At 49.8% G+C, this 144,179-nt stretch overlaps 2 protein-coding genes and 1 long non-coding RNA gene across 8 annotated transcripts; 1 reads left to right on the forward strand and 2 right to left on the reverse strand.

Moving 5' to 3' along the window:
- Positions 1-8,721: 8,721 nt before the first annotated feature.
- On the reverse strand, positions 8,722-120,058 carry MINK1 (misshapen like kinase 1). 6 transcript variants are annotated; one of them, XM_073547079.1, is made up of 33 exons: positions 116,640-120,058; positions 96,427-96,492; positions 91,002-91,058; positions 90,785-90,910; positions 86,409-86,519; positions 81,782-81,872; positions 81,354-81,484; positions 80,278-80,332; positions 56,665-56,743; positions 55,552-55,727; positions 55,308-55,377; positions 55,026-55,230; positions 54,749-54,856; positions 43,544-43,630; positions 33,921-34,112; positions 33,527-33,658; positions 32,438-32,695; positions 31,349-31,434; positions 31,132-31,241; positions 30,887-30,975; positions 30,641-30,664; positions 23,114-23,274; positions 22,895-23,015; positions 22,604-22,744; positions 14,052-14,163; positions 13,797-13,967; positions 13,576-13,719; positions 13,316-13,450; positions 13,132-13,232; positions 12,897-13,046; positions 12,641-12,800; positions 12,357-12,496; positions 8,722-12,265 (listed from the first exon to the last, which is right to left on the reverse strand). In XM_073547079.1, exons 1-33 carry the CDS (start codon positions 116,694-116,696, stop codon positions 12,182-12,184), a joined length of 3,930 nt encoding a protein of 1,309 aa, XP_073403180.1. In that variant the 5' UTR covers positions 116,697-120,058; the 3' UTR covers positions 8,722-12,181. The 6 variants fall into 6 exon arrangements, with proteins under 6 accessions (XP_073403180.1, XP_073403183.1, XP_073403185.1 ...); XM_073547082.1 differs by lacking the exon at positions 43,544-43,630; XM_073547084.1 differs by lacking the exon at positions 32,438-32,695.
- A 6,074-nt stretch (positions 120,059-126,132) lies between these two features.
- On the reverse strand, positions 126,133-132,226 carry LOC141050227 (uncharacterized). The gene is made up of 4 exons (XR_012220484.1): positions 131,678-132,226; positions 128,808-129,027; positions 128,549-128,677; positions 126,133-126,695 (listed from the first exon to the last, which is right to left on the reverse strand). It is a non-coding gene; the product is annotated as an uncharacterized lncRNA (long non-coding RNA).
- LOC141050226 (zona pellucida sperm-binding protein 3-like) lies at positions 131,917-135,867 on the forward strand. Its single transcript, XM_073547086.1, has 8 exons — positions 131,917-132,381; positions 133,766-133,881; positions 133,972-134,075; positions 134,147-134,324; positions 134,398-134,518; positions 134,665-134,756; positions 135,158-135,285; positions 135,593-135,867. The coding sequence occupies exons 1-8, from the start codon at positions 131,929-131,931 to the stop codon at positions 135,847-135,849; spliced, it is 1,449 nt and encodes a 482-aa protein (XP_073403187.1). The 5' UTR covers positions 131,917-131,928; the 3' UTR covers positions 135,850-135,867.
- The last annotated feature ends 8,312 nt before the right edge of the window (positions 135,868-144,179 follow it).

Genomic DNA, 144,179 nt, shown 5'->3' on the forward strand with positions numbered 1-144,179 from the left:
TGGTGTATATTTACAGTGATGTATTTACACTGATGGTCCAGCCATCACAAGGGAGTGAGGGATAGATGGAGATAGTGAATGGGCTATTTCCGCACACTTACACATAAAATGACTGATTAGGGAACGTGATAGGCTGCTCTGAACAAATGTGTTTTGAGGGAGTGCCTAAAACTGTGCAAGTTGTGGCTGGTCCTAATTTCTTGGGGTAGAGCATTCCAGAGGATTGGTGCAGCGCGGGAAACGCCTCGGAGTCGGGAGTGGGAGGTACGGATTAGTGCAGAGGTCGGTTAGGTTGATAGACAGAAATGAGGGCGGAGATGTGAGGGGGTGCCACACTGTGGAGAGCTTTGTGGGTGAGAATAAATACTTTGAATTGGATTCTATAATGAATGGGCAGCAAGTATAACGATTGGCGAAGAGCAGACGCGTTCAAAAACCGATTAGCCAGATGGATGACCCTGGCTGCTGCATTAAGGATGGACTGGAGAGGGGAAAGTCGAGTGATGGGTAGGCTAATTAATAGATCATTACAGTTAGTCCAGGCGGGAGCGGATCAGGGTGACAGTGAGGGTTTTTGTTTCCATGGTGAGAAAAGGGCGGATTTTAGAGATTTTTTTTAGGTGTAAGTGGCAAGAGATTGTATATGGAAGGTGAATGAGAGATTGGTGTCAAACATAACACCCAGACAGCGCGCCTGCTGCCGGGGTGTTATTATGGTGCCACCCACAGAGAGGGAAATGTCAGATTTAGGGAGGATGGTAGACGGCGGGAGTAGAAGTTCAGTTTTGAAAATGCTCGCCTGTTGACCGCTGAGATCACCGAGTGGTTTCTCTCAGCCCAGCGGAGGACGTGCCCCACCTCGGGCATGGCCGCCCTGCTGCGGGTGCCCCCCTGATGATTTATGTAAGCCACAGCCGTGGCATTGTCCGGACGGGGCGGCCTGCTAGGAGATGATGAAAATGCTGCAGAGCCAGCTGGATCGCTCGTATTTCTAGCAAGTTGATCGGGAGGTGTGCTTCCTGCGGCGATTAACGTCCCTGGGTCGTATGATGGCGAAAAACCGCTCCCCAGCAGAGAAGACTGGCATCGGTTGTGACCACCAGCCAATGGTCCGGGGGAAAGAGGTTACCCCTGAACAAGGGAGGAACTGATTTTCCACCACCCGAGTGCCTGTCTGACCTGCGCGGACAACCGGCACCGGTGGTCGAGAGTAAATGGGTTCTTGTCCCAGGATGCCAAGAGGGTGTGCTGCAGGGAGCAAAGATGGAGTTGGGCAAACGGAGTCTCTTCCATTACTGCCACCATTTTTCCTAAGACCATCATGCAAAAACGAATGGTATGAGGGACTGGTTGGCGAAGTACTTGGACTCCCTGCCGGAGATCTAGGGCCTTGTCCTGAGGGAGAATTATCAACCCTCGGGAGGTGTCGAAGATCATCCCTAAAAAGGAAATCCTCTGAGCTGGAACAGGGGATGATATCTTCAGGTTGACCAACCACCCTAAGCGTGAAAGAGTATCTAACGTGATGTTGACGCTCTCCTCGCATGCTCGATATGAAGGGCCTTTGACCAAGAGGTCGTCTAAGTAAGGCAAGATGACTATGCCCCGGGAGTGCAGGATGGCCATGACGACCGCCATTACCTTTGTGAACACTCTGGGGGCGGTAGCTAGCCCGAAGGGCAGGGCTGCGAACTGAAAATGTAGGCCGTTGATAGCGAAGCGTAAAAATTTCTGATGTGGAGGGAAAATGGGCAACTGTTACCACCCACCTTTCGTGTCTACCTTTTTTCCTTATAGATTGTAAGCTTGTGAGCAGGGCCCTCATTCCTATTGGTATCTGTTATAATCTATGAGATTATTGTTATGCTGTAATGTCTATCGTCTGTACAAGTCCCCTCTGAAATGTAAAGTGCTGCGGAATATGTCGGCGCTATAGAAATTAAATTATTATTATTAAAATGGGGATGTGTAGGTACGCGTCTTGGATGTCGATAGAGGCCAAATATTCTCCCCGCCCTATAGCAGATATTACTGAGCGGAGTGACTCCATCCGGAAACGTCTGATCCTGACAAATCTGTTCAGAAGCTTTAGGTCCAGAATGGGCCTGACAATCCCGTCCCTTTTGGGGACCGTGAACAAGTTGGAGTAGAAACCCTGAAATCTTTTGTTTCCCAGTACGGGAATAACAACACTGTTGTGCTGGAGCAATTTGATGGCCTTGAACAAAGCCTGTGCCCGGGTTTCCATTTTGGGAGGAGTAGAAAGAAAAAATGTTCTTGGGTGGGTGCTTGACAAACTCTAATTTGTACCCAGAGGACACCAGTTCTCTTACCCATGTATCGTGTACGACGGAGAGCCAGACATGGCGAAACCAGTGTAGGCGACCACCTACTCTGCTGGTGTCGCCCAAAACTTGTCTCAAGTCATTTGGCTGAAGATCTTTGGGACCTAGGTCCCCTCAATCTGGGCTGGTGGGATCACATTCTCCCCAATGACTTGGCTCTATATGAGATTTGACGATCCCTGTACTGGTTGAGGCGACCTGAAACGGCAGGTTTGGTCGCTGCAGCCCACCCAGGGTTGCAAAAGGACCTAAACCGTGTCTGAAGCTGGTGACAAAAAGGCTGTTTAACCCTTTGCTGAGGGAGAAAACTGCTCTTGCCCCCTGTGGAGCCAGAGATAAGCTGGTCTAACTTCTCACCGAATAGACGGCTGCTCTGTTAAGGTAAAGAAGTTAAGGATTTTTTGGAGGTTGAATCTGCACGCCAAGTCCTCAACCACAGACCCCTCCTAATGGAAATTGCATTTGTGGCGAGTGCTGCGCAGCTAGCCGCATCCCAAGATGCATTAATCAAGTAGTCTACAGCCAAAGCGATCTAATGAGCGATCTCTGCTACCTCCCCTGACAGGTCCGTACTCTGCAAGGCTCTGTTTAATCATTCTGACCAAGAAACCATGGCCTTGGCTACCCAAGTTGCTGCGAACGACGGAAAGAGTGCTGTACTTGACGCCTCAAACACTGAGCGAGCCAGGCTCTCTATGAGATGGTCAGAGGGATCTTTGATGGAGGAACCATTAGGTATGGATAACAAGGTCTTAGAGGCCAAGCGTGATATGGGTGGATCTACCGTTGGGTATTCCGCCCACTTTTTACGGAAATCAGGGGCAAACGGGTATCTTGCCTCGAGCGCTTTCTGGCCTGAGAAACGCTTGTCTGGCAGTTCCCTGTGTTGTTGCACTATGTCCTCAAACTCTGGGTGAGTGGCAAATACTCTATGAGGCCGCTTGACCCGCTTAAATGACACCTTGTGACCTGAGGCCAGGGTGGATTCATCATCAATCCCCAGGGTCTGGTTGACGGCCTCAATAAGGCTGTCATAAGGCTTCAGTTTCTTGGTAAACTGGAGTAGAGTAACTAAGTCAAGGGGCTCGTCCAAGTCATAATCTGAGCTTTGCTCGTTATCGCCTACTGGTGAAGGTGAGCGAGAGGCAGAGCTCATGGATGCTGAGGCACCAGACGGACCGGGAGACGCTGTGTGGGTTTGTTTCCCCTGCGTCTGTCTAGAGTGAGAGCGGCTTCTGCAGGCCGGAGGCTCCTGTGAGGTGGAGGACCCCTCTAAAACAGGCGAGCCGCTGTCCCTGCCCCTGAGGCTCGAAGGGACTCGATTGCTCTCGTAAGCGATGCCATGGACAGCGACAGAGACAGAGCCCATTCCGGGGGATTAGGTACACTGGGCTTGGTCGCAGGGGAGGGCTCCTGGGCACGTTTGGAATCACAGGCTTCACGTTTGTTGGTTTTGTGCCTGAGGGAAAGCGGACCGACAGGAGGTGCATGCAGCATACAGAAACGTGTGCATCTTTGTCTTTCTGGACATGGTGGCCTTGCTAGGTGATATGTCTGCAGGGGGGGAAGCAAAACGCCTAGCCTCTGTAAAAAAGAGGGGTGGCCTTCCTCCTTTAGGGGTAGCACTTACCCCAGTCTTGTATCCCCTTAGGCGGCTAGGCTGCCGAACAGCTGCTCCCTTTTCAAAAAAGTGCGCCTCTGCGTGTGGGCGGGCCTGCCGGAAGGGGCAACTGCCGGTGATGTCATGGGGGCGGATCTTCTGCCCGCGGCCTAGTGCTGGCTGAGGCAGGCCAGGGGCTAAATTTTCAGCGCCCGCCCGGGTACGGGACTGCGGGAAGCAGGGACCTGGGAAGGGTATGCGCTGCCGACTGCCCCAAGCTCTGGGGGCGCCTGCCGTCCGAAGACCGGAAACGTTTCAGAAAAAAGGGGCCATCAGCCTATGCTGCCACAGGACCGACAGGAGCCCTCTCAGCTCACCTCCTTCCGTGCCTCATGTAGGGGTGGGAACGGGGGCTGCATAAAAAACAAGGACGGTGCAAGCACCCTAACTCCATCTTCCCTCCAAGGGATGAGGAGAGGGACCGTCTGCCTCCTTCCACCACCGCAGTCCTTGCATTGGTGGTGCAGTGGGGGCCGCACGGACTGTACCTGTGCCTCTGTACAGCCTAGAGTTTCAATACCTTAGGGTGGTCAGGGCTGAGTCCGGCATCATGTCCCATGTTGTGGGAGAGGATACGTGGAGGCGACACTCCACGTGCTCGCCTGTTGATGGTTTTGGGGAGATTGGACCCTTTCAATAGGGTCTGTCACCCCTGTCTCATATCTTCAGGAGAAAAAAAAAAGTCTTGGAGAAAAAAACAGACGTGTGCCTCCTACGGACACTAAGCATGAACTGGTTTCGCCTGCAATCGAGGCGAAGGTGTATACTGCGGAGGAGGAGCTAACCTTTTTTTCCCATTCACTTAGTGTCAGCCTCCTGGCGGCAGTAGCATACACCCACAGTCCTGTGTCCCCCAATGAGGTGAAGGAGAAAGATAGGAAGAGAATCAGGAGAGAGCAGTGTTCTTAATGCCTAGTGACTGGAGCCTAGAGAGTAAGAGATGCTGGTCAACAGTGTAGAAAGCTGCAGATGTCAAGGAGAATGAGCAGAGAGTGGTCACCATTTTTTGCTGTCAGAAGGTCGTTGGTCACTTTGATGAGTGCAGTTTCTGTTGAATGTAGGGGGCGGAAACCGGACTGTGAAGGGTCTAGGAGGGAGTGAGTGGCGAGGTAACGAGTAAGGCGGGAGTAAACCAGACGCTCCAAGAGTTTAGAGATGAAGGGGAAATTAGAGACTGGTCTGTAGTTTGTGCAGGATGGACCAAGAGCGGGTTTCTTTAATAATGGAGTAATGATAGAGTGCTTGGAGGAGGGGAAAATGCCCGAAGGGAGAGATTAAAGATTGTAGTTAGGCGAGTTGGGACAACTCAAGGGAGAGACTGGAGATGTGAGGGAATGGGGTCAGAAGTGCATGTAGTCAGACGAGGAGTCTGGAGACTTCTTCTGTGATGGGATCAAATGGGAGCGGATTTCCTGATGGATATTATCTATTTTCTCTATAAAGTGGGAGGCCAGGTAATCAGCACCAATGTCTGTGATAGAGGCTTGTGCTTCGGCCTGAGGAGTGAAAGGTGTCAAAAAGTTTTTTTGGGTTAATATAAGGTGGTGTAGGATATCAAGGTGGTGTAGTAGTTCTCTTTGGCGAGGTGAAGGGCAGAGTTATACAGTTAGGTCCATATATATCTGGACAGAGACAACATTTTTCTAATTTTGGTTCTAGACATAACCACAATGAATTTTAAACAAAACCATTCGGATGCAGTTGAAGATCAGACTTTCAGCTTTCATTTGAGGGTATCCACATTAAAATTGGATGAAGGCTTTAGGAGTTTCAGCTCCTTAACATGTGACACCCTGTTTTTAAAGGGACCAAAAGTAATTGGACAATTGACTCCAAAGCTATTTCATGGACAGGTGTGGGCAATCCCTTCGTTATGTCATTCTCAAGTAAGCAGATAAAAGGCCTTGCGTCGATTTGAGGTGTGGTGCTTGCATTTGGAAGGTTTTGCTGTGAAGGAAACATGCGGTCAAAGGAGCTCTCCATGCAGGTGACACAAGCCATCCTTAAGCTGCAAAAACAGAAAAAACCCATCCGAGAAATTGCTACAACATTAGGAGTGGCAAAATCTACAGTTTGGTACATCCTGAGAAAGAAAGCAAGCACTGGTGAACTCATCAATGCAAAAAGACCTGGGCGCCCACGGAAGACAACAGTGGTGGATGATCGCAGAATAATCTTCATGGTGAAGAGAAACCCCTTCACAACAGCCAACCAAGTGACCAACACTCTCCAGGAGGTAGGCGTATCAATATCCAAATCTACCATAAAGAGAAGACTGCATGAAAGTAAATACAGAGGGTTCACTGCACGGTGCAAGACACTTATAAGCATCAATAATAAAAAGGCTAGACTGGACTTTGCTAAAAAACATCTAAAAAAGCCAGCACGGTTCTGGAAGAACATTCTTTGGACAGATGAAACCAAGATCAACCTCTACCAGAATTATGGAAAGAGAAAAGTATGGTGAAGGCGTGGAACAGTTCATGATCCAAAGCATACCACATCATCTGTGAAACATGGCGGAGGCAGTGTGATGGCTTGGGCATGCATGGCTGCCAGTGGCACTGGGTCACTAGTGGTTATTGAGGATGTGACACAGGACAGAAGCAGCTGAATGAATTCTGAGGTATTCAGATCCTTACTGTGTGCTCAGATCCAGCCAAATGCAGCCAAACTGATTGGTCGTCGTTTCATACTACAGAAGGACAATGACCCAAAACATAAAGCCAAAGCAACCCAGGAGTTTATTAAAGCCAAGAAGTGGATTATTCTTGAATGGCCAAGTCAGTCACCTGATCTCAACCCAATTGAGCATGCGTTTCACTTGTTAAAGACTAAACTTCAGACAGAAAGGCCCACAAACAAACAGCAACTGAAAACCACCGCAGTGAAGGCCTGGCAGAGCATCAAAAAGGAGGAAACACAGCGTCTGGTGATGTCCATGAGTTCAAGACTTCAGGCAGTCATTGCCAACAAAGGGTTTTCAACCAAGTACTAGAAATGAACATTTTATTTACAATAATTGAATCTGTCCAATTACTTTTGGTCCCTTTAAAAACAGGGTGTCACATGTTAAGGAGCTGAAACTCCTAAACCCTTCATCCAATTTTAATGTGGATACCCTCAAATAAATGCGGAAAGTCTGAACTTCAACTGCATCTGAATTGTTTTGTTTAAAATTCATTGTGGTAATGTCTAGAACCAAAATTAGAAAAATGTCTCTGTTCAAATATATATGGACCTAACTGTAGGTTCTTAACATAAATTTGAAGTGGATGAAGTCTTCTGGTGTGTGCGTTTTCCTCCAAAGGTGTTCAGCACTCCTAGAGCATCGCTGAAGAAGTTGAGTTTGCGATGTGAACCAGGGCTGTCTTACTCTGTGCTTGGAGGTTTTGCAGGTGAAGGGCGCTACTTGGTCAAGGATGCTTCTGAGTGTCGTTGTAGCGATGAACAGCCAGATCAGGACAAGAAAAAGAGGAAATTGGGGACAATGATGAGTCATGGCATCATGGTGTCTCAGCTCCGCTCCATCCCTAAAGGTGCTGTCCATAAGATGGAGAATAAACTCCCAAAAATGGGTCATCAAATGCCCACAAGTCAGCAGCACGAACGTTCTAGAACCTTCTGAATTTTCACGAATGAGAACTCTGCAAATGGAATTCACATTCCTCCACCTGAGCGCCGCCTCTCCATCCCACAGAGCACCGCCTCTACCTCCCACATAGCGCCGCCTCTCCATACCACAGAGCGCCGCCTCTCCATACCACATTGCTCCATTTTTTCGCCCCACATTGCTCCATCTCTCCGCCTCACATTGCTCCACCTCCCCGTCCTACATGGCTCCACCTCTCCATCCCAGAGCTCCACCTCCAACTTTTTGCCAAAAAATGCTCAACTACAGTCTGGTTGTGACTCAGGGTTTCTACAAGGGGACACTTTTTGATATGCACAGAGTTGGCTCATCGTCTCCATTGATGCTTACTGTCAACGTGATCCATGCAAATATAAATCCACAGCGTGGAAACTTGAGGTGAAAAGTGTCCCGTGCAGTTTAAGTCTATGCACCGACCAGTTGCTCGATAGATCTTAATCTGGTGTCAAAAATGTTTTCTAAGCTGTGGTTGTACATAAACAACAAAACTGGCATTTGTAAAAGTCTGTGCACTCATCCAGTGATGTTACTTACCCCCCCTCTTCCCTACAGCTTGCAAAATGGAGAAAAATAATTTATGCCCCTTATTCCGGTGTCACTTTTCACATCAACAAATATTAAAATATAGTATGTGATGGTTTAAAAGTTTGTGCACCCATCTAATATTACTATATGGACTGATAAATCGGCTCATAAGGCATCCTAAATCCAACCCCCAAAATAAAGTATTAAAGGTGACATGTGTATCACCAATCTTAATCTCAGCAACAGGTTATATGAAAAAGTTTGTGCACCCTTTCACTACACTATCATTTACATTTTTGCATGCGCAAAATCACTCAATTGGCTCATTGACACCCCTTTAAATTGAAATAAAACATAGAAGGCGGCCTGTGGAAAAGTCTGCACACCTTCCAGCTGCCTAGTATGTTTTTTTTTTTCTTTTTAATTATTGGCGCACGTCCAGTTGCCATTAGAAACACTGTAGAACAAAGGTTCATCCTGAGCCTCCTGGTTCATGAGCGGAACACCAGAAGTACAGTGAAGACTGACATGCAGGCAGATACTAGCAGAGATAACTTTATTTAAGATCAATAACATAGAACCAATTTCATCTTTTTTTTTTCAAATTCACCTTTATACAATTTGCTACATAAAATATTTTTCCGCCTCCTTATAATTTTCTCGAGTTTACAAAAATAGCAAATGCCGATACTCAGCCTGGATTGTCTCATTCTAGATGTGGGGGGCTCTGGAGTGACCCAAGTTCACACACATTGGGGGGTGTCTGAGGGCAAAATCTGGGCTCATTTAGTAATTTTTTTGGTATGGCAGCGGCTGTAATATAAACCTCCTCACTATGAGGTACTTCCGATCCCGACGAGCAGCAGCCCACACCCCTGGACATGGGAGAGGCAGCCATCATGGTGGACTCCTATTCTCTGAGGCTTGGGGCAGGTTCACCAGTTGCAGATTTCGTTACAGAAACTTCTGCTAGTGTCCCATTCATATGAAACACCCCCATTCAGGTGAAAGGCTTTGCAGATCGCGGAAATTTCGGCAACAAAATCCGAAGTGAAGTCACCACCTAGAAATAAGGTTTAGGGCAGTAAGAGTCTAAGTCAGGGTACAGAAAAGAGCAGGAAGTGGATGGTGGCAAGTGTATAGCGAAGGGGATAGAGCGCGGGAGGGGACAGAGCGCGGGAGGGGAGAGAGGAGGGGAGAGCGCGGGAGGGGAGAGAGGAGGAGAGAGGAGGGGAGAGAGCATGGGAGGGGAGAAAGAAGGAGGGGGGAGAAAGAAGGAGGGGAGAGAAAGAAGGAGGGGAGAGAAAGAAGGAGGGGAGAGAAAGAAGGAGGGGAGAGAAAGAAGGAGGGGAGAGAGGAGGAGGGGAGAGAGGAGGAGGGGAGAGAGGAGGGGAGAGAGCACGGGAGGGGAGAGAAAGGAGGGGACAGAGCGCGGGAGGGGACAGAGCGCAAGAGGGGAGAGAGGAGGGGAGAGAGTAGAAAGGCAGAGCACGGGAGGGGAGAGAGAAGGAGGGGGAGAGAAGGAGGGGAAGAGAGAAGGAAGGGAAGAGGAGGGGAAGAGGAGGGGAAGAGAGTGTGGGAGGGAAGAGAGCGCAGGAGGGGAGAGAGGAGGGGAGAGTAGGAAGGCAGAGAGCGAGGGAGGGGAGAGAGGAGGGGAGAGCGTGGGAGGGGAGAGAGGAGGGGAGAGAGCGCGGGAGAGGAGAGAGCATGGGAGGGGAGAAAGATGGAGGGGGGAGAAAGAAGGAGGGGAGAGAAAGAAGGAGGGGAGAGAAAGAAGGAGGGGAGAGAAAGAAGGAGGGGAGAGAAAGAAGGAGGGGAGAGAAAGAAGGAGGGGAGAGAAAGGAGAGGGGAGAAAGGAGGGGAGAGAGCGCGAGAGGGAGCACGGGAGGGGAGAGAAAGAAGGAGGGGAAAGGAGGGGACAGAGCGCGGGAGGGGACAGAGCGCGGGAGGGGAGAAGGAGGGGAGAGAAAGGAGAGGGGAGAAAGAAGGAGGGGAGAGAGGAGGAGGGGAGAGAGCGCGGGAGGGAGCACGTGAGGGGAGAGAAAGAAGGAGGGGAGAGAAAGGAGGGGACAGAGCGCGGGAGGGGAGAGAGAAGGAGGGGAGAGAGAAGGAGGGGAGAGAGAAGGAGGGGAGAGAGTAGAAAGGGAGAGCGCGGGAGGGGAGAGAGAAGGAGGGGGGAGAGAAGGAGGGGGGAGAGGAGGGGGAGAGAGAATGAGAGGGAGAGAGGAGGGGAAGAGAGAAGGAGGGGAAGAGAGCGTGGGAGGGAAGAGAGCGCGGAAGGGGAGAGAGGAGGGGAGAGAGTAGGAAGGGAGAGAGCGAGGGAGGGGAGAGAGAGGGAGGGGAGAGAGAAGGAGGGGAGAGAGCGCAGGAAGGGAGAGAGCGCGGGAAGGGAGAGAGCGCAGGAGGGGAGAGAGAAGGAGGGGAGAGAGGAGGGCAGAGAGCACGAGAGGGGAGAGAGCGCGAGAGGGGACAGAGTGAAAGGTAGAAAATGGAGGGAAGGTTGCAAGAGCAGGAGGGGAGGTGGGAGAGCAGAGATTGTAAAGTACAGAATTGAGTAGGAAGTTTAGGGTGGAAATTGTGGAGAAGAGGGCAGACGGGAGAAAAAGGCAGAGGGGAGAAGAGGGCAGACGGGAGAGGAGGGAAGATGGGAGAGCAGGGCAGAAGGGAGAGGAATAAATCTGCGAGCCGTCCACAGACGCAATCATGAATGAACCTGCGAGCCGTCCACAGACGCCATCGTGAATGAATCTGTGGGCCGACCACAGACACTATTGTGAATGCATCTGCGAGCCTGCCACAAACGCCTTTGTTAATGAATCTGAGGACCGACCGCAAACACCATCATGAATGAATCTGCGAGCCGACCACAGACGCAGTCGTGAATGAATCTGCGGGTCAACTACAGATGCCATCGTGAATGAATCTGTGGCCGGTTTGTTCGTCTGCGATCATTCAGTGTCCTGGAGAGGTTGTCCGGTGATTGCCAGATGGCCTGATCCCGTGTGTCCGGGAGGAGAGAACAGACATGTCCAAAACCATGTGGTTCACTACTCACCATCTAACGTGTATGGGGATTTACCCCGTCGGGGGCTCAGACTGGATAAACTTTATTTCTGCCCCAGAAAACACCGTAACCGAACCTGCACACCGGCTACAGGAGCAGTGGGTATGTGCGGGTACATTTCTCGCCAAGTTAGTGACGTCCCATTATGGACTCACCGCGATTTACGGGGGGGATATTTATTATATTCCATCCATAGCGAAATTAGTGTTGTGGGTTTGTGCTGGCGGTGATGGAATATGGACGTCACGTGGGAAGTGGAAAATCCGCAACACACAGCGTCCTCCTGTCACATCCAGAGCTGCGCTCACAATTCAGCTATTGGTTCTCGACCTCCATCACGGCAGTTTCCCTCCAGCTTTTGCAGTCTGGGATTTGGCCGGGTATGCAGCAGCGCTGTGAGAGCAGCTCTGGATGTGACTAGAGTACAGCAGCACGGATGGATGACTTTGGATTATAGGTTCAGGGGGTAAAGTGCTTCTTTTATAGAAATGGAAAGTTCTTATTATAAACACAAGATCACAGAACAGACCTGATCGCCACCAGGCGGGATATGTGGGGTCATTAAAAGGGGATGTGTGACACTCTCGTAGCATTAGCGACTTCAGGGGGAAGCCAATGAGTTCTTTGCCGTCTTTTCTCCATCAGTAAACCAAACACATGTAAAATAAACCTGGGGACTCTTATCACACCCGTCCCCACGTCACGCCCGTCACCTCCCTGAATATATATATATATATGTATATATACCATTACTTCAGGGGTGGAGCCTCCCAATAAATTAAAATGCAGATAAAAGCAAACAAGGTGGAGTAATTAGTGCTGGGGAAAAGGGTGGGGGTCTTAAAGGGAATGAGTCAAAGTGGGAGAGGGGAATCCAGTGTGTGGGGGAGGGTTTCTGGAGCGGACTCTCTGTGTTCCCCGTCGTCACTTTTTCTTTACCAGTTCATTATGCAGCTGCGGTTCAGAGTCATGAAGTAGACTTGACTGCTCCCGCCAGAGCGCACCGAGGCGAAGAACACCTGAAAGAGAAGCCGCAGGGGAGAAGCGTTACCACGCGGTGGGCTGCCAAACACAGGGCGCACCGATATACGGACACAATGTCCGCCTTACCTTATCGTTACGCTCACACAGGAACTTTAGTCGCTGAGCCCTCTTGTGCATGAAGACCCCGTCCAAGTGGCCGGTCTCCACGGAGCGGATCTCGATGGCTTTCTCTCCCCACCCCATGATCTGGTTGGAGCAGATGTACGCTGGAGGAGAAGCGGACAAAAATTAGGGACCATGAGATACGCCCAGACGCAGGTAAGTATCTAATGGTACTCCCTTAGATACGCCCACGCTCACTTGTTAAAAGGGGAAATGGTCACCAAAACTTAATTCGTGTCCAAACTCACCCACAGAAGTGGGCATCTCGCCCCACTGCAGCACCACGTCTTTGATAATCCTCCCGTACGTGTTGACGTAGACCCCCTCGTCTTCGTAGCACAGCAGCATCTCCATCCCGTCTGTGTTTGGCAGGAAAATGATGGCATGGGGGTTAATCTGGCTCTGAATCTAAATGCACAAAGAAAGAGTTAGGTAAAAAAAAAAAAAAAAAAAACTTGGTCGCCAGTCAATTTCCGGCTGAGAAGATGTGTAAAGGAGACTCACATGGACAGGAATGTAGATGTCGTAGTTGTTTCCCGAGTCAACGTCGACTGCATGGAATCCGGATGAAGAACCGTAAATGACCTTTAACCTCTGCCCCTCCTCCACCGTGAGATCCACGAGTTGTGGTCGGTGAGGGAGGTCTGTGAAGGACTGGATAAAGATGGAGTGGTCAGAAACGGAAAGCAGGACTATCGGTAATCAGATTCGTAAAGTCGACACCACCCTTGTCATTTACCTTGAAAGCCATGAACTTGTGGTACGGTTTGGGGGCCCAGGCATAAACTTCAACAGAGTTCTTCAATGCGATCACCAGAAACTTGATCCGCTCGTACTTGACTGCAAGAAAGTAAGGGGGATGGGATGAGACGCGCCCCATGGATTGAAAATCGTGGGTTGGTAAAGAAGCGAAGTGGTCTTACCAACTCGATAGTGGACACATCCCTCCATGTCTCCCACCGTGCTCCAGCCCTGCTTCTTCTCCACCTCAGGATCATTGTGGAGGATCTTGTTTCGGAGCCATGAGAGATAATAGACTCGCAGCTTGTTCCTCTTACCTGGGACACAGGAATAATTCCAAAAATTATGAAAAATACTGGGAGGATGAACCTCATAGCCTAAATAGAAGGTCAACATATAGGGTAATCAGAGTAAAGAAGTAAGAGCTGAAGTGTCCACCCACCACTGATGGTAATGAGGAGGTTGAGTCCTTCTAGGACGTCCATCTGCTGGAATCTCCGCCGGGTGATCAGACTGTAAACCTTCCCTTGACCACTGCGGTCCAGAAGCATCAGTCCGTTCTCGGTACCGACCAACAGGTTCACCCCTGGTACAGGACACGATATATGAGATATGGTGGAGACCAACAAAAACATTCCTGAAGCTTTTGTGGTCTCCCCTCACCCCAAAGTGCGGCACACAGGATCTCGGAGTTGAACCTCTTTTTGTACTTCCTGATCTCCGGGGTGTCGCTGTGTGGCCTGGTGTTAGTCGGATTCACGTTCACAACTGATCCTTTTCTAGCCTCGTATTTGAGTTGCTCCAACCTGGCCGCATCTCCACTCACAAAGGATGCTGAAAAAGGGGACATTTTGGTTACAGGTGTTAAAAATGTTATGGGTGATACAACCAAATGTAAAGAAGGGTGGTCTGCACTACCTGCCACTGGGATGGTGTCGCCTGTGCCGCCTGTTGACTGATATAACCCGAGATCCACAAACATCGTGAATGAGGTTTTTGGAGGAGCTTTCACCAACCCTCGGGACTGATACTAAAAAGAAGGGAAATATGGATTTTTGTGATAAACTCACCGTAAAATCCTTTTCTCCGAGACGCTCATTGGGGGACACAGGTACTGTGGGTGTATGCTACTGCCGCCTGGAGGCTGACACTAAGTGAAAAAAAGAGGTTAGCTCCTCCTCCACCATATATACCCTCGCCCCAGTTGCGGGCGGAATCAGTTTGGTGCAAAAGCAGTAGGAGATCAAACAAAAATCAATCAGACAATATCAACCTTAATGCAGGTAACAATATGTCTAGAAAAGACACCACCCTAATATCATTCAAAAAGGTATATTAATTAAACAAAACAGAAGCCAACAGGGTGGGTGCTGTGTCCCCCAATGAGCGTCTCGGAGAAAAGGATTTTACGGTGAGTTTATCACAAAAATCCATGTTTCTCCTTCGCCTCATTGGGGGACACTGGTACTGTGGGACGTCTTAAAGCAGTCCCTGGGTGGGAAGTTGACTCACCGATGCAAGCTACATGCACCTCCTGTCTAAAGGTGCGCCACCGCTGCTTGGAGAATCTTTCTACCCAGACTTGCATCTGACGATGCCTGAGTATGGATATTGTAGTGCTTTGCGAATGTGTGCAAGCTGGACCAGGTTGCAGCCTTGCAAACCTGTTCTGCCGATGCCTGGTGCCGAAGCGCCCAAGAGGCGCCCACTGCACAAGTAGAGTGCGCTCTGATCCCTGCTGGAACTGGTGTGACTCTGATGCGGTAAGACTCCTGAATAGTCAAACGAATCCATCTGGCTATGGTCGATTCTGAGGCAGCAAGTCCCTTCCTGCGCTCCTCGGGAAGCACGAACAGCGTGTCCTTCTGACGAAAGGGTGCCGTCCGCGAAACGTACCTCCAGAGAGCTCTCACCAGGTCCAACGTATGAAGAGCCTTTTCCACACGGTGTACCGGTGCTGGACAAAAAGAGGGCAAAACAATATCCTCATTAATGTGAAACAAGGAAACGACCTTTGGCAGAAAAGGAGGGGCTGGTCTGAGAACCACTTTATCTTTGTGGAAGACCAGAAACGGAGCTCGGCAGGATAGAGCAGCCAGCTCCGAAACCCGCCTGATTGACGTTATTGCCACAAGAAATACTACCTTCCAAGAAAGGTAGGTTAAAGAGACCTCCTGTATCGGTTCAAATGGAGCCTCCTAAAAAACACTTAGGACCAGGTTAAGGTTCCAAGCGTCCAGAGGCGCCCTATAAGGAGGTACCAAGTGGAAGACTCCCTGAATGAAAGTCTTCACCTGCAGATTGGTAGCAATCCTGCGCTGGAACAGTACGGATAAGGCCGATATTTGTCTCCTGAGGGAACTTGGTGCCAAGCCTGAGTCTAAGCCAGACTGGAGAAAAGCCAAGATGTTGGGAATAGAAAATCTCAGTGGAGAACAACCATGGTTCCGACACCATGTAAAGAAAACCTCCCAGGTGTGGTGATAAATACGTGCTGAGGCCGGCTTCTGGGTGCTAACCATTGTAGCGACCACATTGCGGACGAACCCAGCCTGGGTTAGAATCCAGGATTCAACGGCCAAGCTGTCAAACACAGGGCCCCTGAGTTCGGGCGGTAGATCGGGCCCTGGGACAGTAGGTCTGGGCGCTCTGGCAGGCGCCAAGGAAAGTCGGCGAGTAGCTGTACTAGGTCTGCGTACCATGCCCGACGATTTCGACACCAAGCAAAGAAGACCTTCCAGGTGTGATGGTAAATTCTCGCCGAGGTAGGCTTCTGAGCGCTAACCATTGTAGCGACCACCTCGCGCCCAAACCCCGCCTGGGTCAGAATCCAAGATTCCACAGCCATGCCGTCAAACACAGGGCCCCTGAGTTCGGGTGGAAGATCGGGCCTTGGGACAGTAGATCCGGGCGCTCTGGGAGATGCCAAGGAACGTCGGCGAGCAACTGCACTAGATCTGCGTACCATGCTCGACGGGGCCAGTCTGGGGCCAGCAGAATCTCTGGCACCCCTTCCGCCTTGATCTTCTTGATGACCCTCAGAAGTAGTGGCAACGGGGGAAATAGGTATGGGAGGTGAAACTGGTTCCACGGCAGAACCAACGCATCCACGGCAATTGCCTGCGGATCCCGGGATCGAGCGACAAACGCTGGTACCTTGGCGTTCACTCTGGAGGCCATTAGGTCCACATACGGCGTCCCCCATCGTTGGCAAATCTGCTGGAAGATCTCGGGGTGAAGTGACCATTCCCCGGACGCGAGACCCTGCCGGCTGAGGAAGTCTGCCGCCCAGTTCTCCACGCCCGGGATGTGGACTGCCGATATCGCCGAGTGGTTTCTCTCAGCCCAATGACGCACATGCCCTACCTCGCGCATGGCTGCCCTGCTGCGGGTGCCCCCCTAATGATTTATGTAAGCCACAGCCGTGGTGTTGTCTGACTGAATCCGAACGGGCCGGCCTGCTGGAGGGGGATGAAACTGTCGCACATCTAGCCGGATTGCCCGTATTTCCAACAAGTTGACTGGAAGGTGTGCCTCCTGCGGCGACCACCGTCCCTGGTTCGGGTGGTGGCAACAAACCACTCCCCAGCGGAGGAGGCTGGCATCGGTTGTCACCACCAACCAAGGGTCTGGGGGAAAAGGCTTGCCCTGGAGAAGTGAGGCACTGGCTGTCCACCACCCGAGTGCCTGTGTGACGCGCGTGGGCAACCGGCACCGCCGATCGAGAGAGAATGGGTTTTTGTCCCAGACTGATAACAGGGCATGCTGCAGGGGGCGAAGATGGAGCCTCCATTGCTGCCACCATCTTTCCTAGGATCCTCATGCAAAAACGGATGGTATGAGGGACCGGTTGGCGCCGCTTCCGGACTCCCTGCTGGAGAGCTAAGGCCTTGTCCCGAGGGAGAATTACCAACCCTCGGGAAGTGTCGAAGATCATTCCTAAGAAGGAGATCCTCTGAGCTGGCATAGGGGATGACTTTTTCAGATTGACCAACCATCCTAAGCGGGAGAGAGTATCTAGCGTGATGCTGACACTCTCCTCGCATGCCCGAAAAGAAGGGCTTTGACCAAGAGGTCGTCTAAATAAGGAAAGCCAACTATGCCCCAGGAGTGCAGGGTGACCATGATGACTCAATAGAGATGAGGTTTAAAAGCCAGCATGAATTGTTAGAACGCATGCTTTGTAATTCATGCTGGCTTTTAAACCTCATCTCTATTGAGTGAATAAAGAATATTTTTCACTACATCGTGGAGCTGGACAATTTCTTCATTATCTTGGATTGTGCGCTTTGACACAGCGGTCTCGTGCTCCGATGATGGAATGCTATGTCTGGTGAGCTGGATTTATATCCTGATTTACTGACCATGATGACTGCCATGACTTTTGTGAATACCCTGGGAGCGGTGGCCAACCCGAAGGGCAGTGCTGCGAATTGAAAGTGTAGGCCGTTGATGGCGAAGCGCAGGAACCTTTGGTGCGGGGGAAAAATGGGGATGTGTAGGCAGGTGTCTTGGATGGTGATAGAGGCCAAGTATTCTCCCCGCCCCATGGCAGATATGACTGAACGGAGAGACTCCATCCGGAAATGTCTGATCCTGATAAACTTGTTCAGGAGCTTTAGGTCCAGAATGAGCCTGACGGCCCCATCCTTTTTGGGCATCGTGAACAGGTTGGAGTAGAACCCCTGATATTTTTCGTTCTCCGGTACGGGAATAATGACTCCGTTGTGCTGGAGTAATTTTATGGCCTTGAGTAAAGCCCTTGCTCGGGCGATTACTTTTGGAGGACGGGAAAGAAAAAACCGTCTTGGGGGGTTTTTGATGAATACTATCTTGTACCCCGAGGACACCAGCTCCGTTACCCATGTGTCGTGTGAGACGGAGAGGCATGGCGAAACCAAAGCTGGCGGCCGCCTACCTTGCTGAAGTCGCCTTGAGAATGCCTCGAGTCATTTGGCTGCAGATCTCTGGGACCTAGGTCCTCTTGATCTGGGCTGGTGAGTACGCATTCTCCCCAACGGGTTGGCTCTATATGAGACCTGCCGATCTCTGTCCTGGCTGGGACGACCTGAAGCGGTGGAATTGGTCGCTGTAGCCCACCCGGGGTTGCGAAATGACCGAAACCGTGTCTGAGGTTGGTGGCAAAACGGCTGTTTAACCCTTTGTTGAGGGAGGAAACTGCTCTTTCCACCTGTGGAATCAGAGATGAGCTGATCCAACTTCTCCCCGAACAGGCGACCACTCTGATAAGGCAAGGAAATCAGGGATTTCTTGGAAGTTGTGTCTGCCCACCATGTCCTCAACCATAAAGCCCTCCTAATAGAGATCGCATTTGCCGCAGCGAGAGCCGCGCAGTTGGCTGCATCCGAAGATACATTAATTAGGTAGTCCCCGGCCAAAGTGATCTGATTTGCGGCCTCTGATATCTCTGCTGGTAGGTCGATACCCTGCAGGGCTATGTTCAATGATTCTGACCAAGCCATCATGGCCTATCCTACCCAGGTTGCCGCAAATGAGGGGGAGAGTGCTGAACCTGATGCCTCAAATACTGAGCGAGCTAGGCTCTCTATGAGACGGTCAGTGGGATCCTTGATAGAGGACTCACTAGGTATGGATAACAGGGTCCTAGAGGCCAAGCGTGACACGTGTGGATCTACCGTTGGGGACTCTGCCCACTTCTTACGGAGATCAGGGGCGAACGGATACCTTGCCTCGAGCGCCTTTTGCCCTGAGAGCCGTGAGAACTAAACACTCTATGCGGCCGCTTTGCTCACTTAAATAAGACCTTGTGACCTGAGGCCAAGGTGGAATCATCTTCAATCTCAAGGGTGTGGCTGACGGCCTCAATGAGACTGTCAACTGTTTCCCGGTATTCTGGAGTACCTGAATCAAGCGGCTCATCTGAGTCGTAATCTGAGCTCCCGTTAACGACCCTTGGTGAAGGTGAGCGAGAGGCCGAACTTATGGATGCCGAAGCACCAGACGGCCCGGCAGACGCTGTGTGGGTTCGTTTCCCCCGCGTCTGCCTGGAGTGAGTGCGGCCCCTGCAGGCCGGAGGCTCCTGTGAGGTGGAGGACCCCTCTAACACAGGCGAGCCGCTATCCCTACCCCTATCTGGGGCCTGAAGGGACTCGATTGCCCTCGTAAGCGATGCCATGGACTGCAACAGAGACAGATCCCATTCCGGGGGGCTCGGTACACTGGCCTCGGTCGCAGGGGAGGGCTCCTGGGCACGTTCTGAATTGCAGGCTTCGCAAATCTGCTTGGTTTGTGCCCGTGGAAAAGCGGACTGACAAGAGGTGCATGCTACAAAAAAGAATGTGTGTGTCTTTGCTTTTCTGGACATGATGGCTGCTAAGTAATATGTCAAGGCCCAAAAAGCTGCTTAGCCTCTGGAAAACACACAGAGGGTGGCCTTCCTCCAGGGGTAGCACTTACCCCAGTCCTGAGTCCCCCGTCCTGGACCTGTCAGACGTCCAGCCCACTGCTCAGCTGTTCCTTCTTTAAAAAACAGCGCTCTCCGGTGTGTGGGCGGGCCTCCGGGCGAAGAGGCGGCCCTGGGGACGTCATGGGGCGGAATTTCCGTCCGTGGCCTAGTCCCTGACAGAAGCCGGGGACTAAATTTTGCCGTCCGCCCGAGGCCCTGATGGGCAGGTCCGCCGGAAGTGGCCGCGTCACGGGGGGCGGGACTTCCGCTCACGGCCTAGCTCCGGGAAAAGCCGGGGACTAAAATTCCGACGTGTGCCTGGACTAGGGCGGGACCGCCGGACACTGGGCCAGGAGCTTGCGCCGCCGGCTGCCACGCTATGTGGCGCACCAAGGGAGTCCGGGGATGCCTAAAAACGGCGTCAGGAGCGCCGACCACGGGGGTCCGCAGGAGCCCTCCCAGCCCACCTCCTTCCATACCTCACCCTTTAACGTCCATCTTCATCCTCAGGTTAGGGGGGGGAAGGGGGGCCAAAAAAAAGTTTAAGGACGGTGCAAGCACCCTAGCTCCATCTTCCCTTATAAGGGATGAGGAGAGGGACCGTCTGCCACCTTCCATCACCGCTGTCTGTCATTGGTGATGCAGTGGGGGCCGCACGGACTGTTTGCAGGCCTCTGTACAGCCTAGGGTTTCTCTACCTTAGGGTGGTCAGGGCTCAGTCCGTCATCATGTCCCAAGTAGTGGGAAAGGATACGTGGAGGCGACATTCGCACGTGCTCGCCCGTTGTTGGTTTGGGGAAATCGGACCCTTTCAATAGGATCCGTTGCCCCTGTCTTATCTTCATGGAAAAAATGACAGAGTCTGGAAAAAAAAGACCTGACGTGTGCCTCCAATGGATACTAAGCAAAAACTGATTCCGCCCACAACCGGGGCGAGGCTGTATACGGCAGAGGAGCTAACCTCTATTTTTCACTTAGTGTCAGCCTCCAGGCGGTAGTAGCATACACCTACAGTACCTGTGTCCCCCAATGAGGCGAAGGAGAAAAACACTGATTTACTGTAAAGGTAAATCATCTTCTCCTCATATGAATCTCAGGTGTCCTCTCTGGTCTCTTTTGCTTCCATTCTCTCCTTACTATGTAACAGACCTGCACTCATCTTTCATTTTCACCCATCTACCACCACATCTGCCTTAAATGCAATGCTCTGCTCAACTAGCCCCACATATCACTATCCCAAATGTTCAATACTGTATAAGTCTTATTGTCTATTTCTTGTGAAATATCTCCAAATTCCTGTACTCCCTGATATACAGTCCCATCTCAACTTCACTTCCTTTCTTAGAAGTCTCTTTTTTTACTCTTCAGCAGCAACTAGTCTTTCCAAACACATTCCCTACTCAACCAAGTCGCCTAGTTTTCAAACATCGTCGCTTCTCAATACTCAACCAACAAGTCCCATCACTATAGGTCTTCTCTTCTCAATACCCAACCGAGTCCCTCTCAATTGTCAACCAATGAGCCTCATCACCAAACATCTTCCCTTCTCAATCAACCTACGAGGTGCACCTACTAACTTTTCACATCTCAATAGTCAACCAACAAGTCCCATCTGCAAACATATTGCCTACTCAATGATCAGCCAACAAGTGCAAACTTCAAATGTCCTCCATTCTCAATACCCAACCAATGAGTCCCATCTTAAGTCAACCAACTTGTCTCATCAGGAAACATCTTTCCTGCTCAATGGTCAACGACTAAGTCCCATCTCCAAATGTCTTCCTTCTCAAAACACAATCAGCAATTACCATTTCCAACATTTTCCCTTTTTGATACTCAACCAACAAGTCCCATCTCCAAACGCCCTTTCTTCTCAATGGTCAATCAACAAGTCCCATCACCTACAGTCTTTACATTTTAATAGTCAACCAACAAGTCACATCTCCAAATGTTTTCTTCCCTTCTCAAAACTCAACCAACAAGTCCCATCTTCAAATGTCTTTCTTTCTCAATATGTAACCATTATATGCCAATATTCAAGTCCGTTCTTCAAACATCTTTCCTTCTCAATAATTAACCAAGTCCCATCTCCAAACATCTTTCCTAATCGTTACTCATCCAACAAGTTCAATCTCCAGACATCATTCCCTACTAATAGTTCATTTCCTGATGACTTCCTTTTTTATTAGTCAAGCAACAAGTTCCATCTCGCAAGTCTTCTCAGAACTCAAACAAGTCTCATCACCAAAAGTCTTCCCTTCTCAATACACAACCAACAAATCCCACCGAACGTCATTCCTTCTCAATACTCAGCCAAGTCCCATCTTAAAACATCTTCTCTTCTCAGTACTCAACCAATGAGTCCCATCTCCAAGTCTTTCCCAACTCAAACCATAAGGCTATGTTCACACACACAGCGTTTTTTTAGCGGTTTTTACTGCGGTTTTCACTATAAAACCGCTATAAAACCGCTAAAAATAAGGTGCACAGTCATTTCTATGCATTTTTCACTTTTTGTGCACATTGATGCGTTCTTTACCGCCAAAAAACCGCATCGCGGTAAAAACCGCAGCATGCACATTAATTTTGCGTTTTTTTCCGCGGTTTAGGCTTCTCCCATGCTTTTAGAAACCGCTGCGGTAAAAAACGCATCAAAAACGCATCAAAACCGCGCAAAAAACGCACAAAAACCGCCGCGGAAAAATAGGTGCGGTTTCTGGGAAGGGATTCAGGTTTTTGTGCAGAAATTTTCTGCAACGTGTGCACTTAGCCTAAAGACACATCTTCCTTTGCCTACACTGAAGTCCCTTCTCCAAGCATCTTATTATCAACCAAGTCCCATCTCAAAACATCTTTACGAATTATTACTCCGTTTCATTTCCAGACATCTCCTGATGACTTCTTATTAGTCAATGAAACATTCAGCTATCAAGATCCTTCTCTGAACACCTTATCTATTCCATGCGCTACAACACATCATATCTAAAAGGTCTCCAACCAGAGATACCTGACAGTGTTTGTCTGTTGCCCTCACATTACTCACGTCTGTTCCTACGCCCTCTTTGTTGGGCGAAGAGCCAGGCCCCTTAGGCTCAGTGGGCGAGTGGCTTGGTTGCACCACATCAGGCAGGTTTGTGTATCCGTTGCTATCTGCGTGCAGCAGATTACGTTCCTCTTCCGGCGTCTGAGAGGGAGAAAAGGGTGAAGGATGTTTTTTGGCTCACGTGTCCTCCAAATAATGAGTAAATAGAGAAGCCTTGAAGACGGGACCACAATCTGTCCTGACACGTCTGTGTTTGACCTTCCACTTTTTTTTTATCACCTTCCTCCTCACCCTTTGCACAATCATGGTGCCATCTCCATAGGAGCTGTCAGATGTGCTCCCCACCAGCTCTTCCACATCGTGGACCACCATGGTGCTCACGCTGTCTGTGTCCGCATCACGATCATTTCGACTGAAGGGAAGGAAAAAAAAATATAGAGCATTCGAAGGATTCCCAGCAATTCAAATTGGTGGGGGGGAGGGGGTCTAAATTCATGAGAGGCTAACTACCTGGATGATGAATTTTCTCTGCTTTGTTCCTGTCTTTCTTGATCACCATCATCATCATCCTCGTCACTGCTGTCCATCTCATCACTGGAGGAAGAGTAGTCCAAAGCCTTTTTCGGGGGTTTTGGGACATCTTCTGGGCGGTCCTTCACTAATAAGTGGTCCTGGAGAAGGGGAATGCAGGAGATTTGTTTATTTTTGAAGGGGATAATAAAATATCCAGGGAGAACATGTACTTGTTTATACGTGGTTTACAGGGTGAGGGAAGGAAGGAGCGTGAACTACATCTCCAACACATACATGAGCTACGAAATATCCAGCAGCACACAACAACATGACACACACCAGAAGTCCAGTTACATGCTACGTTGTGCATGCCCAACCAGGATAGTTTGTTTTCTACAGCTGCACAGTCCATCACGACATCGAACACATGACAGTGCACAGCCGCACAAAATACCGCAATATAAACACACAGCCGCACAAAATACCGCAATATAAACACACAGCCGCACAAAATACCGCAATATATACAGTGCTAAATAATGTACAGCAACACATGAGACAGGCTCACACCAGTAATGTAAAGCCAGACTACAATATTCCCAATCCTATAACATACAGCCGCACACCATACCCTGACATTCATACACACCAGGTAATGTACAGCCGCACACTACACCCTAACATTTACATACACACCAGGTAATGTACATCCACACACTACAACCTAACATTTATACACACACAAGGTAATGTACATCCGCCCACTACACCCTGACATTCATACAGACACCAGGTAATGTACATCTGCCCACTACACCCTGACATTCATACACACCAGGAAATGTACATCCGCACACTACAACCTAAAATTCATATACACACCAGGTAACGTACATCTGCCCACTACACCCTGACATTCATACACACACCAGGTAATGTACATCCGCACACTACAACCTAACATTCATACACACACCAGGTAACGTACATCTGCCCACTACACCCTGACATTCATATACACACCAAGTAATGTACATCCGCACACTACAACCTAACATTCATACACACACCAGGTAATGTACATCTGCCCACTACACCCTGACATTTACATACACACCAGGTAATGTACAGCCGCACACTACACCCTGACATTTACATACACACCAGGTAATGTACAGCCACACACTACACCCTGACATTCATATCCACACTAGGTAATGTTCGGCAACACACTACACCCTGACATTTATATACACACTAGGTAATGTACATCCACACACTACAACCTAACATTCGTACACACATAAGGTAATGTACATCCGCCCACTAAACCCTGACATTCATACACACACCAGGTAATGTACATCTGCCCACTACAGCCTGACATTCATACACACACCAGGTAATGTACAGCCGCACACTACACCCTGACATTCATACACACACCAGGTAATGTACATCCGCACACTACAACCTAACATTCATACACACACCAGGTAACGTACATCTGCCCACTACACCCTGACATTCATACACACACCAGGTAATGTACATCCGCACACTACAACCTAACATTCATACACACACCAGGTAACGTACATCTGCCCACTACACCCTGACATTCATATACACACCAAGTAATGTACATCCGCACACTACAACCTAACATTCATACACACACCAGGTAATGTACATCTGCCCACTACACCCTGACATTTACATACACACCAGGTAATGTACAGCCGCACACTACACCCTAACATTTACATACACACCAGGTAATGTACAGCCGCACACTACACCCTGACATTCATATCCACACTAGGTAATGTTCAGCAACACACTACACCCTGACATTTATATACACACTAGGTAATGTACATCCACACACTACAACCTAACATTCGTACACACATAAGGTAATGTACATCCGCCCACTAAACCCTGACATTCATACACACACCAGGTAATGTACATCTGCCCACTACAGCCTGACATTCATACACACACCAGGTAATGTACAGCCGCACACTACACCCTGACATTCATACACACACCAGGTAATGTACATCCGCACACTACAACCTAACATTCATACACACACCAGGTAACGTACATCTGCCCACTACACCCTGACATTCATACACACACCAGGTAATGTACATCCGCACACTACAACCTAACATTCATACACACACCAGGTAACGTACATCTGCCCACTACACCCTGACATTCATACACACACCAGGTAATGTACATCCGCACACTACAACCTAACATTCATACACACCAGGTAATGTACAGCCGCACACTACACCCTGACATTTACATACACACCAGGTAATGTACAGCCGCACACTACACCCTGACATTCATATCCACACTAGGTAATGTTCAGCAACACACTACACCCTGACATTTATATACACACTAGGTAATGTACATCCACACACTACAACCTAACATTCGTACACACACAAGGTAATGTACATCCGCCCACTAAACCCTGACATTCATACACACACCAGGTAATGTACATCTGCCCACTACAGCCTGACATTCATACACACACCAGGTAATGTACATCCGCCCACTACACCCTGACATTCATACATACACCAGGTAATGTACATCTGCACACTACACCCTGACATTCATATACACCACGTAATTTATAGCCACACACTACACCCTGACATTCATACATACACCAGGTAATGTACAGCCGCACACTACACCCTGACATTCATATACACACCAGGTAATGTACAGCCACACACTACACCCTGACATTCATATAGACACCAGGTAATGTACAGCCGCACACTACACCCTGACATTCATATACACACTAGGTAATGTACATCAGCACACTACACCCTAACATTCATACACATACCAGATAATGTACAGCCGCACACTACACCCTGACATTCATATACACCAGGTAATGTACAGCCGCACACTACACCCTGACATTCATACATACACCAGGTAATGTACATCTGCACACTATACCCTGACATTCATACACACCAGGTAATGTACAGCCGCACACTACACCCTGACATTTACATACACACCAGGTAATGTACATCCGCACACAACCTAACATTCATACACACACAAGGCAATGTACATCCGCCCACTACACCCTGACATTCATACACACACCAGGTAATGTACATCTGCCCACTACAACCTAAAATTCGTACACACACAAGGTAATGTACATCCGCCCACTAAACCCTGACATTCATACATACACCAGGTAATGTACATCTGCACACTACAGCCTGACATTCATACACACACCAGGTAATGTACATCTGCACACTATACCCTGACATTCATATACACCACGTAATTTATAGCCGCACACTACACCCTGACATTCATATACACACTAGGTAATGTACAGCCGCACACTACACCCTGACATTCATATACACACCAGGTAATGTACAGCCGCACACTACACCCTGACATTCATATACACACTAGGTAATGTACAGCCGCACACTACACCCTGCCATTCATATACACACCAGGTAATGTACATCCGCACACTACACCCTGACATTCATATACACCACGTAACTTATAGCTGCACACTACACCCTGACATTCATATACACACTAGGTAATGTACAGCTGCACACTACACCCTGACATTCATATACACACCAGGTAATGTACAGCCGCACACTACACCCTGACATTCATATACACACTAGGTAATGTACAGCCGCACCCTACACCCTGCCATTCATATACACACCAGGTAATGTACATCAGCACACTACACCCTAACATTCATACACATACCAGGTAATGTACAGCCGCACACTACACCCTGACATTCACATACACCAAGTAATGTACAGCCGCACACTACACCGACATTCATACATACACCAGGTAATGTACATCTGCACACTATACCCTGACATTCATACACACCAGGTAATGTACAGCCGCACACTACACCCTGACATTTACATACACACCAGGTAATGTACATCCGCACACAACCTAACATTCATACATACACAAGGCAATGTACATCCGCCCACTACACCCTGACATTCATACACACACCAGGTAATGTACATCTGCCCACTACACCCTGACATTCATACACACACCAGGTAATGTACATCCGCACACTACACCCTGACATTCATACACACCAGGTAATGTACATCCGCACACTACACCCTGACATTCATATACACATTAGGTAATGTACAGCCGCACACTACACCCTGACATTCATATACACACTAGGTAATGCACATCCGCACACTACACCCTGACATTCATACACACACCAGGTAGTGTACATCCACACACTACACCCTGACATTCATATATACCAGGTAATGTACAGCCACATACTACACCGACATTCATATACACAAGGTAATGTAGAGCCACACACCACACCGACATTCATATACACAAGGTAATGTACAGCCACACACTACACCATGACATTCATATACACACCAGGTAATGTACATCCGCACACTACACCCTGACATTCATACACACACCAGGTAATGTACATCCGCACACTACACCCTGACATTCATACACACCAGATAATGTACAGCCGCACACTACACCTTGACATTCATATACACACCAGTTAATGTACAACTGTCCACTACACCCTGACATTCATACACACACCAGGTAATGTACATCCGCACACTACACCCTGACATTCATACACACCAGATAATGTACAGCCGCACACTACACCTTGACATTCATATACACACCAGGTAATGTACATCTGTCCACTACACCCTGACATTCATACAAACACCAGGTAATGTACAGCTACACACTACACCCTGACATTCATACACACCAGGTAATGTACAGCAACACACTACACCCTGACATTCATATACACACACACTAGCTAATGTACAGCTGCACACTACATCCTGACATTTACATACACACCAGGTAATGTACATCTGCCCACTACACCCTGACATTCATACACACACCAGATAATGTACATTTGCCCACTACACCCTGACATTCATACACACACCAGGTAATGTACATCTGCCCACTACACCCTGACATTCATACACACCAGGTAATGTACAGCCGCACACTACACCCTGACATTCATATACACACTAGGTAATGTACATCCGCACACTGCAACCTAACATTCATACACACACCAGGTAATGTACATCTGCCCACTACACCCTGACATTCATACACACACCAGGTTATGTACATCTGCCCACTACACCCTGACATTCATACACACCAGGAAATGTACAGCCGCACACTACACCCTGACATGCATATACACACCAGGTGATGTACATCCGCACACTACACCCTGACATTCATATACACACCAGGTAATGTACATCCGCACACTACACCATGACATTCACATACACCAGGTAATGTACAGCCGCACAATACAACCTGACATTCATACATACACCAGGTAATGTACATCCGCACACTACACCCTGACATTCATATACACCAGGTAATGTATATCTGCAAACTACACCCTGACATTCATATACACCAGGTAATGCACATCCGCACACTGCACCCTGACATTCATATACACCAGGTAATGTACAGCCACACACTACACCCTGACATTCATACACACACCAGGTAATGTACAGCCACACACTACACCCTGACATTCATATATACCAGGTAATGTACAGCCACATACTACACCGACATTCATATACACAAGGTAATGTACATCCGCACACTACACCCTGACATTCATATTTACACCAGGTAATGTACATCCGCACACTACACCCTGACATTCATATAAACCAGGTAATGTACAGCCACACACTACACCCTGACATTCATACACCAGGTAATGTACAGCCACACACTACACCCTGACATTCATATATACCAGGTAATGTACAGCCACATACTACACCGACATTCATATACACAAGGTAATGTACATCCGCACACTACACCCTGACATTCATATTTACACCAGGTAATGTACATCCGCAAACTACACCCTGACATTCATATAAACCAGGTAATGCACATCCGCACACTACACCCTGACATTCATATACACCAGGTTATGTACAGCCGCACACTATACCCTGACATTCATATACACACACACACAAGGTAATGTACAGCCGCACACTACATCCTGACATTTACATACACACCAGGTAATGTACATCTGCCCACTACACCTTGACATTCATACACACACCAGGTAATATACATCTGCCCACTACACCCTGACATTCATACACACACCAGGTAATGTACATCCGCCCACTACACCCTGACATTCATACACACACCAGGAAATGTAAAGCCGCACACTATACCCTGACATTCATATACACCCCAGGTAATGTACACCCGCACACTACACCCTGACATTCATATACACCTGGTAATGCACATCCGCACACTACACCCTGACATTCATATACACCAGGTAATGTACAGCCACACACTACACCCTGACATTCATACACCCTGACATTCATACACACACCAGGTAATGTACAGCCACACACTACACCCTTACATTCATATATACCAGGTAATGTACAGCCACATACTACACCGACATTCATATACACAAGGTAATATACATCCGCACACTACACCCTGACATTCGTATACACACCAGGTAATGTACATTCGCACACTACATCCTGACATTCATATACACACTAGGTAATGAACAGCCGCACACTACACCCTGACATTCATATACACCAGGTAATGTAGATCCACACACTACACCCTGACATTCATATATACCAGGTAATGTACAGCCACATACTACACCCTGACATTCATATACACAAGGTAATGTACAGCCACACACTACACCCTGACATTCATATACACACCAGGTAATGTACATCTGCCCACTACACCCTGACATTCATACACACACCAGGTAATGTACATCTGCCCACTACACCCTGACATTCATACACACACCAGGTAATGTACATCCGCACACTACACCCTGACACTGATACACACCAGATAATGTACAGCCGCACACTACACCTTGACATTCATATACACACCAGGTAATGTACAGCCGCACACTACACCCTGACATTCCTACACACACCAGGTAATGTACATCTGCCCACTACACCCTGACATTCATACACACACCAGGTAATGTACATCTGCCCACTACACCCGGACATTCATACACACACCAGGTAATGTACATCTGCCCACTACACCCTGACATTCATACACACATCAGGTAATGTACATCCGCCCACTACACCCTGACATTCATACACACACCAGGAAATGTACAGCCGCACACTACACCCTGACATTCATATACACACCAAGTAATGTACAGCCAAACACTACATGACATACATACACACCCCGGGTAATTATAGCTGCAGATTACACCCTCACATTCATGCACGTACCGGGTAATACAGAGTCACATACATATCAGGAGACACTAACCTCTCCAATCGCTCTTTTATAGCTCTGACAGCAGTAGAGAAGAGAAAAGGATTATTGCAGGACATTGTCATCCTCCTCCTACGGCACAAGTGTAACTGTACATCTGACTGTACATAATCTGACCTTATATACCACCCCTACCCACACAGTTATATAGGGAAGGTGACACAGCAAAGTAATATCACACAGAGTGTCCCCCACCTCCTCAGTCTTGTCTCACAATGTGTAGTTGGGGGTAATACTTACAGCAGGACGCCCCGGCCGCGACCGATGCTCCTCTCCTGGGGTCTTGCTGCCAGGGGGGCTGATTGAAGACTCCTCCAGCTTATGAGAGGCTGCAGGAGACATCAGATGTAAGTCGGGGGAACCCAGAAATCCTGCTGTGCTTTGATTGGGACGTGATGGGGGGAGGAGAAGATTACTAATGGTCTAATACTTCCCCCAATTAAGACCCTGAATGTGGCCCTCTGGGTGCCCGGCGGGGCCATTACCTATACGGTTCCTCTCCAGCGATCCGGCCAGTGGGAGGTTCGGGTGCGGAGACTGCAGCAGGGAGTCTCCCCTTTCCCAGCCGCTCTCTGCTCTGCGCAAGTCTGGATTACTGGAAGACAAGAGAGGAGGTCATCAGATGCCATGCTGGCAGGTAGGGGACAAGCACGGGGGAGAAGACCCTAAATATCCATACGAGAAGGGGCTGGGTGCACTTACCTGGCTCTTACAGCCTGGACTGGTCGGCCTCCTCCGGATCCGCTTGTGTTCAGAGCAGTGGCTATGGACGTTGTTCTCTGAGGAACCTGGAGGAGTAACTGATGCGGTGAGCTTACACTCCAATCACATCCAGAGCTGCAATCGCGATTGTGCATTGTGGAAGATGTAGTGTGGCAGAGGCAGCTCTGGATGTGACAGGAGTACTGGAGATAACAAGCGAGATGGAGGAAGCCCAGGAAACAGTGACGACGCAGCGAGAGAAAGAAGACAAGTACAGACGTCTCATCAGGTTAATGAACGGTCAGGAGCCATGGAAAGCAGAGTAGTGGTTAGTGACAGCAGCTATTTGTAGACCGCGAACCCCGAGAAACGTGGAGTCCAGAGTGGTACTTGAGTCACCTAATGTCTGGGAAAACTGGGTGACCACCAATTTGCTGTAGATTCTGGGAAAGCTGGGTGTCAGTCTTCTCACTGTGAGGGGCAAGGGCAGCCATGTGGTTGGCATCCAGCTTTCTCAGTATCCTGACAAGATGGCAGGGGAAGCAATCACTGCATAACTAGTCACATCTGCTCTTCACTGGTCCGGCAAGGCTTTGTGAGAGGTGTAATGGCGGTCATTACCCAGCTTTCTCAGACCACTGAACGGTTCATCTGCCACGCAGTGAGGGAGCAATGGAGGGATCGCTGCATAACGAGGCAGACTCAGAGCATAAGAGGTCTATTTTGGAAGGTATATTGATGGCCATTTGGTAGTCACCCAACTTTCCCAGAGCCCTGACGGATAAAGCAGTCAAGAAAGGCAGAGATGCAGACACAAGGGAGGCCATATTGACTGTCCAGCGGCTTTCCCAGAGCCCTGCATAGCAGACGTATCTAGTTATGCTGAAGCAGAAGAGATATCACTGCCAGAGCGGCAGTTCTCTAATGACACCCAGCTTTCCCAGAGACAGATAAGGAGAGATGCGGACAGTATAGGACAGCATAAAGTAACGCAGTGTTGGTGCTCAGGAAGAAAAGGTTAGAACGAAGCAAGAGGGGGACAGGCTGCCACACTTGCTGACTGACGTCCTTCTCTTCACCCCCCTTTACCTTTGGAGGTGGGGTCTCTGGCTCCATTTTCACCCAGGGACCCCTGTCTGGCCGAACCGAGGGTACAACGAGCGCCTCCGGGGAGGGGTCGGAGCTCTGACGGACTACCTGGTGCCGGGAGGCAGGGGGCATCATGGCGGCGGCAGTGACGGGCTGACGGTTGATGATGGGCGCCGGTGGCAGGTCCTGTAGGGAATTGGGCCGGGGGTTGGGTTTCAGGGCCGCTCGGGCCTGTGGTGTGACGGCGGTGCGGAGCGGCTGAGGAATGGATGAAGAGATGAATGAAAGGCGAAGCTACAAACCTACTGGCTGTATGACGCAGGTGCCAAGCCGTGTGCAATCTATTAGTCCCTGTTATCAGTCAGATCTGAAGTGCCGAGAACTTCCCGAAATCTCAGGATTTACACCCATAGACCGGCCCTGTAAGGATGCATGCGGATCTCCAGCCTCAGATCCATTATGAACTGCTGCTCTGTCTATCACCATGCTTTACACTGCAGCCCTTCTAGCTTGAAGATGATAATCCAGGAGGTCACAATGAAATATGTGATGGGGGCTGAATTTAGGGTGGGGAAAAAATGACGAGGACCTCCTTATACATGACCGATGCCGGATCAGCCACGTCTATAATGGGAGTCCATCTACTGGTGGCTTAAAGGGTTGGGTATTCCCATCTTCATAAATGGATATTGTCGGGTAGTGCGTGTAAAAACAAGCAATATTTCAATCTACCGCTCATTACAATGTACAGCCATTCGGACATACACTTTTCTATTGTTCGACAGCTTGTTGCCGAGGTGACCAACCACTGCTACTAAAAGCTGGCCAGGATTAGGAACTAAGAGCAAGCAACTGGGATCCCGGACACCTTCATAATACGATGACATAAAAAAGGAAAAAAAAACCAAGAACTTGCAAGAACTGTGCTAAAATAGATCTTGTAAGCGCTGCGCATAGTCTGACGTCTAGCTGCGGTGGTCGGTTTCCTAGGCAATAAGCTGAAAACAGAAAGACTATCAAACAATATCCTTTTGAACAGATGGGATACAGCCCTTTAAAAGGAGTTGTCGCTCCCTCCTCCCTCGTTACCTTATGCTCCTGGAGGTCTAGCGGCCTTTGTGATGGAGGGGTTTGATTGGGGGTCCCAGAGGACTCGACCGAGCTGAGCTTTGTAATAGAGAGTGGCGAGTTCTGCTTGTTCAGTCGTGACCGTTCCTCCACCTGTAGAAAAGAAATGTACAACCTGTAGATCTTATTGCTGGTTAAAACTCCTACTCAAAAAACTAAACGTGAAAAATAGAAGCGCCCCCTGAAATCAGTGACGCTACAAGAAAACAGAGACAACAACGATAAAATTACTGTGGCTTTACCTACAGCAGACGGGGGTTGTGCAGCGATCGCCTGACTGATCTGTCACCATGATTGGGCATCAGCGATCAGGCGGGATCGATTCAACCTATAAATGTGGAAAGGGTCGGCATACCTCTCTAGCCCAGGCGGGCTTCTCGCTGGGGTTCATGACGGCCCGGTTGTAGTGGTATAGAGGTTTCTTCTCCTGCTGTTGCTGCTGCTGTTGCTGCTGCTGCAGGGACTTGAGATAAGCGTGCTCCTGCTGCAGCTGCCGCTGCAGGCGCTCCGACTGCCGCTGTTCCTCCAGCTGTTTCCGCTTGTACTCCTGCCCAGATAAAGCTGAGCTAAGCGCGTGAGCGACACCGGGAGAGCAACAGGGTGCAGACACATACACTGGGTATAGTGGAGTATTTTACTAGGGGACAGGCCGCCGAGTGTAAGAATACTCAGTGTCTATACACCGGATACAACACACGGACAGGGAGGCGGAGGTCATCACCTACAGTAATAAACAGCACGGGTGTGAGGGGAAGAAACGAGAGGGCGGCAGTGTGGAAATCACAGGAAAGGACAGCGCCAGCCTAATATCTGCCTTCTCTAGGACGCAGGATCATACAGAGATCTCCAAAGGAGCGCTGCTCCGGGAAACGAACCTCCGCTACATCACGGGGCAGAGCACAGAATTAATTTGTACAAGGCTGTAGGGGTGTAATACAGGGTTTCCACAAACAAGAGGGGCGCCACGGTGTAGGACAGGGTGTGTATATACAGGAGGGGTGTCATGGTGTAATACAGAGTTTCCACATACAAGAGGGGCGTCACGGTGTAGGACAGGGTGTCAATATACAGGAGGGGCGTCATGGTGTAATACAGGGTTTCCACATACAAGAAGGGCGTCATGATGTAGGGCAGGGTGTGTATATACAGGAGGGGCATCATGGTGTAATACAGGGCTTCCACATACAAAAGGGGCGTCATGGTGTAGTACAGGGTGTCTATATACAGGAGGGGTGTCACGGTGTAGGACAGGGTATCTATATATAGGAGGGGCGTCACGGTGAAGGACAGGGTGTCTAGGTACAGGAGAGGCATCACGGTGTAGGACAGGGTGTCTATATACAGGAGGGGTGTGACAGTGTAGAACAGGGTGTCTATATATAGGAGGGGCGTCATGGTGTAGGACAGGGTGTCTATATATAGGAGGGGCGTCACGATGTCGATGTAGGACAGGGTGTCTATGTACAGGAGGGACGTCACGGTGTAGGACAGGGTGTCTATATACAGGAGGGGTGTCATGGTGTAATACAGGGTTTTCACATACAAGAGGGGCGTCATGGTGTAGGACAGGGTGTCTATATACAGGAGGGGTGTCACGGTGAAGGACAGGGTGTCTATATATAGGAGGGGCGTTACGGTGTAGGACAGGGTGTCTATATACAGGAGGGGTGTCACAGTGTAAAACAGGGTGTCTATATATAGGAGGGGCGTCACGGTGTAGGACAGGGTGTCTATATATAGGAGGGGCGTCACGGTGTAGGACAGAGTGTTTATGTACAGGAGGGACGTCACGGTGTAGGACAGGGTGTCTATATATAGGAGGGGCGTCGCGATGTAGGACAGGGTGTCTATGTACAGGAGGGACGTCACGGTGTAGGACAGGGTGTCTATATACAGGAGGGGTGTCATGGTGTAATACAGGGTTCCCACATACAAGAGGGGCGTCATGTGTAGGACAGGGTGTCTATATACAGGAGGGGTGTCACGGTGTAGGACAGGGTGTCTATATATAGGAGGGGCGTCACGGTGTAGGACCGGGTGTCAATATACAGGAGGGGTGTCATGGTGTAGGACAGGGTGTCTATATATAGGAGGGGCGTCACGGTGTAGGACAGGGTGTCTATATACAGGAGGGGTGTCACAGTGTAAAACAGGGTGTCTATATATAGGACGGGCGTCACGGTGTAGGACAGGGTGTCTATATATATATATATATAGGAGGGGTGTCACAGTGTAGGACAGGGTGTCTACATATAGGAGGGGCGTCACGGTGTAGGACAGGGTGTCTATGTACAGGAGGGGTGTCACGGTGTAGGACAGGGTGTCTATATATAGGAGGAGTGTCACGGTGTAGGACAGGGCGTCTACATAAAGGAGGGGCGTCATGGTGTAGGACAGGGTGTCTATATATAGGAGGGGCGTCACGATGTCGATGTAGGACAGGGTGTCTATGTACAGGAGGGACGTCACGGTGTAGGACAGGGTGTCTATATACAGGAGGGGTGTCATGGTGTAATACAGGGTTTTCACATACAAGAGGGGCGTCATGGTGTAGGACAGGGTGTCTATATACAGGAGGGGTGTCACGGTGAAGGACAGGGTGTCTATATATAGGAGGGGCGTTACGGTGTAGGACAGGGTGTCTATATACAGGAGGGGTGTCACAGTGTAAAACAGGGTGTCTATATATAGGAGGGGCGTCACGGTGTAGGACAGGGTGTCTATATATAGGAGGGGCATCACGGTGTAGGACAGAGTGTTTATGTACAGGAGGGACGTCACGGTGTAGGACAGGGTGTCTATATATAGGAGGGGCGTCGCGATGTAGGACAGGGTGTCTATGTACAGGAGGGACGTCACGGTGTAGGACAGGGTGTCTATATACAGGAGGGGTGTCATGGTGTAATACAGGGTTCCCACATACAAGAGGGGCGTCATGTGTAGGACAGGGTGTCTATATACAGGAGGGGTGTCACGGTGTAGGACAGGGTGTCTATATATAGGAGGGGCGTCACGGTGTAGGACAGGGTGTCAATATACAGGAGGGGTGTCATGGTGTAGGACAGGGTGTCTATATATAGGAGGGGCGTCACGGTGTAGGACAGGGTGTCTATATACAGGAGGGGTGTCACAGTGTAAAACAGGGTGTCTATATATAGGACGGGCGTCACGGTGTAGGACAGGGTGTCTATATATATATATATATATATATAGGAGGGGTGTCACGGTGTAGGACAGGGTGTCTACATATAGGAGGGGCGTCACGGTGTAGGACAGGGTGTCTATGTACAGGAGGGGTGTCACGGTGTAGGACAGGGTGTCTATATATAGGAGGAGTGTCACGGTGTAGGACAGGGTGTCTACATAAAGGAGGGGCGTCACGGTGTAGGACAGGGTGTCTATATACAGGAGGGGTGTCAAGGTGTAGGACAGGGTGTCTATGTACAGGAGGGGTGTCACAGTGTAGGACAGTGTTTATGTACAGGAGGGACGTCACGGTGTAGGACAGGGTGTCTATATACAGGAGGGGTGTCACAGTGTAGAACAGGGTGTCTATATATAGGAGGGGTGTCACGGTGTAGGACAGGGTGTCTATATATAAGAGAGGCGTCATGGTGTAGGACAGGGTGTCTATATACAGGAGGGGTGTCACAGTGTAGAACAGGGTGTCAATATACAGGAGGGGTGTCACGGTGTAGGACAGGGTGTCTATATATAAGAGGGGCGTCACGGTGCTAGGACAGGGTGTCTATATACAGGAGGGGTGTCACAGTGTAGAACAGGGTGTCTATATACAGGAGGGGTGTCACAGTGTAGAACAGGGTGTCTATATATAGGAGGGGTGTCACGGTGTTGGACAGGGGGTCTACATATAGGAGGGGCGTCACGGTGTAGGACAGGGTGTCTATATATAGGAGTGTCACGGTGTAGGACAGGGTGTCTATATATAGGAGTGTCACGGTGTAGGACAGGGTGTCTACATATAGGAGGGGCGTCACGGTGTAGGACAGGGTGTCTATGTACAGGAGGGGTGTCACGGTGTAGGACAGGGTGTCTATCTATAGGAGGGGCGTCACGGTGTAGGACAGGGTGTCTATATATAGGAGGGGCGTCACGGTGTAGGACAGAGTGTTTATGTACAGGAGGGACGTCACGGTGTAGGACAGGGTTTCTATATATAGGAGGGGCGTCGCGATGTAGGACAGGGTGTCTATGTACAGGAGGGACGTCACGGTGTAGGACAGGGTGTCTATATACAGGAGGGGTGTCACGGTGTAATACAGGGTTCCCACATACAAGAGGGGCGTCATGGTGTAGGACAGGGTGTCTATATACAGGAGGGGTGTCACAGTGTAAGACAGGGTGTCTATATATAGGAGGGGCGTCACGGTGTAGGACAGGGTGTCAATATACAGGAGGGGTGTCACGGTGTAGGACAGGGTGTCTATACATAGGAGGGGCGTCACGGTGTAGGACAGGGTGTCTATATACAGGAGGGGTGTCACAGTGTAAAACAGGGTGTCTACATACAGGAGGGGTGTCACGGTATAGGACAGGGTGTCTATATATAGGAGGAGTGTCACGGTGTAGGACAGGGTGTCTACATATAGGAGGGGCGTCACGGTGTAGGACAGGGTGTCTATGTACAGGAGGGGTGTCACGGTGTAGGACAGGGTGTCTATATATAGGAGGAGTGTCACGGTGTAGGACAGGGTGTCTACATAAAGGAGGGGCGTCACGGTGTAGGACAGGGTGTCTATATATAGGAGGGGTGTCAAGGTGTAGGACAGGGTGTCTATGTACAGGAGGGGTGTCACAGTGTAGGACAGTGTTTATGTACAGGAGGGACGTCACGGTGTAGGACAGGGTGTCTATATACAGGAGGGGTGTCACAGGGTAGAACAGGGTGTCTATATATAGGAGGGGTGTCACGGTGTAGGACAGGGTGTCTATATATAAGAGAGGCGTCATGGTGTAGGACAGGGTGTCTATATACAGGAGGGCTGTCACAGTGTAGAACAGGGTGTCAATATACAGGAGGGGTGTCACGGTGTAGGACAGGGTGTCTATATATAAGAGGGGCGTCACGGTGCTAGGACAGGGTGTCTATATATAGGAGGGGTGTCACAGTGTAGAACAGGGTGTCTATATATAGGAGGGGTGTCACGGTGTAGGACAGGGGGTCTAAATATAGGAGGGGCGTCACGGTGTAGGACAGGGTGTCTATATATAAGAGGGGCGTCACGGTGCTAGGACAGGGTGTCTATATACAGGAGGGGTGTCACAGTGTAGAACAGGGTGTCTATATATAGGAGGGGTGTCACGGTGTTGGACAGGGGGTCTACATATAGGAGGGGCGTCACAGTGTAAAACAGGGTGTCTATATACAGGAGGGGTGTCACAGTGTAAAACAGGGTGTCTACATACAGGAGGGGTGTCACGGTATAGGACAGGGTGTCTATATATAGGAGGAGTGTCACGGTGTAGGACAGGGTGTCTACATATAGGAGGGGCGTCACGGTGTAGGACAGGGTGTCTATGTACAGGAGGGGTGTCACGGTGTAGGACAGGGTGTCTATACATAGGAGGGGCGTCACGGTGTAGGACAGGGTGTCTATATACAGGAGGGGTGTCACAGTGTAAAACAGGGTGTCTACATACAGGAGGGGTGTCACGGTATAGGACAGGGTGTCTATATATAGGAGGAGTGTCACGGTGTAGGACAGGGTGTCTACATATAGGAGGGGCGTCACGGTGTAGGACAGGGTGTCTATGTACAGGAGGGGTGTCACGGTGTAGGACAGGGTGTCTATATATAGGAGGAGTGTCACGGTGTAGGACAGGGTGTCTACATAAAGGAGGGGCGTCACGGTGTAGGACAGGGTGTCTATATATAGGAGGGGTGTCAAGGTGTAGGACAGGGTGTCTATGTACAGGAGGGGTGTCACAGTGTAGGACAGTGTTTATGTACAGGACGGACGTCACGGTGTAGGACAGGGTGTCTATATACAGGAGGGGTGTCACAGTGTAGAACAGGGTGTCTATATATAGGAGGGGTGTCACGGTGTAGGACAGGGTGTCTATATATAAGAGAGGCGTCATGGTGTAGGACAGGGTGTCTATATACAGGAGGGCTGTCACAGTGTAGAACAGGGTGTCAATATACAGGAGGGGTGTCACGGTGTAAGACAGGGTGTCTATATATAAGAGGGGCGTCACGGTGCTAGGACAGGGTGTCTATATATAGGAGGGGTGTCACAGTGTAGAACAGGGTGTCTATATATAGGAGGGGTGTCACGGTGTTGGACAGGGGGTCTACATATAGGAGGGGCGTCACAGTGTAGGACAGGGTGTCTATATATAGGAGTGTCACGGTGTAGGACAGGGTGTCTACATATAGGAAGGGCGTCACGGTGTAAGACAGGGTGTCTATGTACAGGAGGGGTGTCACGGTGTAGGACAGGGTGTCTATCTATAGGAGGGGCGTCACGGTGTAGGACAGGGTGTCTATATATAGGAGGGGCGTCACGGTGTAGGACAGAGTGTTTATGTACAGGAGGGACGTCACGGTGTAGGACAGGGTTTCTATATATAGGAGGGGCGTCGCGATGTAGGACAGGGTGTCTATGTACAGGAGGGACGTCACGGTGTAGGACAGGGTGTCTATATACAGGAGGGGTGTCATGGTGTAATACAGGGTTCCCACATACAAGAGGGGCGTCATGGTGTAGGACAGGGTGTCTATATACAGGAGGGGTGTCACAGTGTAGGACAGGGTGTCTATATATAGGAGGGACGTCACGGTGTAGAACAGGGTGTCAATATACAGGAGGGGTGTCACGGTGTAGGACAGGGTGTCTATACATAGGAGGGGCGTCACGGTGTAGGACAGGGTGTCTATATACAGGAGGGGTGTCACAGTGTAAAACAGGGTGTCTACATACAGGAGGGGTGTCACGGTGTAGGACAGGGTGTCTATATATAGGAGGAGTGTCACGGTGTAGGACAGGGTGTCTACATATAGGAGGGGCGTCACGGTGTAGGACAGGGTGTCTATGTACAGGAGGGGTGTCATGGTGTAGGACAGGGTGTCTATATATAGGAGTGTCACGGTGTAGGACAGGGTGTCTACATAAAGGAGGGGCGTCACGGTGTAGGACAGGGTGTCTATATATAGGAGGGGTGTCAAGGTGTAGGACAGGGTGTCTATGTACAGGAGGGGTGTCACGGTGTAGGACAGGGTGTCTATATATAGGAGGAGTGTCACGGTGTAGGACAGGGTGTCTATATATAGGAGGGGCGTCACGGTGTAGGACAGGGTGTCTATGTACAGGAGGGGTGTCACGGTGTAGGACAGGGTGTCTATATATAGGAGGAGTGTCACGGTGTAGGACAGGGTGTCTATATATAGGAGGGGCGTCACTGTGTAGGACAGGGTGTCTATATATAGGAGGGGCGTCACGGTGTAAGACAGGGTGTCTATATATAGGAGGGGCGTCACGGTGTAGGACAGGGTGTCTATGTACAGGAGGAGTGTCTATATACAGGAGGGGCGTCACGGTGTAGGACAGGGTGTCTATGTACAGGAGGGGTGTCACGGTGTAGGACAGGGTGTCTATATATAGGAGGGGTGTCACGGTGTAGGACAGGGTGTCTATGTACAGGAGGAGTGTCACGGTGTAGGACAGGGTGTCTATATACAGGACTGGCGTCACGGTGTAGGACAGGGTGTCTATGTACAGGAGGGGTGTCACGGTGTAGGACAAGGTGTCTATATATAGGAGGAGTGTCACGGGGTAGGACAGGGTGTCTATACATTGGAGGGGTGTCACTGTGTAGAACACGGTGTCGATGTACATGAGGGGCGACACGTCACTGTGTAACAGGGTGTCTATATACAAGAGAGGTATACAAATGGAGCTGTTTTATTTAGGAGATCTGCCACGAGTTGTGCATAGCCTGAGTCCCCAATGAGGAAATGGTACTTTTATGCTGAAGGGTTAAGTCCTGTCCCGGTAAGTATGGCCCAGGAGGAGAGGACGCGCTGGTAAGAAAGGCACAATGCAAGTGCAAGGGAATAGCGCTGCTCCTGTGTCCGTGTGTGCAGCTGCTGAGACTCAGCTCCATTTGTGGACATATATACTAATTTACCAGGATACATTGTGGTCCTATTTAGATAACAAAATACTGAGATGAACTTTTGTTAATGACCAAATACTTATTTTCCACCATAATTTTCAAGTAAATCTTACCAAGGTGATTTTCTGGATTTGTTTTCTCATTGTGACTCTCATAGTTGTGGTCTACCTATGATGTCAATTACAGGCCTCTCTCATCATTTTAAGTGGGAGAACTTGCACAATTGGTGGCTGACTAAATACTTTTTTTCCCCCACTGCAAATAAAGCAGGGGTGTGACAGTGTAGTAGGGGGTGGATATATACAGGAGGGGTGTGACGGTGTAGTAGGGGGTGGATATATACAGGAGGGGTGTGACTGTGTAGTAGGGGGTGGATATATACAGGAGGGGTGTGACTGTGTAGTAGGGGGTGGATATATACAGGAGGGGTGTGATGGTGTAGTAGGGGGTGGATATATACAGGAGGGGTGTGACTGTGTAGTAGGGGGTGGATATATACAGGAGGGGTGTGACTGTGTAGTAGGGGGTGGATATATACAGGAGGGGTGTGACTGTGTAGTAGGGGGTGGATACATACAGGAGGGGTGTGACTGTGTAGTAGGGGGTGGATATATACAGGAGGGGTGTGACTGTGTAGTAGGGGGTGGATATATACAGAAGGGGTGTGATGGTGTAGTAGGGGGTGGATATATAAAGGAGGGGTGTGATGATGTAGGAGGGGGTGGATATATACAGGAGGGGTGTGACTGTGTAGTAGGGGGTCGATATATACAGGAGGGGGGTGACTGTGTATAAGGGGGTGGATATATAAAGGAGGGGTGTGATGATGTAGGAGGGGGTGGATATATACAGGAGGGGTGTGACTGTGTAGTAGGGGGTGGATATATACAGGAGGGGGGTGACTGTGTATAAGGGGGTGGATATATAAAGGAGGGGTGTGATGATGTAGTAGGGGGTGGATATATACAGGAGGGGGGTGACTGTGTATAAGGGGGTGGATATATACAGGAGGGGTGTGATGGTGTAGTAGGGGGTGGATATATACAGGAGGGGTGTGACTGTGTAGTAGGGGGTGGATATATACAGGAGGGGTGTGACTGTGTAGTAGGGGGTGGATATATACAGGAGGGGTGTGACTGTGTAGTAGGGGGTGGATACATACAGGAGGGGTGTGACTGTGTAGTAGGGGGTGGATATATACAGGAGGGGTGTGACTGTGTAGTAGGGGGGTGGATATATACAGGAGGGGTGTGATGGTGTAGTAGGGGGTGGATATATAAAGGAGGGGTGTGATGATGTAGTAGGGGGTGGATATATACAGGAGGGGTGTGACTGTGTAGTAGGGGGTGGATATATACAGGAGGGGTGTGATGGTGTAGTAGGGGGTAGATATATAAAGGAGGGGTGTGATGATGTAGTAGGGGGTGGATATATACAGGAGGGGGGTGATGATGTAGGAGGGGGTGGATATATACAGGAGGGGTGTGATGATGTAGGAGGGGGTGGATATATAAAGGAGGGGTGTGATGATGTAGGAGGGGGTGGATATATACAGGAGGGGTGTGATGATGTAGGAGGGGGTGGATATATAAAGGAGGGGTGTGATGATGTAGGAGGGGGTGGATATATACAGGAGGGGTCTGACGCTGTGGTGCAGTGTGTTTATATACAGGGAGGGGTGTGACAATATAGTGTGGGGTCTGACTTTTCAGCACACAGTGTACAATTACCCCCCGTGGTGAATCGCTGTAATATACGGTGTATCACCGGAGGAGTACGGGGAAATGTTAGTGACAAGGAGAGGCCGCACTAGGAAAGCCGACAGAGGAGCTGATTTACCAGTAACAGGGCCTGTTCCTGCAGAAGCTGCTGCTGGAGGATTTCTAACTGTCTCTGTTCTTCCTCTAACTTCTGTCTGATATATTCCTAGAGAAGGAGAGATGCAGAGAGAGCCAAGAGACAGCTGGGAGAGATCCAGAGATACAGACAGAGGGAGAACGGCCAGATTACATGCAAAGTACCCAGCAGCACAGACACCGAGACCACGGGGTGACGAAGACCACGGGGCGACAGACACAGGACAAGAAAGTCGGGTCATCTCTGAACGAGACACATGGACACATTACAGAACAGTCTGTGGCAGGGTGTAACACAGATCCGACAGGTGACAGAGCTCATCCCGGCATACGTGAGGCCGCGCGGGGGCCCTCCCCAGTATACAGGTGCTCTCTCTCATCCATGAACATGCATTACCCGCGCTGCAGTGACATCTCATGCGATGCATGTGCACCTACAAGCTGTAGCTATTTCCTGTGCCATACATCTAACTAAGCTTACCAGGCAACGATACCCTTTCTGATATGTGCACTGAATTTAGTAGCGATACCCTGCATCATACCTATACCCCGCGCTGTAGCGATGCAATACCCTGCATCATACCTATACCCCGCGCTGTAGCGATGCAATACCCTGCATCATACCTATACCCCGCGCTGTAGCGATATCCTGCATACCTACAGTTGTGGCCAAAAGTATTGACACCCCTGCAATTCTGTCAGATAATACTCAGTTTCTTCCTGAAAATAATTGCAAACACAAATTCTTTGTTATTATTATCTTCATTTAATTTGTCTTAAATGAAAAAACACAAAAAGAATTGTCCTAAACCCAAATTGGATATAATTCCACACCAAACATAAAAAAGAGAATGGACAAAAGTATTGGCACTGTTCGAAAAATCATGTGATGCTTCTCTAATTTATGTAATTAACAGCACCTGTAACTTACCTGTGGCACCTAACAGGTGTTGGCAATAACTAAATCACACTTGCAGCCAGTTGACATGGATTAAAGTTGACTCAACCTCTGTCCTGTGTCCTTGTGTGTACCACATTGAGCATGGAGAAAAGAAAGAAGACCAAAGAACTGTCTGAGGACTTGAGAAACCAAATTGTGAGGAAGCATGAGCAATCTCAAGGCTACAAGTCCATCTCCAAAGACCTGAATGTTCCTGTGTCTACCGTGCGCAGTGTCATCAAGAAGTGTAAAGCCCATGGCACTGTGGCTAACCTCCCTAGATGTGGACGGAAAAGAAAAATTGACAAGAGATTTCAACGCAAGATTGTGCGGATGTTGGATAAAGAACCTCGACTAACATCCAAACAAGTTCAAGCTGCCCTGCAGTCCGAGGGTACAACAGTGTCAACCCGTACTATCCATCGGCATCTGAATGAAAAGAGACTGTATGGTAGGAGACCCAGGAAGACCCCACTTCTTACCCCGAGACATAAAAAAGCCAGGCTGGAGTTTGCCAAAACTTACCTGAAAAAGCCTAAAACGTTTTGGAAGAATGTTCTCTGGTCAGATGAGACAAAAGTAGAGCTTTTTGGGCAAAGGCATCAACATAGAGTTTACAGGAGAAATAAAAAAGAGGTATTCAAAGAAAAAAACACGGTCCCTACAGTCAAACATGGCGGAGGTTCCCTGTTGTTTTGGGGTTGCTTTGCTGCCTCTGGCACTGGACTGCTTGACCATGTGCATGGCATTATGAAGTCTGAAGACTACCAACAAATTTTGCAGCATAATGTAGGGCCCAGTGTGAGAAAGCTGGGTCTCCCTCAGAGGTCATGGGTCTTCCAGCAGGACAATGACCCAAAACACACTTCAAAAAGCACTAGAAAATGGTTTGAGAGAAAGCACTGGAGACTTCTAAGGTGGCCAGCAATGAGTCCAGACCTGGATCCCATAGAACACCTGTGGAGAGATCTATAAATGGCAGTTTGGAGAAGGCACCCTTCAAATATCAGGGACCTGGAGCAGTTTGCCAAAGAAGAATGGTCTAAAATTCCAGCAGAGCATTGTAAGAAACTCATTGATGGTTACCGGAAGCGGTTGGTCGCAGTTATTTTGGCTAAAGGTTGTGCAACCAAGTATTAGGCTGAGGGTGCCAATACTTTTGTCTGGCCCATTTTTGGAGTTTTGTGTGAAATGATCAATGTTTTGCTTTTTGCTTCATTCTCTTTTGTTTTTTCATTTAAGACAAATTAAATGAAGATAATAATACCAAATAATTTGTGATTGCAATCATTTTCAGGAAGAAACTGAGTATTATCTGACAAAATTGCAGGGGTGTCAATACTTTTGGCCACAACTGTATACCCTGTGCTGCAGTGATACCCTACATCATTTCTATACCCTGTGCTTCAGCGATACCCTGCATCATACCTATACCCTGTGCTGCAGCGATACCCTGCATCATACCTATACCCTATGCTGCAGCGATACCCTGCATCATACCTATACCCTGTGCTGCAGCGATACCCTGCATCATACCTATACCCTGTGCTGCAGCTATACCCTGCATCATACCTATACCCTGTGCTGCAGCGATACCCTGTATCATACCTATACCCTGTGCAGCAGCGATACCCTGCATCATACCTATACCCTGTGCAGCAACGATACCCTGCATCATACCTATACCCTGTGCTGCAGCGATACCCTGCATCATACCTATACCCTGTGCAGCAGCGATACCCTGCATCATACCTATACCCTGTGCTGCAGCGATACCCTGCATCATACCTATACCCTGTGCTGCAGCGATACCCTGCATCATACCTATACCCTGTGCTGCAGCTATACCCTGCATCATACCTATACCCTGTGCTGCAGCGATACCCTGCATCATACTTATACCCTGTGCAGCAGCGATACCCTGCATCATACCTATACCCTGTGCAGCAGCGATACCCTGCATCATACCTATACCCTGTGCAGCAGCGATACCCTGCATCATACCTATACCCTGTGCAGCAGCGATACCCTGCATCATACCTATAGCCCGTGCTGCAGCGATACCCTGCATCATACCTATACCCTGTGCAGCAGCGATACCCTGCATCATACCTATACCCTGTGCTGCAGCGATATCCTGTATCATACCTATAGCCCGTGCTGCAGCGATACATGGATTTTTGTGATAACTCACCGTAAAATCCTTTTCTCCGAGACGCTCATTGAGGGGACACGGGTACTGTGGGTGTATGCTACTGCCGCCTGGAGGCTGACACTAAGTAAAAAAAAGAGGTTAGCTCCTCCTCCGCCGTATACACCCTCGCCCTGATTGCGGGCGGAAACCAGTTTAGTGCAAAAGCAGTAGGAGAACAACAAAAATCAGCCTTAATGCAGATAACATTATGTCTAGAAAGGAACCACCCTAACATCAACAAAAATGCACATCAATTAAATAAACAAGAGCCAACTGGCTAACAGGGTGGGTTGCTGTGTCCCCCAATGAGCGTCTCGGAGAAAAGGATTTTACGGTGAGTTATCACAAAAATCCATGTTTCTCCTTCGTCTCATTGGGGGACACAGGTACTGTGGGACGTCCTAAAGCAGTCCCTGGGGGGGAAGTTGACTCACCAATCCAAGCTACATGCACCTCATGTCTAAAGGTGCGCCACCGCTGCTTGGCGAATCCTTCTACCCAGGCTTGCATCCGCTGAAGCCTGAGTATGGATATTGTAATGTTTGGTAAACGTATGCAGGCTGGACCAGGTTGCTGCCTTGCACACCTGTTCCATCGAAGCCTGGTGCCGAAGCGCCCAAGAGGCGCCCACTGCCCGAGTAGAGTGTGTTCTGATCCCTGCTGGAACCGGCGCACCCCTGATGCGGTAGGACTCCTGAATAGTTAGACGGATCCACCTGGCTATGGACGATTTTGAGGCCGCGAGTCCTTTCCTGCGTCCCTCGGGGAGCACGAACAGTGTGCCTGTCTGCCGAAAGGGTGCCGTCCGTGACACGTACCTCCTGACGGCTCTTACCAGGTGTGTGTGAAGAGCTTTTTCCACGCGGTGTACTGGTAATGGACAAAACGAGGGCAAGACAATATCCTCATTAATGTGGAACGAGGAAACGACATTCGGCAGAAAGGGGGGAGCTGGTCTAAGCACCACCTTATCCCTGTAGAAGGTGAGAAACGGTGCTCGGAAGGATAGGGCTGCCAACTCCGAGACTCGCCTAATGGAAGTTATGGCTACAAGGAATACCACCTTCCAGGAAAGGTACGACAAAGAAATATCTTGTAGAGGTTCAAATGGAGATTCCTGCAGAACACTCAGGACCAGGTTAAGGTCCCAGGCGTCGAGGGGCGCCCTATAGGGAGGTACCAAGTGGGAGACCCCCTGGATGAAATTCCTCACCTGCATATTGGTAGCAATTTTTCGCTGGAAAAGGATGGACAAAACCGATATCTGTCTCCTAAGGGAGCTCGGTGCCAACCCTGAGTCTAGGCCCGACTGGAGAAAGGCCAAGATGTTGGGGATAGAGAATGTCAGTGGAGAAAACCCGCGATTTCGACACCAAGCAAAGACCTTCCAGGTGTGATGGTAAATTCTCGCCGAGGTAGGCTTCCAAGCGCTAACCATTGTAGCGACCACCTCGTGTCCAAACCCCGCCTGGGTCAGAATCCAAGATTCCACAGCCATGCCGTTAAACACAGGGCCCCTGAGTTCGGGTGGAAGATCGGGCCTTTGGATAGTAGATCCGGGCGCTCTGGGAGATGCCAAGGAACGTCGGCGAGCAACTGCACTAGATCTGCGTACCATGCTCGACGGGGCCAATCTGGGGCCAGCAGAATCGCTGGCACCCCTTCCGCCTTGATCTTCTTGATGACCTTCAGAAGTAGTGGCAATGGGGGAAATAGGTATGGGAGGGGAAACTGGTTCCACGGCAGAACCAACGCATCCACGGCAATTGCCTGCGGATCCCGGGATCGAGCGACAAATGCTGGTACCTTGGCGTTCACTCTGGAGGCCATTAGGTCCACATCCGGCGTCCCCCATCATTGCCAAATCTGCTGGAAGATCTCGGGGTGAAGTGACCATTCCCCGGATGCGAGACCCTGCTGGCTGAGGAAGTCTGCCGCCCAGTTTTCTACGCCAGGGATGTGGACTGCCGATATCAATGAATGGTTCCTCTCGGCCCAGTGAAGCACGTGTCCTACCCTGCGCATGGTTGCTCTGCTGCGGGTGCCCCCTTGATGATTTACGTAAGCCACCGCCGTGTCATTGTCCGATTGAATCCGGACGGGGCGTCCTGCTAGAAGGTGCTGAAAATGTTGCAGCGCCAGCCAGACCGCTCGTATTTCCAACAAGTTGATTGGGAGGTGTGCCTTCTGTTGCGACCATTGACCCTGGGTCGTGTGGTGGCGAAAAACTGCTCCCCAGCCAAGGAGGCTGGCGTTGGTTGTGACCACTAACCACTGGTCTGGGAGAACGGGTTTCCCCTGATTAAGGGAGGAACTGACAGTCCACCACTCTAGCGTCTGTCTGACCTGAGAGGACAATCGGCACTGATGATCGAGCGTGAACGGGTGCTTGTCCCAGGATGACAAGAAGGCGTGCTGCAGGTGGTGAAGATGAAATTGGGCGAACGGAATCGCTTCCATTGCCGTCACCATTTTCCCTAGTACCCTCATCCCAAAACGAATGGTGTGAGGGACTGGTTGGAGAAGTTTCCGGACTCCTTGCCGGAGCGCTAGGGCTTTGTCTTGAGGGAGAATTACCAACCCTCGGGAGGTGTCGAAGATCATCCCTAAAAAAGAAATGCTCTGAGCTGGGACAAGGGATGATTTCTTCATGTTGACCAACCACCCTAAGCGGGAGAGGATATCTAGTGTGATGCTGACACTCTCCTCGCATGCCCGAAATGAGGGGCCTCTGACCAAGAGGTCGTCTAAGTATGGCAAGACGACTATGCCCCGAGAGTGTAAGATGGCCATGACGACTGCCATAACACTCTGGGGGTGGTGGCTAGCCCGAAGGGCAGTGCTGCAAACTGGAAAAGTCGGCCATTGATGGCGAAGCGTAGAAACCTCTGATGCGGAGGAAAAATGGGGACGTGCAGATAGGCATCCTGGATGTCGATAGAGGCCAAGTATTCTCCCTGCCCCATGGCTGCTATAACTGTACGGAGAGATTCCATTCGGAAATGTTTGATCCTGATGAACTTGTTCAGGAGCTTCAGGTCCAAAACAAGCCGGACTATCCCGTCCTTTTTGGGGACCGCGAACAGATTGGAATAAAAGCCCTGAGGATTCTCGTGCTCTGGCACATGAATAATGACTCTGCTGTGCTGAAGTGACTCGATGGCTCCTATCAACGCCCTTATCCGGGCCTTCCCTTTGGGAAGACGGGAAAGAAAGAACCGTTTTGGGGGGTACCTGTCAAACTCTATCTTGTACCCCGAGGACACCAGTTCCGTCACCCATGAGTCGTGTGCTAGGGTGACCCAGACGTGGAGAAACCAGAGTAGGCGGCCGCCTACTCTGCTGATGTCGCCAAAAAAATGCTCCGAGTCATTTGGCTGAGGATCTTTGGGACCTGGTTCCCCTCGACCTGGGCTGGCGAGCATGCATCCTCCCCAATGGAATGGCTCTATATGAGACCTGCCGATCCCTATCTTGGTTAGATAGGGATCGCTGCAGTCCACCCGGGGTTGCGAAAGGCCCGAAACTGTGCCTGAACCTGGTGGCGAAACGGCGGCTTGACCCTCTGTTGAGGGAGGAAACTGCTCTTTCCCCATGTAGCATCGGAGATGAGCTGGTCTAACCTTTCCCCGAATAAGCAGCCACCTTGGTAAGGCAGGGAAGTCGAGGACTTCTTGGAGGTTGAATCGGCCCGCCATGTCCTTACCCATAGGGCCCTCCTAATGGAAATTGTGTTTGCGGCCGCAAGCGCCGCGCAGTTGGCCGCATCCAAGGAAGCATTGATTAAGTAATCCCCAGCCATAGCGATCTGACTCGCGATCTCTGATACCTCCGTAGGCAGGTCCCTATCCTGCAAGGCTTTGTTCAATGATTCTGACCATGACATCATGGCCTTGGCTACCCATGTCTCCGCGAAAGAGGGAGAGAGTGCTGATCCTGATGCTTCAAATACTGAGCGAGCCAAGCTCTCTTTGAGACGATCAGTGGATCCTTAATAGAAGAACCACTAGGTACAGAAAACAGGGTTTTAGAGGCCAAGCGTGACACTGGTGGATCCACCGCTGGGGATTCTGCCCATTTCTTACAGAGATCCGGGGCAAACGGATATCCTGCCTCGAGCGTCTTCTGGCCCGAAAAACGCCTATCCGGCCTTACTCTGTGTCATTGCACTATGTCCTTGAACTCTGGATGAGTGCAAAATACTCTATGCGATCGCTTAGCCCGCTTAAAAGATACCTTATGGCCTGAGGCCATGGTGGAATCATCCTCAATCCCCAGGGTCTGATTGACACCCCGGGGTATGTAGGTCCAAGGGTTCGTCTGAGTCACAATCTGAGCTTTGCCCACTCTCAACTGCTGGTGAAGGAGAGCGAGATGCAGAACTCACGGATGCCGAGGCACCGGATGGGCCGGGAGACGCCGTGTGGGTTCGTTTCCCTTGCGTCTGCCTGGAGTGAGAGCGACCCCTGCAGGCCGGAGGCTTTTGTGAGGTGGAGGACCCCTCCCAGACAGGTGAGCCACTATCCCTGCCCCTATTTGGGGCGCGAAGGGACTCAATCGCCTTTGTAAGCGATGCCATAGACTGCGACAGTGATAGGACCCATTCCGGGGGATTTGGAATACTGGGCTCGGTCGCAGGGGAGGGCTCCTGGGCGCGTTCGCATAATTTGCTGCTCTGCGCCCGCGGAAACGCGGCCCGACAGGAGATGCATGCAGCGTATAGGAACGTGTGCGTCTTCACTTTCCCAGCCATATTGTATCTGCCAGGCATCTGTACTGCCCTGCTGGGGGGTGGGGGAGGAAGGCACTCCTCGATTAAACGTAGCGTGGCCTCTAGAGTCGGGGGGGTTGCACTTAAGGTACCATCACATTTAGCGATGCACCAGCGATCCCGACAACAATACGACCCGGTCAGGATCGCTGGTGCATCGCTAAATGGTCGTTAGTGAACTGCCAAACAGGCAGATCTCACCAGCGACATAGCAGCGGTCGGTTCTTACCCGTCAGACGTGGCGATGAAGACTTCCTCCCGCCAACGTCCACGCGTCGCTTGTCGGCGCCAGCAGGAAGCCCAGCAGGAAGCGGCCGAAGAGAAACGGCCCAGGACGTTCTCGCGCGATCAGCGATAACCAGCGGGGAGCCGGTCGGAGGTAAGTATCACACATAGCGGTATCGCTAGCAATATCGCTGCTGCGTCACAAAAACAGTTACGCTTTAGCGATATCGCTAGCGATCTCGCTTAGTGTGACGGGCCCTTTACCCCGGTCCTGTGTCCTTGCCGCGCACTGATCCTCTCAAAGATGTGCGCACTTCAGCTGTGGTTGGGCCGTCCTTTCCGGGTTGCGGTCTACCCTGGAGTGAAGTCGGGGGATCGATTTATTCTGCGCCCGCCAAGGCCACAGAGGGCGGGCCGCCGGAAGAGACGTGGAAAAGGGAGGGCGGGACTTCCGCCCGCGTCCTAACACCGGCCGAAGCCGGGGGCTGGATTTTTAGCGTCCGCCCGCGGAGGGGTGGCGGGAGGGCAGGCCTCCACACATCAGCCAAGGAAGCGTGGCCGGCGTCAGGACACGGCGTCAGGCACGCCGCCAGGGAGGGGGAAAAGATCTTCGCTCGACCGCCCGAAGCTAAGGGCTCCAGCCCTATGGACGCTGCCGCAGGGCCCTCCCAGGCCATCCCCGCCATGACGACTTCGCCAATCAGGTAGAGGGGAGGGGGGCCATATCCAGGACGGTGCAGGCACCCTAACTCCGTTCTCCTTCCAGGGATGAGGAGACGGACCATCCGCCGCCTTGCAGCACCGCCGTCCAGCATTGGTGGAGCAGTGGGGGGCCTCTCGGACTGTCTTGTGCCTCTGTACAGCCCATGGTTTCAATACCTAGGGGTGGTCAGGGCTAAGTCTGGCATCATGTCCCACGTCGCGGGAGAGGATACGTGGAGGGACACTCACACGTGCTCACCCGTTGATGGTTTGGGGAAATCGGACCCTTTCGGTAGGGTCCGTTGCCCCTGTCTTATCTTCATAGAAGGTAAAAATAAAAAAGTCTGGGGAAAACGGCCCAGATATGTCCCACGGTGTGGGAGAGGCTACGTGGAGGTGACACTCACACGTGCTCGCCCATTGTTGGTTTGGGGAGATCGGACCCTTTCAATAGGGTCCGTCGCCCTTGTCTCATCTTCATAGAAAAAAGAGAAAAAAAAAAAAAAGTCTGGAGAAAACCAGACGAGTGTGCCTCCAGTGGACACTAAGCATAAAACTGGTTTCCGCCCGCAATCGGGGTGAGGGTGTATACGGAGGAGGAGGAGCTAACCTTTTTTTCACTTAGTGTCAGCCTCCAGGCGGCGGTAGCATACACCCACAGTACCTGTGTCCCCCAATGAGACGAAGGAGAAACCCTGCATACCTATAGCCCGTACTGCAATGATACCCTGCATCATACCTATAGCCTATGCAGCAGCGATACCCTGCATCATACCTATACCCTGTGCTGCGATACCCTGCATCATACCTATACCCTGTGCTGCAGGGATACCCTGCATCATACCTATACCCTGTGCTGCAGGGATACCCTGCATCATACCTATAGCCCGTGCTGCAGCGATACCCTGCATCATACCTATAGCCCGTGCTGCTGCGATACCCTGCATCATACCTATACCCTGTGCTGCAGCGATACCCTGCATCATACCTATACCCCGTGCTGCTGCGATACCCTGCATCATACCTATAGCCCGTGCTGCAGCGATACCCTGCATCATACCTATAGCCCGTGCTGCAGTGATACCCTGCATCATACCTATACCCCGTGCTGCGATACCCTGCATCATACCTATAGCCCGTGCTGCAGCGATACCCTGCATCATACCTATACCCCGTGCTGCAGCGATACCCTGCATCATACCTATAGCCCGTGCTGCAGCAATACCCTGCATCATACCTATAGCCCGTGCTGCTGCGATACCCTGCATCATACCTATACCGTGCTGCAGCGATACCCTGCATCATACCTATACCCCGTGCTGCTGCGATACCCTGCATCATACCTATACCCTGTGCTGCAGCGATACCCTGCATCATACCTATAGCCCGTGCTGCAGTGATACCCTGCATCATACCTATACCCCGTGCTGCGATACCCTGCATCATACCTATACCCCGTGCTGCAGCGATACCCTGCATCATACCTATACCCCGTGCTGCAGCGATACCCTGCATCATACCTATAGCCCGTGCTGCAGCAATACCCTGCATCATACCTATAGCCCCTGTGCTGCAGCAATACCCTGCATCATACCTATAGCCCCTGTGCTGCAGCTATTTCCTGCATCATACCTATAGCCCCTGTGCTGCAGCAATACCCTGCATCATACCTATAGCCCCCGTGCTGCAGCTATTTCCTGCATCATACTTATACCCCACACTGCAGCGATACCCTGAATCATACAGCGATACCCTGCATCATACCTATACCCCGTGCTGCAGCGATACCCTGCATCATACCTATACCCCGTGCTGCAGCGATACCCTGCATCATACCTATAGCCCGTGCTGCAGCAATACCCTGCATCATACCTATAGCCCCTGTGCTGCAGCAATACCCTGCATCATACCTATAGCCCCTGTGCTGCAGCAATACCCTGCATCATACCTATAGCCCCTGTGCTGCAGCAATACCCTGCATCATACCTATAGCCCCCGTGCTGCAGCTATTTCCTGCATCATACTTATACCCCACACTGCAGCGATACCCTGAATCATACAGCGATACCCTGCATCATACCTATACCCCGTGCTGCAGCGATACCCTGAATCATACAGCGATACCCTGCATCATACCTATACCCCGTGCTGCAGCGATACCCTGAATCATACAGCGATACCCTGCATCATACCTATAGCCCGTGCTGCGATACCCTGTGCCATGCATATGCCCCTTTTTGCATTGCTGCACTGCCCCATACATGGACTCTCCTCTTCACACATCTCCACCCAGCAGCAATACCTTATGTGATACTTGTGTGTTGGAGCAATAAGCTCGGTCGTGCCATTGACTAACCTGCTCCCGCTCGGCCATCCTCCTCTCCTCCTCCCGCCGTATGTCGTCTCGCCTCCGCTGCTGCTCCTTCTCGTGAAGTTTCCGCTGCTCTCGTTCACGGCGCTGTTGCTGCAATAATAAAGGGCGACTCAGACATGTAATAACTCGGAAGGCGCCAAAGAAAATCTAACAACTCGGGCCAAGAACAGCTCTTCAGCAGGGTTTCTGGCCTCCTGTTACCTGGGCGTAATGGGAGTAGTAGTTGTGTTACCACCAGAACGTATCATGCAGCCCCTACCTCCTCGACGCGCCGGCGCTCCTCCTTCTGCTCCTCGATGCGTCGCTGGCGCTCGTGCAGCAGCTGCTTGATGTGCGCCTCCGAGTCGCGGTGCTGCGGCCCCATCTGCTGCTGCTTCAGGGCCTCGGAGTTACTCTTGTTCTCCTGCTGCAGCCTCAGGAACTCGCGCCTGAGCGTGGACTCCCCCGGCACGTTCATGATGGAGCTGGTGACACAAGATGTTGGATTACCGGGCTGGAAATATCATGGTCCGGCCACAAGGTGAGAGGTGCAGGTCCTCACCTGGGCTCCCCTTCCTCCACATGATTCTCCTCCTCGTCCTCGCTGCCGCTGTATTCATATTCTGTCTCATCTGTATGTGAAGAGCAAAGTGCACATTATTTCAATAAGGACTCTCCACTAAAGAGGTTCTGCAGCAGCTGTGATAGAGGGTTCTTGTGCATCTGTGTGGCCACAGCACTTCTCATTGTAACCACTAGGGGGCGTAGTGCATCAGTGGATAGAGTGGCCTCTGGTGCAGACTTACCTTTCTCTACACGTTTCTTCCGGGAGCGATCAATGTGATCTTTGAGCTGGATCCTGACCTGCCTCTCCGTGGGCTGGTCCCTGATAAAGGGGTACTTCAGCAGCTGCTCTGTGGGCGGCCGGCTCATGTAGTTTTTGATCAGACACGTGTCAATAAAGTCAATGAACTTTTTGGACCTTAAAAAACACAAAAAAAAGTTTAAGAGCCGGGGTAACATTCCCCACGGGGCGGCATTACTCGGCTGAGCCAGGAGTAACATTCCCCACCCCATGGGGCGGCATTACTCGGCTGAGCCAGGAGTAACATTCCCCACCCCATGGGGCGGCATTACTCGGCTGAGCCAGGAGTAACATTCCCCACCCCATGGGGCGGCATTACTCGGCTGAGCCAGGAGTAACATTCCCCACCCCATGGGGCGGCATTACTCGGCTGAGCCAGGAGTAACATTCCCCACCCCATGGGGCGGCATTACTCGGCTGAGCCAGGAGTAACATTCCCCACCCCATGGGGCGGCATTACTCGGCTGAGCCAGGAGTAACATTCCCCACACCATGGGGCGGCATTACTCGGCTGAGCCAGGAGTAACATTCCCCACACCATGGGGCGGCATTACTCGGCTGAGCCAGGAGTAACATTCCCCACCCCATGGGGCGGCATTACTCGGCTGAGCCAGGAGTAACATTCCCCACACCATGGGGCGGCATTACTCGGCTGAGCCAGGAGTAACATTCCCCACCCCATGGGGCGGCATTACTCGGCTGAGCCAGGAGTAACATTCCCCACCCCATGGGGCGGCATTACTCGGCTGAGCCAGGAGTAACATTCCCCACCCCATGGGGCGGCATTACTCGGCTGAGCCAGGAGTAACATTCCCCACCCCATGGGGCGGCATTACTCGGCTGAGCCAGGAGTAACATTCCCCACACCATGGGGCGGCATTACTCGGCTGAGCCAGGAGTAACATTCCCCACCCCATGGGGCGGCATTACTCGGCTGAGCCAGGAGTAACATTCCCCACCCCATGGGGCGGCATTACTCGGCTGAGCCAGGAGTAACATTCCCCACCCCATGGGGCGGCATTACTCGGCTGAGCCGTGGTTTTTGGCCACCTACCATTTCTTGGACTTCAGCTTTGGGGGAGGATTCCTGGGGATGAGGAATAACGCTCTCATCGGGTGCATGTCACACAGCGCTGGAGGGGAGAGGACAGGAGAAATGTAGTGAAATAACCAGGTAATGGAAGCAGGAGGCGCTTCAGGCGGCGGGAGCAGGAGGCGCTACAGGCGGCGGGAGCTGGAGGCGCTACAGCCGGCGGGAGCAGGAGGCGCTACAGGCGGCGGGAGCAGGAGGCGCTACAGGCGGCGGAAGCAGGAGGCGCTACAGGCGTTTGTGTCTATATGTGCATGTAGCAGAGCTTTGTGTGTCTATATGTGCACGTAGCAGTGATGTGTGTGTATATGTGCATGTAGCAGAGCTGTGTGTGTCTCTATGTACATGTAGCAGAGCTGTGTCTATACGTGCATGTAGAAGAGCTCTGAGCGTGTCTACATGTGCATGTAGCAGAGCTGTGTTTCTGTGTCTATATATGGATGTAGCAGTGTTGTTTTTGTTTATATGTGGATGTAGCAGAGCTGTGTATGTGTGTCTATATGTGCATGTAGCAGTGATGTGTGTCTATACGTGCATGTAGCAGAGCTGTGAGTGTCTATATGTGCATGTAGCAGTGATGTGTGTCTATATGCGCATGTAGCAGTGATGTGTGTCTATATGCGCATGTAGCAGAGCTGTGTGTGTCTATATGTGCATGTAGCAGAGCTGTGTGTGTCTATATGTGCATGTAGCAGAGCTGTGTCTATATGTGCATCTAGCAGAGCTGCGTTTGTCTATATGCGCATGTAGCAGAGCTGTGTGTGTCTATATGCGCATGTAGCAGAGCTGTGTGTGTCTATATGTGCATGTAGCAGAGCTGTGTGTGTCTATGTGCATGTAGCAGAGCTGTGTGTGTCTATATGTGCATGTAGCAGAGCTGTGTGTGCCTATATGTGCATGTAGCAGAGCTGTGTGTGTCTATATGTGCATGTAGCAAAGCTGTGTGTCTATATGTGCATCTAGCAGAGCTGCGTGTGTCTATATGTGCATGTAGTAGAGCTGTGTGTGTCTATATGTGCATGTAGCAGAGCTGCGTGTCTATACGTGCATGTAGCAGAGCTGTGTGTCTATATGTGCATGTAGCAGTGATGTGTGTCTATATGTGCATGTAGCAGTGATGTGTGTCTATATGTGCATGTAGCAGAGCTGTGTGTGTCTATATGTGCATGTAGCAGAGCTGTGTGTGTCTATATGTGCATGTAGCAGAGCTGTGTGTCTATATGTGCATCTAGCAGAGCTGCGTTTGTCTATATGCGCATGTAGCAGAGCTGTGATTATATGCGCATGTAGCAGAGCTGTGTGTGTCTATATGTGCATGTAGCAGAGCTGTGTGTGTCTATATGTGCATCTAGCAGAGCTGCGTGTGTCTATATGTGCATGTAGTAGAGCTGTGTGTGTCTATATGTGCATGTAGCAGAGCTGTGTGTCTATATGTGCATGTAGCAGAGCTGCGTGTCTATACGTGCATGTAGCAGAGCTGTGTGTGTCTATATGTGCATGTAGCAGTGATGTGTGTCTATATGTGCATGTAGCAGAGCTGTGTGTGTCTATATGTGCATGTAGCAGAGCTGTGTGTGTCTATATGTGCATGTAGCAGAGCTGTGTGTGTCTATATGTGCATGTAGCAGAGCTGTGTGTCTATATGTGCATCTAGCAGAGCTGCGTTTGTCTATATGCGCATGTAGCAGAGCTGTGTCTATATGCGCATGTAGCAGAGCTGTGTGTGTCTATATGTGCATGTAGCAGAGCTGTGTGTGTCTATATGTGCATGTAGCAGAGCTGCGTATGTCTATATGCGCATGTAGCAGAGCTGTGAGTGTCTATATGTGCATGTAGCAGAGCTGTGTGTGTCTATATGCGCATGTAGCAGAGCTGTGTGTCTATATGTACATGTAGCAGAGCTGTGTGTGTCTATATGTGCATGTAGCAGAGATGCGTATGTCTATATGCGCATGTAGCAGAGCTGTGAGTGTCTATATGTGCATGTAGCAGAGCTGCGTGTGTCTATATGTGCATGTAGCAGAGCTGTGTGTGTCTATATGTGCATGTAGCAGAGCTGCGTATGTCTATATGCGCATGTAGCAGAGCTGTGAGTGTCTATATGCGCATGTAGCAGAGCTGTGTGTGTCTATATGCGCATGTAGCAGAGCTGTGTGTGTCTATATGTACATGTAGCAGAGCTGTGTGTGTCTATATGTGCATGTAGCAGAGATGCGTATGTCTATATGCGCATGTAGCAGAGCTGTGAGTGTCTATATGTGCATGTAGCAGAGCTGCGTGTGTCTATATGTGCATGTAGCAGAGCTGTGTGTGTCTATATGTGCATGTAGCAGAGCTGCGTATGTCTATATGCGCATGTAGCAGAGCTGTGAGTGTGTCTATATGTGCATGTAGCAAAGCTGTGTGTATAGTAAACACTGCATAGAGGCACCAACAATAGATTTCTCACCTCTCTATTTTCCCCTAGTGCAATAACATTAGTGATATTAACACCCCCAGTGTACACCACCAGGGAAGATCGCATTAATAGGAAAAATGTTTTTCTTATTTTCTGCAGATAAATCCTAGGGAGCGTCTTATACATACAGTGGGTACGGATAGTATTCAGACTCCTTTAAATTTTTCACGCTTTGTTTCATTGCAGCCATTTGGTAAAGTCAAAAAAGTTCATTTTTTTCTCATTAATGTACACTCTACACCCCATCTTGACTGAAAAAAAAAGAAATGTAGAAATTTTTGCAAATTTATTAAAAAAGAAAAACTGAAATATCACATGGTCATAAGTATTCAGATCCTTTGCTCAGACACTCATATTTCAGTCCCATGCTGTCCATTTCCTTGTGATCTTCCTTGAGATGGTTCTACTCCTTCATTGGAGTCCGGCTGTGTGTAATTAAACTGATAGGACTTGATTTGTAAAGGCACACACCTGTCTATATAAGACCTCGCAGCTCACAGTGCATGTCAGACCAAATGAGGATCATGAGGTCAAAGGAACTGGCCAAGGATCTCAGAGACAGAATTGTGGCAAGGCGCAGATCTGGCCAAGGTTACAAAAGAATATCTTCAGTACTCAAAATCCGCTGGGATCAATCCGCAGCAGAATCCGCAGCATGTGCACACAGCCTAAGAGCACAGTGACCTCCATAATCCTTAAATGGAAGAAGTTTGGGACCACCATAAGTCTTCCTTGACCTGGCCGTCCAGCCACACTGAGCAAGAGAAGAGCCTTGGTGAGAGAGGTAAAAAAAGACCCCCAAGATCAATGTGGCTGAGCTCCACAGATGCAGTAGGGAGATGGGAGAAAGTTCCAAAGTCAACTATCACTGCAGCCCTCCACCAGTCGGGCCATTATGGCAGAGTGGCTCGATGGAAGCCTCTCCTCAGTGCAAGACATATGAAAGCCCGCACAGGGTTTGCTAAAAAACACATGAAGGACTCCCAGACTATGAGAAATAAGATTCTCTGATCTGATGAGACGAAGACAGAACTTTTTGGTGATAATTAGTATGTGTGGAGAAAACCAGGCACTGCTCATCACCTGCCCAATACAATCCCAAGAGTGAAACATGGTGGTGGCAGCATCATGCTATGGGGGTGTTTTTCAGCTGCAGGATCAGGATGACTGGTTGGAGGCAGGGCTGTGGAGTCGGTAAGCCAAACCTGCGACTCCGACTCCTCAATTTCCCTTCCACTGACTCCGGCTCCCACATATATTGCTTATATTTAAGTGAAAAATTTATTGTAGTACAATGTGAACATCAGACATTTAATGATTTTTAAGATACAATAATCAAGATATTTAGATAGAATATAATATATATTTATTGGAATACAACTTTAGAACACAAAAAAATGTAATAAATTGTAAATATGTAATACACTGTATAATATTGATTACATTATATATATATATATAGTATATATATATATATCACTATGTAATAAACTATGTAAGGGGCAAAAAACAGTTTTCAACAAAAACATACTAAATAACATTTGAGCAGTCTATGAATTTGTTCTAAGAAATAGAATCGCCTCCATCGGATCCTCCTTCATAGATGACCTCAAATCTGACCTAATAAATTTTAAGGCCAGAGAACAACCTCTCTACAGTAACTTGGGTTGGAGGCAAAGCCGTAACCACATGGGAACATCTCTGACAATTTCCAAGTATAAAGGAATTGCCTTATGCACAGTCAGTTTTGATGAACAGTTGAATTTTTCTTTTTCTTTGAGAGCAAGTGAAACATTTTGCTGAAATATGGTCAATCTGCTGCTATAGGAGGCTGAGTGAAATCTTTTTCCTTGCGGCAACGCTTTGCCTGCTCCATGTCATCCAAATACTTGTCAAAGTCAAACTCCTCATCTGATGAGGATGAAGATATGGCAGCAGTAGCACTGTCAGGACCCAAGTCCTCTTGCGCCTGGCAGTCCTCCTGTAGGCCACTCATCCTAACTGCTACCTCAGTCAGAGCTTCTTTTAATTTAGTAAGCTGTTGATCATCAAGCAATATACGATGACTTGGGTCCACATAAACAGCTGCCAGAAAAATTTTATTTTCCAATAGCTGTGTCTCTCTCCGTTTCATTGAAGCAGAAACGCCATCTGCAAATAAATCTCCTCTTCGGGACAGGCAAAATAGCAAGTTCTTCCACTCCCTTATGAAAATGCCAGGAGTTAAATCCTCAGCTTGTAATTTTTTAGTCACGGTAAATAGGTGATTAAGCAATTCCTTCAATTCAGCCACCTGTGTCCATTGACCTTCATTTAGGGTTACCTGAGGGTTCACCATATCTATAAGAAACGGTTTTAGCCAGGATCAAAACTGGGGGGGGGGGGGGGGGGAACCTCATACTGTTCCGCAGAACCTCATACTGCACACCTCAACTGCTGCAGAACCTTATACTGTACACTCCTACCGTTGAAAATAAAGCCTGCACCTTAAGATGTGGTGAATGCAGTCTATTTATTCCAACTATCAATTGATGTTGATGTGTTACTGAGGACGAGCAATGCCTGTCCTGGGCGTCCTTTTGGGCAGCTATGAGGTCTACCTGACTGGTGCTAAAAAAAAAAAGGAGTGTTAGGGTACCGTTACACTAAGCGATGCACCAGCAATCCCAACAACGATATGGATCGCTGGTGCATCGATAAGTGGTCGCTAGTGAGCTGCCACACAGGCAAATCTCACCAGTGACATAGCAGGGGTCGGGGGTCGCTACTTACCTGTCAGACACGGCGATCCTGACGTCCTCCCGCCCGCGTCCACGCGTCGCTCGTCGGCGCCACAGGAAGCCCAGCAGGAAGCGCCCGACGAGAAATGGTCCAGGACCTTCTCGCACGATCAGCGATAACCAGCGGGGGAGCCGGTCGGAGGTAAGTATCAGACATGGCGATATGGCTAGCGATATCGCTGCTGCGTCACAAAACCAGTGACGTTTCAGTGATATTGCTAGCGATCTCGCTATGTGTAATGGGGGCTTTAGTCTGTGTGCTACCCGGCTTTCATTCTTTTTGGTACAGATAAGATATGGATAGACAGATATGGATAAATGGATAGAGCAAATTTCTAATCTGCTTTTGCTATTGAAAACATTATGAGCTCAAAAACCTTTCAGGTGATGCGTTTTTTTAAAAAGCTGATCTGCTTTTGCAGCTGAAAAACGTATTCTCAAAAAACGCAGCAAAAACGCTGTGTGTGAATGTAGCCTTAGATCAGGAATAGAACAGTCATTTATAGGACATTTCATAACTTTCCCAAATTCCTATGAAAAAATATTCAGCACATTTTGCATTCAACTACTGTACCCAATTTATTATATATTTTAGGAGTCGGACCATTTTATACCGACTCCGACTCCACCAAAATGAGCTCCGACTCCACGACTCCGACTCCACAGCCCTGGTTGGAGGAAACATGAATGCGGCCAAGTACAGAGATATCCTGGATGAAAACCTCTTCCAGAGTGCTCTGGACCTCAGACTTGGCTGAGGGTTCACCTTCCAATAAGACAATGACCCTAAGCCCCCAGCTAAAATAACAAAGGAGTGGCTTCAGAACAACTCTGTGACCATTCTTGACTGGCCCAGCCAGAGCCCTGACCTAAACCCAATTGAACATCTCTGGAGAGACCTGAAAATGGCTGTCCACCAACGTTCACCATCCAACCTGATGGAACTGGAGAGGATCGGGAGCATGTCCGGATGAGCTGAGCGGACGCAGGCCGCGCTGGGTCCGTGCTCCTGCAGACCTCCACGGCTCACAGCAGCAGACGACGGGAGAAACCTGCACCATCTCTCTCTCACCGCAAACTCAGGCAGCGTCCGGACAACGATGTGGCGCACTACCAGGAGCAGGGGAGCAGTGCCCGGCAGGATATCGGTCTTTGTGCTGACGCCCGGAAGATGGCTGTAACGGCACTCACCTTGTGGCCGGGGGCGGTGTCGAGTGCTCTGATCTCCTGACACTGGGTCAGACTTGACCGGAGAGGAGCCTCAGCTCAACGGAGCAGGCACAGGAGGAGTTGGGCAGATCTTCACCCAGGAGGCCGGAGAAAATAGGCGCCAAACCACAAGTACATGCACATGACATAGGGCACTCCTCCACCCACCCCATCAAAGAGGCCACACTAAAGTCCCTGCTAGGACATCTAAAGCCACCATACATAGTGATATCACCTCAGCTTTCACTACAGAAAGACATTGTGCACATAGGGACAGAATAGCCAACACTGAGGAGAAGCTGGAGGAGTCACCACCGCCCACACTGAGAAGCTGGAGGAGTCACCAGAGCCCACATTGAGGAGAAGCCGGAGGAGTCACCACAGCCCACAACCACTTAGTTGACGCTCACAATGAGGCAGATGAGATCACCGCTCTAAAACTGAAGCTGGAGGACTTCTCTAGCCGCAATAATCTGCGCTTCAGGGGGATACCAGAAAGCATTGCTGCGGACGCAATGAAGGAGTTCCTAACAGATTTCTTTACCACACCAGTCACCGAGGTGGAACAGCGAGACCTCAAAATAGAGCGCACAGAATCCCCAAACCCAAAAGTGCCCCCGCCTCTGCGCCCAGGGATGTAATTGCCGGCATCATTTTTACCACTTCAAAAAAGCCATCAGTGAAGCAGCAGCGGCGGACCAGAGCTCCCGGAGAGGTTCAAGAGCATCCTGGTGTTCACCGACCTCTCCGCTGTCACCCTGAACAGAAGGCGGGAATTCTCCACAGCCAACAAGATCCTACGGGACAACGAGATCGCATACAAGTGGGACTACCCGGTGATCGTCACCAAGAATGGAGCCACACAGGTTATGACTTCTCCCAAGAGGCCATGACTCTGCTGTAGAAGTGGTCCCTGGTGACGAAGGATGAAGCCACTAGCTCCCTGCTGAAGAAGATGCCGCCCACCCTGATGAAGGAGTGGGCATGAACAAGAAAGCAGAAGATAGGACCTTCTTCTCACCATGGTCTGTGGAGGCACGAGAGGAGAATTTCATTTCCTTCAACACCCCCCACTATATACTGGATAGCGGAACATATCAGCCCCCAATACCCCCCCACTATTTACTGGATAGAGGAGCATATCAGCCCCCAATACCCCCCCACTATATACTGGATAGCGGAACATATCAGCCCCCAATACCCCCCCACTATATACTGGATAGCGGAGCATATCAGCCCCCAATACCCCCCCACTATATACTGGATAGCGGAACATATCAGCCCCCAATACCCCCCCACTATATACTGGATAGCGGAACATATCAGCCCCCAATACCCCCCCACTATATACTGGATAGCGGAGCATATCAGCCCCCAATACCCCCCCACTATATAATGGATAGCGGAGCATATCAGCCCCCAATACCCCCCCACTATATACTGGATAGCGGAGCATATCAGCCCCCAATACCACCCACTATATACTGGATATCGGAGCATATCAGCCCCCAACACAACCCACTATATACTGGATAGCGGAACATATCAGCCCCCAATACCCCCCCACTATATACTGGATAGCGGAGCATATCAGCCCCCAATACCCCCCCACTATATACTGGATAGCGGAACATATCAGCCCCCAATACCCCCCCACTATATACTGGATAGCGGAACATATCAGCCCCCAATACCCCCCCACTATATACTGGATAGCGGAGCATATCAGCCCCCAATACCCCCCCACTATATAATGGATAGCGGAGCATATCAGCCCCCAATACCCCCCCACTATATACTGGATAGCGGAGCATATCAGCCCCCAATACCACCCACTATATACTGGATATCGGAGCATATCAGCCCCCAACACAACCCACTATATACTGGATAGCGGAGCATATCAGACCCCAATACCCCCCACTATATACTAGAGGGAGGACTGGGCTGCCCCTCTGTGGTGAGATATTAAAGAACAGCCATATTACACATCCCAATAACAGAGGGAGGACTGTGCAGCTCCTCAGTGGTGAGATATTATAGGGCAGCCATATTTTACATCCCAATAACAGAGGGAGGACTGTGCTGCTCCTCAGTGGTGAGATATTAAAGAGCAGCCATATTACACATCCCAATAACAGAGGGAAGACTGGGCTGCCCCTCAGTGGTGAGATACCATAGAGCAGCCATACTATACATCCCAATAACAGAGGGAGGACTGGGATGCCCCTCAGTGGTGAGATACTATAGAGCAGCCATACTATACATCCCAATAACAGAGGGAGGACTGGGCTGCCCCTCAGTGGTGAGATATTATAGAGCAGCCATATTACACATCCCAATAACAGAGGGAGGACTGGGCTGCCCCTCAGTGGTGAGATATTATGCAGCAGCCATATTATACATCTCAATAACAGGAGGAGGACTGGACTGCTCCTCAGTGGTGAGATATTAAAGAGCAGACATATTCTACATCCCAACAGAGGGAGGACTGGGCTGCCCCTCAGTGGTGAGATATTATAGAGCAGACATATTACACATCCCAATAACAGAGGGAGGACTGGGCTGCCCCTCAGTGGTGAGGTATTATAGAGCAGCCATATTACATATCCCAATAACAGAGGGAGGACTGGGCTGCCCCTCAGTGGTGAGATATTATAGGGCAGCCATATTACACATCCCAATAACAGAGGGAGGACAGGGCTGCCCCTCAGTGGTGAGGTATTATAGAGCAGACATATTATACATCCCAATAACAGAGGGAGGACTGGGCTGCCCCTCAGTGGTGAGATATTATAGAGCAGCCATATTACATATCCCAATAACAGAGGGAGGACTGGGCTGCCCCTCAGTGGTGAGGTATTATAGAGCAGACATATTATACATCCCAATAACAGAGGGAAGACTGGGCTGCCCCTCAGTGGTGAGGTATTATAGGGTAGCCATATTATACATCCCACTAAAAGGAGGACTGGGCTGCTCCTCAGTGGTGAGGTATTATAGAGCAGTCATATTATCCCAATAACAGAGGGAGGACTGGGCTTCCCCTCAGTGGTGAGGTATTATAGGGTAGCCATATTATACATCCCAATAACAGAGGGAGGACTGGGCTTCCCCTCAGTGGTGAGGTATTATAGGGTAGCCATATTATACATCCCAATAACAGAGGGAGGACAGGGCTGCCCCTCAGTGGTGAGATATTATAGAGCAGACATATTATACATCCCAATAACAGAGGGAGGACTGGGCTTCCCCTCAGTGGTGAGGTATTATAGGGTAGCCATATTATACATCCCAATAACAGAGGGAGGACTGGGCTTCCCCTCAGTGGTGAGGTATTATAGAGCAGCCATATTATACATCCCAATAACAGAGGAAGGACTGGGCTGCCCCTCAGTGGTGAGATGTTATAGGGCAGCCATATTATACATCCCAATAACAGAGGGAGGACTGGGCTGCCCCTCAGTGGTGAGATACTATAGAGCAGCCATATTATACATCCCAATAACAGAGGGAGGACAGGGCTGCTCCTCAGTGGTGAGATATTATAGAGCAGCCATATTATACATCCCAATAACAGAGGGAGGACTGTGCTGCCCCTCAGTGGTGAGATATTATAGATCAGACATATTAGACATCCCAATAACAGAGGGAGGACTGGGCTGCCCCTCAGTGGTGAGATATTATAGAGCAGACATATTAGACATCCCAATAACAGAGGGAGGACTGGGCTGCCCCTCAGTGGTGAGATACTATAGAGCAGCCATATTATACATCCCAATAACAGAGGGAGGACTGTGCTGCCCCTCAGTGGTGAGATATTATAGATCAGACATATTAGACATCCCAATAACAGAGGGAGGACTGGGCTGCCCCCTCAGTGGTGAGATACTATAGAGCGGACATATTATACATCCCGATAACAGAGGGAGGACTGGGCTGCCCCTCAGTGGTGAGATATTATAGAGCAGACATATTAGACATCCCAATAACAGAGGGAGGACTGGGCTGCCCCTCAGTGGTGAGATACTATAGAGCAGCCATATTATACATCCCAATAACAGAGGGAGGACTGTGCTGCCCCTCAGTGGTGAGATATTATAGATCAGACATATTAGACATCCCAATAACAGAGGGAGGACTGGGCTGCCCCTCAGTAGTGAGATATTATAGAGTGGCCATATTATACATCCTAATAACAGAGGGAGGACTGGGCTGCCCCTCAGTGGTGAGATACTATAGAGCGGACATATTATACATCCCGATAACAGAGGGAGGACTGGGCTGCCCCTCAGTGGTGAGATATTATAGAGCAGCCATATTACACATCCCAATAACAGAGGGAGGACTGGGCTGCCCCTCAGTGGTGAGATATTATAGAGCAGCCATATTACACATCCCAATAACAGAGGGAGGACTGGGCTGCCCCTCAGTGGTGAGATATTATAGATCAGACATATTAGACATCCCAATAACAGAGGGAGGACTGGGCTGCCCCTCAGTAGTGAGATATTATAGAGTGGCCATATTATACATCCTAATAACAGAGGGAGGACTGGGCTGCCCCTCAGTGGTGAGATACTATAGAGCGGACATATTATACATCCCGATAACAGAGGGAGGACTGGGCTGCCCCTCAGTGGTGAGATATTATAGAGCAGACATATTAGACATCCCAATAACAGAGGGAGGACTGGGCTGCCCCTCAGTGGTGAGGTATTATAGGGTAGCCATATTATACATCCCAATAACAGAGGGAGGACTGGGCTGCCCCTCAGTGGTGAGATATTATAGAGCAGCCATATTACACATCCCAATAACAGAGGGAAGACTGGGGTGCCCCTCAGTGGTGAGGTATTATAGGGTAGCCATATTATACATCCCAATAACAGAGGGAGGACTGTGCTGCCCCTCAGTGGTGAGATACTATAGAGCAGCCATATTATACATCCCAATAACAGAGGGAGGACTGTGCTGCCCCTCAGTGGTGAGATATTATAGATCAGACATATTATACATCCCAATAACAGAGGGAGGACTGTGCTGCCCCTCAGTGGTGAGATATTATAGATCAGACATATTAGACATCCCAATAACAGAGGGAGGACTGGGCTGCCCCTCAGTGGTGAGATACTATAGAGCAGCCATATTATACATCCCAATAACAGAGGGAGGACTGTGCTGCCCCTCAGTGGTGAGATATTATAGAGCAGACATATTAGACATCCCAATAACAGAGGGAGGACTGGGCTGCCCCTCAGTGGTGAGATACTATAGAGCAGCCATATTATACATCCCAATAACAGAGGGAGGACTGTGCTGCCCCTCAGTGGTGAGATATTATAGATCAGACATATTAGACATCCCAATAACAGAGGGAGGACTGGGCTGCCCCCTCAGTGGTGAGATACTATAGAGCGGACATATTATACATCCAGATAACAGAGGGAGGACTGGGCTGCCCCTCAGTGGTGAGATATTATAGAGTGGCCATATTATACATCCTAATAACAGAGGGAGGACTGGGCTGCCCCTCAGTGGTGAGATATTATAGAGCTGACATATTAGACATCCCAATAACAGAGGGAGGACTGGGCTGCCCCTCAGTGGTGAGATATTATAGAGCAGACATATTACACATCCCAATAACAGAGGGAAGACTGGGCTGCCCCTCAGTGGTGAGGTATTATAGGGTAGCCATATTATACATCTCAATAACAGGAGGAGGACTGGGCTGCCCCTCAGTGGTGAGATATTATAGAGCTGACATATTAGACATCCCAATAACAGAGGGAGGACTGGGCTGCCCCTCAGTGGTGAGATATTATAGAGCAGACATATTACACATCCCAATAACAGAGGGAAGACTGGGCTGCCCCTCAGTGGTGAGGTATTATAGGGTAGCCATATTATACATCTCAATAACAGGAGGAGGACTGGGCTGCCCCTCAGTGGTGAGATATTATAGGGTAGCCATAATATACATCCCAATAACAGAGGGAAGACTGGGGTGCCCCTCAGTGGTGAGATATTATAGAGCAGCCATATTATACATCCCAATAACAGAGGGAGGACTGGGCTGCCCCTCAGTGGTGAGGTATTATAGGGTAGCCATATTATACATCCCAATAACAGAGGGAGGACTGGGCTGCCCCTCAGTGGTGAGATATTATAGAGCAGCCATATTACACATCCCAATAACAGAGGGAAGACTGGGGTGCCCCTCAGTGGTGAGGTATTATAGGGTAGCCATATTATACATCTCAATAACAGGAGGAGGACTGGGCTGCCCCTCAGTGGTGAGATATTATAGGGTAGCCATAATATACATCCCAATAACAGAGGGAAGACTGGGGTGCCCCTCAGTGGTGAGATATTATAGAGCAGCCATATTATACATCCCAATAACAGAGGGAGGACTGGGCTGCCCCTCAGTGGTGAGATATTATAGGGTAGCCATATTATACATCCCAATAACAGAGGGAGGACTGGGCTGCCCCTCAGTGGTGAGATACTATAGAGCAGCCATACTATACATCCCAATAACAGAGGGAAGACTGGGGTGCCCCTCAGTGGTGAGGTATTATAGGGTAGCCATATTACACATCCCAATAACAGAGGGAGGACTGGGCTGCCCCTCAGTGGTGAGGTATTATAGGGTAGCCATATTATACATCCCAATAACAGAGGGAGGACTGGGCTGCTCCTCAGTGGTGAGATATAGAGCAGCCATATTACACATCCCAATAACAGAGGGAGGACTGGGCTGCCCCTCAGTGGTGAGGTATTATAGGGTAGCCATATTATACATCCCAATAACAGAGGGAGGACTGGGCTGCCCCTCAGTGGTGAGGTATTATAGGGTAGCCATATTATACATCCCAATAACAGAGGGAGGACTGGGCTGCCCCTCAGTGGTGAGATATTATAGGGTAGCCATATTATACATCCCAATAACAGAGGGAGGACTGGGCTGCCCCTCAGTGGTGAGATATTATAGGGTAGCCATATTATACATCCCAATAACAGAGGGAGGACTGGGCTGCCCCTCAGTGGTGAGGTATTATAGGGTAGCCATATTATACATCCCAATAACAGAGGGAGGACTGGGCTCCCCCTCAGTGGTGAGATACTATAGAGCAGCCATACTATACATCCCAATAACAGAGGGAAGACTGGGGTGCCCCTCAGTGGTGAGGTATTATAGGGTAGCCATATTACACATCCCAATAACAGAGGGAGGACTGGGCTGCCCCTCAGTGGTGAGGTATTATAGAGCAGCCATATTACACATCCCAATAACAGAGGGAGGACTGGGCTGCCCCTCAGTGGTGAGGTATTATAGGGCAGCCATATTATACATCCCAATAACAGAGGGAGGACTGGGCTGCCCCTCAGTGGTGAGGTATTATAGGGTAGCCATATTATACATCCCAATAACAGAGGAAGGACTGGGCTCCCCCTCAGTGGTGAGATACTATAGAGCAGCCATACTATACATCCCAATAACAGAGGGAAGACTGGGGTGCCCCTCAGTGGTGAGGTATTATAGGGTAGCCATATTACACATCCCAATAACAGAGGGAGGACTGGGCTGCCCCTCAGTGGTGAGATATTATACAGCAGCCATATTACACATCCCAATAACAGAGGGAGGACTGGGCTGCCCCTCAGTGGTGAGGTATTATAGGGCAGCCATATTATACATCCCAATAACAGAGGGAGGACTGGGCTGCCCCTCAGTGGTGAGGTATTATAGGGTAGCCATATTATACATCCCAATAACAGAGGGAGGACAGGGCTGCTCCTCAGTGGTGAGATATTATGCAGCAGCCATATTATACATCCCAATAACAGAGGGAGGACTGGGCTGCCCCTCAGTGGTGATATACTATAGAGCAGCCATACTATACATCCCAATAACAGGAGGAGGACTGGGCTTCCCCTCAGTGGTGAGGTATTATAGGGTAGCCATATTATACATCCCAATAACAGAGGGAGGACTGGGCTCCCCCTCAGTGGTGAGATACTATAGAGCAGCCATATTATACATCCCAATAACAGAGGGAGGACTGGGCTGCCCCTCAGTGGTGAGGTATTATAGGGTAGCCATATTACACATCCCAATAACAGAGGGAGGACTGGGCTGCCCCTCAGTGGTGAGGTATTATAGAGCAGCCATATTACACATCCCAATAACAGAGGGAGGACTGGGCTGCCCCTCAGTGGTGAGGTATTATAGGGCAGCCATATTATACATCCCAATAACAGAGGGAGGACTGGGCTGCCCCTCAGTGGTGAGATACTATAGAGCAGCCATACTATACATCCCAATAACAGAGGGAAGACTGGGGTGCCCCTCAGTGGTGAGGTATTATAGGGTAGCCATATTACACATCCCAATAACAGAGGGAGGACTGGGCTGCCCCTCAGTGGTGAGATATTATACAGCAGCCATATTACACATCCCAATAACAGAGGGAGGACTGGGCTGCCCCTCAGTGGTGAGGTATTATAGGGCAGCCATATTATACATCCCAATAACAGAGGGAGGACTGGGCTGCCCCTCAGTGGTGAGGTATTATAGGGTAGCCATATTATACATCCCAATAACAGAGGGAGGACAGGGCTGCTCCTCAGTGGTGAGATATTATAGAGCAGCCATATTATACATCCCAATAACAGAGGGAGGACTGGGCTGCCCCTCAGTGGTGAGATATTATGCAGCAGCCATATTATACATCCCAATAACAGAGGGAGGACTGGGCTGCCCCTCAGTGGTGAGATATTATGCAGCAGCCACATTATACATCTCAATAACAGGAGGAGGACTGGGCTTCCCCTCAGTGGTGATATACTATAGAGCAGCCATACTATACATCCCAATAACAGGAGGAGGACTGGGCTGCCCCTCAGTGGTGAGATACTATAGAGCAGCCATACTATACATCCCAATAACAGAGGGAGGACGGGGCTGCCCCTCAGTGGTGAGGTATTATAGGGTAGCCATATTATACATCCCAATAACAGAGGGAGGACAGGGCTGCTCCTCAGTGGTGAGGTATTATAGGGCAGCCATATTATACATCCCAATAACAGAGGGAGGACTGGGCTGCCCCTCAGTTGTGAGATACTATAGAGCAGCCATATTATACATCCCAATAACAGAGGGAGGACTGGGCTGCCCCTCAGTGGTGAGATATTATAGGGTAGCCATATTTGAACATTTAAGGTTGATGTGGAATGATAAGGATGAGAGATTGGATAGAAATTGAGAGACATCTCATAAATTCCCCAAATGTTGCATCGTTTTTTTATTCACATGTCATTACTAGGCCTAACCCCGGCGATGATAGTAAATTGTGTCTGCCAGCAACGGTGGAAGCGGCGCTGGGAGTGTGGAGCATTCTGATCAGTAAACTACATACTATTAATTTTGCGCTCAGTAAAGCCCCCATAGAGACTTTGGAGCGGTGTATTCTGGACCTCCAGATTCGTAACTGGAAATCCCTGGGCGTCCTACTGATGGGGGACATGTACGAGGAAGGAATATTGTTATCCTTCTCTATGATCAGAGAGAGATACCTCCTCTCACATAAACATCATTATAAATATCTACAAGTAAGACATTCTCTACAGGAAAAAAAAGACATAATATTCTCACAACCCTCCAAACTATACACGATGCTCCTCACCGCCAGAGCGGCAAATGAGAGCGTTGTCCGTGAGCTACAACCATTTGCTGGAGGAGATGTTCTCCTCTCTGGACTTGTATCTCCACATATGGGAGACTGATCTACAGTGCGGGACAATCCCGCGGCAATGGCGGACATCCTTCTCAATGATAGGGACACATTCTAAGTGCACCAATCACCTGGAGAACGTCAGAACGCTGCTGTACAGGTAGTACATCACACCATACAGATTGTCGAAGATCTTCCGCAGCTCCCCAGATGTGCTGGAGGTGCGGAGACGCCAGCGCAGATGTGTTATATGTCTGGTGGAAGTGCCGTAAAGTAGAGTAGCTCTGGGACGCAATCTCCCATTTAGTGTCTTAATTTAGTGGCACCCCAATGAAGATTGGGAGAGAGCAGGCCCTTCTGGCCACTGACCTGGATCTAATCCCGAGTTCAGGACGGGGATTACACACATCCTCGTAGCTACTAGAATTAAGATTGAAGGATACTGGAAACCAGGGCTGTGGAGTCGGTAAGCCAAACCTGCGACTCCAACTCCACAGCCCTGCTGGAAACACCCCAAATGTCCGTCACTGACTGAGATCGTAGCATTGGTGAATGATGACTGTCTATCAGAGAAGATCATTGCTTCATCCACCGATAATACAACATCATATGTCAGGAGCTGGGACAGCTGGCGACCATTCACACTGCGGTCATAGAGATGGAATAGTACACAGGTATAGTAATCTGATGGCAGCACCCCTGCCCTTCACCCTTCTTTTTCCCACAATATTTATCCATGTTAAATCACTGGTCAACACAAAAAAAAATCATCAGCAAAGGTAATATGTCTGTTTTATGGAGTTGGATGCGCTGATTCCAAAAATATGCTTAGTTTTTCTCTATCGCATAAAGTTTCTGCGACAGAAGTATATTTGTTATTACGTTATTTCGGCATTTTCAGTGTGTGTCGTTTTTCGTATGTTATTCTTACTTAATTGTGAATTTTCTTACAGGGACATCAGTAGAGGTCTCTACAGGGATCTGAGCCCTGCCACAGGGAGATAGAAGGGAAGGCAGTGGACAGCCGCCATTGCGGGAGGATTTTCACTGCGTTTCTGGGAGGGCAAGTCACCTCAGAGGCTCAGAGGGAAGAAAAACCGCTCAGCCACTGAGGTGTAACTGAGTGAGGGTCTCCTCCACAGAGAGAGAACCTGAAAGCGGCCAACATAACACCGAGAAACTGCCTGTCTGCAAATGTCCATCTGTAAGGAACATGCTGACCCGTCATCTCTGGGGAAATATCTACATATAGGCGGTCGCCTCATCGCATTTGTCTTTTTAGTTTGTCACCACCATTGAACTGAACTTACGCTACGGTTTGATCTGATTTAAAGGAGAAAACTACCCCAACAGCGTATCAATCATCCGACCAGACTCAGCTATGTGTGTGGTGCTTTTACACCAAAAGGCCAAGTACGTTCAATCACTCGTGATATTAAAAAGAAGTACCAGATGGACTTCACTTATCCACTTGGTGATCAAGACAAAACCTGGGCCCCTCATGTGAGAGCTTGAATCTACGATTAGGCCAGTTCCACATGATGGTACCTTGCCAGTTCTGGTACCACCATTCTCTGGATTGGATGAAAATGAAGTAGAATATGAAGACTATGGAGCTGAAGCCACTGGCGAAGACATGGAGACCTCAAGCCAAGATGAGTATGTACCTGATGGAGCAGCCAGAACGCTTTACTCAACATGAATTAAGTGATCTCATCAGTGACCTTTCACTGTGAAAAGATAAAGCTGAACTTCTTGCATCTAGGTTGAAGCAGAAGAATCTTCTTCATGATGATGTCAAAGTGTGTTATTACCAAAACAGATAGAAAAGGTTGCGCGGCACTCCAGTTAGGAATGGGGTGCACAAATAGGATACCTCTCCAAAATATTTAAAGAAAAATTCGGCACGCCCAAATTTGTGATGCAAAAATCATATATAGCATTTTATTGACAAACTAGACGTGTATTTCCTGAAGGAAGTACAGATAGAGCTTTGAAATGGTGCCCGGGCTGCCCCTTTAAGAGAGACTTGCCTGCTGCCCCTGCAAGACTTTCAACTCAGGATCCGTTTTAACTGTGGGTGCCTCTCAGGGGCCACTTTGGCCTTAGGGTCTGATTTGGTGGGTGGGGCCCCTCAGGATCCGATTCGGTGGCCTGGGCTCCTCAGGGCTTGAATTGGTGGCCGGGATCCCTCAGGGTCCGATTTTGTGGGTGGGGCCCCTCAGGGTCCGATTTGGTGGGTGGGGCCCCTCAGGGTCCGATTTGGTGGCCGGGGCCCCTCAGGGTCCGATTTGGTGGCCGGGGCCCCTCAGGGTCCGATTTGGTGGCCGGGGCCCCTCAGGGTCCGATTTGGTGGGCGGGGCCCCTCAGGGTCCGATTTGGTGGGCGGGGCCACTCTAGGTCCGATTTTGTGGGTGGGGCCACTCTAGGTCCGATTTTGTGGGTGGGGCCACCCTGGGTCCGATTTGGTGGCCAGGGCCCCTCAGGGTCAGATTTGGTGGGCGGGGCCCCTCAGGGTCCGATTTGGTGGCCGGGGCCCCTCAGGGTCCGATTTGGTGGCCGGGGCCCCTCAGGGTCCGATTTGGTGTGCGGGGCCCCTCAGGGTCCGATTTGGTGGGCGGGGCCACTCTAGGTCCGATTTTGTGGGTGGGGCCACCCTGGGTCCGATTTTGTGGCCAGGGCCCCTCAGGGTCCGATTTGGTGGCCGGGGCCCCTCAGAGTCCGATTTGGTGGCCGGGGCCCCTCAGGGTCCGATTTTGTGGGTGGGGCCCCTCAGGGTCCGATTTGGTGGGTGGGGCCCCTCAGGGTCCGATTTGGTGGCCGGGGCCCCTCAGGGTCCGATTTGGTGGCCGGGGCCCCTCAGGGTCCGATTTGGTGGCCGGGGCCCCTCAGGGTCCGATTTGGTGGGCGGGGCCCCTCAGGGTCCGATTTGGTGGGCGGGGCCACTCTAGGTCCGATTTTGTGGGTGGGGCCACTCTAGGTCCGATTTTGTGGGTGGGGCCACCCTGGGTCCGATTTGGTGGCCAGGGCCCCTCAGGGTCAGATTTGGTGGGCGGGGCCCCTCAGGGTCCGATTTGGTGGCCGGGGCCCCTCAGGGTCCGATTTGGTGGCCGGGGCCCCTCAGGGTCCGATTTGGTGTGCGGGGCCCCTCAGGGTCCGATTTGGTGGGCGGGGCCACTCTAGGTCCGATTTTGTGGGTGGGGCCACCCTGGGTCCGATTTTGTGGCCAGGGCCCCTCAGGGTCCGATTTGGTGGCCGGGGCCCCTCAGAGTCCGATTTGGTGGCCGGGGCCCCTCAGGGTCCGATTTGGTGGCCGGGGCCCCTCAGGGTCCGATTTGGTGGCCGTGGCCCCTCATGGTCCGATTTGGTGGCCGGGGCCCCTCAGGGTCCGATTTGGTGGGCGGGGCCCCTCAGCGCCCTATTTGGTGGGCGGGGCCCCTCAGCGCCCTATTTGGTGGGCGGGGCCCCTCAGCGCCCTATTTGGTGGGCGGGGCCCCTCAGCGTCCTATTTGGTGGGCGGGGCCCCTCAGCGTCCGATTTGGTGGGCGGGGCCCCTCAGCGTCCGATTTGGTGGGCGGGGCCCCTCAGCGTCCGATTTGGTGGGCGGGGCCCCTCAGCGTCCGATTTGGTGGGCGGGGTCACTCTGGGTTCGATTTTGTGGGTGGGGCCCCTTAGGGTCCGATTTGGTGTGCGGGGCCACTCTAGGTCCGATTTTGTGGGTGGGGACCCTTCGGGTCCGATTTGGTGGGCGGGGCCACCCTGGGTACGATTTGGTGGGCGGGGCCATCCTGGGTCCGATTTGGAGGCCAGGGTGGCTCAGCCTCCGATTTGTAGGCCAGGGTCGATCAGCCTCCGATTTGGAGGCCAGGGTGGCTCAGCCTCTGATTTGGAGCCTTGGGTCACTCAGCTTTCGATTTGGCGCGCCGGCCCTTTAAGACTCATTTGGGTGCGCCGGCCCTTTAAGAATCACTTTGGCGCGTCGGCCCTTTAAGAGCCAGTTTGGCTCACTGGGCTTCTAAATCCACTTTGGCGCACAGTCTCTCTCAGGGGCATGCGTCATGTGATGAAGCTAGATTTTGTCAGAGACACCGCACTACACTTGCTCATAGAGCCAGTGCGTGTGTCCTGAGTACAGAAGCAGTGCTAAGAGTTACCTGGGGAGCAGGGCAGCAGAGGTGACAATGCGTGCTACAAGCTAATAGTGTCAGGGTCCAGTCAGCGCTGGAAAGTAAGGAGGCACGGGACCTGCGGACACTGACAATGAACAAGCTTGCACGGGACCTATGGTCATGTGACTGCAAGGGGGCGTGGCTTAGCGTCCTGCTTTCAGATATGACAGTTCAACTCAGAGTCAGGCAAAACGGAGGTCACAACAGTACGGGCAAACAGAGTACAGGAGGGACAAACAGACGGGAGGTCAGACAAAGCCAAAGGTCATACACAGGATCACAGTACAGTACCAGGGATGAGACAGAGCGGATAATCAGGGCCAAGCAGAGATCAAAACCAAACAGACATAGGAGGTACCAGGCAGAATCCAAAGCGATATCCAGAGAACAGACCGAGTCATACACAGAGAATCAAGCAACCAGAACACAGCACAAACACACTCGGGGGTCACCACACAATGCCAAGGGCGAAAGTATAACTGACAGGGATGGGAGCGTCCTGAGGCTATAAGAAGCCTCTCCCAGAAAGAGGGAGAGGCCACAATCATAGCCCCAGGTGTGCAGGTAAGCCTGCATCAGGATCACAACCTTTAACCCCAGAAATGCCAGTCATCAGCACTGGTTCCAAACATTAACCCCACGTGTGCGAGTCAAACCCGCACTGAGATCATGACAGATTTGCCTTTGTGCTGTGGGTTTTGCTTTAAAGGGAATCTGTCACCCCTTTTTTGAGATATCATATAATGATATCATTCAATTGGGTGTCACATAAGGATTCTCTTAGTACTTTTGCTTCCCCCTGACCCCGCACCTTTCATGCATAAATACCTTTTTTATATCGGTTCAGGTGTATGTAAACTGCCGCTGTCTGGTCCACTGGGCGGGGCTTATTCAACTGCTCCCCCCCTCCCTGTAGAAATGCGTAGAGCAAGACAGGGAGGGGGGGAGCGGTTGAATAAGCCCCGCCCAGTGGACCGGACAGCGGCAGTTTACATACATCTGAACCGATATAAACAAGGTATTTATGCATGAAAGGTGCGGGGTCAGGGGGAAGCAAAAGTACTAAGAGAATCCTTATGTGACACACAATTGAATGATATCATTATATGATATCTCAAAAAAGGGGTGACAGATTCCCTTTAAGAGCAGAAATTATCTGGCAGAAACTGTGTCCTGGAGAGGTCATGTGAAGTTCGTAGGCGTTGGCATAGTAACTGGGTCTGCCTGCGCATATTAATGAGCTTAACTGCCATTTGAATCGCCTCAGGGCACGTTTTCCCTGTGGCAAAATTTTCCCATTGAAATGCATTGAGGAAAATGTTTTTTTCAAACGCAAATTGCGCAAAAACTACAAATCCGATCGACACGAAAATTACTTAGCACACCACTCATGGACGCTGGCTTCAAAACGACACCTCAACGGAGTCGGTTCGGGCCGCATTAATTGCGGAATATCAACTGAATAATAATAATAAGAAGAAGCAGAAAAAGAAGAATAAGTTAGCAGCTTTCGGATTACAAGATAGTGGTTTTTTCAAACCACTATAATTATCCACTGTTGACGTTTCGGCCAATTCTTAGGCCTTCGTCAGAACTATTTTCTTCAGTGTTTGTGGACCTCAAGACCAATATAGAGCAAATGGCGTTGCGTCCTGGTACACTAAGGGGAATGGCACTGAAGTGCTACTCCCTCTAGCACTTCAGTGCCATTCCCCTAAGAATTGGCCGAAACGTCAACAGTTTTTGTCTACAGTGGATAATTTGTCAATAAAATTCTATATATGATTTTTGCATCACAAATTTAGGAGTGCCAATAGCCAATACTTTCAGAAGTAAAACTTGAACACAATTTTTCACAGTTGATGGACCAATGGTGTCCTGTAACAATGTGAGCGGCCTCTTTGAAGTTTGTTGCAGATTGGCGATTATTGATTCATCCCAGCGAAGTTTGAAAGCAGTGCTGCTTCACAATGGAAATCTGAAACCATCAATCCCTACTGCTCACTCGTGTCATCTAACGTTATGAAAATCTGTCGGTTGTTTTGGATGCTATACAATGTAAGCATCATCAATAGAATATCTGTGGAGATTTGAAAGTGGTTGGTCTGCTAATGGGGGATGCAAGGAGGTTTCACAAAATATTGTTGCTTCTTGTGTTTATGGGACAGTAAAAATACAGCAGACGATTAGGTTCCTCGTGATTGGGGACAGAGAAACATGTAGGCTCCAGGTGGAGACAATGTTCAGCAGAATCCTTTAGTTGCTCCAACAAAAACCTTTCTTCCTCCCTCTACATAAAGTTGGGATTGATTAAAAACTTTGTGAAAGATAAATTCACAAGGGTTCCAGGACATTTCACAGAAATTCTCCAGCAAAACTGAAGGTAGGGCTATTCGATGGTCCTCAGATCAGAGAGCTTAAGAGAGTTATACTGGGACAACCCTGAAAAACCGTATCCATGACAGTCTACTGTCAAGCACTATTCATTTCTGCTCATATTTTGGTTTCTATTTTGCATGTGAAAATATTTTGGGTCAATAAAACCTGTGAGGTGAAGCATTTTTTTCTGATATGTAGATTACTGTTTTCTTAATGTGGTCAGTATATTTCCTACACCTTAGAATAATGGTGCTGCTCCATGGAAACGATACGGGCTACAGAAAAACTATACACATTTTTAAAATCAGGTCAAAAAGATGATTACGAAAAGAACAAAGTCACCTGCGACTACAGAAAGTATATTTGTAGACCTGTGTTAGCCGATAAATGACTGAGAGAGATCTTGTGACGATGAACAATGATGGTTGTTAAATATGACTTTATTTAAATTTAATAAAAAGTTTATGGTTAAAAAAAGGAACTGGAGAGGATCTGCAAGGAGGAATGGCAGAGGATCCCCAAGTCCAGGGGTGAGAAACTTGTGGCATCATTCCCAAGAAGACTCATGGCTGTACAAGCTCAAAAGGTGCGACTACTCAATGCTGAGCAAAGCGGCTGAAGACTTACGACCATGGGATATTTCAGTTTTTCTTTTTTTAATAAATTTGCAGAGTGTACATTAATGAGAAAAAAATGAACTTTTTTGAATTTACCAAATGGCTGCAATGAAACAAAGAGTGAAAAATATAGAGGGGTCTGAAGACTTTCCGTACCCGCTGCATATATTTATACACACATATACAATGGCCGCAGCACACTGACAGGAGGACACAACTCACGTGGGGCGCCTTCTGCCATCTCTATAGCCGTGATACCCAGAGACCAGATGTCACTCTATGGAAAGAGAGAGAGAGAAGGGCAATAAACGTCATACAGATAGGAGCTAGGAGTCTCCTCCCCTGCAGGGTGATACAGATAGGAGGAGCTAGGAGTCTCCTCCTCCTGCAGGGTGATACAGATAGGAGGAGCTAGGAGTCTCCTCCCCTGCAGGGTGATACAGATAGGAGGAGCTAGGAGTCTCCTCCTCCTGCAGGGTGATACAGATAGGAGGAGCTAGGAGTCTCCTCCCCTGCAGGGTGATAGACAGGAGGAGCTAGGAGTCTCCTCCCCTGCAGGGTGATAGGAGGAGCTAGGAGTCTCCTCCCCCTGCAGGGTGATAAAGATAGGAGCTAGGAGTCTCCTCCTCCTGCACTGTGATACAGATAGGAGGAGCTAGGAGTCTCCTCCTCCTGCACTGTGATACAGATAGGAGGAGCTAGGAGTCTCCTCCCCTGCAGAGTGATAGATAGGAGGAGCTAGGAGTCTCCTCCTCCTGCACTGTGATACAGATAGAGGAGCTAGGAGTCTCCTCCCCTGCAGGGTGATAGATAGGAGGAGCTAGGAGTCTCCTCCCCCTGCAGGGTGATACAGATAGGAGGAGCTATGAGTCTCCTCCCCTGCAGGGTGATAGATAGGAGGAGCTAGGAGTCTCCTCTCCCTGCAGGGTGATAGATAGGAGGAGCTAGGACTCTCCTCCCTCTGCAGGGTGATACAGATAGGAGGAGCTATGAGTCTCCTCCACCGGCAGGGTGATAGATAGGAGGAGCTAGGAGTCTCCTCCTCCTGCAGGGTGATACAGATAGGAGGAGCTAGGAGTCTCCTCCCCTGCAGGGTGATAGACAGGAGGAGCTATGAGTCTCCTCTCCCTGCAGGGTGATAGAAAGGAGGAGCTATGAGTCTCCTCCCCCTGCAGGGTGATACAGATAGGAGGAGATATGAGTCTCCTCCCCCTGCAGGGTGATACAGATAGGAGGGGCTATGAGCACGTCCGTTATGCCCAGTTTACAGTGGCACACATGTAGGATAACCAGCTCACCCTGTAGTCATAAGTGGCGTCTGGGTTTTCGTCACAGGCGATGACCTCGGGTGCCATCCAGTAAGGCGTCCCGATGAAGGTGTTTCTCCTCCCAACAGTGCGGTCCAGTTGGGCACTGACCCCGAAATCGACTGAGACATGAAGGAAGAGGAAGAAGTCATCAGGCGTTCAGTGGCATAGGAGTATCACAGCGCAGTGTCACAGTAGCGCAACAGAGGGAAGACAACAGCACGGTGTCACAGCAGGGCAGCACAAAAGGACGGCAGAGTGGTGTCACGGAAGTGCAGCACAGGAGGGCAGCAGCGTAGTGTTATGGTAGCGTGTCAGAGGAGGACGGCAGCGCGGTGTGAAGGCAGTGTAGCACAGAAGAACGGTAGAGCGGTGTAACAGCAATACAGCAGAGGAGGGCGGCAGCGCCTTGTACTCACCCAGCTTCACCTCAGCGTTCTCAGTCAGCAGCACATTCTGCCCTTTGATGTCTCTGTGGATAACCTTATGAGCGTGCAGGTGGGACAGACCCTGAAGACAACACAAAGGGTTAAAATTATATATATATATATATATATATATATATAAAGCTCAAAGTGTGTATGTATGTATGTGTGTGTGTATATGTGTGTATGTATGTATGTATGTGTGTGTGTATGTCCGGGATAGGCATCCGCACCGTTGCAGCTACAGCCACAAAATTTGGCACAGTCACACGTCTGGACCCCGAGAGCGTCCTAGGCTATGTTGTGAGGAGAAATTTTATCCCCGCGCGTTCCAATTCACCAAACAATTTTGCCCCTCTCTACATACTGGGGAAAAAGTGTGTGTGTGTGTCAAGCCCCGCCCCTCATTATGATGTCATAATGGTTGACTATGGGATGGAGGATGTGTGATGAGTATATGGGCACTGGACTATGGGATGGAGGATATGTATGATGGGTATATGGGCACTGGACTATGGGATGGAGGATATGTATGATGGGTATATGGGCACGGGACTATGGGATGGAGGATATGTATGATGGGTATATGGGCATGGGACTATGAGATGGAGGATATGTATGACGGGTATATGGGCACGGGCCTATGGGATGGAGGATATGTATGATGGGTAAATGGGCACGGGCCTATGGGATGGAGGATACAGTCATATGTAAAAGTTTGGGCACCCCTATTAATGTTAACCTTTTTTTTTTATAACAATTTTGGTTTTTGCAACAGCTATTTCAGTTTCATATATCTAATAACTGATGGACTCAGTTATATTTCTGGATTCAAATGAGGTTTATTGTACTAACAGAAAATGTGCAATCTGCATTTAAACAAAATTTGACCGGTGCAAAAGTATGGGCACCCTTATCATTTTCTTGATTTGAACACTCCTAACTACTTTTTACTGACTTCCTGAAGCACTAAATTGGTTTTGTAACCTCATTGAGCTTTGAACTTCATAGCCAGGTGTATCAAATCATGAGAAAAGGTATTTAAAGTGGCCACTTGCAAGTAGTTCTCCTATTTGATTCTCCTATGAAGAGTGGCATCATGGGCTCCTCAAAACAACTCTCAAATGATCTGAAAACAAAGATTATTCAACATAGCTTTTCAGGGGAAGGATACAAAAAGTTGTCTCAGAGATTTAACCAGTCAGTTTCCACTGTGAGGAACATAGTAAGGAAATGGAAGAACACAGGTACAGTTCTTGTTAAGCCCAGAAGTGGCAGGCCAAGAAAAATATCAGAAAGGCAGAGAAGAAGAATGGTGAGAACAGTCAAGGACAATCCACAGACCACCTCCACAGACCGGCAGCATCATCTTGCTGCAGATGGTGTCACTGTGCATCGGTCAATAATACAGCGCATGCATAACGCCTTTTTGTATGACCAAACAACTCAATCTTTGTTTCATCAGTCCACAGGACCTTCTTCCAAAATGTAACTGGCTTGTCCAAATGTGCTTTTGCATACCTCAGGCGACTCTGTTTGTGGCGTGCTTGCAGAAACGACTTCTCTCGCATCACTCTCCCGTACAGCTTCTCCTTGTGCAAAGTGCGCTGTATTGTTGACCGATGCACAGTGACACCATCTGCAGCAAGATGAGGCTGCCGGTCTGTGGAGGTGGTCTGTGGATTGTCCTTGACTGTTCTCACCATTCTTCTTCTCTGCCTTTCTGATATTTTTCTTGGCCTGCCACTTCTGGGCTTAACAAAAACTGTACCTGTGTTCTTCCATTTCCTTACTATGTTCCTCACAGTGGAAACTGACTGGTTAAATCTCTGAGACAACTTTTTGTATCCTTCCCCTGAAAAGCTATGTTGAATAATCTTTGTTTTCAGATCATTTGAGAGTTGTTTTGAGGAGCCCATGATGCCACTCTTCATAGGAGAATCAAATAGGAGAACTACTTGCAAGTGGCCACTTTAAATACCTTTTCTCATGATTTGATACACCTGGCTATGAAGTTCAAAGCTCAATGAGGTTACAAAACCAATTTAGTGCTTCAGGAAGTCAGTAAAAAGTAGTTAGGAGTGTTCAAATCAAGAAAATGATAAGGGTGCCCATACTTTTGCACCGGTCAAATTTTGTTTAAATGCAGATTGCACATTTTCTGTTAGTACAATAAACCTCATTTGAATCCAGAAATATAACTGAGTCCATCAGTTATTAGATATATGAAACTGAAATACCTGTTGCAAAAACCAAAATTGTTATAAAGAAAAAAGGTTAACATTAATAGGGGTGCCCAAACTTTTACATATGACTGTATGTATGACGGGTATATGGGCACGGGCCTATGGGATGGAGGATATGTATGACGGGTATATGGGCACGGGCCTATGGGATGGAGGATATGTATGATGGGTATACGGGCACGGCCCTATGGGATGGAGGATATGTATGATGGGTATATGGGCACGGGCCTATGGGATGGAGTATATGTATGACGGGTATATGGGCATGGGACTATGGGATGGAGGATATGTATGATGGGTATATGGGCACGGGCCTATGGGATGGAGGATATGTATGATGGGTATATGGGCACGGGCCTATGGGATGGAGGATATGTATGACGGGTATATGGGCATGGGACTATGGGATGGAGGATATGTATGATGGGTATATGGGCACGGGCCTATGGGATGGAGGATATGTATGATGGGTATATGGGCATGGGACTATGAGATGGAGGATGTGTGATGGGTATATGGGCACGGGCCTATGGGATGGAGGATATGTATGACGGGTATATGGGCATGGGACTATGGGATGGAGGATATGTATGACGGGTATATGGGCACGGAACTATGGGATGGAGGATATGTATGATGGGTATATGGGCACGGGCCTATGGGATGGAGGATATGTATGATGGGTATATGGGCACGGGCCTATGGGATGGAAGATATGTATGACGGGTATATGGGCATGGGACTATGGGATGGAGGATATGTATGATGGGTATATGGGCACGGGCCTATGGGATGGAGGATATGTATGATGGGTATATGGGCACGGGCCTATGGGATGGAGGATATGTATGACGGGTATATGGGCATGGGACTATGGGATGGAGGATATGTATGATGGGTATATGGGCACGGGCCTATGGGATGGAGGATATGTATGATGGGTATATGGGCATGGGACTATGAGATGGAGGATGTGTGATGGGTATATGGGCACGGGACTATGGGATGGAGGATATGTATGATGGGTATATGGGCACGGGCCTATGGGATGGAGGATATGTATGATGGGTATATGGGCACGGGCCTATGGGATGGAGGATATGTATGACGGGTATATGGGCATGGGACTATGGGATGGAGGATATGTATGATGGGTATATGGGCACGGGCCTATGGGATGGAGGATATGTATGATGGGTATATGGGCATGGGACTATGAGATGGAGGATGTGTGATGGGTATATGGGCACGGGACTATGGGATGGAGGATATGTATGATGGGTATATGGGCATGGGACTATGGGATGGAGGATATGTATGATGGGTATATGGGCACGGGCCTATGGGATGGAGGATATGTATGATGGGTATATGGGCATGGGACTATGAGATGGAGGATGTGTGATGGGTATATGGGCACGGGACTATGGGATGGAGGATATGTATGATGGGTATATGGGCATGGGACTATGGGATGGAGGATATGTATGATGGGTATATGGGCACGGGCCTATGGGATGGAGGATATGTATGATGGGTATTTGGGCACTGGACTATGGGATGGAGGATGTGTGATGGGTATATGGGCACGGGACTATGGGATGGAGGATGTTGTGTGATGGGTATATGGGCATGGGACTATGGGATGGAGGATATGGATGATGGGTATATGGGCACGGGACTATGGGATGGAGGATATGTATGATGGGTATATGGGCACTGGACTATGGGATGGAGGATGTGTGATGGGTATATGGGCACGGGACTATGGGATGGCGGATATGTATGATGGGTATATGGGCACGGGACTATGGGATGGAGGATATGTATATGGGCACGGGACTATGGGATGAAGGATGTGTGATGGGTATATGGGCACTGGATTATGGGATGGAGAATATGTATGATGGGTATATGGGCATGGGACTATGGGATGGAGGATATGTATGATGGGTATATGGGCACGGGCCTAAGGGATGGAGGATATGTATGATGGGTATATGGGCACGGGCCTAAGGGATGGAGGATATGTATGATGGGTATATGGGCACGGGCCTAAGGGATGGAGGATAATTATAATTTGCTATAACTAACCACAGTTAGTTACTATGCCCGGGCAGCGCCGGGCTCTTCAGCTAGTATATATACACACACACATACACAATTTATCACCTTGATGCTTCAGCTACAAAGACGTTTAGGTCCCCATGACAATCCTTCCTGGCTCCAGGTGTGGTCCATAGAATGAAGGCACCTCACCCCCTACAAATGCACACAACCACCCACTGCCACCCCCTCACCCTGCACCAGACATGGGCCAGACTTGCTGTCAGGAAGAGTTGTCATGGGGAACGTGGAAGGACTCGTCCTCTCACCCGCAGGATTTCCCGGCAGATGTAGGCGATGCAGTCTTCCTTCAGGGCGTTTCCTTTTGTGTTCTTCACCAGGTCCGTGACTGATCCAGCGCCACAGAACTCCATCACCAGCTGCCGGGAGAGAGAGGGAAACAGTCAGTAATGGAGCGAACCTTCATCCTGCCATGTGGTGTCCCACCCTCTGCCTCTTTGCCAGCAGTGACCACTCTGCATTCTCACTTTCCACAATCGTGCGTCCCCCATCAATTTCCTCAGTAGTCACAGCAGGACTCTTCTCCAATCTCTCTATTAATTACAGTCACCAAAGAATACTCTCCCACATTCCCCCTATTAGTAATAGCAGTACTCTTTCCCATTTCCCCAGTAGTCACAGCAGAGCCCTTTCTCCATTTTATCCAGTAGTCACAGCAGAGGCCTTTCTCCATAGTAGTCACAGCAGAGGCCTATCTCCATATTATACAGTAGTCACATCACAGCCCTTTCTCCATTTTATCCAGTAGTCACAGCAGAGCCCTTTCTCCATAGTAGTCACAGCAGAGGCCTATCTCCATATTATACAGTAGTCACAGCAGAGCCCTTTCTCCACAGTAGTCACAGAAGAGGCCTTTCTCCATTTTATGCAGTAGTCACAGCAGAGCCCTTTCTCCATATTATACAGTAGTCACAGCAGAGCCCTTTCTCCATAGTAGTCACAGCAGAGGCCTATCTCCATATTATACAGTAGTCACAGCAGAGCCCTTTCTCCACAGTAGTCACAGAAGAGGCCTTTCTCCATTTTATACAGTAGTCACAGCAGAGCCCTTTCTCCATATTATACAGTAGTCACATCACAGCCCTTTCTCCATTTTATCCAGTAGTCACAGCAGAGGCCTTTCTCCATAGTAGTCACAGCAGAAGCCTTTCTCCATATTATACAGTAGTCACATCACAGCCCTTTCTCCATTTTATCCAGTAGTCACAGCAGAGGCCTTTCTCCATAGTAGTCACAGCAGAGGCCTATCTCCATATTATACAGTAGTCACAGCAGAGCCCTTTCTCCACAGTAGTCACAGAAGAGGCCTTTCTCCATTTTATACAGTAGTCACAGCAGAGCCCTTTCTCCATATTATACAGTAGTCACATCACAGCCCTTTCTCCATTTTATACAGTAGTCACAGCAGAAGCCTTTCTCCATAGTAGTCACAGCAGAAGCCTTTCTCCATATTATACAGTAGTCACATCACAGCCCTTTCTCCATTTTATCCAGTAGTCACAGCAGAGCCCTTTCTCCATAGTAGTCACAGCAGAAGCCTTTCTCCATATTATACAGTAGTCACATCACAGCCCTTTCTCCATTTTATCCAGTAGTCACAGCAGAGGCCTTTCTCCATAGTAGTCACAGCAGAGGCCTTTCTCCATATTATACAGTAGTCACATCACAGCCCTTTCTCCATTTTATCCAGTAGTCACAGTAGAGCCCTTTCTCCATAGTAGTCACAGCAGAGCCCTTTCTCCATATTATAGAGTAGTCACATCACAGCCCTTTCTCCATTTTATCCAGTAGTCACAGCAGAGCCCTTTCTCCATAAGAGTCACAGCACAGGCCTATCTCCATATTATACAGTAGTCACAGCAGAGCCCTTTCGCCACAGTAGTCACAGAAGAGGCCTTTCACCGTTTTATACAGAAGTCACAGCAGAGCCCTTTCTCCATAAGAGTCACAGCAGAGGCCTATCTCCATATTATACAGTAGTCACAGCAGAGCCCTTTCGCCACAGTAGTCACAGAAGAGGCCTTTCTCCATTTTATACAGAAGTCACAGCAGAGCCCTTTCTCCATTTTATACAGTAGTCACAGTAGAGCCCTTTCTCCACAGTAGTCACAGCAGAGCCCTTTCTCCACAGTAGTCACAGCAGAGCCCTTTCTCAACAGTAGTCATAGAAGAGGCCTTTCTCCATTTTATCCAGTAGTCACAGCAGACGCCTTTCTCCATTTTATCCAGTAGTCACAGCAGACACAGCAGAGCCCTTTCTCCACTGTAGTCACAGCAGAGCCCTTTCTTCATTTTCTCCAATAATCACAGCAGAATCCTGTTCCCATTTTCTCCAGTAGTGCCTACCCTTTTTTTCCTCCCTAGTAGTCACAGCAATAATCTATTCCCATTCTCCCATAGAAAAATCAGAGCTCTAACAGTTTGCTAAATAGTCAGAGCAAAGCATTTGCCCATAATCACAGCACAATCTGTACGCCCTTCACCCCCAGTAGTCGCACAAGTGCACTTCACACATTCTTCCATCACCCATTTATTCAATTACAAGTAGTCACAGCAGCAATTTCCCCAGTCGTCACAGCAGAGCACTTATTTTTCCCCAGTAGTCATTGTAATCATGTTCCCCATTCTCCTCAGTAATACGAGAGGAGACTTTTATTAATTTCCCAATTACAGCAGAGTCCTTGTTCCCTATATCCCAGCGGTCACAAAAGTTCTCTTCACCAAGTTATTCCAATAAATCACATCACAGCCCCTTCACATTTCCCTCCTTTAGTCACTACAGAGCCATTTCCCAAATATGTACAGTAGTCACAAAAGTCCATTCTCTTCTCCCGCAGAAGTCACAGCAGAGCACTTTCCCCACTTGCACAGTAGTAACAGCAGAGCCCTTTCACCACTTAACAGGAAGTCACAACAGAGCCCATTCCCATTTCACCCTAGTAATCACAGCTGAGTTCTTTCCTCTATTTCCACAGTAATCATAGCATTGCTCTTTCCTATTTCCCCCATTTGAAGAGTAATCACAGCAGAGCACCCTTCCCCAGTAGTGTCAGCAGAGCCCCTTTCCCCAGTAGTCTCAGCAGAGCCCCTTTTCCCAGTAGTCTCAGCAGAGCCCCTTTCCCCAGTAGTCTCAGCAGAGCCCCTTTCCCCAGTAGTCTCAGCAGAGCCCCTTTCCCCGGTAGTCTCAGCAGAGCCCCTTTCCCCGGTATTCTCAGCAGCGTCCCTTTCCCCAGTAGTCTCAGCAGAGCCCCTTTCCCCGGTAGTCTCAGCAGAGCCCCTTTCCCCGGTAGTCTCAGCAGAGCCCCTTTCCCCGGTAGTCTCAGCAGAGCCCCTTTCCCCGGTAGTCTCAGCAGAGCCCCTTTCCCCTGTATTCTCAGCAGAGCCCCTTTCCCCAGTAGTCTCAGCAGAGCCCCTTTCCCCGGTAGTCTCAGCAGAGCCCCTTTCCCCAGTAGTCTCAGCAGAGCCCCTTTCCCCGGTATTCTCAGCAGAGCACCTTTCCCCAGTAGTCTCAGCAGAGCCCCTTTCCCCAGTAGTCTCAGCAGAGCCCCTTTTCCCAGTAGTCTCAGCAGAGCCCCTTTCCCCAGTAGTCTCAGCAGAGCCCCTTTCCCCAGTAGTCTCAGCAGAGCCCCTTTCCCCGGTAGTCAAAGCAGAGCCCCTTTCCCCGGTAGTCTCAGCAGCGTCCCTTTCCCCGGTAGTCTCAGCAGAGCCCCTTTTCCCGGTAGTCTCAGCAGAGCCCCTTTCCCCGGTAGTCTCAGCAGAGCCCCTTTCCCCGGTAGTCTCAGCAGAGCCCCTTTCCCCGGTAGTCTCAGCAGAGCCCCTTTCCCCGGTATTCTCAGCAGAGCCCCTTTCCCCAGTAGTCTCAGCAGAGCCCCTTTCCCCAGTAGTCTCAGCAGAGCCCCTTTCCCCAGTAGTCTCAGCAGAGCCCTTTTCCCCAGTAGTCTCAGCAGAGCCGCTTTCCCCAGTAGTCTCAGCAGAGCCGCTTTCCCCAGTAGTCTCAGCAGAGCCACTTTCCCCAGTAGGCTCCGCAGAGATCCATTCCCCAGTAGTCTCAGCAGAGCCCCTTTCCCCAGTAGTCTCCGCAGAGCCCCATTCCCCAGCAGTCTCAGCAGAGCCTCTTTCCCCAGTAGTCTCAGCAGAGCCCCATTCCCCAGTAGTCTCAGCAGAGCCCCTTTCCCAGTAGTCTCAGCAGAGCCCCTTTCCCCCCCGTAGTCTCAGCGGAGCCCCTTTCCCCAGTAGTCTCAGCTGAGCCCCTTTCCCCAGTAGTCTCAGCAGAGCCCCTTTCCCACTTAGTCTCAGAAAAGCCCCTTCCCCATTTGCACAGTAGTCTTTTCCTACATCCCCTTTCCCTCCAGTAGTCAGAGCACAGCCTTTTCCCTTTAGTAGTCACAGCAAAGCCCTTTTCACTTTCCCCCCAGTTGTCACTGCAGAGCCATTCACATCCCAAAGGGACTGAGTTGTGTTGCCCTTCCCTTACAGCGGCCGCCCGTGCCCCAAATATCCATCTTTAGCATGCGTCCCCCTGCTGCAGAGACAGCGGACAGGAGCAGAGGGCTGAACCATGGAGCTTCCGGCTCCAGCACTGCTCTCTGGTAGAAGAGCTGACGATCGGGTGGCAGCGTCTCACCCACAGCTGGTCGTCATTCCCCGGCGGGCTCTTCTTGATGAAGGCACCGTAGTAGGTGGCGATGTTGCGGTGGTGTGAATACTTCTTCAGCATGTTAATCTCCTGCTTTATCTCCTCCTCCTCGTCCTGCGCAGGCAAAGCACAAGACATATGAGGTCTGCAAAAGTATGCACACCCTGCATATTAAAAAAAAAAGCAGAAATCAAGGCACCCTAACCTCCGTGACATCCATGACCTTAATGGCGGCCAGCTGTCCGGTCTTAACATGACGACCCTGCAGAAAAAAGAGAAAGTGAGTAACCAACAAGAAGAGTGTCAGGACCACACGGGAATACAGTGAAGGAGGAGGAGCCTCAAAGCTCCTAATACCTGTATCACCCAGCGATGGGAGGAGACTGATAGCTCCTCCTATCTGTATCACCCTGTGATGGGAGGTGACTCATAGCTCCTCCTATCTGTATCACCCTGCGATGGGAGGAGACTCATAGCTCCTCCTATCTGTATCATCCTGAGATGGGGAGACTCATAGATCCTCCTATCTGTATCACCCTGCAGGGAGAGGCGACTCATAGCTTCTCCTATCTGTATCACCCTGCAGTGGGAGGAGACTCATAGCTCCTCCTATCTGTATCACCCTGCAAGGGGAGGAGACTCACAGCTCCTATCACCTTGCAGGGGGAGGAGACTCATAGCTCCGCCTATCACCCTGCAGTAGGAGACTCCTAGCTCCTCCTATCTGTATCACCCTGCAGGGAGAGGAGACTCATAGCTCCTCCTATCTGTATCACCCTGAAGAGGGAGGAGACTCATAGTTCCTCCTATTTGTATCACCCTGTAGGGAGAGGAGACTCATAGCTCCTCCTATCTGTATCACCCTGCAGGGGGAGGAGATTCATAGCTCCTCCTATTTGTATCACCCTGCAGTGGGAGGAGACTCATAGCTCCTCCTATCTGTATCACCCTGCAGGGAGAGGAGACTCATAGCTCCTCCTATCTGTATCACCCTGCATGGGGAGGAGACTCATAGATAGCGCCTCCTATCTGTATCAGCCTGCAGGGGGGAGGAGACTCATAGTTCCTCCTATCTGTATCACCCTGCAGGTGGAGGAGACTCATAGTTCCTCCTATCTGTATCACCCTGCTGGGAGAGGAGACTCATAGCTCCTCCTATCTGTAACACCCTGCTGGGGGAGGAGACTCATAGCTCCTCCTATCTGTAACACCCTGCTGGGGGAGGAGACTCATAGCTCCTCCTATCTGTAACACCCTGCTGGGGGAGGAGACTCATAGCTCCTACTCTCTGTATCACCCTGCAGGAGAGGAGACTCATAGCTCCTCCTATCTGTATCACCCTGCTGGGGGGGTAACGGACACTAGTAGTCAGCAGTAGACCCATTAGGCCCCTCCCTCTATAGGGTACACCTGTACTTTGAGCTGTTGTGTCACTATACCTGGGTGACATGCAGTGTTAGACCAGTTTTCGGTGCTTGCACATAATTTTCTGTTGCCATGGTTATGAGTTTTACACTATTACTCCCCTGCTCATTCTCCTAATAACGCCGCCTCTGTTTCCGTCTCGCTCGCCCACATTCCCCTTCCCCCTCTCCATGTGCTGTCTGCTTACTCTGCATTTTCCTCTGTTTGCAGTTTGTAGGCTGGCACTGCCAATACAACAACCACTAACACTAGGCAGCCGCACAGACACAGGGGGCAGAGGCACAAGGAGCAGGCAGCCATGAAATAAAAGGAACCGGAGGGGTTATAGGCTGGAGCATCAGGAGGAGCAAGCAGGGGGCGGCCAGAGGAGCAGGAGGCGGCAGGAGGCAGGGAGCGGTGAGAGGAGCAATGGACATCGGCAGGAGGCAGTGAGAGGAGCAGGGGACAATGGCAGGAGGCAGGGAGCGTCAGAGCAGAGAGGGCTGAGGGCCAGGGAGCGTCAGAGCAGAGAGGGCCAGGGAGCGTCAGAGCAGAGAGGGCCAGGGAGCGTCAGAGCAGAGAGGGCCAGGGAGCATCAGAGCAGAGAGGGCCAGGGAGCGTCAGAGCAGAGAGGGCCAGGGAGCGTCAGAGCAGAGAGGGCCAGGGAGCGTCAGAGCAGAGAGGGCCAGGGAGCATCAGAGCAGAGAGGGCCAGGGAGCGTCAGAGCAGAGAGGGCCAGGGAGCGGCAGAGCAGAGAAGGCCAGGGAGCGGCAGGGCAGAGAGAAGCAGGGCAGAGAGAGGTAGAGAGCGGCAAGGCAGAGAGGGGCAGGGCAGAGAGGGCCTTTGACACAGTTGACCACTGCCTACTGCTACAGATTCTTTCTTCCCTTGGCATCAAAGACCTTGCCCTGTCCTGGATTTCCTCATACCTTTCTGACCGCACATTCAGCCTTTCCCACTCCGACACTACCTCCTCATCCCGCCCCCTCTCTGTTGGAGTCCCCCAAGGCTCTGTCCTCGGGCCCCTACTTTTTTCCATTTATACTCTTGGTCTAGGACAACTCATAAAGTCCCATGGCTTCCAGCACCACCTGTACGCGGACGACACTCAGATCTACCTCTCTGGCCCAGATGTCACCTCTCTGCTGTCCAGAATCCCAGAGTGTCTATTAGCCATATCCTCCTTTTTCACCTCTCGCTTCCTAAAACTCAACGTAGACAAAACTGAACTCATTATCTTTCCTCCATCTCACGTATCTTCCCTACCCAATCTATTATGGTAAACGGCATCACGCTCTCTCCAGCACGTGAAATCCGCTGCCTCTGAGTAACTCTCGACTCTGCCCTGTCCTTCAAACCACATGTCCAAGCTCTTGCCACCTCCTGTCGCCTCCAACTCAAAAATATTTCCAGAATCCGTCCCTTCCTCAGTCCTCAATCTACTAAAACTCTTGTACATACCCTCATCATCTCCCGCCTTGACTACTGCAACACTCTCCTCTGTTGCCTCCCTGCTAACTCTCTTTCACCACTCCAGTCTGTCCTCAATTCTGCTGCCCGACTAAACCACCTCTCTCCTCGCTACTCCCGACTCCCCCCTCTGCAAGTCCCTCCATTGGCTCCCAATTCCCCAACAAATCCAGTTCAAACTACTAACACTGACCTACAAAGCCATCCACAACCTTTCCCCTCCCTATATCTCTGAACTAATCTCCCGATATCTTCCCTCACGTAATCTTCGATCCTCCCAAGACCTCCTACTCTCCTCCACACTTATTCGTTCCTCACACAACCGCCTCCAAGATTTCTCCCGAATATCCCCTATCCTCTGGAACTCCATGCCTCAACACATCCGATTATTCACCACCCTCGGATCCTTCAAACAGAACCTGAAAACCCATCTTTTCAGGAAAGCCTACAGCCTGCAATAACCATTCTGCCGCCTCACCACCGCCTGAGCTGCTGCCTCATCACCACCAGAGCTGCTGCACCCCCGACCTTCTGTCTCTTCCCCACTATCCCATAGAATGTAAGTCCGCAAGGACAGGGTCCTCTCCCCTCTGTACCAGTCCCTCATTGTAAATCTGCTTACTGTTAACGATATCTATAACATTGTATGTAACCCCCCTTCTCATGTACAGCACCATGGAATTAATGGCGCTATATAAATAAATAATAAAGAGAGGGGCAGGGAGTGGCAGGGCACAGAGGGGCAGAGAATGGCAAGGCATAGAGGGGCAGGGAGCAGCAGGGTAGAGAGGCAGGGAGCGGCAGAGAATGGCAAGACATAGAGGGGCAGGGAGGAGCAGGGTAGAGAGGGGCAGGGAGCGGCAGGGCAGAGAGGGGCAAGGCATAGAGGGGCAGGTAGCAGCAGAGCAGAGAGGGGCAGGGAGCGGCAGGGCAGAGAGGGGCAGAGAACGGCAAGGCATAGAGGGGCAGGGAGCAGCAGGGCAGAGACAGCAGGGCAGAGAGGGGCAGAGAACGGCAAGGCATAGAGGGGCAGGGAGGAGCAGGGTAGAGAGGGGCAGGGAGCGGCAGGGCAGAGAACGGCAAGGCATAGAGGGGCAGGGAGCAGCAGGGCAGGGAGGGGCAGGGAGCAGCAGGGCAGAGAGGGGCAGAGAACGGCAAGGCATAGAGGGGCAGGGAGCAGCAGGGCAGAGAGGGGCAGGGAGCAGCAGGGCAGAGAGGGGCAGGGAGCAGCAGGGCAGAGAGGGGCAGAGAACAGCAAGGCATAGAGGGGCAGGGAGCAGCAGGGCAGAGAGGGGCAGAGAATGGCAAGGCATAGAGGGGCAGGGAGCAGCAGGGTAGAGAGGGGCAGGGCAGAGAGGGGCAGAGAACGGCAAGGCATAGAGGGGCAGGGAGCAGCAGGGCAGAGAGGGGCAGAGAACGGCAAGGCATAGAGGGGCAGGGAGCAGCAGGGCAGAGAACGGCGAGGCATAGAGGGGCAGGGAGCAGCAGGGTAGAGAGGGGCAGGGAGCGGCAGGGCAGAGTGGGACAGAGAACGGCAAGGCATAGAGGGGCAGGGAGCAGCAGGGCAGAGAGGGGCAGAGAACGGCAAGGCATAGAGAGGCAGGGAGCAGCAGGGTAGACAGGCAGGGAGCGGCAGAGAATGGCAAGGCATAGAGGGGCAGGGAGGAGCAGGGTAGAGAGGGGCAGGGAGCGGCAGGGCAGAGAGGGGCAGAGAACGGCAAGGCATAGAGGGGCAGGGAGCAGCAGGGCAGAGAGGGGCAGGGAGCAGCAGGGCAGAGAACGGCAAGGCATAGAGGGGCAGGGAGCAGCAGGGCAGAGAGGGGCAGGGAGCAGCAGGGCAGAGAGGGGCAGAGAACGGCAAGGCATAGAGGGGCAGGGAGCAGCAGGGCAGAGAGGGGCAGGGAGCAGCAGGGCAGAGAGGGGCAGAGAACGGCAAGGCATAGAGGGGCAGGGAGCAGCAGGGCAGAGAGGGGCAGGGAGCAGCAGGGCAGAGAGGGGCAGAGAACGGCAAGGCATAGAGGGGCAGGGAGCAGCAGGGCAGAGAGGGGCAGGGAGCAGCAGAGCAGAGAGGGGCAGAGAACAGCAAGGCATAGAGGGGCAGGGAGCAGCAGGGCAGAGAGGGGCAGAGAACGGCAAGGCATAGAGGGGCAGGGAGCAGCAGGGTAGAGAGGGGCAGGGAGAGGCAGGGCAGAGAGGGGCAGAGAACGGCAAGGCATAGAGGGGCAGGGAGCAGCAGGGCAGAGAGGGGCAGAGAACGGCAAGGCATAGAGGGGCAGGGAGCAGCAGGGCAGAGAGGGGCAGGGAGCAGCAGGGCAGAGAGGGGCAGAGAACAGCAAGGCATAGAGGGGCAGGGAGCGGCAGAGAACGGCAAGGCATAGAGGGGCAGGGAGCAGCAGGGCAGAGAGGGGCAGGGAGGAGCAGGGTAGAGAGGCAGGGAGCGGCAGGGCAGAGAGGGGCAGGGAGCGGCAGGGCAGAGAGGGGCAGAGAACGGCAAGGCATAGAGGGGCAGGGAGCAGCAGGGCAGAGAGGGGCAGGGAGGAGCAGGGCAGAGAGGGGCAGGGAGCGGCAGGGCAGAGAGGGGCAGAGAACGGCAAGGCATAGAGGGGCAGGGAGCAGCAGGGCAGAGAGGGGCAGAGAACGGCAAGGCATAGAGGGGCAGGGAGCGGCAGAAGGTGGATGAACCGATATTCTGAAGCAGGGAGCAACTATGGTAGGGAATGAGCAGAAGCAGTCAGTATGGAGGGGAGGACATGTACCTTATACACTTGCCCGTATGTCCCATTTCCGACCACTTCGACCAGTTCAAAAATTCCTGCAGGATCCTGGAAAAGAAAAGGAAAAAAATCCTGAGGAGAGGAAAAGAAAAACCAAACACTGGAGACAAACACATGATGTCATCACAGGGATGTTCACAAGAGCTGACGATCCAGCGCCGACTGTCAGGTGTAGTCACTATATACGATGCTGGCACCGAGAGGCTGCTACTATGCGGCTCACACAGAGCAGAGGAGATCACACCCCAGAGCCAGCAAAAGTCTCCACACCCCAGCCACAAAGAAAACATATACATATCTACGAGTGACAGGAGTGCAAAGGGCGACACACATTACATTGCCCACCAGTGATATATACTCTGCTCAGCAAACGAGTGAAGACAAAGGTGTGCTATATACTGCACCCCCATCCTCCATTGCAATACAAACTGTACAGAGTCAGGATACAGGTGTGTAATATACTACACCCTCCCACCTTCTGGTGTAATATACACTGCATATAGTCAGGAGGATACAGGTGTGTTATACACTACACCCCCCTCCTCCTCCGGTGTAATATATACTGTATACAGTAAGGAGGAGGATACAGGTGTGTTATATACTACACCCCCCTCCTCCTCCGGTGTAATATATACTGTATAAAGTCAGGAGGAGGATACAGGTGTGCTATATACTACATCCCCTCCTCCGGTGTAATAATATTCTGTATACAGTCAGGAGGATACAGGAGTGTTATATACTACACCCCCCTCCTCCAGTGCAATATATACTGTATACACTTAGGAGGAGGATACAGGTGTGTTATATACTACACCCCCCTCCTCCGGTGTAATATATACTGTATACAGTCAGGAGGTGGATACAGGTGTGTCATATACTATACCTCCCCTCCTCCGGTGCAATATATGATGTATACAGTCAGGAGGAGGATATAGGTGTGTTATATACTACACCCCTCCCTCCAGTGTAATATATACTGTATACAGTCAGGAGGTGCTATTGGTGTGTTATATACTACACCCCCCTCGTCCTCTGCTGTTATATATGCTGTATACAGTCAGGAGGACACAGGTGTGTTATATACTACACCCCCCCTCCTCCAGTGCTATACTGTATACAGTCAGGAGGAGTATACAGGTGTGTTATATACTACACCCCCCCTCCTCCAGTGCTATACTGTATACAGTCAGGAGGAGTATACAGGTGTGTTATATACTACACCCCCCCTCCTCCAGTGCTATACTGTATACAGTCAGGAGGAGGATACAGGTGTGTTATATACTACACCCCCCCTCCTCCAGTGCTATACTGTATACAGTCAGGAGGAGTATACAGGTGTGTTATATACTACACCCCCCTCCTCCAGTGCTATACTGTATACAGTCAGGAGGAGGATACAGGTGTGCTATATACTACACCCCCCTCCTCCGGTGTAATATATACTGTACACAGTCAGGAGGAGGAAACAGGTGTGTTATATACTACACCCCCCTCCTCCGGTGTAATATATACTGTATACAGTCAGGAGGAGGAAACAGGTGTGTTATATACTACACCCCTCTCCTCCGGTGTAATATATACTGTACACAGTCAGGAGGAGGAAACAGGTGTTATATACTACACCCCCCTCCTCCGGTGCAATATATACTGTATACAGTCAGGAGGAGGATACAGGTGTGTCATATACTACACCCCCTCCCCTCCGTGTAACATATACTGTATACAGACAGGAGGAGGATACAGGTGTGTCATATACTACACCCCCTCCCCTCCGTGTAACATATACTGTATACAGACAGGAGGAGGATACAGGTGAGTTATAGGCTACACCCCCCTCCTCCAGTGTTATACTGTATACATACAGGAGGAGGATACAGGTGAGGTATATACTACACCCCCCTCCTCCAGTGTAATATATACCGTATACAGTCGGGGGAGGATACAGGTGTGTTATATACTACCCCCCTCTTCCGGTGTAATATATACTATATACAGTCAGGAGGAGGATACACGTGTGTTATAAACTACATCCCCCCCTCCTCCAGTGTAATATATACAATATACAGTCAGGATGCGGACACAGGTGTGTTATATACTACTCCCCCCTCCTCAGGTGTAAAATATACTGTATACAGTCAGGAGGAGGATACAGGTGTGTTATATACTAGACCCCCTCCCTCCGGTGTAATATATACTGTATACACTCAGGAGGATACATGTGTGATATACTACACCCCCCCTCCGGTGTAAAATATACTGTATACAGTCAGGGGGAGGATACAGGTGTGTTATATACTACATCCTCCTCCTCCTGTGTAATATATACTGTATACAGTCAGGAGGAGGATACAGGTGTGTTATATACTACACCACCTCCTCCAGTGTTATACTGTATACATACAGGAGGAGGATACAGGTGAGGTATATACTACACCCCCCTCCTCCGGTGTAATATATACCGTATACAGTCGGGGGAGGATACAGGTGTGTTATATACTACCCCCCTCTTCCGGTGTAATATATACTATATACAGTCAGGATGCGGACACAGGTGTGTTACATACTACACCCCCCTCCTCAGGTGTAAAATATACTGTATACAGTCAGGAGGAGGATACAGGTGTGTTATATACTACCCCCCCTCCGGTGTAATATATACTGTATACACTCAGGAGGAGGATACATGTGTGATACACTACACCCCCCCTCCGGTGTAAAATATACTGTATACAGTCAGGAGGAGGATACAGGTGTGTTATATACTACACCCCACCTCCGGTGTAGTATATACTGTATACAATCAGGAGGATACAGGTGTGTTATATATTACAACTCCTTCCACCAGTGTAATATTTACTGTATACAGTCAGGAGGAGGATACAGGTGTGTTATATACTACACCCCCTCCTACGGTGTTATACTGTATACAGACAGGAGGATACAGGTAAGTTATATACTACACCCCCCTCCTCCGGTGTTATACTGTGTACAGACAGTAGGAGGATACAGGTGAGTTATATCCTACACCCCCCTCCTCAGGTGTAATATACACTGTACACACCGTCAGGAGGATACAGGTGTGTTATACACTACACCCCCCTCCTCCGGTGTAATATACACTGTACACAGTCAGGAGGAGGAAACAGGTGTGTTATATACTACACCCCTCTCCTCCGGTGTAATATATACTGTACACAGTCAGGAGGAAACAGGTGTTATATACTACACCCCCCTCCTCCGGTGCAATATATACTGTATACAGTCAGGAGGAGGATACAGGTGTGTCATATACTACACCCCCTCCCCTCCGTGTAATATATACTGTATACAGACAGGAGGAGGATACAGGTGAGTTATAGGCTACACCCCCCTCCTCCAGTGTTATACTGTATACATACAGGAGGAGGATACAGGTGAGGTATATACTACACCCCCTCCTCCAGTGTAATATATACCGTATACAGTCGGGGGAGGATACAGGTGTGTTATATACTACCCCCCTCTTCCGGTGTAATATATACTATATACAGTCAGGAGGAGGATATACGTGTGTTATAAACTACATCCCCCTCCTCCTCCAGTGTAATATATACAATATACAGTCAGGATGCGGACACAGGTGTGTTACATACTACTCCCCCCTCCTCAGGTGTAAAATATACTGTATACAGTCAGGAGGAGGATACAGGTGTGTTATATACTACACCCCCTCCCTCCGGTGTAATATATACTGTATACACTCAGGAGGATACATGTGTGATATACTACACCCCCCCTCCGGTGTAAAATATACTGTATACAGTCAGGGGGAGGATACAGGTGTGTCATATACTACATCCTCCTCCTCCTGTGTAATATATACTGTATACAGTCAGGAGGAGGATACAGGTGTGTTATATACTACATCCTCCTCCTCCTGTGTAATATATACTGTATACAGTCAGGAGGAGGATACAGGTGTGTTATATACTACACCACCTCCTCCAGTGTTATACTGTATACATACAGGAGGAGGATACAGGTGAGGTATATACTACACCCCCCTCCTCCGGTGTAATATATACCGTATACAGTCGGGGGAGGATACAGGTGTGTTATATACTACCCCCCTCTTCCGGTGTAATATATACTATATACAGTCAGGATGCGAACACAGGTGTTATACACTACACCCCCCTCCTCAGGTGTAAAATATACTGTATACAGTCAGGAGGAGGATACAGGTGTGTTATATACTACCCCCCCTCCGGTGTAATATATACTGTATACACTCAGGAGGAGGATACATGTGTGATACACTACACCCCCCCTCCGGTGTAAAATATACTGTATACAGTCAGGAGGAGGATACAGGTGTGTTATATACTACACCCCACCTCCGGTGTAGCATATACTGTATACAATCAGGAGGATACAGGTGTGTTATATATTACAACTCCTTCCACCAGTGTAATATTTACTGTATACAGTCAGGAGGAGGATACAGGTGTGTTATATACTACACCCCCTCCTAAGGTGTTATACTGTATACAGACAGGAGGATACAGGTGAGTTATATACTACACCCCCCTCCTCCGGTGTTATACTGTGTACAGACAGTAGGAGGATACAGGTGAGTTATATCCTACACCCCCCTCCTCAGGTGTAATATACACTGTACACACCGTCAGGAGGATACAGGTGTGTTATACACTATACCCCCCTCCTCCGGTGTAATATATACTGTATACAGTCAGGGGGAGGATACAGGTGTGTTATATACTACCCCCCTCTTCCGGTGTAATATATACTATATACAGTCAGGAGGAGGATACACGTGTGTTATAAACTACATCCCCCTCCTCCTCCAGTGTAATATATACAATATACAGTCAGGATGCGGACACAGGTGTGTTACATACTACTCCCCCCTCCTCCGGTGCAATATATACTGTATACAGTCAGGAGGAGGAAACAGGTGTGTTATACACTACACCCCTCTCCTCCGGTGTAATATATACTGTACACAGTCAGGAGGAGGAAACAGGTGTTATATACTACACCCCCCTCCTCCGGTGCAATATATACTGTATACAGTCAGGAGGAGGATACAGGTGTGTCATATACTACACCCCCTCCCCTCCGTGTAATATATACTGTATACAGACAGGAGGAGGATACAGGTGAGTTATAGACTACACCCCCCTCCTCCAGTGTTATACTGTATACATACAGGAGGAGGATACAGGTGAGGTATATACTACACCCCCCTCCTCCGGTGTAATATATACCGTATACAGTCGGGGGAGGATACAGGTGTGTTATATACTACCCCCCTCTTCCGGTGTAATATATACTATATACAGTCAGGAGGAGGATACACGTGTGTTATAAACTACATCCCCCTCCTCCTCCAGTGTAATATATACAATATACAGTCAGGATGCGGACACAGGTGTGTTACATACTACTCCCCCCTCCTCAGGTGTAAAATATACTGTATACAGTCAGGAGGAGGATACAGGTGTGTTATATACTACACCCCCTCCGGTGTAATATATACTGTATACACTCAGGAGGAGGATACATGTGTGATATACTACACCCCCCCTCCGGTGTAAAATATACTGTATACAGTCAGGAGGAGGATACAGGTGTGTTATATACTACACCCCACCTCCGGTGTAGTATATACTGTATACAATCAGGAGGATACAGGTGTGTTATATATTACAACTCCTTCCACCAGTGTAATATTTACTGTATACAGTCAGGAGGAGGATACAGGTGTGTTATATACTACACCCCCTCCTACGGTGTTATACTGTATACAGACAGGAGGATACAGTTGAGTTATATACTACACCCCCCTCCTCCGGTGTTATACTGTGTACAGACAGTAGGAGGATACAGGTGAGTTATATACTACACCCCCCTCCTCCGGTGTTATACTGTGTACAGACAGTAGGAGGATACAGGTGAGTTATATCCTACACCCCCCTCCTCAGGTGTAATATACACTGTACACACCGTCAGGAGGATACAGGTGTGTTATACACTACACCCCCCTCCTCCGGTGTAATATATACTGTATACAGTCAGGGGGAGGATACAGGTGTGTTATATACTACACCCCCCTCCTCCTCCAGTGTAATATATGCTACTATATACAGTCAGAAGGAGGATACAGGTGTGTTATATACTACAGCCCCCTCCTACAGTGTAATATACTGTATACAGTAAGGGGGAGGATACAGGTGTCATATACTACACCCCCTCCTCTGGTGTAATATATACTGTATACAGTCAGGAGGATACAGGTGTGTCATATACTACATCCCCCTCCTCCGGTGTAATATATAGTGTATACAGTAAGGAGGAGGATACAGGTGTGTTATATACTACAACTCCTTCCACCGGTGTAATATATACTGTATACAGTCAGGAGGAGGATACAGGTGTGTTATATACTACACCCCCTCCTCCAGTGTAATATATACTGTATACAGTCAGGAGGATACAGGTGTGTTATATACTACACCTCCCTTCTCCTCCGGTGTAATATATACTGTATACAGTAAGGAGGAGGATACAGGTGTTATATACTACACCCCCATCCTCCTCCAGTGTAATATATACTGTATACAGTCAGGAGGAGGATACATGTATGTTATATACTACACCCCCCCCTCCTCCAGTGTAGTATATACTGTATACAGTCAGGAGGATACAGGTGTGTTATATACTACACCCCCTCCTCCAGTGTAATATATACTGTATACAGTCAGGAGGAGGATACAGGTGTGTCATATACTACATCCCCCTCCTCCTCCAGTGTAATATATACTGTATACCGCCAGGAGGAGGATACAGGTGTGTCATATACTACACCCCCCTCCTCCAGTGTAATATATACTGTACACAGTCAGGAGGAGGATACAGGTGTGTTATATACTACACCCCCCCTCCTCCAGTGTAATATATACTGTATACCGCCAGGAGGAGGATACAGGTGTGTCATATACTACACCCCCCTCCTCCAGTGTAATATATACTGTACACAGTCAGGAGGAGGATACAGGTGTGTTGTATACTACACCCCCTCCTCCGGTGTAATATATACTGTATACAGTTAGGAGGATACAGGTGTATTATATACTACATCCCCCTCCTCCGGTGTAATATATACTGTATACAGTTAGTAGGAGGATACAGGTGTATTATATACTACATCCCCCTCCTCCGGTGTAATATATAATGTAGAAAGCCAGAGGATGCAGGTCTGTTATACACATGGTCAAAATTGTTGTTACCCCTCCTTTATTTTCAGAAAAACCCACAATGGTCACAGAAATAACTTTAATCTGACAAAAGTAATAATAAATCAAAAATCTATGAAAATGAACAAAAGAAAGTCAGACATTGCTTCTCAACTATGCTTCCACAGAAGTTTAAAAAAAAATAATAATGAAATAGGCCTGTGAAATTGAGTAAAGTTGAGCTTCAAGCTCAAGGAACATCAGCGTCAGATCGCACCATCCGTCGCTGTATGAGCCAAAGTGTACTTCATGGAAGACGATCAAGGAGGACAGCACTGCTGAAAAAAAAAAAAAAAAATCATAAAAAAGCCAGACTGGAATTTGTCAAACTACATGTTGACAAGCCACATAGCTTCTGGGAGAATGTCCTATGGACAGATGAGACAAAAATGGAACTTTTAAGGCAAGGCACGTCAGCTCTATGTTCAAAGACGGAAAAATGCAGCAAATCAAGAAAAGAACACTGTCCCTACTGTGAAACATGGAGGAAGCTGTGTTATGTTCTGGGGCTGCTTTGCTGCATCTGGCACAGGGCGTCTAGAATCTGTGCAGGGTGCAATGAAATCTGAAGACTATCAAGGGATTCTAGAGAGAAATGTGCTGCCCAGTGTCAGAAAGCTTGGTCTCAGTCACAGGTCATGGGGTTTGCAACAGAATAATGACCCAAAACACACAGCTATAAACACCCCAGAATGGCTAAGAGGAAAACATTGGACTATTTCGAAGTGGCCTTCTATGAGCCCTGACCTAAATCCTATTGAGCATCTTTGGAAAGAGCTGAAACATGCCGTCTGGAAAAGGCAACCTTCAAAGATGAGACAAATGGAGCAGTTTGTTCTTGAGGAGTGGCCAAAACACCTGTATAGAGGTGCAGAAGTCTCATTGACAGTTACAGGAATCGTCTGATTGCAGTGATTGCCTCAAAAGACTGTGCAACAAAATATTAAGTTAAGGAAATCATCATTTCTGTCCAGGCCTATTTCATGAGTTTTATTGTTTTTTTACATTCTGTGGAAGCACGGCTGAGAAGCAATGTCTGACTGTCATTTGTTCATTTTCATAGATTTTTTATTTATTATTACTTTTGTCAGATTCAAGTTATTTCTGTCACCATTGTGGGATTTTCTGTCATTAAATGAGGGGCACCAACAATTTTGACCGTGTGTATATAATGTATACAGTCAGGAGAAGGATACAGGTGAGTCATATACTACACCCCCCCTCCTGTGTAATATATACTATATACAGTCAGGAAGAGAATACAGGTGTGTTATATACTACATCCCCCTCCTCCTCCGGTGTAATATATACTGTATACAGTCAGGAGGAGGATACAGGTGTGTTATATACTACATCCCCCTCCTCCTCCGGTGTAATATATACTGTATACAGTCAGGAGGAGGATACAGGTGTGTTATATACTACATCCCCCTCCTCCTCCGGTGTAATATATACTGTATACAGTCAGGAGGAGGATACAGGTGTGTTATATACTACATCCCCCTCCTCCTCCGGTGTAATATATACTGTATACAGTCAGGAGGAGGATACATGTTATATACTACATTCCCCTCCTCCTCCGGTGTAATATATACTGTATACAGTCAGGAGGAGGATACAGGTGAGTTATATACTACACCTCTCCTCCAGTGTAATATATGCTGTATACTGTCAGTAGGAGGATACAGGTGTGTTATATACTACATCCCCCTCCTCCTGTGAAATATATACTATATACAGTCAGGAAGAGAATACAGGTGTTATATACTACATCCCCTCCTCCGGTGTAGTATATACTGTATATAGTCAGGAGGATACAGGTATGTTATATACTACAACCCCCCCTCCTCCAGTGTGGTATATACTGTATATAGTCAGGAGGAGGATACAGGTGTGTTATATACTACACCCCCCCTCCTCCAGTGTAGTATATACTGTATACAGTCAGGAGGAGGATACATGTGTGTTATATACTACACCCCCCTCTTCCTCCGGTGTAATATATACTGTATACAGTCAGGAGGAGGATACAGGTGTTATATACTACACCCCCTCCGGTGTAATATATACTGTATACAGTCAGGAGTATACAGGTGTGTTATATACTACACCGCCCTCCTCCTCCGGTGTAATATATACTGTATACAGTCAGGAGGAGGATACAGGTGTGATATACTACACCCCCCTCCTCCGGTATAATAAATTCTGTATACAGTCAGGAGGAGGATACAGGTGTGTTATATACTACACCCCCCTCCGGTATAGTATATACTGTATACAGTCAGGAGGAGGATACAGGTGTCATACTACACCCCCCTTCTCCGGTATAATATATACTGTATACAGTCAGGGGGAGGATACAGGTGTTATATACTACACCCCCCCTCCGGTGTAATATATGCTGTATACAGTCAGCAGGAGGATACAAGTGTGTTATATACTACACCCCTCTCCTCCTCCAGTGTAATATATGCTGTATACAGTCAGGAGGAGGATACAGGTGTGTTATATACTACATCCCACTCCTGCGGTGTACTATATACTGTATACAGTCAGGAGGATACAGGTGTGTTATATACTACAACCCTCCTCCGGTGTAGTATATACTGTATACAGTCAGGAGGAAGATACAGGTGTGTTATACACTACACCTCCTTCCTCCACCGGTGTAGTATATACTGCATACAATCAGGAGGAGGATACAGGTGTGTTATACACTACACCTCCTTCCTCCGGTGTAATACATACTGTATACAGTCAGGGGGAGGATACAGGTGTGATCTATACTACACCCCCCTCCTCTGGTGTAATATATACTGTATACAGTCAGGAGGAGGATACATGTGTGTTATACACTACACCTTCTTCCTCCACCGGTGTAGTATACAGTGCCTACAAGTAGTATTCAACCCCCTGCAGATTTAGCAGGTTTACACATTCGGAATTAACTTGGCATTGTGACATTTGGACTGTAGATCAGCCTGGAAGTGTGAAGTGCACTGCAGCAAAAAAGAATGTTATTTCTTTGTGTAATTTTTTTTTAAATTGTGAAAAGTTTATTCAGAGGGTCATTTATTATTCAACCCCTCAAACCACCAGAATTCTGTTTGGTTCCCGTAAAGTATTAAGAAGTATTTCAGGCACAAAGAACAATGAGCTTCATAAGTTTGGATTAATTATCTTTTTTTCCAGCCTTTTCTGACTATTTAAGACCCTCCCCAAACTTGTGAACAGCACTCATACATCGTCAACATGGGAAAGACAAAGGAGCATTCCAAGGCCATCAGAGACAAGATCGTGGAGGGTCACAAGGCTGGCAAGGGGTACAAAACCCTTTCCAAGAAGTTGGGCCTACCTGTCTCCACTGTTGGGAGCATCATCCGGAAGTGGAAGGCTTATGGAACTACTGTTAGCCTTCCACGGCCTGGACAGCCTTTGAAAGTTTCCTCCCGTGCCGAGGCCAGGCTTGTCCGAAGAGTCAAGGCTAACCCAAGGACAACAAGGAAGGAGCTCCGGGAAGATCTCATGGCAGTGGGGACATTGGTTTCAGTCAATACCATAAGTAACGTACTCCACCGCAATGGTCTCCGTTCCAGACGAGCCCGTAAGGTACCTTTACTTTCAAAGCGTCATGTCAAGGCTCGTCTACAGTTTGCTCATGATCACTTGGAGGACTCTGAGACAGACTGGTTCAAGGTTCTCTGGTCTGATGAGACCAAGATCGAGATTTTGGTGCCAAACACACACGTGACGTTTGGAGACTGGATGGCACTGCATACGACCCCAAGAATACCATCCCTACAGTCAAGCACGGTGGTGGCAGCATCATGCTGTGGGGCTGTTTCTCAGCCAAGGGGCCTGGCCATCTGGTCCGCATCCATGGGAAGATGGATAGCACGGCCTACCTGGAGATTTTGGCCAAGAACCTCCGCTCCTCCATCAAGGATCTTAAGATGGGTCGTCATTTCATCTTCCAACAAGACAACGACCCAAAGCACACAGCCAAGAAAACTAAGGCCTGGTTCAAGAGGGAAAAAATCAAGGTGTTGGAGTGGCCTAGTCAGTCTCCTGACCTTAACCCAATTGAAAACTTGTGGAAGGAGCTCAAGATTAAAGTCCACATGAGACACCCAAAGAACCTAGATAACTTGGAGAAGATCTGCATGGAGGAGTGGGCCAAGATAACTCCAGAGACCTGTGCCGGCCTGATAAGGTCTTATAAAAGACGATTATTAGCTGTAATTGCAAACAAGGGTTATTCCACAAAATATTAAACCTAGGGGTTGAATAATAATTGACCCACACTTTTATGTTTAAAATTGATTAAAATTTAACTGAGCAACATAACTTTTTGGTTTGTAAGATTTATGCATCTGTTAATAAATCCTGCTCTTGTGTGAAGTTTGAAGGCTCTAACTTATTTGCATCTTATCAAACCTGCTAAATCTGCAGGGGGTTGAATACTACTTGTAGGCACTGTATACTGCATACAATCAGGAGGAGGATACAGGTGTGTTATATACTACACCTTCCTCCGGTGTAATATATACTGTATACAGTCAGGGGGAGGATACAGGTGTCATATACTACACCCCACTCCTCCTCCGGTGTAATACATACTGTATACAGTCAGGGGGAGGATACAGGTGTGTTATACACTACACCTTCTTCCTCCACCGGTGTAATATATACTGCATACAATCAGGAGGAGGATACAGGTGTGTTATATACTACACCTTCCTCCGGTGTAATATATACTGTATACAGTCAGGAGGAGGATACAGGTGTGTTATATACTACACCTTCCTTCGGTGTAATATATACTGTATACAGTCAGGAGGAGGATACAGGTGAATTATATACTACACCCCCTTCCGGTGTAGTATATACTGTATACAGTCAGGAGGAGGATACTGGTGTGTTATATACTACACCCTCCTCCGGTGTAATATATACTGTATACAGTCAGGAGGAGGATACAGGTGTTATATACTACACCCCCCTCCTCCTCTGGTGTAATATATGCTGTATACAGTCAGGAGGATACAGGTGTTATATACTACATCCCCCTCCTCCGGTGTAGTATATACTGTATACAGTCAGGAGGATACAGGTGTGTTATACACTACACCTCCTTCCTCCACCGGTGTAGTATATACTGTGTACAATCAGGAAGAGGATACAGGTGTGTTATACACTACACCTCCCTCCTCCGGTGTAATATATACTGTATACAGTCAGGAGGAGGACACAGGTGTGTTATACACTACACCTCCCTCCTCCGGTGTAGTATATACTGTATACAGTCAGGAGGAGGATACAGGTGTGTTATACACTACACCTCCTTCCTCCACCGGTGTAGTATATACTGTGTACAATCAGGAAGAGGATACAGGTGTGTTATACACTACACCTCCCTCCTCCGGTGTAATATATACTGTATACAGTCAGGAGGAGGACACAGGTGTGTTATATACTACACCCCCTCCTCCGGTGTAGTATATACTGTATACAATCAGGAAGAGGATACAGGTGTGTTATATACTACACCCCCCTCCTCCGGTGTAATATATACTGTATACAGTCAGGAGGAGGATACATGTGTGTCATATACTACACCCCCCTCCTCTGATGAAATATATGCTGTATACAGTCAGAAGGAGAAGGATACAGGTGTGTTATATACTACACCTCCCTCCTCCTCCGGTATAATATATGCTGTATACAGTCAGGAGGAGGATACAGGTGTGTTATATACTACACCCCCCTCCGGTGTAATATATACTGTATACAGTCAGGAGGAGGAGGATACAGGTGTGTCATATATACTGTATACAGTCAGGGGGAGGATACAGGGGTGTTATATACTACACCCCTCCTCCGGTGTAATATATACTGTATACAGTCAGGGGGAGGATACAGGTGTGTTATATACTACGCCCCTCCTTTCAGTGTAATATATACTGCATACAGTCAGGAGGAAGATATAGGTGTGTTATTTACTACACCCCCCCCCCCCTTCAGTGTAAGGCTGGGTTCACACGTAGCGGAACTCTCGCGGAAATTACCGCGAGAGTTCCGGGAATTCCATTCGGCGGGGGGGGGGGAAAAAAAAAAAAAAAAAAAAAAAAAAAAAAAAAAAAATCGCATTTTAAATTCCCGTGATTTTCCCGCTAAAAAACTAGCGATTTGCAAGCGTAATTAGCTTGCAGAATGCTAGCGTTTTCCAAGCGATCTGTAGCATCGCTTGGAGAACTGATTGACAGGTTGGTCACACTCGTCAAACATAGTGTTTGACGAGTGTGACCAACTTTTTACTATTGAGGCTGCCTATGCAGCATCAGTAGTAAATGATAGAATGTAAATAATAAAAAAAAATATATTGTTATTCTCACCTTCCCACATCCCGCGCAGCCTTCCCGCCTCTCTCCACGCTCCCGGTCCCAATAATCCTTTGCGACAATTGCCGCGATGACGTCCGTCCTCACGGGATCGCGACGTCTCGCGGTCATTCGCGATGACTTCGCGATCCCGCGAGAACAGACGTCATCACTCGCAAAGGCTTACTGGGACTGGGAGCGAGGAGAACGGCAGGAAGGCTGCGCGGGACGTCGGAAGGTGAGAATAACAATATTTTTTATTTTAAATTCTATTTTTTACAGGGATATGGTACCCAAAGCCCAGAGGACAGTCTCCTCTCCTCCGGACCGTGGGTACCATCCGCAAATGTTCTGCTTACTTTTCGCATAGTGTGCACAGCCACATGCGGAAAGCAGAACAATGCATTCCTATGGGTGCGGGATTGCCGTGTTTCCGCGAAATTAATGAGCATGCTGTGTTTACCACGAAGCGATTCCGCCGCGGTAAAAACCACAGCATTAGCACAGCATTGCGGAATCCCATAGGAATGCATGGGATGCTTATTTTTCGCGGCAAAAACGAGCGGGAAATAACGCCGCGGAAACACGAAAAAAACGCCACATGTGAACTCAGCCTTATATATACTGTATACAGTCAGGAGGAGGATACAGGAGTGTTATATACTACACCCCCCTCCTCCAGTTTAATATATACTGCATACAGTCAGGAGGAGGATACAGGTGTGTTATATACTACACCCCTCCTCCAGTTTAATATATGCTGTATACAGTCAGGAGGAGGATACAGGTGTTATATACTACACCCCCCTCCTCCAGTTTAATATATGCTGTATACAGTCAGGAGAAGGATACAGGTGAGTTATATACTACACCCCCCTCCTCCAGTTTAATATATGCTGTATACAGTCAGGAGAAGGATACAGGTGTGTTATATACAACTACACCCCCCTCCGGTGTAATAAATACTGTATACAGTCAGGAGGAGGATACAGGTGTGTTATATACTACACCCCCTCCTCCAGTGTAATATATGCTGTATACAGTCATGAGGATACAGGTGTTATATACTACACCCCCGTCCTCCGGTTAATATATACTGTATACAGTCAGGAGGATACAGGTGTGTTATATAATGTATACAGTCAGGAGGAGGATACAGGTGTGTCATACTACACCTCCCTCCTCCAGTGTAATATATACTGTATACAGTCAGGAGGAGGATACATGTTATATACTACACCCCCTCTTCCGGTGTAATATATAATGTATACAGTCAGGAGGAGGATACATGTTATATACTACACCCCCTCCTCCAGTGTAATATATACTGTATACAGTCAGGAGGAGGATACATGTTATATACTACACCCCCTCCTCCAGTGTAATATATACTGTATACAGTCAGGAGGAGGATACATGTTATATACTACACCCCCTCCTCCAGTGTAATATATACTGTATACAGTCAGGAGGAGGATACAGGTGTGTCATACTACACCTCCCTCCTCCAGTGTAATATATACTGTATACAGTCAGGAGGAGGATACATGTTATATACTACACCCCCTCCTCCAGTGTAATATATAATGTATACAGTCAGGAGGAGGATACATGTTATATACTACACCCCCTCCTCCAGTGTAATATATACTGTATACAGTCAGGAGGAGGATACATGTTATATACTACACCCCCTCCTCCAGTGTAATATATACTGTATACAGTCAGGAGGAGGATACATGTTATATACTACACCCCCTCCTCCAGTGTAATATATACTGTATACAGTCAGGAGGAGGATACAGGTGTGTCATATACTACACCTCCCTCCTCCAGTGTAATATATACTGTATACAGTCAGGAGGAGGATACATGTTATATACTACACCCCCATCCTCCAGTGTAATATATACTGTATACAGTCAGGAGGAGGCTACAGGTGTTATATACTACACCCCCATCCTCCAGTGTAATATATGCTGTATACAGTCAGGGGTGTTACAGTACACCCATCAGCTGTACCCCAGTACACAGATCGTCCGGCGTGCTGTCGGCGGCCGCGCTTTCGCTGCTGGCACATTTCCCACACTGCACTGCAGCACGCTGCTTTTCTCTTTGCAGTTTTGGAATCATTAACCCCATCCTGCCTGTATTCAGCGGAGACACAGCAATGATTGGCGGGTAATACTAGGGGGGTGTTCACAGCACTGTCCTCATGGATGGTAGATGCCCCCAAGTAATGGAAGCCGCTTATAGGGCATGGGTCAGTAGGATCGCCCCTCGAGCTGTCTACAGTATATCGGCTCATAGGAAGCTGAGTAAGATGACATCTTGAGATCTGCAATCTGAGGTTTTATTCCAGAAAAATCTACATTTCTATTATGTAAATGAGCTGTTAAGATCTATGGGCGGGACGTGGATCTCCCTCAGACTCCGCCTCCACACCTTATGGTAAACGTAGGGGGCGTTATCAGTGCGAAACATGTTAAGACCGAGTATGCCTTCATGAACTACACGTCTCACACGGATAACGCTACCCCCATCATTTATAATAAGCTCTGGAGGCGGAGTCTCAGGTAGATCTATGTCCCGCCCATAGATGTCAGCAGCTCATTTACATATTAAGAAACACAGATTTCTCTGAAATAAAACATCAGATCACAGATATGAAGGTGTCATCTTAATCAGCTTCCTGTGACCTATGTGCCCATATACAGGGCTCAGGAGCGGTGGTCTGACTGACAGATTCTTAATCCTTGCCGTCAGTTGTCCCCTTTACTAAAAGCCCATACGTCTCCAGCAGCCGCGGCAGGGCCCTCACTTTCCCCGGCTGGCCCGGCAGGGCCCTCACTTTGCCCGGCAAGGCCCTCGGCAGGGCCCTCACTTTGCCCGGCAAGGCCCTCGGCAGGGCCCTCACTTTGCCCGGCTGGCCCGGCAGGGCCCTCACTTTCCCCAGACAATCCTTTGAGACTGAAGCATCCTGGCCTCCAGAACAATGTACACTGTAACAAACTCAGCTGGGAGCGCAGATTGTTTCGCTTATCTAGGCTGGATACAAATGCAATACACCTAAAACTGGATGAACTATTTGGCCAGGATATGTTTCCATTCCGTGACAGCAAGCAGAATGTTTATAACGGTGAGGAAAGGAAGGAAAGTGGAGGTCACTCATCCAGGAAAGGATCTCTCGTCTGTGGGGCTCATGGAGAGAAATCAGCCTGCCCATGTACTGTCCCTTTAAGAGAGCATTGCTCCATTCAGGCCATGGACCGACCCTCTTTATTACAGCACACTTGTGTATTACGGATGGTGCGGTGAGATAATGAGGGCGGGGAGGCTGGGAATATGATGGGAAGATGAGCAGTTGCATCTCTGGTCATGTGACCAGACAGAGGCCATTATGGCGGGAAAGGGGGCTGACAGATGCGAGACACCCCCAAATTAAAGTCTCAAAAAAAAAGTCACATGGAATGATCACCATTTCCAAGACATACTCCGGTCACATCTAAAGCTGCGGTCGCAAATCAGCCACCAGGGAATGGTCAGGAAGGAGCAAGCCACGGATCTGGGCTGCACAGATGCAATCACAGAGTGCAGCTCTGGAGAGAGAGTGCAGCACACGATACAACCCTGTGAGCCGTCAGCACAGGAAGACTGACTGGTCTGGGGGGGGGGGGGGGGGGGGGGAGGTAGAGACCCCTGCATTCCCGGTACAGCTTATAAACATGGCAGTGAACTAGTGTAGGATAAGACACCTTCAGCCCTGCCCGCACTGCTGAGGAATAGTTCCAATGTACCAGAGTAGAACAAACCCCTGTCCTGACCTCCAGGCCATTATCGCTCACTGCACCAAACCCTCAGCTGTGCGAGCAGGGCTGCAAACCACCTTCCCATTCACTGCGCTTCTATGTCTGCTTGCAGTCAGTGGATAGAATCTCCTTGATTCCTTGCCAATATGGGCTGAGACACTGACCCAAACCCTCAGCTGTATTGGCACCGCTGACCTTCACCCCTTACATATAAATTACTGATCACCATTTAAAACATTTCTGCTTGTTGTCAGTGAATGAAACGCCTATATAACACTGAAAGAGACCGTCAGATGTGAGAAAAGCGTGCCTGTCTGACCATTGGCTGTGCGTCCGGATGGCGTCATCGCATGTACGGATTCTGACCCACAGCCACCAGGAAATCCGACTGTCAGCTCAGCGGGCGAGATGACGGGGCGACACTTAATGTTATATCAACCCCCCCCCCCCGAGCTGACATAGGGAAAGTATCATTGATTTGGATCCTATCGCTTCTGACACAGTCTCCGTGACAACAGGAGTAACACTGCGTCACTGCATTCTATGGTCGCCGTGGTAACAGGGAGCATCGATTGTTGTGTTGTTTCCCCACTTATGATGGAGTGGTGATAAACGATGAGCGGTGGTGCTCCGTGCTACCCAGACGCGGAGACACACAAGAGCCCGGCCTGCTGCTGGGGAATGGGAACGTGTCCGATACCTCTTGCAGCTGAGGGTTTGTCACAACTGTACCCAGTCAGTAGCACTGACCAACTCCTGTGCTGGGAGTTTGTTACAATGTATCAACATGCAGCACAGACTACAAAGAAACTGCAGGGAACCTTCAGCCACATGAACGCTCAGCTGGGATCCGTAAAGGGCAGGCAGAAGCGGTCAGTGTGAGGCTATTGCTGACCTCCCCCCACCCTCCCAGGCCCAAAAGGCAAAGCGCCGCTACCCTCCCAGGCCCAAAAGGCAAAGCGCCGCTGACCTCCCCCCACCCTCCCAGGCCCAAAAGGCAAAGCGCCGCTGACCTCCCCCCACCCTCCCAGGCCCAAAAGGCAAAGCGCCGCTGACCTCCCCCCACCCTCCCAGGCCCAAAAGGCAAAGCGCCGCTGACCTCCCCCCACCCTCCCAGGCCCAAAAGGCAAAGCGCCGCTGACCTCCCCCCACCCTCCCAGGCCCAAAAGGCAAAGCGCCGCTGACCTTCCCCCTCCCAGGCCCAAAAGGCAAAGCGCCGCTGACCTTCCCCCTCCCAGGCCCAAAAGGCAAAGCGCCGCTGACCTTCCCCCTCCCAGGCCCAAAAGGGATAGCGCGGCTGACCTCCCCCCTCCCAGGCCCAAAAGGGATAGCGCCGCTGACCTCCCCCCTCCCAGGCCCAAAAGGCAAAGCGCGGCTGACCTCCCCCCTCCCAGGCCCAAAAGGCAAAGCGCGGCTGACCTCCCCCCTCCCAGGCCCAAAAGGCAAAGCGCGGCTGACCTCCCCCCTCCCAGGCCCAAAAGGCAAAGCGCGGCTGACCTCCCCCCTCCCAGGCCCAAAAGGGATAGCGCGGCTGACCTCCCCCCTCCCAGGCCCAAAAGGGATAGCGCGGCTGACCTCCCCCCTCCCAGGCCCAAAAGGGATAGCGCGGCTGACCTCCCCCCTCCCAGGCCCAAAAGGGATAGCGCGGCTGACCTCCCCCCTCCCAGGCCCAAAAGGGATAGCGCAGCTGACCTCCCCGCTCCCAGGCCCAAAAGGGAAAGCGCCGCTGACCCCAGAGGCCCAACAGAGAAAGCGCTGCTAACCGCTCCCCCCCCCCCCTTATACGTCCCAGCATGCCCTGCAGATGCTCATAGAATGAAGGACTGGGATATTCTGGGAAGCAGACAACTTTGAATTAGAGAAGATGAACGCGCAAAGCCCCAGATAAAGGGGAGGGGGCAAACAGATCTACATAATGGAGAGATAGTAAAGCCAAGTGCAGCAGAAAGCGGTCATCACACTGTGACCCTCCACTGGTCTGGTGTCCATCTACTGCCCCCCACTATGACACCTGCTCACTCCAGGTCACTGACTCCTCACCTGCAGGTTCAGCGGCAGCACATTTCCAGCCCTCATGGATAGAGCCCATAATAGTCTATGGGCCGCCAACTCCCCGAACACAGAATCAACCTAGTCCCCGTCTTCTCTTCACCTTCCCATACATACCGCGGGCCCCTAGTCCCCGTCTTCTCTTCACCTTCCCATACATACCGCGGGCCCCTAGTCCCAGTCTTCTCTTCACCTTCCCATACATACCGTGGGCCCCTAGTCCCAGTCTTCTCCGGACGCGGCCCAAGCCCCTAGTCCCAGTCTTCTCCGGACGCGGCCCAAGCCCCTAGTCCCAGTCTTCTCCGGACGCGGCCCAAGCCCCTAGTCTTCTCCCCACTTCAGTACGCCGCGTCGGACCTAACCCTAGTCACAATGTTGGGTCAGAGTTTCGGTTCCATCCCACCCTTTCAGGGTCGGGCCCTAATCCCCAGTTTCTTTCCCCTGCCATATAGTGTCAGTCCTAGTCCCCACATACAGTGCCAGACACTAGTCACAGTCTCTGCACTAGTCAGTCTCTACTTAACCAAACCTCCATACACAGTGTAAGTTTGAGTCCAGGCCCACACACAGTGAACACAATCCTAGTCCCCGTTCACCCCCATTATAGAGTGTCAGCTCTATTTAATTCAACCATCTCCCCAATAATCCCCTGATCTCACCCTCAATGCAGAGAGATCGATGTCATCCAGGCTCCGGGCTGGGGGATCGGTAGCCATGTTACTTGCTTTGAGTGCGGCGGGGGTTTGGTCACATGGACTGTCCTCGATGACACAGCTTAACACCAGGAGGCGCTGCTCACATCACTGACCACACGACAGGTAACGGGGGCTCAGGAGATCACAATCACAAGCTGCAGTGAGTCACATGACACCCACACTGCAAACAACGGCACAATGTGAGGGCCGCAACACCCCCGCACCGTCAGAACTCCCACACTAGACGAGGCAGAGCCCCCTGCCAGCAAGAAACACAGGGCAGACAGCTCCGTTAGGGGGGGACCCCAAAATCGGAGGTCTTCTCAGCTGGTCCCTCAAAGTCCAAGATAATTCCACAGAGAAGGGTCACCGGGGCCTGCGACCGCCGCTCCACGGGAGGGTCACCGGGGCCTGCGACCGCCGCTCCACAGGGTCATTACTTCCTATCACTCAAAACAGTTACAGGTGGTCAGTACAGGCAGTCAGGGGTCTGCACTGCCTCCAGACAGATGAAAATAGGCAACTCTTGTGACAGCTACTCCAGGGGGTCTCTGTAGACAGTTGTGGGTGGACAGTCTCTCCGGGGAATCTCTGTAGACAGTTGTGAGAGGACAGACCCTGTGACAGTGGTTCTGGAGGTCCCCAGCCCTTATGACAGGAGTCCAGGACACCTCCAGGAGAGTCCAGACAGTCAGCGGGCCTCAGACCTGGTGACAGCTACTACAGGGGTCTCTGGATATTTGTGGGTGGACAGACCCTGTGACTGCAGCTCTGGCCAGTTGGGGGTCCTCAGCCCTGGTGAGCCACTCTGGGGGGCTCTGTGGCCAGTTGGGGGTACTCAGGCCTGCTGACAGCCGCTTCAGGGGACTCTGTATATAGTTGGGGGTCCTCAGCGCTGGTGACAGCTGCTCTTGGAGACTCTGTGGCCAGATAGGGGTCCTCAGCCCTGCTGACAGCCGCTCCGGGGGTCTCTGTGGCCAGTTGGGGGTCCTCAGCCCTGCTGACAGCCGCTTCAGAGGACTCTGAATACAGTTGGGGGTCCTCAGCTCTGGTGACAGCTGCTCCGTGGGTCTCTGTATACAGTTGGGGTCCTCAGCCCTGGTGACAGCTGCTCTGGGGGTCCTCAGCCCTGGTGAGAGCCGCTCCGGGGGTCTCTGTATACAGTTGGGGGTCCTCAGCCCTGGTGACAGCTGCTCCGGGGGTCTCAGTATACAGTTGGGGGTCCTCAACTCTGGTGACAGCTGATCTGGGGGTCTCTGTATACAGTTGGGGGTCCTCAACCCTGGTGACAGCTGCTATGGGGGTCTCTATACAGTTGGGGGTCCATAGTCCTGGTGACAGCTGCTCTGGGGCTCTCTGTATAGAGTTGGGGGTCTTCAGCTCTGGTGACAGCTGCTCTGGGGGTCCTCGGCCCTGGTGACAGCCGCTCTGGGGGGTCTCTGTATACAGTTGGGGGTCCTCAGCCCTGGTGACAGCTGCTCTGGGGGTCTCTGTATACAGTTGGGGGTCCTCAGCCCCGGTGACAGCTGCTCTGGGGGTCTCTGTATACAGTTGGGGGTCCTCAGCCCTGGTGACAGCTGCTCTGGGGGTCTCTGTATACAGTTGGGGGTCCTCAGCCCTGGTGACAGCTGCTCTGGGGGTCTCTGTATACAGTTGGGGGTCCTCAGCCCTGGTGACAGCTGCTCTGGGGGTCTCTGTATACAGTTGGGGGTCCTCAGCCCTGGTGACAGCTGCTCTGGGGGTCTCTGTATACAGTTGGGGGTCCTCAGCCCTGGTGACAGCTGCTCTGGGGGTCTCTATACAGTTGGGGGGTCCTCAGCCATGGTGACAGCTGCTCTGGGGGTCTCTATACAGTTGGGGGGTCCTCAGCCCTGGTGACAGCTGCTCTGGGGGTCTCTGTATACAGTTGGGGGTCCTCAGCCCTGCTGACAGCTGCTCTGGGGGTCTCTATACAGTTGGGGGTCCTCAGCCCTGGTGACAGCTGCTATGGGGGTCTCTATACAGTTGGGGGTCCTCAGCCCTGGTGACAGCTGCTCTGGGGGTCTCTGTATACAGTTGGGGGTCCTCAGCCCTGGTGACAGCTGCTATGGGGGTCTCTGTATACAGTTGGGGGTCCTCAGCCCTGGTGACAGCTGCTATGGGGGTCTCTGTATACAGTTGGGGGTCCTCAGCCCTGGTGACAGCTGCTCTGGGGGTCTCTGTACAGTTGGGGGGTCCTCAACCCTGGTGACAGCTGCTCTGGGGGTCTCTATACAGTTGGGGGTCCTCAGCCCTGGTGACAGCCGCTCTGGGGGTCTCTATACAGTTGGGGGTCCTCAGCCCTGGTGACAGCTGCTCTGGGGGTCTCTATACAGTTGGGGGTCCTCAGCCCTGGTGACAGCCGCTCTGGGGGTCTCTGTACAGTTGGGGGCCCTCAGCCCTGGTGACAGCTGCTCTGGGGGTCTCTGTACAGTTGGGGGGTCCTCAACCCTGGTGACAGCTGCTCTGGGGGTCTCTGTACAGTTGGGGGTCTCTGTATAGTTGGGGGTCCTCAGCCCTGGTGACAGCTGCTCTGGGGGTCTCTGTACAGTTGGGGGTCCTCAGCCCTGGTGACAGCTGCTCTGGGGGTCTCTGTATAGTTGGGGGTCCTCAGCCCTGGTGACAGCTGCTCTGGGGGTCTCTGTACAGTTGGGGGTCCTCAGCCCTGGTGACAGCTGCTCTGGGGGTCTCTGTACAGTTGGGGGTCCTCAGCCCTGGTGACAGCTGCTCTGGGGGTCTCTGTACAGTTGGGGGTCCTCAGCCCTGGTGACAGCTGCTCTGGGGGTCTCTGTACAGTTGGGGGTCCTCAGCCCTGGTGACAGCTGCTCTGGGGGTCTCTGTATAGTTGGGGGTCCTCAACCCTGGTGACAGCTGCTCTGGGGGTCTCTGTACAGTTGGGGGTCCTCAGCCCTGGTGACAGCTGCTCTGGGGGTCTCTGTATACAGTTGGGGGTCCTCAGCCCTGGTGACAGCTGCTCTGGGGGTCTCTGTATACAGTTGGGGGTCCTCAGCCCTGGTGACAGCTGCTCTGGGGGTCTCTGTATACAGTTGGGGGTCCTCAGCCCTGGTGACAGCTGCTCTGGGGGTCTCTGTACAGTTGGGGGTCCTCAGCCCTGGTGACAGCTGCTCTGGGGGTCTCTGTATACAGTTGGGGGTCCTCAGCCCTGGTGACAGCCGCTCCGGCGGTTGCTATGGTCGGCGGGAAGGATTAGTCCTTGCTCCGGCCTGTGGTGTTGCAGGGGCCCCTTTAGCCGCTAGTGCGGTCACTCGCGATCTTCTCCGCCGCCCCCGTCCCTCTCCTCCGGTACTTCCGGCTCCCGTCCTCCGTTCTCGCTCTCTGAGGCCGCACCTGGAGGATGGCGCTCAAAGCACCGCCCATGACTCGTCTCATTGGTGGAGAAAGGCGCGGAGAGGCGGAGTCATGGGAAGAAATGTCACATGATGAAAAACCGCAGCGGCAAAATAGACAGCACCTGAGATGGGTGGAGCCTCAGCGGGGGGAGGAGCTTGATGCGGAATTAATAGGAGGAGTTAAACGTCAGGTTAAAATGATCCATGATAGGGCGGGACTTACAAAAGGGGCGTGGTAAGAGGCCGACGCGGCCATATTGGAGAAGGGAATGTGCCCGGGTATATAAACCAGACAACTGGTAATACTCCTCTCTTGTGTGATACTGACTGCTGATCCATGTATCTAATCCTCTCCTGTGTGATACTGACTGCTGAGCTGTGTATCTAATCCTATCCTGTGTGATACTGACTGCTGAGCCATGTATCTAATCCTATCCTGTGTGATACTGACTGCTGAGACGTGAATCTAATCCTCTCCTGTGTGATACTGACTGCTGAGCCGTGTATCTAATCCTATCCTGTGTGATACTGACTGCTGAGCCATGTATCTAATCCTATCCTGTGTGATACTGTCTGCTGAGCCGTGTATCTAATCCTCTCCTGTGTGATACTGACTGCTGAGCCGTGTATCTAATCCTCTCCTGTGTGATACTGTCTGCTGAGCCGTGTATCTAATCCTATCCTGTGTGATACTGTCTGCTGAGCCGTGTATCTAATCCTCTCCTGTGTGATACTGACTGCTGAGCCGTGTATCTAATCCTATCCTGTGTGATGCTGACTGCTGAGCCGTGTATCTAATCCTATCCTGTGTGATGCTGACTGCTGAGCCGTGTATCTAATCCTATCCTGTGTGATGCTGACTGCTGAGCCATGTATCTAATCCCATCCTGTGTGATACTGACTGCTGAGCCGTGTATCTGATCCCATCCTGTGTGATACTGACTGCTGAGCCGTGTATCTTATCTTATCCTGTGTGATACTGACTGCTGAGCCGTGTATCTAATCCTATCCTGTGTGATACTGACTGCTGAGCCGTGTATCGAATGCTATCCTGTGTGATACTGACTGCTGAGCCGTGTATCTAATTCTATAGTGTGTGATACTGACTCCTGAGCCGTGTATCTAATCCTCTCCTGTGTGATACTGACTGCTGAGCCGTGTATCTAATCCTATCCTGTGTGATGCTGACTGCTGAGCCGTGTATCTAATCCTATCCTTTGTGATGCTGACTGCTGAGCCGTGTATCTAATCCTATCCTGTGTGATACTGACTGCTGAGCCGTGTATCTAATCCTATCCTGTGTGATGCTGACTGCTGAGCCGTGTATCTAATCCTATCCTGTGTTATGCTGACTGCTGTACACAGGGGTCTGGAGGGGGTATAAGGAGATGGACATTTTGCCCACATCCCCCCTTGTGGTGTAATGTGAACTGTGACGTGTGTTATTAGTGGTAATGTTGTATGTGCCTTGGCAGTACGGAGAGTTAGTTATTGATTGGGACTAGCCCAGAGTGGGAGGCGCTAAGATGAAGGAACAGAGACAGTTTCCTGTCAGAAGAGACAGGGCCCAGTGTGTGTGAGAAGCAGACCTAAGGTAATGTGCAGACGGTCAGTAAACGCTGCGGGTTGGACGCTGTGTACTTCCGCCACCTCCAGATGTTACAGCATAGTGGATGGGATTTCTAGAAATCCCATGTCCTCTATGCTTCCAGAGACGCCTGTGGATCACCTGCAGAGACGGACATGTGGCACGTCTCTCCAGATCGCAACCTGTCTATTTATCTTGTGGTGAGGTGACGCGAGATAGATCTCCCCTGAACAATGTATTGGATGCGGTGATTCCGCATGGTTCAATGATCACAGATCTGTCACCTGCGATCACTAGCCGGCAGCGCTTTGCACGCAGCGGACCCGTGTCGCCAATTCCTTATCGTCTGCACATACTCTAAGTCTACGGTCTAGGCAGCCTTGCCACATGATCTGGTGTCTGTACCGTGGGGGGAGACCGTGACAGGATAGCGAGATCCTAGCACAAAGAAGGAGAGAAGTAACCGGAAAGTAGGGCGATCGATCAGAGACAGGTCCAGGGGAAGGACGCCTACAACTCCGAGAGGTAACGGGCCAAGACGGGACAGAGTACGTGAGATGAAGAGAGTGCCGAGGGCGGGAGTGCCAGAGTGTCACACAGAGAAGAGAAGAACCGGCCAAACTGAACGTATGGTCCCCTAGAGACGACGCAGGACCGCGGGTTCAGTAAAGGACTCTTACTAACTGAACGGTGGAACTGAGCGGGGAGGTGGTTCTTAGCAGGAAGGTGGTTCTGAGCGGGGAGGTGGTACTGAGCGGGGAGGTGGTACTGAGCTGGGAGGTGGTACTGAGCGGGGAAGTGGTTCTGAGCGGGGAGGTGGTTCTGAGCAGGAAGGTGGTTCTGAGCTGGGAGGTGGTACTGAGCAGGAAGGTGGTTCTGAGCGGGGCGGTGGTACTGAGCTGGGAGGTGGTACTGAGCAGGGAAGTGGTTCTGAGCGGGGCGGTGGTTCTGAGCGGGGAGGTGGTACTGAGCGGGGAGGTGGTACTGAGCGGGGCGGTGGTGAAGTAGAGAGGAAAGGTGAAGACAGAGAATGAAAAGACATGGGTGACTAAAGAGGACAGTGAGGCCAGGATAATGGTTTGTGTAACTCATGCTCGGCCCACAGTTGGCTAACATGTGTCCATCTCTACCAGACGCCCGCACACACACTATGCAGACTTGGCTCTTAGTCCACAGTTGTCTAATGTGTGGCCTCCATTACCAGACACTGACACACACCGTGCAGACTTGGTTAGGACCAGATGAGAACGTTTCTGAGCACACAGAGTGAAACTGTCCCACGTCTTTGAGAATAGGGTACACGTGGATTATGTCATGGTCCTGTGTCTTATGAGTGAGGGCCACATGGATGAAGTTAAAAGTTCAATGCTTGTCAGAGGCCTCTAAATCCAAAGTCAACTGGAGCCCTTGTGAGACCCTTTGGTTGGGAGTAAGAGATCCTCGTTTGGATCCCAAATCCTCTCCCAGAAGCTTTGGTTCATATACACATTTGACCAATATCTATCACACCCGTTGGCGATATCAGCTAACAGTCTAGTAGGTGATGGGACTGGGGAAAGTCTAATGTGGATGAGAATTTCCCATCTTCTTTTTCGTTTCGAAAACTGGACAAAAATGATGTCTAAAAGGTGAAATCTGCAGATGAGGCCCAAGAACGTGACGGGTCAGGAGGACCAAACCATGGATGTTCCTGCACCAGATGGTCTTGTTGACCCATTTCCAGAAACCTGTGGACTTGGAGGCTATATAAGTGACGTTTTAGGCTTTGAACTTCTGTTATTGAGTTCCCGGGATATTGTCTGGTGGTCCTGGAGTATCTGACATACTGGAGATCCTAGGACAGGGGCTTTCTCTGGGTAAAGTTCTTCCTTTGGTGCCCTTTTAGAGGGAAAATGAGGAAATGGTGGGGAGTCTCCATAGATGGACCCTCTCTTGACTTTTGAGTTTAGAAGGTCTTGAAAGTCAAGACGGAGGGTCAACTTGACAACTTAAGCCTTATATTTCCTAGTGTTTGTAATCATACAGCGTCGGGCAATCCTTGCCCTGGAGATTATCTGAGGAAGGTCCGTTCTTTGGTGCAGGTCATAAGGTATTCTTGGAGGTCTCCCATGGGGGCTCTGCCCTCAGGCTGTCAGATTAATGCCTGTCCATACTTAGTTTGTCCCCTCCGGTGAGGTCTTATCTCATCGCCACAGGAGGATCAGGCCTGCAGAATTCCAGCTCATCTTCTTCACGCTGGTTTCCTCTTTGGCACGGTTGTGGTCAGATCATATGGTGCAGATGTCTCCTGCGGTCAATAGCTGGAAGGGAACTACTACCCCCAATCTCATCCGGAGCACTAATAATCAAGTAGTCATCAGAATAACGTAGCAGCGACTCGACGACGAATGTGAGGAGCGTCCGTCCTGTCTTCTGTAGATCAGTCAGTACATGATCTAGGTCGCCATTCTCACTAGCGCCGCTTGCTGACGCCGCTCTCACCTAGTAAAGCTGTTCTCGGCCAAACACTTAGCTCTCTCTGCTGTGTCGTCACAGTGTGTCGGTGCGGAGTCAGAGCGTTGTCTGCTGATACAATCATATCCACTTATTAGCTGAGATATTTCCCGATTCTCATTCACTGACAGCAAGCAGAGGCCTGAAAGTAAGCGAGACTAGAAACACAAAGGCCCCAATTCACTGTTTATTTTATTTTTAGATTAAAAGATTGCCATTTTTGTCTTTTTTTTTTGCGCCATTTTTACACTGTTTTGGTTTTGGCTCGATATTGTGGCTGCAGTTTTACTTATCCAGATATTTTGGGTTCATTTATCACCTTTCAAGAAATGTTACTCCAGTGCCCATAATGGAGCACAACATCGTTTTGCCTTTTTGAAGATTTAGTTGTAAAGTTTCGTGTAAGGAGCAGGTTCAGGAGCTGAGCCCGCACCATCGTCGGTAGATTCCGGCTGCGCTGCACAGTGAGCATCTGCAGCAACTGGAGCTACTGCCAGTTGCTACTATTAACCCATCAAATGCCATTGCAATCTCTGACGCTCAAAAGGAGCGCGGTCCGTGCAATGTACGCACCCGTCGGCTCCCTGCGATACCACTGCGGGGTGCCGATGGACTGCTATGGCTGGGGGGACCGCCGTGTTGGTGCTCAAATGAGACACAAACTGCGCTGCACAGAATTGTGATCAGATTGTCCTAGGGGGATAAAAAAAATTTTTAATAAAGTGACACCACCACCACCACACAAGAAACAGATACAAAAACAATCCGGGCACAAAAATAGCGGCACAAACCAATTTTTTAAAAAATGTTTAATTTTTTTTTTTTTTTTTTTTTTTTTTTTACAATAAGATAAACACCTTAAAAGCAAAACCTAAAATACAAGGACACAATTATGCAATAAATTACCTTGTAGATCACTGAAGGAGAGAAAGAAAAAAAAATATACAGTACATGTTTCTCTTTTTATAGAATTCATTAAACATTGTGAAAAATTTCTCACAGTGGAGCAAGAATATTCAGAATTGAGAGTCCTCAGTGGTTGATACCTTTTAATGGCTAACTGAAAAGATGGTGACACATTGCAAGCTTTCCAGACTACTCAGGTCTCTTCATCAGGCAAAGACTAATACAACATCTGAAGAATCACATATTTATACACAAGACAGCGCAGAAATAACGCAATAGATGAGACAAGTGACGTGAAGCAGAAATATCATTATGGGAGAGGGAGAAACATAAATATTGGAGCAGATCATAGATAAGTAGTGTGAAGGTTTTATTGCCCTCTGATTGCTGGTCTGGTTCTGTGTTGTGATGACCCCAGAAGGTCTGAAGAGCAAATTCCTTAATTGATGTAAAAAGACATAAATCCATGCGACACATTCATTCCAGCACTGAGAGTGTCAAAGGTCGTCATAAATTTGTACTCAGAGATTCTTCTCTCTCTCTGAGACTTGAAGTTACCTTTTAATACAAGTAATTTAATGTCCATCATGCTATGACCAGGGATACAAAAATAATCTACCTGTAGCAAAACATTTTTGTATCCCCGGTCATAGCATGATGGATATTAAATTACTTGTATTAAAAGGTAACTTCAAGTCTCAGAGAGAGAGAAGAATCTCGGAGTACAAAGTTATGAAAACTTTTGACACATTCAGTGCAGGAATGAATGTGTCGCATGGATTTATGTCTTTTTACATCACTTAAGGAATTTGCTCTTCAGACCTTCTGGGGTCATCACAACACAGAACTAGATGCAATCAGAGGGCAATAAAACCTTCACACTGCTTATCTATGAACGGCTCCAATATTTATGCTTATCCCTCTCCCATAATGACAATTCTGCCTCACGTCACTTGTCTCATCTATTGCGTTATTTCTCTGCTGTCTTGTGTATAAATATGTGATTCTTCAGATGTTGTATTAGTCAATGCCTAATGAAGAGACCTGAGTAGTCTGGAAAGCTTGCAATGTGTTACCATCTTTTCAGTTCGCCATTAAAAGGTATCAACCACTGAGGCCTCTGAAATCTTAATATTCTTCCATCTACTGGCTAACACGGTACAAAGATATACATCTTTCCTGTATCACAATGGAGCACAAAGTCAATCACCGAAAACAGGAAAAAAAAAAAAGATGGACGATTGGCTGCAGCAGTCACATTTTGTTCAACTAGGAATCAAATATTTACTTATCTGTTCCGTCCGGGTCAGATAACGTGACCGCTGCAGCCAGTCAGCAGCCATTGTCACCTGATGCAGCTACTGGAAGAGGAAAGCAGGAGACCGGCGGAGGAGGCAGTGCAGAATACGGAGGAGTGGTGCTGGACTGGGAGCTGGGTGCTATTTTTTATTTTATCACCACCCTCGCCCCATTAGCACATGTATGAAATGCAGTGGACAATCCCTTTAAATACATAGAAACACATTTTCCATTGGTCAGTCCTGTGCATGAAGCTCCTGGACCCCGGACCATAACCGGGCCCTCACCTGTGTGCCGCCATCGATAATACAGGGCCCATACGGCGTCACGGATAATTCTGCATCCTCTACAGCCTCAGGGTCATTCCTAGACGGAGCAGAGATTTGGGAGTCAGCGTTGGGAGGTATGCATTAAGGGGTTAATCTGCTGTCTAACCATAAGCTAGTCAGATTAGATTCACAGAAGAGCGCCTCCCCTGTCCACAGGCTGCATCTGGTATGGCAGCCCATCCACTGTAATTGACTGAAGCTTCAATACCAGACAAGTTTATAATCCTGTGCAATTCCTTTAAGGGCGCAAAGTCATGTGATCTCTTCCTGGGAATACTGACCCTAGACTGAAAACAATGCACCATGGGACGTTGAGGGCATATAGAGACCCCGCCAGTGCCGTCAGCCATCAGTGTAACTTGTGATGGATGAAAATCCTCCTTAAAGAAGTCAATGAAGAACATCCAGACAGGAGTAAAGTACGCCCCTTATTGATGTGCATTTGGGGGTTGTGGGGGGTAAAGGAGGACCTTTACTGATTCAGAGATTGAGTAATGAAAGCATCACAGGGAAGAACAATGATAAAACGGATGGGGGAGGTTTAAGCTCACACCCAGCCTGTATCTCTGGGAGAGACACAGTGAGATCACACCCAGCCTGTATTACTGGGAGAGAGACACAATGAGCTCACACCCAGCCTGTATTACTGGGAGAGAGACACAATGAGCTCACACCCAGCCTGTATTACTGGGAGAGAGACACAATGAGCTCACACCCAGCCTGTATTACTGGGAGAGAGACACAATGAGCTCACACCCAGCCTGTATTACTGGGAGAGAGACACAATGAGCTCACACCCAGCCTATATTACTGGGAGAGAGACACTGAGCTCACACCCATCCTGTATTACTGGGAAAGGCACACTGAGCTCACACCCAGCCTATATTACTGGGAGAGAGACACAATGAGCTCACACCCAGCCTGTATTACTGGGAGAGAGACACAATGAGCTCACACCCATCCTGTATTACTGGGGGAGACACAATGAGCTCACACCCAGCCTGTATTACTGGGAGAGAGACACAATGAGCTCACACCCAGCCTGTATTACTGGGAGAGAGACACATTGAGCTCACACCCATCCTGTATTACTGGGGGAGACACAATGAGCTCACACCCAGCCTGTATTACTGGGAGAGAGACACAATGAGCTCACACCCAGCCTGTATTACTGGGAGAGAGACACAATGAGCTCACACCCAGCCTGTATTACTGGGAGAGAGACACATTGAGCTCACACCCAGCCTGTATTACTGGGAGAGAGACTCATTGAGCTCACACCCAGCCTGTATTACTGGGAGAGAGACACACTGAGCTCACACCCATCCTGTATTACTGGGAGAGAGACACATTGAGCTCACACCCAGCCTGTATTACTGGTAGAGAGACACACTGAGCTCACACCCAGCCTGTATTACTGGGAGAGAGACACACTGAGCTCACACCCATCCTGTATTACTGGGAGAGAGACACATTGAGCTCACACCCAGCCTGTATTACTGGTAGAGAGACACACTGAGCTCACACCCAGCCTGTATTACTGGGAGAGAGACTCATTGAGCTCACACCCAGCCTGTATTACTGGGAGAGAGACACACTGAGCTCACACCCATCCTGTATTACTGGGAGAGAGACACATTGAGCTCACACCCAGCCTGTATTACTGGTAGAGAGACACACTGAGCTCACACCCAGCCTGTATTACTGGGAGAGAGACACAATAAGCTCACACCCAGCCTGTATTACTGGGAGAGAGACACAATAAGCTCACACCCAGCCTGTATTACTGGGAGAGTCATTCCCAGAAGAAAAAAAATCTGCAACTTGGATCGGGCTCCAAACTGCATATCAAGAGATCTGGAAATGAATAAAGCAATGAAGATTACAGACCTCAGCCAGCAGCTTCATATACGCCTGTGAGGCAGTGGGCTTAGGCCAGAATCCCTGGTGGTCAGTCTGGGTAATGCGATCCGAGCGCTGTCCATATTTCACAGATATGTGGAAGAACCCCAAATGTACCTATGTTCAGACAATAAAATGTCACATATTTAGAAATAATGTTTTCTCCATGATAAGCAGGGGCCATAACATTTCAGTTATGTCAGTAGAGATTTGTACAGAGGCCTATAGGTCACAGAGGATTACCTACCTGACACATTGTAACAACCCATCAGCTGTGATATTGGGACAGGTTCTCGGGTCTTATTTCATGCACTTGTTTTCTTGAAGTCCTATGTAAGGGCATTCAGCACCGTCTCATGCTCCATTACTGACCTTGTAACAGTTCTCTTCCCACTATTACAGTCAATAGAAACAATTATAACAAACGCTCAACTGTGAGAAGTGTTGGATTTCTAAAGGTTTTCATGCTATGGGAAAAAAAAACAAAACAAATGGAAATATTTAGTTTAACAGACAGCAAGCGGAGATACTACCCCTTTAGAACAGAACACAAGAGATTCCCATGGAATGTTGGTTAACTGGTTGCTACGGGCAACAGGAAACTGATACCTAAGGTTCTGGGGAACAATAGAAATACTAGAATGATGGTGCTTTGGCACCACCTGATGGTCATTATTGGTAATGCAGTCAGAATTCTCAATCCAGTGTCTGTTCTGGGGGGTTCCAACCTGAGGAGGCAAGGCATGCTGAGAGATAAATTGGAGACTCATGGATCAAGTGTAGTTTAGGGCCCCTCAAGCCTTTATCTATGTAACAACTATAAGGGTAGTACGGAATCTAATTGCGTGGGATAATACGAGACTGAGACCAAAGCTGATGCAAATAAGTATTCAACAAGGGTGACACAGCTAAAAGAGTTCTTCCTGCAATGGTAACGAAAACACAGCACAATATGGAATGATGCAGAGTAACTGCAGAGTGGGGCGTGACCGCTAACAGTGGGCAACCGCACCACTTTGGAATATGATCTCCAAGGTGACACCACCTTGGCACAAGCACAGAATAGCGGCCAACGCTTCCAATCAGGGAGGTAAAAGAGATGAATACGACTTCAAAACAATTCCGCCATGTAACTAGAGAGGACGCGGCCTGGTCGCACAGGGGCGACACGGTCTACTTTAGTAATACAGTTTCAAGTCCCCAATTTTTGACCCCAATTGCATTTGTTTACACACCCTTATGGAACAAGCTGGACCTGCGGAAATGGTGTGTACAAGGCTCACAGAGCCTCAGTATAAGGGCAGAGACAGACTTCTGTATTTCTCGTGCGAGAATCGCATCGTAAACCTCGTCCTGGCTGTCGGCTCTCCTGACCGGAGCATAGTAATCCATCACGGCGTCACGCTCAGGTCAGGAGAGGTGCCGGCCAGTCCGTGCAGTGCGATGCGATTCTCGCATGAGAAATACGGTAGTCTGTCTCTGCCCTAAGCCTGGCCTCCGGGGTGAGTGGCCCTTAGGGGCCGGAGGATGCTCCTGGTACATGTATATACGTCGCACATTTTTTCTATAATCCTCCATACTGTCGGCTGTGTCATCAGTTTTTTTTTACACACACACCAAGAAAGGCCGCAAAACGGGCTCAAAGGCCGATGTGAGTTTTTTTTAAAAAAATGATGCGTTTACCGTGATCTTGAAAAATGCGGGAAACAAAAGACAACTAAAAACACCACAAAAGCGGCTCAAATACGTAAACCTTTAATAGATGAAGGCTTTTTTTTTTTGTAATGACGGCAAAAAAAATAAAAAATAATATTTTCCTTTGAAAAACGAAGCTCATCCCCTAAATCTCGGCTTATTCACTCATCAAATACTCCACGTGTGAACCTGGCCTTAGAGTTTTCGCTGAGTTTTTGGAGGAGTAACTGAGCGGAAATTCCAAGGCCCCGATTGACACAGTTTCTCTCCCTCGTGTGATTGGAAATTAGTTTTTTTTTTGTTTTTGGAGACATTTGTCCGGTTTCACATGGAATGTTTTAAGGAGGAATTTGAAACGATTTGCTCCAAAATTCACATCCACGTCAAATACTCATTAACTTTTCCTAGTCATCTCCATGAAAAATCTGCTTTGCTGTTCATACGGCGAGTTTTTTATTGATATTGTTTTGGACTCCTCATTAGGCCACATTCCCATGATGAGGTGTAAGTGAGTTTTTGAAGTTGCCGATTTTCAGCCCCGTTATGTTAAATTGGTTACTTGCATTTTTTTTTTTTTAAATTTCACAGGGTCAAAAACTCACCCAAAACTCATCGTGGGAAGGTAGCCTTAGGCAGTGTGCCCACGTTCAGGATTTTTTCGCAGTTGTTTTAGCTTTTTTTTAGCATTTCTCCCCTGCAAAAATGCTTTAACAATGCATACATTAAGCATCCCATTATTAGAATGCATTCCACAATTTTTGTGCCCATGCTGCGTTTTTTTCCGCAAAAAAAAAAAAAAATGCATCGCAGAAAAAAAACGCAGCATGTTCATTCATTTTGCTGAAAATCTGCGGATTTGCCACTATGTTCATTGTATTAGGAAAAAAACGCGAGAAATCTGCAAAAAAACCCGCAAAAAAGCGAAAAAAATATGCAGATTTCCTGCGAAGGAGTCCAGTTTTGCTCAGGAAAATTCTGCTTACATGGGAACATAGCATTAAGAAAAAAAAAGAAGCGACACTTGTATTTCTTTGAGGCGGATCCACTTTATGTTTGTCACTGTCAAGCTAAAAACCCGCAAAAAAATAAAAAAAAAAATAAAAAACCTCTTCTAAACACTTAGGCTACTTTCACACACGCGTTTTTGTGCGTTTTTTGCACGTTTTAAAAAAAAAAAACGCACATCAGCGCACCCATAGCTATAATGGGTGTTCGGGTGAAAAAAAAAACGCATTGCGTGCGCATGCGCTTTTTTGGGACAAGTCGGACACACAAAAAATGCAACAGGATGCATTTTTGTGCGCCCTGAGCGCACACTACAAAAAAACGCGTGCGCGTACAAACGCATGTGTATGCGCACCCATGTAAAGTATAAGGAAAAAAAAACAGCGCAAAAAAATTTGGAGTTTTGATACCACGTACCCAAAGTTGGAGTCTCAGCTCATTTCCTGCCCCGAAAACTCAGCAAGAAAACCTCAGTGTGTACAGACCCTGGGCGTAAGGGAACAGCAAGAAATTGCATTTGATACATGAACAAGATCCCTGAGCATGGAGGCAGTCAGCAGTGGTCAGCTGAGTGTCACGAGGCATCAGGTGGAGCGGTGGTGATGTGATGTGGAGGGTATAAAGCTCTGCTCCCTCTGCCCTCTCATTGTGTGTCTTGTGCTGCAGTCATGATGGGGCGGTGGGCCTTGTTGAGGTGGCTGGTAATGGTTCTCCTATGTGGACCGGGCCTTAGCAAGTCTTTGGTTAGACACCGACGTCAGTCAGATGCTTGGTGGAGGAATTATCAGCCTGGCCAAGGATCTTCTAGAGGACTTGGACAGCCTATATCTGGGATGGGCTCTTCTAGAGGAGAACTTAGGTTTCAGCCTGTGTCTGGATGGGATTCTAGATATTATGGCCAACATTCCTCCCGACAGCTTTCACAACCCCTGTCCTCTCCTATCAATGTGCAGTGTGGTGAGGACAGGATGGTGGTGTCAGTGAATAGAGATTTCTATGGCAATGGTAACCTTCTGAGGCCCTCAGACTTGCGTCTAGGATCTTGTAGTCCTGGGTCCCAGGCTGTAGACACCATGGTGGTATTTGATAATGATGTTCAGGCCTGTGGGAGCAACTTACAGGTAAGAACATGATGATAAATTGAATTATTTGTCCTGAGTTGCATCATCCATTGATGTCTTCCACCAAGCTGTTATGAGGATCACTTTTAGTTTGACTTCTGGCCTTGGATATGTAGGGAATGGTCTTCTTCAATTCTGACGTTGAGGAAAGATCCCAGGAAACCTTCTGAGCGGCTCTTGCGGTTTCTAGTGTTTTCTGTCAAATTCTCTGGGTCTCCCCCCACTTCCTGTAGCATTTCCAAGAGCATAGTCTTATTTTGCTTCAATAAGATGCCGTCCCTGATTAACCCCTTTCTGACCTCAGGCGGTATAGTACGTCCGAGGTCAGATCCCCCGCTTTGATTTTGAGCCCGCATCAAAGCTGGGACATGTCAGCTGTTTCAACAGCTGACATGAGCCTGCAAAAGGTGCATGTGGAATCGCAATCCACCCGCGCCTATTAACTAGCTGCTGACAGCAGCATTTAACCAGCGCTTCCGGCTGCGCGGCTGGAAATGCATGCATTTCCAATCTGTCATGTGATTGGGGGTCAGTGATGCACTGCCGTCACAACCAGGGGTCTCCTTGAGGCGTCTATGGTTGTTGAGGCATTGCTATGAGCGCCACCCAGTGGTCGACGCTCGTAGCAATGCTGTAATTCTGCTACATAGAGGCGGTCTGCCTATATGTAGGAGAGCCAATTGGGTTATGGCAGCTTTTAGCCTCCCATGGAGACTATTGAAGCATGCCAAAACTAAAGTTTTAGACAATATGAAAAAGAGTTTAAATTCTTCGCCCCATGCAAAATAGAAAATTAAAAAAAAACCCCACACTACATATTAGGTATCGCAGTGTTCAGAATCGCCTGTTCTATCAATACAAAAAATTAACCTGATCGCTAAACGGTGTAGCGAGAAAAAATCAAAACCTCATTCATTTTTTTTTTTTTTTTTTTGTAAATTTTGGAGGTTTTTTTTCACCACTTAGATAAAAAGAACCTAGACATGTTTGGTGTCTATGAACTCATAATGACCTGGAGAATCATGATCGCAGGTCAGTTTTAGCATTTAGTGAACCTGGCGAAAAACCCAAACAAAAAACCTGTGTGGGATTGCACTTTTTTTTTTTTTTGCAGTTTCACCGCACTTAACTTTTTTCCATTTTTGGAGTGCGCGACATGGTAAAACCAATGATGTTCAAAAGTATAACTCGTCCTGCAAAAAATAAGCCCTCACATGGCTATATTGACAGAAAAATAAGTTATGGCTCTGGGAAGGAGGGGAGTGAAAAATGAAAATGCAAAACCGAAAAAAGCTGGGGTCATTAAGGGGTTAAAACTCTACATTGGAGTCTAAAAGTGTGAACATGAGCCAATGACACTCTTTGGGTCCATCTTCATCCATAGGTGAGTCCGGAATTCCTAATCTATAGGAACGTGTTGAACTACAATCCAGTCTCCCCCGGCTCTGTCATAGTGAGATCCAACCCTGCTGCCGTACCCATCGTGTGTTTTTACCCACGGTGAGTTTGTCACATCTGACTCTGCTTCACTTGCCTTCTGCTAGTCACTCCTGTTGTAGCTTGACTTCTCTGGTTTTGACTTCTCCATAGACATGGCAATGTAAGCAGCAAGGCAGTAATGCCAACATGGGCTCCATTTACTACCACAGTCTCTACGGAGGAAAGATTGGTCTTCTCTATGTACCTGATGACTGGTAAGCTTCATAGCAGATGTGGTTGGTTCAGTCATATTTGACTTGTCCTAATGTATACTGGTGTTTTACAGATGACTGGCGTGAACGCAGACCTTCTTCTGTCTTCCAACTTGGGGACATCTTCAGTATAGAGGCCTGGGTAGAAACTGAGAATCACATGGACTTGATCCTGTTTGTTGACTACTGTGTGGCCACCATTACCTCGGATATTACCGCCGACCCTCGTTACAATATCATATCCTCTTATGGGTGAGTTATGTGTTGGGTTGGCTTGGGGTTTGGCTTCAGGTTTGATAACTCTACTAATTCCTCGACTGTTCAGGTGTCTTGTGGATGGGACACAAGAGGACTCCACGTCAGCCTTCAGGTCTCCAAGGTCTCAATCAAATAAGATCCAGTTCATGATTGATGCCTTCAGGTTTATAGAAACTCCTGCATCTACGGTGAGGAATGACTTTTGTGTTAAGAATATTCTGATGTGTTCAGTGGACTAGTCATAAATTGGGTTGATGGTCTTGGACTAGTTTCATCATATGCTACCTTTCTGTAGTCTACTGGATGAATATGCTATAAATTATCCTTTTTCTAGATCTACATCACATGTTCTCTAAGAGCCACAAAAGTTGATCAGACACCTGATCCAATGAACAAGGCCTGCTCTTATGACAAGGTTTCTAGAAGGTCAGAAGGCTTGAAGCCACCTGAGATGAATTGTAACTAGTCACTTTATTCCAAGCTGTGATGGTTCTGAAAATTCTCTGGTAGTTTGGACTGTAGTAACCTTATGTTTGACATGGCTAAGGGTACTACTTGAGTAAGGTTTTTCCCCTTCATTCATGCTGAAGAACACTAGTTGGGCCATACTTGGAAACCACCACTCCCCTCTGGCACCATGCTTGGTCGCTTATCAGTGTTGGTGTTAATCAGTGTTATCATGACTTTACATGAAACTTCCAAAAAGCTAAACCCTAGTCTTTAATCCCATATCAAAATATGATTTGTGACCTAATAGTCACTGAAATAGATGAAGTCCTAATATTATACTACGGTCATTCAATTCTCCACTTCTGCTCCTTCCTTAGCTGGTCTGCACTTGAAGGCCCTAATAACATCTGCCGTTGCTGTGACTCCATGAGTTGCGGTGCCCTTCCTGGCCAGACAAGAAGATGGGGCTCAGTCCATGGGGAGTCAAGGGGAAAGAGAGAAATAGGTGAGTGATTAAGATAAACTGAGGCGTGTACATTAGATCTAGTCAATGGAGACCCTCAGTGATGGTAACCATATGGCATAATTGTATATTCTATCAACATGCAATAAATAGTTGATGGGTTTTATTTAGCGGCAGGATGCTTGCCTAGACAACAGTGGGTAGTGCTCATTGTCAATTTCAAGCTACTGTAGCTCATAGAACTGAGGACAAGGCTAAACTTTGTCAGGGGGGGGGGTCTCTTGCCATCCAATATCTTATAGATGCTATAATATCAGGATAATCCTCTTTTAAACCTTCTTTTGGACAGCCTCAGGTCTTCATCCAGAGGAGCATTCTATGGCCACCCTTGGCCCTATATTGGTTATCGGAGCTGAACATTCCCACCCGGAGTCCACTGCAGAAAGCCTTCAGGCTTTAGAAGTCCCAGAAGAGTCGCAATCCTTCGAGCTGTGGATTTTGGTGGCCATCGGTTCTATCAGTCTGGTGGTTATAGTTGTTGCTCTTGTCTTTATTGGTAGATGTGTTGTGAAGAGACTATCACCCCCAAGAAGCTCTGTGAAATAAAGACACTACCAACTCAGATCTCATTTGTTTCTGTGTACTTTACTCTTCTAGAGCTGTGTCACTTATCTACAAAAATGGTGACATAACTGTAAGCGGGTAGTGGGATTAAGTGACAGACAGGAGGCAGAGCAAGGGTTATCAGATTTATTAACAGGTATACTAGCGCAGGGAGATAATGGGGTAAGGGAGGTGATATTAGCACTGTATGGGTGCAAGGACAGGTATGAGAAGTTTACCCTTTCAAGAACAGTTGCTTTATCAGTCCACCAGCTTCCTGGGTGCAGAGCTGTAGGCTCCAACGATGGCAACCACACAAATGGTGTGTGATGTCTCCGGTGTCATCTTGAAGAAGCTGGAGGTCCAGTTCCCAGAGATGGCGGTCAGTCCTCATTGTCCTAAGCGGGTTCCTTGATCCACAACTCGTCGTATGGGATGTAGAGCTGTCTGTTACTGCTGGAGCGTGACTCAGCTCAGTCATAGCAAGCGGGTGAAGAATTAGACAGTTCTAACTGAGTCACCTGGTCTGTCTTAGGCAGCATGCGCACAGCAACCTTTGGCCTGGAGAGTCAGCTACTCTTGGTCACGAGAGGCAACGGACACGCTGATTACTGTCCTCAGTCAGTGTCCCTGGACGTAGGCGATCTATAGCGCTGGCCTGTGCTATCACGATGCTCGAGGGATGGAGCACCAAACTTCCCCCTGCTGCGTGCTAGGTTTTCCCACCAAGTCTCCTCACCCTTTCCCATGCACATTGCCTTTCATTAAAGACCTGCCCCTCGCTGTCGAGTGCAAAGGTCGGGCCGGGTCAAAGCTTTCCTCCGGGCAACAATGGTGATAGTCCTGACTGTTCCGGAACCAGGGCATGAGAGGTACCCCCGGTCCATTCCACCTTCTAACATAACATTCATGATTATGTTGACATAACTTTTATTTGCTTGTGGAAGAAAATGATCTCATAAATGTCAGCAGACCTGCTATAGATCAGTAGCACATGGGTGGATACTGCCTACTAATTTAAGATGAGTGTCTTACTTGGCATTCACAACTGCAAAGTGACTTAACTGAGGCTCAAGGTGGGATATAGGCCTATATCGCTCATTCCATGGGCTTTTCCAGTGGACACAATGTACCCCACAGGCTTTTTTTTTCTCCCCACCAGGCTGTCAATCAATTTGTCATTGATCAGTCCCTAATGCGATGGACAACACATGGAGACTTGTTTGCAATGGTCAGGTCACGATGCGGCACTTTCATAGTTTAGTTAGGGGCCTTTCTTTTTATATATGCCCTTGATAAGAGCTGGAGTAATGGTGGGGTGCAGTAGTGTCTTAGATCAGGACCAGCACACAGAGGAGGCCACGCACTTCTACATAAAGCCTGACCGTTATTGATCAGTGATGGAGGGATAATTTCCAGTTGTGGCATGGTCCAACATAAGGAGGGGGCCCTGTTTGACTAATGGGGCCATTCTCACCTCTGCCTAGCAGTCATTGATGGGATGCTGCTTTGTGATGGACCTTTTGCATCCATAAGAGCCTTTCATGCGAATATGACAATAAGTCTCCATTTATAAAGATCAATGTTAACTAAACCCAGGTCCTGGAACATGTTTACGCACCTCATTTTATGGCCATTGAATCCCACTATGTATGAATATGCTATAAGATGAATTGCAGCGGGGGTACCTCTCTTGCGCCGGTTCTGGAACTGTCGGGTCTGTCACCAGTGTTGCATGGGGCAGAGCTTTCAGACCCGGACCGACCTTTGAACCGTAGGGGGCGTCTCTAAGATAAAAAGGGCTGTGTGCGGTGAAAAAGACAGGAGACCAGGCGCGAAGACTGAGCTCGCAGCAGGCTCTGGCAGCGGGGCATCGTGTAAGTGTGGTACTAGTAGGGACGCAGTGACGAGGCACTGAGCCCAGCTGCTGAAGAGTTGACGTAGACTTCGAGCGTTCCGACGCTCCGGTGATACCGGCGCACCACAGGCCCCGGAGGAGTCCTTGGACGGATGGGCCGCAGCCCCCGGACTGGGGCAAGCAGTAGAGATGCGGGGTGGCGATTGGCAGGCCACCTGTGCAGCTAACAGCTGCGATGGGGAATCCGCGGCGAGCAACGACCCAGCCCCTGCCGCGGACCGGAGCGGGACAGTGGTGGCCGCCGACGGCACTGGACTTGCCACGGGTGAGAGCAGGGCGGCGGGAGACAGGCCGCAGCCGCGGGCTGGAGCGAGGCGGCAACAGCCACGAGCGACCGTGGGCTGGGGTGAGGCGGCAACGGCCACGAGCGACCACGGGCAGGCCGCGGGCTGGGGTGAGGCGGCAGTGGCCGCGGGACAGCGGCTCTCGGACGGTCGTCTGGGCATCTGGGCGCCGTCCCTCTGATGTCCTAGGTGAACGTCTCTCCTGGCTCTGGTAAGTCGCTTTGGCTCTCAGTCGTTCCCACGGTCTCCTGCTGCTTCTGTCCCAGTCTGCTGACTCACCGTGACTAGCGTTTCCCGCCCCTTTTATACTGGATCCTCCCCCAGCCCATCTGTCCATCTCAACGGTCCATCCCTGAACTCTGTCCCCCGGGAACAGTTTCCCCCGGAACCTAGGTGACGGTCCCCTTGGTTCCGGCCCGGACACTCGGCGGGGGCCCTTCTTCCCACACTCCCCCGTCCTGTATGCTCGCCAGTCCTCGGGTGAGGGTTTTGGTAGACTCGGGTTAGTCTTTCGAGACGACAGTCCTTGTCACGATACGAACTGGTCCTGTTCGTAACGTTCAGGGGGTTTGCCAGCTGTTGATCGCTCGGAGCGTCGAAGTTCAGGTATGGTGGAGTCTTCTGGGGTGGTGGATGGTGGTAGGATAGTCGATTCTGGTGGGATGCCCGGGACCACTGTTGTGTCACTGCTTGGGTGACCGGCGGATGCGGTTGGGGAGTCCTCTTCATCCTCCAGGTCCCAGACCGTGGGTGGGGGGTCGGGGACCTGAGGGATCGGTTCGGGTCGCATGGGATCAGTGGACGCACAATGCCGTAACATGTTATGGTGCACAACACGAGTGAGAGGTGCGTCGTTTCCTTCGGATTGTATTTCATACACAGGCCCGTCGGGGCTTATCCGGCGCAACACTCGGTACAGGTTCTCCTCCCACCGTGGTTCTAACTTGTTTTGGGGGTGTTGATCTAGTACGAGTACTCGATCCCCAGTCTGGAAGTCAATTGGTGTGGGCAACGCTCCCCCGGGGTGTTCTAGATCCTGGAGCTTTGTATGGATGATTCGGTGGAGGGTCTGCAGCCTATGCCAGTGGTTTCGGACCCACGAGGATACTCTGGTCCAGGGTTGGGGTTCCTCCGGGTTTAACTCCACTTCCGTGATTCCTTTGCCTTCCCGTCCAAACAGCAATGAGTAGGGGGTGTAACCAGTCACCCGGTGCACCCGGTTATTATATACCCACACCAACTCAGAGACGTTTTCAGACCAGCGGGCCTTTCGGTCGCTCTCCAGGGTATGCAGCATTTGGATTAGTGTCCGATTGAATCGTTTGCAGGCTCCGTTTCCCTGCGGGTGGTATGGTGTAGTCCGAGACAATCGATACCATAGAGATGATGTAGTTCTTCCATGACTCTTCCTAGGAAGCACACTCCTTGGTCCGAATGTATTCGTTGCGGGCAGCCGTACACTTGGATAAAGTTTTTACAAATCGCATAGGCGGCCAACTCCGCTGTCTGGTCTCGGGTGGGGGTGACCACGGCGAAGTTGGTGAAATGATCCACCATAACGAGACAATGTTCATACCCCTGGTAGGCAGGACCTATGGTCAGCTAGTCCACCGTGAGGAGCTCGAGGGGAGCTGATGTTACAATTGTCTGCACTGGGGCTCGTTGCGCGGGAGGTTTAGCAAGCTCGCACAGGCGGCAGGGTAGGCAAACTTCTTCCACAGCAGCATGCAAGCGTGGATGGTACACTATCTGCTGCAACCATTGCAAAGTCTTTTGAGCACCAAAGTGAGCCCCTTTTCGTGGGCTTCCCGAGCCAGTTGGCTGAGATGGGTTCCGGGCACGATCACCTGACATATTGTAGCAGACGTTGTTCGTGACACGGCTTTCCGATATAAAAGTCCCTTTTTGATGACTAGCTTCTCCCACTGGCGCAACATCAGCAACATATCCTGGGTCAAAGTCTGTCTCTGTGAGCCAGTAGGCAATTTGCCGGTGGCCACCCATTGGCGCAGGAGTCCAATTTTTCCATCTTCCTGTTGCTGCTGGATCCATTTGTCGCATGGCTGTTCCAGCATTCCAACTAGGTGTCCCGGATGAGGCGCTTCTTGCACGTTGGCTGTAAGCGCGGCGGTGGTGAGGGTGAACGGCGTCTCTTCTCCTTCTAATTCGTCGCCTCGATTCCTCCCTGGGGTGGTGTGTCGGATTCTGGAGAGTGCGTCAGCGTGCACGTTTTCAGCCCCTCTGTTGTAGATGATCTTGTAGTTGAACTTGGCCATCCGAGCCACCCACCGCTGCTCCAGGGCCCCCAGTTTTGCATGCTCCAAATGGGCTAGTGGGTAGTTGTCAGTCCGCACCACCACCTCGGAGCCCACCAGGTACTCTGCGAACCGCTCCGTCATTGCCCACACTACCGCGAGGAGCTAGAGCTAAAAGGAGCTGTAATTGTCCAGGTTGCGTTCGGAGTCATGCAGCGACTGGCTACCATAGGCGATCACTTTCTCTCGGCCGTCCTGCACCTGTGACAACACAGCTCCTAGTCCCTGGAGGCTCCCGTCAGTATGCAGGATGAACGGTTGCGAGAAATCCGAATACGCCAATACTGGGGCTTCCGAGAGTGCAGCTTTGAGATCTTGAAACGCATCATCTTGCGGTTGCTGCCACTGGACCTTCCGTCCATTCGCCCCGGCTGGAGTCCCCTTCAGCAGGTCCTGCAGGGCTCGGGCTCGGCATGCAAAATTCTTCACGAACCGACAGTAGTAGCTGGCCAACCCCAGGAAGGCCGCACATCTTTCACCGTCTCGGGGATAGGCCACCCCTGGATGGCAGCAACCTTTTCCAGGGATGGTCTGACACCCTCCGCCGAGATGGTATGCCCCAGATATTCGATCTGGGTGCGGAACAGGTGGCATTTCTGAGGCTTTACCTTCAACCCGTACTTCTGCAGCCGGCCGAGCACTTGTCCCAACCGCCGCAGGTGGTCCTCGAACGTGGCGGAATAGATGATGATATCGTCCAGGTATATCAACGTGGCTTCAAAGTTGAGGTCTCCCAGACACAGCTCCATCAACCGCTGGAAGGTTCCTGGGGTGTTGGCCAGCCCGAACGGCATCCGATTAAACTCGAATAGTCCCATGAGAAGGATAAATGCCGTCTTGGCTCTGTCTTCCTCCGACATCGGCACCTGCCAGTACCCACTGGCCAGGTCTAGAGTCAAGAAATACGTTGTGTTCCCCAAGGCGGACAGAGACTCTTCTATGCGGGGCAGTGGATACGAGTCCTTGATGGTGCAGGTGTTCAACTTTCAGTAGTCCACACAAAAACGCAGAGTGCCATCTTTTTTGCGAACCAGTACAATGGGGGCCGCCCAGGGGCTCTGGCTTTCTCGTATGACCCCCTTCCGAAGCATTTGAGCTAATAGGGTTTTCACTTCCTGGTATAGCTGCGGTGGTATTTGCCGATATCGCTCCCGGATGGGGGCCGCTCCTGCCGTGGGGATCCCATGCGTTATGGCCATGGTACATCCAAAGTCATCCTCATGACTGGCGAAGACACTGTAATATTGTCTGAGAAATGTCTCTACCTGGAGAAGTTGGGCTGGCGCTAGGCGGAAAGTACGGCCCGCATTCTCTCCAGGATGGCTCGACCTTTCGCCTGGGTCGAGGATACGGCAGTCTGTAGGGTTTGTACCGTTACTGCCCAAGGATCTTCGGGCTGCACCTTCAACTGGACCGCGGTGTCTGGCAGCATCTCCTCCAAAGGCCTTACTAGTTTGGCCATTTCGGCCCGGGGCTTCAAGGCGATATCTTGGTCTTCCAGGTTGACACAACGCACCAGGACGGTCCCTTCCCGCACCGTGGCCAGGAAGCGGGCTACCAGTATGCCAGCGTGCATGCACTCTGAGTAGCATGGTTCCACCTGCACCTCCACGCCCTCCAGTGGCATCGGGGCGCGGATCGGCAGGGCCACCACCGTCTGCCCTGGAGGAAGCACGAGCGGGGCAGCCGCCAGCGCGATGACTTTGCCCAGCGCCTCACCTTCCTGGCACTCCTGGAGCACTCGCGCCTCCCACACCAATCGCTGGAAGACCTGCCCTTGGGCCGTGTGAGAACCCCACTGGCTCAGGGTCTCCTGCGTGGGATCGTTGAGGAGTAGATTGCCGAACTCCCGTAGTATGTTCATGCCCAAGATAACTGGATGATGGTCGTTAGTTTCTCCTTGGGTTAGGACCACTCCCCGGCGGCCGAGGGATTTACCACACAGTGTCATCTGGAGCCACACCACTCCGGCGACAGGTACCGGCAGTTGGTTCGCGGCTACTAGTCGTATCATGGGCCCCCACTGGGGCCTTGCCGCTTCTGGGAAATGCTGCCTGAAGTAAGTTGCAGGTATTGTCGTTACTTGCGACCCCCGTATCCACTAGGCACCGTACAGCACGGCCCTCGACTTCGGCCCACACTATTGGGCACTTAGCGACCAGATCTTCGGGACTTCCACCACCCCTTGTTGTGGCTTTCGGCTCCGAGCGGTGTCCCCCATGCCCGGAGCCCTCTAGTTTAATGTCCGCTGGGGTGGGTATCTCCCACGCCGCGGACACTCTCGTGCGAAGTGGCCCAGGTCTCCACACTCATAACATCGGGGCGGTGAGGCCCGGCCACCCCGGGTATTGCGAGGCCCCCAGGGCCCGGGATTGTAGCCAAGCCGGCCAGGCGCAGGCTCCATTCTCTTCTTCACTTTGGCCAGCTCGCCCTGGATACTCTTCAGCTCTTGTCTCACTTCCTCAATCCACTGAGGCTCTCTGACAACGTTCACGGAAGCCTCCATGCTCCAGGCCTTCCCCACGGGAACCGTCATCCCCTGCTCCTGATCTCGTACCCGGGCCTGACTCCCCATCTCAGAGAAAGCTATGCGTGGGTTCACTCGGATCTGCTCCCGCAATGCCTGCTTGATTAACGGGTCCCGGAGTCCAGTCACTAACAGGTCACGCAGGGTAATGTCGATGGGCCCTACCCCTACTCCGTTCTTCCACTCTATGGCTGTGTATAGCTCCTGGAGAGTGTTCATATACTGGGTGATGGTCTCTCCCTCCCCCTGCATCCGACTGAACAACCGGGTCCTCAACTCTCCCACGTTTGTTGGATCCCCATGGGTTTCTTCCAGAATCTGCAAGACCCTAGCAAAGGTGTTGCGGTGTCCCGGGGGTCTCAACATCACTGACTTCTGGGCTTCCCCATCTAGCGCCATGAGGGCCACCTCAGTCTCTACTTTAAATCGGGGGTCATCGGATGCATGCAGAAGAGGCCCCGCATGCACTCTGTCCAGCTCCACAGCAGTGTATTGGGGCCAGAAAACCGGGGCAAGTTACTTAGCATAGCCCCCAGAGAGATGCTGGAGCCCCCATTATCAGCAGCACCCGCAACCCCACTCTGGTTGGGCGCACCGCCATCTGCGCTCGGAGACTGCATCCTGCCGACTACGCCAAATGTGGTACTAGCAGGTACGCAGGACGCAGTGACGAGGCGCGAGACAGTTTAGTGCTTTTAGTAATAACTTTTATAGGCCTAGAGGTAACTGTCCTCAGTCGTAGCCTGACCAACCAAAGGGGTAACAAGAGTTGCCCTCGCAGGGGCTCAATACAAGCAAACACGAACAGAGTAGAACACGACTATGTCCAGCGAAAGCCGGTCACTATAGGGCCGCGGTATGGCCGACTATGGGTTCTTAACTATATAATCAACTTAGCCATCCTGACGTCCCTCAGCGTTCTGGACGGTGGTTCTTTGGCATAGCAGCCGCTGGGCCCAGCTGCTGAAGAGTTGACGTAGTCTTCGAGCGTTCCGACGCTCCGGTGACACCGGGGCACCACAGACCCCGGAGGAGTCCTTGGACGGATGGGCCGCAGCCCCTGGACTGGGGCAAGCGGTAGCGATGTGGGGTGGCGATTGGCAGGCCACCTGTGCAGCTAACAGCTGCAACGGGGAATACGCGATGAGCAACGGCCAAGCCCCTGCCGCGGACAGGAGCGGGACAGTGGTAGCCGCTGACGGCACTGGACTTGCTGCGGCCACGGGTGAGAGCAGGGCGGCTGCGGGTGGTGGGAGACAGGCCGCAGCCTTGGGCTGGACCGCGGGCTG

This window comes from Dendrobates tinctorius, unplaced genomic scaffold (genome assembly GCF_039654945.1).
Source record: "Dendrobates tinctorius isolate UK_male_01 unplaced genomic scaffold, ASM3965494v1 ptg000151l, whole genome shotgun sequence".
NCBI classification, from domain to species: Eukaryota; Metazoa; Chordata; class Amphibia; order Anura; family Dendrobatidae; genus Dendrobates; species Dendrobates tinctorius.

Bases quoted from the DNA above. Each gene is read 5' to 3' on its own strand.
- MINK1 (XM_073547079.1), bottom strand. From the start codon at position 116,696: ATGGCTACCGATCCCCCAGCCCGGAGCCTGGATGACATCGATCTCTCT. The intron at 91,059-96,426 runs GTACATGTCCTC...TTTTTTCTGCAG, and splicing joins CATACGGGCAAGTGTATAAG to GGTCGTCATGTTAAGACCGG. The intron at 13,720-13,796 runs GTGAGGGGAGAC...GTCCTGTACCAG, and splicing joins CCTGTGTGCCGCACTTTGGG to GGGTGAACCTGTTGGTCGGT.
- LOC141050226 (XM_073547086.1), top strand. From the start codon at position 131,929: ATGATGGGGCGGTGGGCCTTGTTGAGGTGGCTGGTAATGGTTCTCCTA. The intron at 132,382-133,765 runs GTAAGAACATGA...CTTCATCCATAG, and splicing joins CCTGTGGGAGCAACTTACAG to GTGAGTCCGGAATTCCTAAT. The intron at 134,076-134,146 runs GTAAGCTTCATA...GGTGTTTTACAG, and splicing joins CTCTATGTACCTGATGACTG to ATGACTGGCGTGAACGCAGA.